This window comes from Capricornis sumatraensis, chromosome 1 (assembly GCF_032405125.1).
Source record: "Capricornis sumatraensis isolate serow.1 chromosome 1, serow.2, whole genome shotgun sequence".
NCBI lineage: Eukaryota > Metazoa > Chordata > Mammalia > Artiodactyla > Bovidae > Capricornis > Capricornis sumatraensis.
Window position 1 is genome coordinate 71,081,806 of NC_091069.1, and position 144,179 is coordinate 71,225,984.

Genomic DNA, 144,179 nt, shown 5'->3' on the forward strand with positions numbered 1-144,179 from the left:
CTGTCCATCACCAACTCCTGGAGCTTGTTCAAACTCATGTCCATCTAGTTGGTGATGCCATCTAACCATCTAACCATCTCAACCTCTGTCTTCCCCTTCTCCTCCTGCTTTCAATCTTTCCCAGCATCAGAGTCTTTTCCAAGGAATCAGTTCTTTGCATCAGGTGGCCAAACTATTGGAGTTTCAACTTCAGCATCAGTCCTTCCAATGAATATTCAGGACTGATTTCCTTTACGATTGACTGATTTGATCTCCTTGCAGTCCAAAGGACTCTCAAGAGTCTTCTCCAACATCACAGTTCAGAAGTATCAATTCTTTGGTGCTCAGCTTTCTTTATGGTCCAACTCTCACATCCATACATGACTATTGGAAAAACCATAGCCTTGACTAGACGAACTTCTGTTGGCAAAGTAATGTCTCTGCTTTTTAATATGCTATCCAGGTTGGTCATAGCTTTTCTTCCAAGGAGCAGCATATTTTAATTTCATGGCTGCAGTCAAAATCTGCAGTGATTTCAGAGCCCTCCCCCCAAAAAAAGTCTCTCACTGCCTCCATTGTTTCCCCATTTATTTGTTGTGAAGTGACGGGATCAGAAGCCATTATCTTTGTGTTTTGATGTTGATTTTTAAGTCAACTTTTTCACTCTCCTCTTTCACTTTCAACAAGAGGCTTTTCAGTTCTTTGCTTTCTGCCATAAGGGAGTGGTCATTTGCGCATCTGAGGTTATTGATACTTCTCCTGGCAATCTTGATTTCGGCTTATGCTTCACATGATATACTCTGCTTAGAAGTTAAATAAGCAGGGTGACAATATATAGCCTTGATGTACTCCTTTTCTAATTTGGAATCAGTATGTTGTTCTATGTCCAGTTCTAACTGTTGCTTCCTTACCTGCATATAGATTTCTCAGGAGGCAGGTAGGTCAGGTAGTCTGGTATTCCCATCTCTTGAAGAATTTTCCACAGTTTGTTGTGATCTACACAGTCAAAGGCTTTGGCATAATCAATAAAGCAGAAGTAGATGTTTTTCTGGTATTCTCTTGCCAACGGAAGATGGCAATTTAATCTCTGGTTCCTCTGCCTTTTAAAATCCAACTTGAACATCTGGAAGTTCATGGTTCATGTACTATTGAAGCCTGGCTTGGAGAATTTTGAGCATTACTTGGCTAGCATGTGAGATGAGTGCAATTGTGTGGTAGTTTGAACAGGAATCCTTATAAGGTATTTGAGGGGAAGAGTTTGGGGTAAAGTCCTTTAGACAATTGCCTGAGTGGGTGTTTGACAGATGACGGGTATAATAAGGGCAAAAACAATACACTAATTAAAGGAGAAAACACGAGCAAGGGCATAAAGATGAGAAATTGTTTGTTGAATGACTAACAAATAGATTACATTTAATGTAACATAAGGTAATGCCTGGATGGCTGCAGTCCATGGGGTCTCTGAGGGTCGGACACGACTGAGTGACTTCACTTTCACATTTGTCTTTCATGCATTGGAGAAGGAAATGGCAACCTACTCCAGTGTTCTTGCCTGGAGAATCCCAGGGAAGGGGAAGCCTGGTGGGCTGCCATCTATGGGGTTGCACAAAGTCAGACACTACTGAAGTGATTTAGCAATAGCAGAAAAATGTAATGAGATATTTAGGGATGAGATTGGAGAGGTGGATCAGATCGAGCTCTTGATCATGAGGTTTAGGGGATGGGAAAGCATTAAAAGGATTTAAGCTTGGCAGTGATATGGTCAGACATGTGTCTAAAAAGGACAATATTAAACAAGGGATAAAAAAATATATTTTACTTACTCAGTTAAGAGTTATAGAGGGCTTATACTAGGGTAAATGTAGGAAACAAGAGGGGAAAAGCCTTATAAATATACAGTTCCTTCTCCCTTATAACCCACACAGCCTTTTCTTATTTTCTATTAATAACCCTTAGCCTATTACATTAGAGTCAACCACATTTAACTAGAAAAGTGTTAAACTTGAAATTGATGTGGTAAGGGAGGTATATAAATGGGAAAAATCAAGACTATACCTCAATATTCCGGCTTGGATACTTGGAAAGATAGTGATGTTGGGACATAACAAAAAGAAAGATTTGTAGATATGGTCAAAGGGTAGGATTAACAAAGCTAGTGGGAGTGATGGAATTCCAGTTGAGCTATTTCAAATTCTAAAAGATGATGGTGTGAAAGTGCTGCCCTCAATATGCCAGCAGATTTGGAAAACTCAGCAGTGGCCACCAGACTAGAAAAGGTCAGTTTTCATTCCATTCCAAAAGAAAGGCAATGCCAAAGAATGTTCAAACTATCACACAATTGTACTAATCTCACACACAAGGCAAGTAATGCTCAAAATTCTCTAAGCAAGGCTTCAATAGTACATGAACTATGAAATTCCAGATGTTCAAGCTGGATTTAGGAAAGGCAAAGGAACCAGAGATCAAATTGTCAACATCCATTGGATCATCAAAAAAGTGAGAGTTCCAGAAAAACACCTACTTCTACTTTATTGATTATGCCAAATCTTTGGCTGCATAGATCACAATAAACTGTGGAAAATTCTTCAAGAGATGGGAATACCAGACCACCTTACCTGTCTCCTGAGAAATCTGTATGCAGCTCAAGATGCAACAGTGAGAATTGTACATGGAACAACGGACTGGTTGTCAACGGACCGGCAGAGAACATCACGTGAAATTCCAGGCTGGATGTAGCACAAGCTGGAATCAAGATTGCCAGGAGAAATATCAATAACCTCAGATACACAGATGGCACCACCCTTATGGCAGAAAGCAAAGAAGAACTAAAGAGCCTCTTGATGAAAGTGAAAGTGGAGAGTGAAAAAGCTGGCTTAAGACTCAACATTCAAAAACAAAGATCATGGCAGCCGGTCCCATCACCTCATGGCAAATAGATGGGGAAACAATGGAAACAGTGACAGACTATTTTGGGGGGCTCCAAAATCACTGCAGATGGTGACTGCAGCCATGAAATTAAAAGACTCTTGCTTTTTGGAAGAAAAGCTATGACTAACCTAGATAGCATATTAAAAAACAGAGACATTTCTTTGCTGACAAAGGTCCATCTAATCAAAGCTATAATTTTTACCAGTAGTCATGTATGGATATGAGAGTTGGACCATAAAGAAAGCTGAACATCAAAGAATTGATGCTTTTGAACTGTAGTGTTGGAGAAGACTTTTGAGAGTTCCTTGCACTGTAAGGAGATCAAACTAGTCAATCCTAAAGGAAATCAGTCCTGAATATTCATTAGAGGGACTGATGTTTAAGCTGAAGCTCAAGTAGTTTGGCCACCTGATGCAAAGAACTGACTTATTGGGAAGGATCCTGATGCTGGGAAGGATTGAGGGCAGGAGGAGAGGGAGACAACAGAGATTGAGATGGTAGGAGGGCATCACCAACTAGATAGACATGAGTTTGAGCAAGGTCGGGAGTTGGTGATGGACAGGGAATCCTGGTATGCTGTAGTCCATGGGGTTGCAAACAGTCAGGCATTACTGAGTGACCGAACTGAACTGAAGAATGAAATAGTGCTTATATATTCATTTCTAGACATGTCAAATTTGAGATTCTGTGATATGTCCAGGTAGAGATGTTTCACAGGTAGTTGATTTTGAAGCTGAGTACAAATGTGAGTTGTAACTAAGATTTCTATATTTAAAATCAAGGTGTTAGCAGTGACTGGATATTGAAGGTGCAGCATATGAAAAAATGCAAGAGTCTAGAACTAGAATATAAGTAGTCTGAGGAGATAGCCTTGAGCAATAGCTCTAGTTAGTGGTGAACACAAGGAGAGTTCATGAGAAAGATGGACATGGTTAAGACATGGTAAGTAAAGATGGGTAAGCCATACACAGTTAAGACCTAGTATGGTAAGGTACAATCTAATCGGAAGAGTTTAATATTAAGGACTGACTGCAATAGATGGAGAAGGCAATGGCACCCCACTCCAGTATTTTTGCCTGGAAAATCCAATGGACGGAGGAGCCTGGCGGGCTGCAGTCCATGGGGTCTCTAGAGTCGGGCACAACTGTGCAACTTCACTTTCACTTTTCACTTTCATGGATTGGAGAAGGAAATGGCAACCCACTCCAGTGTTCTTGCCTGGAGAATCCCAGGGACGGGGGAGCCTGGTGGGCCGCCATCTATGGGGTCGCACAGAGTTGGACATGACTGAAGCGACTTAGCAGCAGCAGCAGCAGCAATAGAAAATTTTAGTATTGAAGAGTGACAAATAGTGTCAGTTTAATAGAATTCCAATAAAGAGATTTTTTTTAAAAAAATGCCCTGAATTTGTCAGGTTGGGAGCCACTAGTGGCCTTCCCAAAAGCAGTTTTGGTAGAAAGTGGAGGAAAGGGCCAGGTTGCCATGATAAGGGAAAGAATCTCTAGGAAATTCTCACTGCACTCTAGAACATCAAAGCCTCAAAAATTCTGCTTATGTTTATTCATTTACTTTTAGCCTAGTCCTTCATGCTTCCTAATTCACAAATTCTTTTTTCAAGCAACATGAATTAATGTAAAAATGCCATCTGTTTTCATTAGAATACACTTTAAGAAAGACAGATTTAGAAGCTATACATATTTAACTATAAACTTAAAATAATGTACTGAAAGAAATAATGTAGAAGAGATCAATGGAGGATTTGTAATAAAGAATATATCATTTCAAAAAATTCTGAAGTGAATATTTAAAAATCTCCTTAATTTTAATGAGAATACTGGTGGGCCCTGATATTTACCTTGGCTGTATATAGAAAACATATGGTGAAAAGAAGAATAAAGCTATATTGCTTTGGGGGATTTGTAGATTTGCTTATCTAGATTTGAACAGGAACTAAATAATGTCTAAGTATATTGTTCTGAGAGGGAGGGCAGTGAAACTGCTGATGTAAGAAGAGCAAAAACTTTGATCTGTCATTCGTACTCCCCTGTAATATGTCAGAAACAACTATTTTCTTTCCTATAAAATGTGTTACTGGATTGGAAAATATGATACCATCAAATAGCCCAGCACCAATATATCTAGTCCATTACGGGGTATTGTGGGACTTCTCATGCTAAAGTGGCTGGCTTAGTTTAGTTCATTTCAGTCGTTCAGTTGTGTCCGAATCTTTGCAACCCCATGGACTGCCACACGCCAGGCCTCCCTGTCCATCACCAATTCCCAGAGTTTACTCAAACTTACGACCATTGAGTCAGTGATGCCATCCAACCATCTCATCCTCTGTTGTCCCCTTCTCCTGCCTTCAATCTTTCCCAGCATCAGGGTCTTTTCAAATTAGTCAGTTCTTTGTATCGGGTGGCCGAAGTACTGAAGTTTCAGCTTCAGCATCGGTACTTGCAATGACTATTCAGGACTGATTTCCTTTAGGATTGACTGGTTGGATCTCCTTGCTGTCCAAGGGACTCTCAAGAGTCTTCTCCAGCACCACAGTTCAAAAATGTCAATTCTTCGGCACTCAACTTTCTTTATAATTTAGTTTTGACTAGACGGACCTTTGTCGGTAATGTTTCTGTTTTTTAATATGCTGTCTAGGTTGGTCATAACTTTTCTTCCCAGGGGCAAATGTCTTTTAATTTCATGGCTGCAGTCACCATCTGCAGTGATTTTGGAGCCCCCCAAAATAAAGTCTGTCACTGTTTCCCCATCTATTTGCCATGAAGTGATGGGACCAGTTGCCATGATCTTAGTTTTCTGAATGTTGAGTTGTTGAGTTTTAAGCCTACTTTTTCACACTCCTCTTTCACCTTCATTAAGAGGCTCTTTAGTTCTTCTTTGTTTTCTAAGGGTGTTGTGATATGCATATCTGAGGTTATTGATATTTCTCCCAGCAATCTTGATTCCAGCTTGTGCTTCATCCAGTCCAGCGTTTCTCAGTATTTACTCTGCATATAAGTTAATTAAGCAGGGTCACAACATACAGCCTTGATCTATTCCTTTTCTGATTTGGAATCAGTCTGTTGGTTCCATGTCCAGTTCTAACTGTTGCTTCCTGGCCTGCATACAGATTTCTCAAGAGGCAGGTCAGGTGTTCTGGGATTCCCATCTCTAAGAATTTTCCACAGCTTTTTGTGGTCCACATAGTCAAAGGCTTTGGCATAGTCAATAAAGTAGAAATAGATGTTTTTCTGGAACTCTCCTGTTTTTCAATGATCCAATGGATGTTGGCAAATTGATCTCTGGTTCCTCTGCCTTTTCTAAAACCAGCTTGAACATCAGGAAGTTCACAGTTCATGTATTGCTGAAGCCTGGCTTGGAAAATTTTGAGAGTTACTTGGCTACTGTGTGAGATGAGTGTAATTGTGAGGCGGTTTGCATTCTTTGGCATTGTCTTTCTTTGGGATTGGAATGAAAACTTTTCCTGTGGGCACTGCTGAGTTTTCCAAATCTGCTGGCATATTGAGTGCAGCACTTTCACAGCATCATCTTTTAGGATTTGAAGTAGCTCAACTGGAATTCCATCACCTCCACTAGCTTTGTTCGTAGTGATGCTTCCTAAGGCCCACTTGACTTCACATTCCAGGATGTCTGGCTCTAGGTGAGTGATTACACCATCGTGATTATCTGGGTCATGAAGATCTTTTTTGTATAGTTCTTCTGTGTATTCTTGACATCTCTTCTTAATATATTCTGGGTCTGTTAGGTCCATACCATTTCTGCCCTTTATTGTGTCCATCTTTGCATGAAATGTTCCCTTGGTATCTCTAATTTTCTTGCAGAGATCTCTAGTCTTTCTCATTCTATTGTTTTCCTTTATTTCTTTGCATTGATCATTGAAGAAGTCTTTCTTCTCTCTCCTTGCTATTCTTTGGAACTCGGCATTCAGTTGGGTATATCTTTCCTTTTCTCCTTTGCCTTTTGCTTCTCTTCTATTCACAGCTATTTGTAAGGCCTCCTCAAGCAACCATTTTTCCTTTTTTGCATTTTTTTCCTTGGGAATAGTCTTGATCACTGCCTCCTGTACAATGTCTCAAACCTCAGTTCATAGTTCTTCAGGCACTCTCTCTATCAGATATAATCCCTTAAATCTATTTCTCACTTCCACTGTATAATCATAAGGGATTTAATTTAGGTCATACCTGCATGGTCTAATGATTTTCTCTGCTTTGTTCAATTTAAGTTGAATTTGGCAATAAGGATTTCATGATCTGTGCCACAATCAGCTCCCTGTCTTCTTTTTGCTGACTGTATAGAGCTTCTCCATGTTTGGCTGCAAAGAGTTTAATCAATCTGATTTTGGTATTGACCATCTGGTGACATCCATGGATAGAGTCTTCTCTTGTGTTGTTGGAAGAGGGTGTTTGCTATGACCAGTGGCGTTTTCTTGGCAAAATTCTATTAGCCTTTGCTTACTTCATTCTATAATCTAAGGCCAAATTTGCCTGTTCTTCCAGGTATTTCTTGACTTCCTACTTTTGCATTCCAGTCCCCTATAATGAAAAGTACGTCTTTTTTGGGTTTTAGTTCTAGAAGTTCTTGTAGATCTTCACAGAACCATTCAGCTTCTTCAGCATTTCTGGTTGGGGCATAGACTTGGATTATTTTGCTATTGAATGGTTTGCCTTGGTAATCAACAGAGATCATTCTGTCATTTTTAAGACTGCATTCAAGTACTGCATTTTGGACTCTTGTTGACTATGATGGTTACTCCATTTCTTCTAAGGGATTCTTGCCCACAGTAGTAGATATAATGGCCATCTGAATTAAATTTACCTGTTCTAGTCCATTTTAGTTCACTGATTCCTAAAATATTGATGTTAACTCTTGTCATCTCCTGGTTGACCACTTCCAATCTGCCTTGATTCATGGAGTTAACATTCCAGGTTCCTATGCAATACTGTTCTTTACAGCATCACCAGTCGCATCCACAACGGGGTGTTGCTTTTGCTTTTGCTCCGTCTCTTTCTTCTTTCTGGAGTTATTTCTCTACTGATCTCCAGTAGCATATTGGGCACCTACTGACCTGGGGAGTTCATCTTTCGGTGTCCTATATTTTTGCCTTTTCATACTGTTCATGGAGTTCTCTAGGCAAGAACACTGAAGTGGTTTGTCATTCCCTTCTCCAGTGGACCATGTTTTGTCAGAACTCTCCATCATGACCCGTCTGTCTTGGGTGGCCCTATACAGCATGGCTCCTAGTTTTATTCAGTTAGACAAGGCTGTGGCCCATATGATTAGATTGGCTGGCTTAGAGGTACTTTTTCACAATACATTAGCATATAGAACAGGTTACTGACTTAAAAAAAATGTTCTCTCTGTTGTTTTCAATTATGAATATTTTTATATGTATGTTTGTATGTGGCAAAGGTGAAGTCATTTTTGTTTTTATTCTTCAGAAGCAGTATAATTTGCTTAGGAGTAAGTGTGAAAATATAAGACCAGACCAAAATCACTGATAACAGAAATGCCTATGTCACAATGAATTCATCATCAAATGAGATATTTTTAAGGTATATAAACATCATAAATTCTCCCTGTGTAATAGAGAAGGACAAATCTGACTCCATATTAGATCTGTTCCTTTAAGTTTTGTGCTTTGTAGCCTGTGCTTAGTCATGCTGGTCCTGTACATTTTATAAGAGAATGTTGCCAATTGATTGAAATACACAGGATAGCCTATTGTCAGGGTTCTGATTTTAGAGTCCATTCATATAGAGATACAATTTTATAGAACAGGGAATAATGTTTGTTTTGTTCGAGGTTTACAGTAACATTGTGACCTAACTGACGTGGACATCTGCAAGAACAAAGGATTTCAACACCAAGACGTTTGCAACAATGAAACATGCCCCTCTCTCAGCTTGCCTTTAAGAGTGCTTTGCCGAAACCATTAGGAAGGTTCAGGGGTTCCTTTTGAGCATCAGTCACCAGTCTTCTTGTGGCCTACAATAAACCTTTCTGTTTCCCTACATTTTGGTATTGTTTGGCCTCACTATGTGTCAGGCACAAGAACTTGCATTCACTAGCACTTATACCACCACTGCCCATTTTATATCAAGAAATGTTGTATTTAAATAATTTGCTGTCAGTAGCTCCTGGATGAAACTGAACAACTTGTGGACAAAGGATGAGCCAGTGTCTTTACTCAAATGTGTGTTCTGTTCCCTGTCACTGGTTGAAACCTTCTTCACTCACTGGCTCAGTTAAAACCAGAAAACATTAATTAAAATATCACATAACCAGTGAGATGCAATATCACTGGAATGGAGAGAAAAGTGAGATTTTTAGTAATTATGTAAATTATCCCTTATGTTAATTTCTTTACATAAGACTGCTATATAGTTCCTCCATAAAAAGCAAGAATGAGAAGCAACTGAAAATTAGTTACATAGGTCTATAAACATCTACTGATCACTGGATCTATGCAGATCATTCACTAGGTGCTATCAGGAATAAAGGAACAACGTGATGATCCTCATCATCAAGAACCATGAACTAAATCAATGCATGAATGCACAGATGTGCATCTTGGAGTAAACTAAAAAATGCATTTTCTCTAAAACCCCATACACAGCAACTATGACTCAAAAGCATTTAAACTCTCATACTTTTTTTCTTTCTGAAGTAGTTAGCTCATAATAATAACCAGTGTCAAAATTTTCGAAGTCAGTAATACCATTCAATCATAATGAAATAAAGGGCACTGGCAAAACAAACAAAAATGAATTTACCTTAATGAAAAGAAAAAGAAAAAAAGTCTCTATTTTCCTAATGGTAATAGCAAAGAAAATGATGGTGATAAAAAAGTCATCATTTCTTAAGTACTTATTATCTGCCAGGCAGCAGACTCAGTGATTTATAAATCTTAATTCATTTAAGCCTGCAAAGAACTATTTAAGACAGAAAAAGCCTCATTTTACTAACAAGGAAAGCACAGATAACAAAAGTGAAGAAACTAATCTAATGTAACATATTGAAAAATAGGAAATCTTGGACCCAAACCTACATTCTTAAATGCTATACAATGCAATACATACCTATGCATGCTGTTCTATATGTTAAAAAAAAATACAAACAACATATTTACACTGAATTTTATAGTGAGAGATCTTCCTACTGACCATCAGTGATATTCATCAGTAAAGGTAAATCAAATTACTTGTTGTAACATTGCATTTCCCGAAGGCAGGCAAAGCAATATATCCTACCGCCCAAGCTCTTTTTAAAATTCAGTGTTGACTCCCTTTGATTGAGGAGTGGAGCCTGTATTTCTCCTCCTTAAATATGGCCAGGTCTGTAACTATGGCACAAGTGAACGTATGTTACTTCTGATGCAACTGATAAAAGCTTATTTAGTTTCCACCTGGTTTTCATGAGATTTTTCACTCTTAGAACTCAGCCACTATGCTGTGGAGAAGTCAAGATGCCACATGGAAAGGCCATGTGCAGATGGCTAGGTCACAGTGCCAGCTAAGGTGGAAGGAACAAGTCTTTAGGTGACTCCATTCTCCTGGATCTGGCTGCTTCCAATGATGTTTTGTAGAGATGAAACACACTATGCCCACTGAGATCTGTTCAAATTGTAAGTCTCTGATCAAAATAAATGCCATTGATTTTAAGGCATTTAACTTTGGGTTAGTACGTTACATGGCTTCCCAGGTAGCTCAGTGAGTAAAGAATCCACCCACAATGCAAGAGATGAAGGAGACATGGGTCCAATCCCTGGGTTGGAAAGATTCCCTGGAGGAGGGCATGGCAACCCATTCCAGTATTCTTGCCTGGAGAATCCCATGGACAGAGGAGCCTTGTGGGCTTAGCACACATTACACAGCAATATATAGCTACAGCATCTGTCTTACTTCACAGTATTGTTTGTCCTAAGTGAGATAATACATACAAAAATATATTGTGAACAGCAGAAAAATATATGATTTTTATTTTTTTTGTTTGTTGTAACTCTTAGTACTGAAAATATGGTCCACTGAAAAGCAGCATCAGTGTCACCTAGGAGAATGCAGAATCTGAGGCTCTACCCTAGATCTACTGAATCCGAATCTGCACTTTAATAGGGTCCCCAAGAGATTCCTATGCATATTAAACTCTGAGAAGCAATAGTATAGACCGCAGAACTGGTCCATGATTATGTAGGATATGTCAGTGATCAAACTTATGTATTGGTTAGCCTAAGAGAATAGATATCCTATGGATAGACAATAGCTCCTCGTCTACTATAGATAGAAATGTTGAACCAGTAAAAAAATCCTCTGCATTTTCATGGGGATATTCATGAGGAATAAAAAAAAAAAAAAACTTTCAAAAGCTCTGTCTCTTTCAAGATGAGTGGAAGGCTGACAGAGGCGACCCAGCATGATCTGACAGATGGTGTATGTCAGATGGATGAGTGGAAAATAAGAAAAAGAGCCTTTTCAAAGTATCTGATTGTAGTTTTAGCTAAGAGCTGCCTTTAAGCCAATTTTCCAGAGTCCTGTATCTTCCAAATGTTTTGGATCAAGGGCTCCCTATTCCAGAATTTTGCAGGTTATTTGGCTAGCTGCATTGCCAATTACCTGCATGGGTAAAAGTGAGCATCCCTGCCTGTTCTTTTACCTAATTAAAGTTGCTGGTTTGAGAAATAAATATAAGCCATTAATATGGCACTGTGATCAGAGCATCTTCACGTTTAATTCAACCTCAATGTGTTAAAATTTTCAGTCAGATCTTAATTTCTATCTCTGCTTGGTCTTTACCCTAAATCTTACCCTATATGCTTTTTCTTGAAGAAAAATGAACATATAAGGATTTTACCATCACTGAGATGATCTAATCATTATTAAAAAGACAACACAAAAATAACTAGGAGTCTAAAAAACAGCAAATGCTTTTGAAAGTGGGAAAGAAGAAAAATTCACACTTTTTTTTCTTGAAATGAAAACACAGTAATTTAAATACACACACATGCATGCACACATAATGGAATACTACTCAACAATAAAAATGTTATATTTTGCCATTCAAAAACATGGATGAACCTAGATGATATCATACTTAGTGAGATAAGTCAGACAGAGAAAACCAAATACAGTCTGTTATCACTTATATGTGGAATCTAAAAATAAATATAACAGAAATAGTAGGAATGATCCTTATCTATACTGTTAAACATGGTAACCATTATCCACATGTGGCTTACTGAGTGTTCAAAATGTGGCTATTATAATTAAGAAACTGAATTTGGGGGTTTATTCTATTTTAATTAATTTAATTTAGACTTTTCTCTGAAGAACAGAAACATGAGGGATTGAGATTTAGGTTTTAGAAAACCCATCCTCCAACTAAGATTTCTAGGCATCTTCATACACAAAGTACCCTGTTTCAACCTGCAAAGATGTCAGAATAAGAAAAGAAAGGAAGGTAGTAGAGTGGCTAGAGGCCAATGAGTTGAGTCTGAGGAAGCATATTAGAGTCCTGAACCCTGCTCCCTCATGTGAAAAATGACATTGGAGTAAATAAGTTCTAATGCACTTTCCAGTGGTAAAATCATGATTTTTAGGGAGATCTTGATTAGTTTCTACCTGCACCATTTCTTTCCCTTATCTTCTCTCTAGCAACATCTTGAGATTCTCTTCTAACTTCACCAAATTCACAAACACCATTTCCAATTGGCAATTTCATCTTCCCCATCTCACAGGCCAATTAGGAATATTTTTCCTGTGGTTAACATTTTCCACTTTAAAAGAGCCAGATAACATACTCATCCAGCTTCTGAGATATGGTAAAGGAATTAATTTAAAGCATGACTTATTCTTCCTATTCTCTTGTCTTTTCGGAATCATGAATCAAAGTTATTTGGACTTGGTATTTATACTTGCTTTGCCTTAGGGTGTTCCATTTTTTTTTTTTTTTTAACAATGGTCTATTCCACAGTTTCTCTAAAAAATATGCTCTATGCCCAAGGCAGCTCTCTTTTTTCTTACTTCACATTAAATGTAAAAGGGAAATAGTGATATAAAATCTTCCATTTCCTGATAACTTCCCTTTAATTCTCCACTCTTCAAATTTACTAGGGCTACTTTTCTTTCATGTACATTTCAAATACATTTCCTCAGCAAGAATCTGGTCTGAATGACATATATTTCCCACCCCTAATTATCCTTTTAACTTGTTTCTGTTCATTCTCAATCCATCTCTTTCCCTATTAGCCTTCTTAGATTAAAAATAAAAGTTATTCATCAATTTCAATCACATCGTTTTAGTTTTCCATGCTTTTCTGCTAACATAGATTGAACTCAATTTAAAAAAAAAATTTTTGCATCTCTTCCATTTGAAGAAATGTGCTTGGAGGTTTAAAGTAATTTTGAAGGTGTTTCACATTTTGAAAACAGATTTCCTACAAAGTATCAAGTCCTATAAAACATATTTAGAGCATTAACTTTCTGAAAGTCAATATTAGTATGTTTTGTATCATTCATATTTTTTAAAATATTGGTATTTAAAAGCAGGAAATAGATTTTTAAAAAAATCCAAGATTCCACTGTAATGCTTCTGACAGTTAAGGGGCGCTGTTACCAAACCAAACTTGGGTCACTCCCAATGTGCAGCAAAGCAAATTTACTGACACTGAGTGGTGGTGAAGGGAAGTATGGTATTTATTTTCAGGGCACTAAGCAAGGAGTATGGGCAGGCAGTTCATGATTAAAACAAACAAACAAACTTCCCAATGGCTTTCAAGGAAGGTTTTTAAAGGCAGCATTTGGGGGTGAGGGCTGCAGGGTGCCAGGGTGCATAACTTTCTTCTGATTGACTGGTAGTGAGACAACAGGATAGTTTTCAGGAATCTTAATCATCTCATTTCTGTTTCTGATCAGTCTGAGATCTAGTGTTAGTGCTAGCATGCCATTATCATCCTCCATCTGAGTGGGAGCAGGGGGCGGTCTTAGTTCCTAAGGAACAATTCAAAGATATATGTCAGATTGTTATGCATATTCTTTGAGGAGGAACTAAGACTTTGCTTTATTGCTGAGCTATTGTCATTACTTTTCTTGTTGAACTGCTTTTCCTTTGTTTCTGCAAGCCTTCACTTGCCGTGATCAGTAACTGCTTGTGCCTGCTCTTTGGAACTTGGTTGGGAAAGGCCTAGAAGAATAAGAATTTTTTATACAAACTAGAAACAGGGGATATGGAGGGGCTTTTGTACCCAGAAGGGCCCCACAGGGTCTTGCTCAGTTTCAGCCCTCCTTTTTCCTGATATTCCTCAATCCTGAGGGAATAGGGGCAGGACAAGAAAGGACATAACCTTTTGGATACAAAGTTTAACCATAAATGTAGCAGGAGAACTCAAGGGGATACTGCAGCCTATCAGGCTTCTCCCTCCATGGGATTTGCCAGGCAAGAGTACTGAAGTGGGTTGCCATTGCCTTCTCCATTTCAACAATATAAGCATGCCTAAATTTAATCCATAGAGTTTCAAAAGATCCAAATGGCCTTAATACTTCACCTGTCTGGAAGAATTTGGGGAGAAATGGATGAGTTTCAAAGGTTTTCAGAACAACCTGGGCCTAGAAAGGATTTTTAGGAAAAGTCCAAATTAATGTAGAGCCCAGAGGAAATCAACCTTGAATATTCATTGGAAGAACTGATGCTGAAGATGAAGCTCCAATATTTTGGCCACCTGATTTGAAGAGTTGACTCACTGTACAAGACCCTCATGCTGGGAAAGATTGAAGGCAGGAGGAGAAGTGGATGACAGAGGATGAGATGGTTGGATGGCATCACCAATTCAATGGACATGAGTTTGAGCAAATCTGGGAGACAATGAAGGACAGGGAAGCCTGGCATCCTGCAGTTCATGAGGTCACAAAGAGTCAGGTATGATTTAGCCACTGAACTATGACAACAACAAGAATCTTATACTCAACCTACAGCTGATTGAAGAAACCATTATCTCTATTGATCCAAACTGTTAGGGAATCATTGACTGAAACTGCTGCCATGCCCACGATGAGTTGCATGAGTTATCTCACAACAAGAGCTGCTAATAAGGAAACTAACTGGGAGAAATCAGGAGGGGCCAAAAGGAAGGAGGAGCCATCAGTCCATATCTTCTGCCAACCTCCCAGAATCCTTCTCTCTTCACTCCATCTTGGCTGAGAGATATGCACACCGCCAAGAAGAATCCCGAGTCAGACCAAATATGGACCAAGCAAGATAACTAACCAGAGACAACTTAGGTACCAACCCCATTATCATAAAACCTGAGACTGGGAGCCACACAGCAGAGCAGTTTTCCTAGGTTCCTTTACTCTGCTTCTCTCCACTCAAGTGCCCCTTTCCAATAAAATCTTTTGCTTTTTCAGCACATGTTCTCCTCAGACAGTTCATTTCTCAGTGTTAGACAAGAGCCCATGCTTAGACCCTGAAAGGGGTCCCCTTCTTCAACAAAATTGGTTCTAGAGGGAATAAGACAGAGGGGACAACTCTGCCCCAGCCTCCAGCTCTCTCAATATGTCTCACTATAGTCCCCTTTGCCTTTATGAGAAGTTCAGTCCAAAATGCTAGGAAATTTGGAATTCCTATCAACAATACTCTAAGTCTGAATAATCAATAGCGATGTTTCTATGCCCCCCTCACCCATCTCAGCCTGACAAGAATTCTAGCTCTTTCAGTAAATTTTCTTCATTCTCATTTATCAAGTTATCTCTCATGCTTTCTGAATAACTAAGAAAACTGTGTGACCTTGTTCGCCCTCCAAGTTCATCACAAAAATATTTCCTTTTCGGCAGCTGACTCTTGCAGCATTGGAATATGAAAAACCTGTCTCTAGTGAGGGCAGCTATTTTTATTGTTTTCCTTCTGAACCAGCTCTGCTTTGTCAGCCAAAATATTTGTATCCTTTTCATTTTGCCCGTTCACTGCTCTGTTTCTCAAATGGTATCATCTGTGTCTTCTCCATCCTCCAGGCACAGCCTGAGGGGGCAGCTGGCCTTTCCCCCGCTCTGCATTTGGCCTAAAGAAACTGGCTGCCACCACCTCACGGAACAAAGGCTTCTGAATCCATATTTCAGATGTGGCTGCCTACTCCTTTTAGAGTTCTTCTGAACCATCTACCTGAGGCATCATCAACCTGTTTCACCAATCACCTCCCAGCGGCCAAGCTTCCTTCATTATCCATTATTCCCCAAACTGTCACCACATCCTGCTTTTGATGTCCTCTGATGGGCGCATCCCCTGTGCTAGCCCCTTTCAGTCCTAAACTTTTATCTGGATCTCCAGAATTCATGTTCTCTGATTAGCAGGTCTTAGTATATTTTCAAGATTTTTCCTGAATTTATTGTTTATCATCAACCCTTGACAGTGTAGGGGTTCAGAACAAGCTTCCTCAAAATGCATCACTCTTGAGTGAGGATTATTTTGACCTAAAGGAAATAGATGGGGAAACAGTGGAAACAGTGTCAGACTTTACTTTTTTTGGTTCCAGAATCACTGCAGATGGTGACTGCAGCCATGAAATTAAAAGATGCTTACTCCTTGGAAGAGCAGTTATGAGCAACCTAGATAGTATATTCAAAAACAGAGACCTTACTTTGCCGACTAAGGTCTATCTAGTCAAGGCTATGGTTTTTCCTGTAGTCATGTATGGATGCAAGAGTTGGACTACGAAGAAGGCTGAACGCCGAAGAATTGATGCTTTGGAACTGTGGTGTTGGAGAAGACTCTTGAGAGTCCCTTGGACTGTAAGGAGATCCAACCAGTCCATTCTGAAGGAGATCAACCCTGGGAGTTCTTTGGAAGGAATGATGCTAAAGCTGAAACTCCAGTACTTTGGCCACCTCATGTGAAGAGTTGACTCATTGGAAAAGAGTCTGATGCTGGGAGGGATTGGGGGCAGGAGGAGAAGGGGGACAACCGAGGATGAGATGGCTGTATGGCATCACGGACTCAATGGACGTGAGTCTGAGTGAACTCCAGGCATTGGTGATGGACAGGGAGGCCTGGCGTGCTGCGATTCATGGGGTCGCAAAGAGTTGGACACAACTGAGCTACTGAACTGAACTGAACTGAAAGGTAATGGAGACCCTGAAGGCTCAAAAGAAACTATTGCCCCTCCCTTAACTACCTAGAAGAATTTAAATTGGGATTTCTTTTTCTAGAAAAGAGTTATTCCCAGAGATAAATTTTATCCAAATGGCCCCATCTATATTGCATAGCAAACATCTTACAACCTAATACCTACTCTTCTTATTGTCCTGTGAATGACTCTTCTGTCCTTGGAAGCCCTAGACCCTATCCTATTTTGTAGCCCTGGATGGAATACAGACCCCATTTTTTCTTTCTGTCCTTGAACCTTTCATGTATGTGGAGTTTCCCACAAATATGAAACTACATGTTATTTTCTTCTATTAATCTATAACTTTTAGACCAACCAGAGGAAACTAGAAAAGGTAGAGGAATGTTTTCTTCCTCCTTGACAACAAAAGTCTGTTTAACTATTGAAAAACATTTTCCCTTTGACTAGGTAAAGCTGGTTTTTCCTTCCAAGGTTGGCAAGGCTTTCTCCTTTCTCCCTATTTGATATTTATTATTATTTCTGTCTCTTGCCAAATCTGCTGTGAAACATGGGACTCACAGTCACAGACTCACAGAGAATAATTACTAATGTTCAAATCCCAACTCTAACTCTGTGCTCTTCCACAAGTAGTTTGCCTCAATTTCCCTCAACTTTCTTATTTATAGAATGACAAAAGAATGTTTAAATCTTGTAACATAATGATTAAATAAATAATATGCAAATTACTTAAAATTGATTTAAATTTATTTAATTGATTTAAAGTAAATCAGATTCACTTTTATTACTGAATTAAGAGTTCTGAGAAGGCCTGAATAAATAAAACCAGCTTTTTTTATTCATCCCTTCAAATGTATTTAACTCAAAACATCTCTCTTTTTTTAAAATGTAATTCTTTTTATGTTTTCCTGAGATCTCCATTGCTAAGAAATTAATTTGGGAAATCCTAATTTTGAGTTTTAAACAAAAACAAGTAAAAGCCCAAGAAAGGTGAAATAACTTCAGGAATATTATAATGATGAATGCAGATAAATCCTAAATTAGAATCCAATTCTCATGATACTTTGGATACTAAAATTTGATCCATAAAAAAGAAACTATAAAGGGTTTGTAAGAGTTAAATGAGAGTTCTTTTTAAAATAATCAAAGCTACACAAATGGTATTTCATATCATCTTCTAATAAAGAAATTATTGAATACTACTTGCTTTCTTTTGTTAGGGCTTTTGTTCGGAGAACCAGTGATTGAAACCTCCTGCCCTGCCCAGGCACCATAGTAACCACTTGTGTATGTTATGTTAAACAGGAGGTCCCAGTAAGGAATACAGAACAGGCTACCACAACAAGAAAAATTTGGAAAAGGTCAAAAGGAAAGAAAACAATCCAGTCCATATGTCCTACCAACCTTCCAGAATCCTCACTGGAATCCATCTTATCTGAGTGATGCGTGCACCACCAGGAAGGACCCTGAATCAGAGTGATTGGCCAGAAACAACTAAAAAACTAACCCAACTACCATAAAAGTCAAGACTGCAAGCCACACGGCAGAGCAGTTCTCCTCTGTTTCCCTACTCTGCAGCGTCCTGCTTGGGTGCCCCTTCCCAATAAAGTCTCTTGCTTTGTCAGCACGTGTGTCTCTTCAGACAATGCATTTCTGAGTCTTAGACAAGAGCCTGCTCTTGTCCCTGGAAATGAGTTCCCTTTCTTGCAACAGTAATTCTTTCTGTTTTATCTTTCAATTGACTAATTTTTATAGTAATTTTATAGGCAATGTGCTGTTATATATTAATATGTTTTGTATGTAGTGATAAAATAAAAATTCATATTCTAAGGTAAATCAAGGAAAGTTTTTAAAAATCTGACTATACTACTCAAAGCAATCTACAGATTCAATGCAGTCCTTATCCAATTACCAATGGCATTTTTCACAGAACTAGAACATAAAATTTTGCAATTTGTGTGGAAACATAAAAGATCCTGAATAGCCAAAGCAATCTTGGAAAGAAAAAACAGCTGGAAGAATCAGGCGCCTTGACTTCTGACTATGCTACAAAGCTACAGTAATCAAAATAATATGGTACTGGCACAAAAACAGAAATATAGACCAATGGAATTGGATAAAAAGCCCAGAGATAAACCCACACACAAACAGTCACTTAATCTATGACAAAGGAGGCAAGAATATACAATAGAGGAAAAAAAAAAAAAAACCTCTTCAATAATTGGTACTGAGAAAATTGGACAGCTACATGTAAAAATATGAAATTAGAACACTTCCTAACACCACACACAAGATAAACTTAAAATGGATTAAAGACTTGGATGTAAGGCCAGACACCATAAAACTCTTAGAGGAAAACATAGGCAAAACACTCTGATATAAATCACTGCAGGATCTTTTTTGATCCAACTCCTACAATAATGAAAATAAAAACAAAAATAAACAAATGGCATGAAATTAAACTTAAAAGCTTTCGTATAGTAAAAGAAACAATAAACTAGACAAAGAGACAATTCTCAGAATGGGAGAAATTATTTGCAAATAAAGCAACTGACAAAGGATTAATCTCTAAAATATATAGGCATCTCATACAGCTCAATTTAAAAAAAAAAACACACCAAAAAACCTAATCAAAAAAAAAAAAAAACAAAAAGAGAGAGAGAAAACTGAAATAGACATTTTTCCAAAGAAGACATTCAGATGGCCAACAGATGCATGAAAAGATGCTCAACATCACTAATTATTAAAGAAATGCAAATAAAAACTAATGAGGTATCACTTCACACCTGTCAGAATGGCCATAAAAAAATCTACAAACAGTAAATATGAGGGAGAGTGTAGAGGAAAGGGAACCATCTTGCACTGTTGTTGGGAATGTAAATTGATAGAGCTGCTATGGAGAAAAGCATGGAGGTTCCTTAAGAAATGAAAAATAGAACTTCCATATGACCCAGCAATCCCACTCCTGGGCATACACCCAGAGAAAATCATATTTCAAAAATGCACATGCATGACAATGTTCACTGTACCACTATTTACAATAATTAGGACATGAGTGTCTGTGCCCAGGCACTCAGTTGTATCCAACTCTTTGCAACCCTATGCACTGGAAAAGTTAGGATATGGAAGCAACCTAAATGTCTGACAGGTGAATGGGTAAAGAAGTAGTACATATATACAATGGAACATTATTTAGCCATTAAAAAGAACAAAATTGGGTCATTTGTAGTGCTGTGGCTGGACCTAGAGTTTGTCATTCAGAGTGAAGTAAGTCAGAGAGAGAAAAATGTTATATTTAGGCATATATGTAAAATATAAAAAACAAGGTATAGATGATCATATTTACAAAACAAATAGAGACACAGATATAGAGAACAAACATATGGACACCAAGGGAGACAAGTAGCGGTGGGATGAATTTGGAGATTGGGATTGACTTATATACACTATCAATACTATGTATTCAATGACTAATGAGAATCTTCTGTATAGCTCAGGGAACTCTACTTAGTGCTCAGTGGTAAACTAAATGGGCAGGTAATCCCCAAAAGAGGCTGTATATGTATCCACAGAGCTGATTCACTTTGCTGTAAAGTAGAAGCTAATGCAACATTGTAAAGCAGATATATTCCAATAAAAAGTAATTTCAAAAACCTGAAAAAATGAAAAATTTTCTCTTTTGGTCTCTTTCCCTTCTACTGTGCACTGCATAGTTGCATTATGCATCAGCCAAACCTCCTCATTGGCAGAAATACCTGCTCAGCCATGATCAATATTTTCCTAGGACAAGGTCCATCTAGTCAAGGCTATGGTTTTTCCAGTAGTCATGTATGGATGTGAGAGTTGGACTATAAAGAAAGCTGAGTGCCGAAGAATTGATGCTTTTGAACTGTGGTGAACTGTGGTGTTGGAGAAAGACTCTTGAGAGTCCCTTGGACTGCAAGGAGATCCAACCAGTCTATCCTAAAGGAGATCAGTCCGGGGTGTTCATTGAAGGGAATGATGCTGAAGCTGAAACTCCAATAATCTGGCCACCTGATGCAGAGGGCTGACTGATTTGAAAAGACCCTGGTGCTGGGAAAGATTGAGGGCAGGAGGAGAAGGGGACGACAGAGGATGAGATGGTTAGATGGCAACACCGACACAATGGACATGGGTTTGGGTGGACTCCGGGAGTTGGTGATGGACAGGGAGGCCTGGTGTACTGCAGTTCATGGGGTCACAAAGAGTTAAACATGACTGAGCAACTAAACTGAACTGAAATGAACCAACAAGATAACTCCATCCTTTCTTATCTTGTAAGGGGCCATGATGAACCAACATTTTGTATTTACAGGTCCAGACTGTGCAAACTATGTCATTTAATGTACAGTCTTTTGTCTCAAAAACTATTTAACTTGTTTGATCCCTAATGGACAGAACAGTTCTTGGAGTTTTCTGAAATGCTGTTCCTGGGTTATGACTTTCACTTTGGCTCAAATAAAATTTTCCTTTTCTTTCTTAGATCAACTGTTTAATTCAATGATGACAATAGTAAATGGTCAAATGTTATGTATGCAGGTACAGAAAACCTGGGTTCCTTCCCTGGCTTGGGAAGAACTCCTGGAGAAGGGAATGGCAACACAGTTCAGTACTGTTGCCTGGAGAATTCCACAGACAGAGGAGCCTGGTGGGCTATAGTTCATGCTGTGGCAAAGGGTCAGACATGTCTGACTAATACACACACATTTATGTATGTGTGTGTGAGCAAATGCACACATATTAAGTAAAATTTTAAACAATGTATACCCGGTGAATATAAACCACATTCCTATCAGAATATTGAACATGTTAATCACTTACACCACTTCCCAGTTAATTGCTCCAACCCCAGGGAAGCAATGACTTTTATGATTTTGATTTTCTTTACTAAAAGTTTCTTTTAACTCTTCTAGAACTCCGCATGGATGTAATTACATAGTATATACTCTTATGTTCAGCTTCTCTCAATCAGGACAGCATTACAAAATTAATCCATTGTTTTGATACTGTTGTGATGTCAGTACTTTATTCCATTTTATTGCTGACTGGTACTCTGCTGTATTGAGAAATGGCATATTTTCTGCCATCTCAGTAAATAAGGATGTTGCAAGCATCAGCTATTGCAACCTTCCCGTATATGCCAGTGAGCCATGAAGAAACTCAGAAAGGAAAATAATACCTGCCATCTAGCAGCCATCAGACTGCAGCCACTCCCTAAGGTGAGCCCCAAGGAAACTCAGGATGGGAAAATACAGGATACTGGCTCCAGATAGCTGAGTTGCATACGAAAGCAATGATTTCAGTAAGGCCAGATTTTTGCATCTTCCTATACATAGAAAGGGCTTCCCTCGTGGCTCAGAGGTTAAAGCATCTGCCTGCAATGTGGGAGACCTGGGTTCAATCCCTGGGTCAGGAAGATCCCCTGGAGAAGGAAATGGCAATGCACTCCAGTATTCTTGACTGGAGAATCCCATGGATGGAGAAGCCTGGTGGGCTACAGTCCATGGGGTCTCAAAGAGTCAGATACGACTGAGTGACTTCACTTCACTTCATACATAGAAAAGTGCTAAATTCCTTTACTTGGGATATCTAGTTTTATTTAATTAACAGAGGAAATGGCAACCCACTCCAGTATTCTTGCCTGGGAAATCCCATGGACAGAGGAGCTGGGTGGGCTACAGTCCATGGGATTGCAAAAGTCAGATATGAATTAGCCACTAAATCACCACCACCAATATTTTGATGGTCCTTGTTGCCTTTCTTGAAAAAACAAACAAACAAACAAACAAAACCAAAAATGCCCTATTGCAAAACTGCTATAAATTCTAGCTCCCTCCTCACCACCTTGGAGCAGTTTCTGAGTTTTCTGAAATGCTGTCTCCCAGGCTGCAGTCCTCATTTTGCCCCAAATAAAACTTAACTCACAATTTTCATGCTGTGCTTTTTTTTTTTGGGGGGGGGGGATTCTTAAGTCAACAGTGTGAATATACTACAATATGCTTATCTATTTTGGTGTTGATTGTCTTTTGGATTTTTCTAGTCTGAAGTCTCTCAATCTTTAGTTGGTAAGCTGGAGACCCAGTGGAGCAATGGTACAGTTCCAGTCTGAGTCTGAACTAGGAGGCCTTATGGGGTAAGTTCCAGTCTAAGTCTGAGTCTGAAGACAGAAGCCTTATGACCCAGCTCAAAGACAGGCAAAAACAAACAATTCTCTCTTACTTTTGTTCTAGTCCAGCCTTCAGTAGACTCTATGAGGGCCATCTACATTAGGAAGAGCTATCTCTTTATTCAATTTTACAATTGAAACGCTCATCTCATCCAAAACCAACCTTACATACACACCTAGGATAACATTGTATCTTGGCAGCCCATGGGCCAATCAAGTTGACATATAAAGTATCATCACACCTAATTTGGGGTTATTATAAATAAAAAATGTCTGAATAAGTGTTTTTGTAGATATGTGCTTTCATTTTTATCTACTAAATTTTAGCAGTGGAATATCTGGGTTGCCTTTTTAATTTCAACTATTCTAGTGGGTATATACTCTTACTTATTGTAATTCTAATTTTCATTTCATTAAATTTTATTTCCCTGATGACAAAAACTGCTGAGTACTTTTTCATATGTAAATTGGCCATTCAAATATGTTCCTTTATGAAGTATTTCTTTCAACCTTTACTTATTTTTCACTGTATTATTCCTTTATTGTTGTTAAGTTTTAGGAATTTTTTTATATAGACTGTATACAAGACTTTTTGACAGATATATGTTTTGCCTATGTATTCTCCTACTCTGTGTCTTTCCTTTGCATTTTTAAATAATATTCTTTTGATGGACATATACTTCTAATTCTGATGGATTCTAATTTTCAGTTTTCTTCTGTGGTTACTGCTTTCTGAATTCTGCTTAAAAATTTTCCCAATTAAAGGAAAATTTGACTAGATGGAGAAAATCTAGTACCTAACTATACATATTTGAGAAAGATTCCCTTTACATGAAATCACTCAAAGGTTGAAAATAAGTGGATGAAAACATTATCTCATGCAAAGGTTGTAAGAAATCAAAAAAAATTAAAGTGGTCCATTTTCATTGGTGACTGGCTTTGAGTGGAAATTACTATCAGCCAAACTTATATGCAGGTCAAGAAGCAACAGTTAGAACTGGACATGGAACAATGGACTGGTTACAAATTGGGAAAGGAGTAGATCAAGGCTATATATTGTCACCCTGATTATTTAACTTATATGCAGAGTACATCATGCTAAATGCCAGGCTGGATGAAGCAGAAGTTGGAATCAAGACTGCTGGGAGAAATAATCAATAACCTCAGATATACAGATGACACCACCGTTATGGCAGAAAGAGAAGAGGAATTAAAGATCCTCTTGATGAAAGTGAAAGAGGAGAGTGAAAAATTGGCTCAAAACTCAACATTCAAAAAACTAAAATCATGGCATCTGGTCCAATCACTTCAAGGCAAATAGACAGGGAAACAATGGGAACAGTGACAGACTTTATTTCTTGGGCTCCAAAATCACTGCAGATGTTGACTGCAGCCATGAAATTAAAAGACACTTGCTTCTTAGAAGAAAAGCTTTGACAAATCTAGATAGCTTATTAAGAAGCAGAGATATTACTTTGCCAACAAACATCCATATAGTCAAAGCTATGGTTTTTCCAGTAGTCATGTATGGATGTGAGAGTTGGACTATAAAGAAAGCTGAGCATGAAAGAATTGATGTTTTTGAACTGTGATATTGGAGAAGACTCTTGAGAGTCCCTTGGACTGGAAAGAGATCAAACCAGTCGATCCTAAAGGAAATTAGTCCTGAATGTTCATTGGACAGAATGATGCTGAAGCTGAAACTCCAGTTCTCTGGCCACCTCATATGAAGAACTGACTTCTTGGAAAAGACCCTGATTCTGGCAAAGATTGAAGGCAGGAGAGAAGGGGATGACAGAGGATGAGATGGTTGGATGGCATCACTGACTTGATGGACCTGAGTTTGAACAAACTCTGGGAGTTGGTGATGGACAGGGAAGCCTGGCATGCTATAGGGGTTTCAAAGAGTCAGACATGATTGAGTGACTGAACTAAACTGAACTTAACCTTGTGCCTAACAGTTTACTGATGTAGTAACCAGAAGGATTACAAAACTCGAAAGTCCAGGCAAACAAAGGGAGGGTAAGATGCCTAGGGTTTCAGGCAGGCTCATTCTATTGGTGAATTCAAAATATAAGAAAGGGAACAGATGTGTAGGAAAGAAGGAATAAGATGTCAGAGAGGGGTCAGCCCATGAAGAGGGAGAGAATAAACCTAGGCAACATCTGGGAAGATTGTTCACCCCATAGTACTCAGTCAATGAGGAACTCAGAGAGGGACTTGCATGCTAGGAGATAAATACCTTGTTGCTACTACCCTGGGTATGCCTGCCCACTGGACATCTGATCTTGACAAGACTACCATTAAAGCCTCGCTTGCTTCCTGCTGCACCTCCTGTCTCTAAACCCTTGTTTTGGGTTTGGGCTGGAGGGCTTTATTTCCCACAAGATTAGTCATAAAGTCAAAGTATTATATTTACATAAAATGAGCAATCTTCAAGATATTGCATATTATCAGAAATAAAGATAGACATTTTATAATAGCAAAATTAATAGTAGATTTACCAGGAAGGCATAAAAAGAATAAATATATGCTATACCTGGTAACTCTGTTAAACCCACAACTAACAAGTACAGATGAATATTTTCCAACCTTTATCATATAATTGACAGGACAGCAAGACCAAAACTCATCAAAGAAAAGTTACTATCAATCACCCTGACCTATGTGCTAAGTCACTTCAGTCATGTCTAACTCTTTGTGACCCTAAGGACTGTAGCCCAACAGGCTCCTCTGTCTATGGGATTCTCTAGGCAAGAATACCAGAGGGGGTTGCCATGCCCTCCTCCAGGGGATCTTCCTTACCCAGGGATCAAACCTGAGTCCCTTTGGTCTCCTACATTGGCAGGCAGGTTCTTTACCACTAGCACCACCTAATTGACATCTATGTACCACAATATTCTGAACAGCAGAACATAGATTCGTTTTTTGTGAGTTTTTTTTTCTGTAAATTAAATTATTTATCTTAATTGGAGGCTAATTACTTTACAATGTTGTAGTGGTTTTAAGCACATGGAACATGACCAAGATATATCACATTCTGACCATAAAACAAGTCTCAATAAATTCCACAATGTTGGAGTAGTATACAGTGTGCCCTTTAATCATGAAATAAAAGTGGATATCTAAAAAAGTCTCACATATTTGGAAAATAAGCAATACCGTTTATAAAGCATATCGAGAATGAGATTAGAGAATATTTAAAACTAGATAGTAAGTACCTAGGGCTTCCCAGCTGTCACTAGTGGTAAAGAACCCACCTGCAATGCAGGAGATGAGGATTTGATTGTTGGGCTGGAAAGATCCTCTGGAGGAGGGCAAGACAACCCACTCCAGAATCCTTTCCCTGGAGAATCCCCATGGATAGAGAAAGCTAGTGGACTACGGTCCACAGGGTCACAAAGAGTTGGACGTGACTGAAGTGACTGCGCCTACACACACTAAGTACTACTATACCCAAATTTGCAACAGCATATACAGCAACACTTACAGAGATGTTTATATGTTCTCTAGTGTCTTCAAAATAGTGGTTTCTAAATATTTTCCCCAGAGTTTATGGGGGAAATTATTAAAAGTAATTTGCCATTATAAAAACTAAAATCATCACTTTTTCTTTTAACAAACTAGTATTTGGAGTCAAAAATGGAACTCTCTATACTTTCACATTTTTGAGGAAGCTGATAATTAGTTATAACATATTTCTTATCTTCTAACTTGAAATTTACAGTAGTAAAATAGACATAACCAGCATTGTCAATGAACAAAACCACTGTATTCTCTATCAGTGAGGATAAAATGTCCTAGAGGACTCCTATATGCTATTGCTATTGATTCAGCAAATTTTTCTACTCCAAAGAGCATTGAATCCTTGGAATTACCCTTTCATCAGTTTTTATTTTCATAAAGCTTCCTTTCTACTGTCAGATGATTTAGCCACAACATATGTTATTGAGACTTCGGAATCTAAATACATGCTAAGTTTTCTTTAAAATATTCAAATCGTCCAGTTATTTATTCCTTTTTGTTAACATCTTCTTGATGTCCTTTATTTAATAAGATACACTACTGAATTTTTTATTTATATCACAACTCTTTGAAAACTGATTAGCAATGAGATGGATCAAATTTTCCAGAGCCTCTGGAAAAAGAATTATTCTTTAGTAACTGTGTTAAATGGTTTCAATGCTGGACCTGTTTCTGATACTTCCCTGCATTGGTTTCCTTTCCATTATTATTCAGCTCTGGAAACTTACAGACATTCTTGTTGCCTCATTGTATGAATCGCTAACATCTGGCCATGTGGACTAGAAAACTGTGAACTATCACATGTTTATCAGCTGCTTCCCTATATATCCTTCTGCCCTCTACTTGTAGGTCAGTTATTCTCTCCCACTCTGTGATGTGGAACTAGAAGCCAGTACTCCCTTGGATGCGGTATTACTTTGATGGTGCTCCATAACAAAATACCACAGATTGGATGGTGTAAACAACAGAAATTTATCTCCTCAAAGATCTAGAAGCCAGAAATCCAGCATCAAGGTGGGGGCAGCTTTTGTTTCTTCTGAGGCCTCACTCCTTGGCTCACAAGCAATTTCTTGCTGTGTGTTTGTGTTTAGTCGCTAAGTTGTGTTCAACTGTTTGTGACCTCATGAACTGCAGCACACCCAGGCTTCTTTGTCCTTTACTATCACTCCAGTTCATGTCCACTGAGTCAGTGATGCTATCTAACCATCTTATCCTCTGCTGCCCTTTTCTTCTTTGGCCTTCAATCTTTCCCAACATCAAGGTCTTTGCCAATGAGTTGGCTCTTTGCATCAGATGGCTGAAGTTTTGGAGCTTCAGCTTCAGCATCAGTCTTTCCAATAAATATTCGGGGTTATTTCTTTTAGGATTAACTGGTTTGATCTCTTTCTAGTCCAAGGGAATCTCAAGTCTTCTCCATCATCACAGTTCAAAAGCATCAATTCTTCGGTGTTCAGCCTTCTTTATGGTCCAACTCTCACATCTGTACATGACTACTGGAAAACTATAGCTTTGACTATATGCACTTTTGTCAGCAAAGTGATATCTCTGATTTTGAATACACTGTCTAGGTTTGTCATAACTTTCCTTCCAAGGAAAAAAGAATCTCAGTTTCATGACTGCAGTCACCATCAGCAGTGATTTTGGAACCCAAGAAAATAAAATCACTGCTTCTATTTCCCACCTTATATCTACCATAAAGTGATAGGACTGAATCGTTTTAGTTTTTTGAATGTTAAGCCAGCTTTTTCACTCTCCTCTTTCATCCTCATCAAGAGGCTCTTTAGTTTCTCTTCAGGTTCTGCCATTAGAGTGGAATCATCTGCATGTCTGAGGTTGTTGATATTTCTCCTGGCAATCTTGATTCCACATGACCTTTTGTTTTGCATGTGTGTCCCTAGCCCTACTGTCTTTTGGTGTCTAGATTTCTTCTTTTTATAAAGACACCAATCAGATTGGGTTAGCACCCTCCCTAAAGGTTTCATTTTAACCTGATCTCCTTTTAACTTGATAACTTGATCTCCAAATACAGTCTCATTCTGAGATACTGGGTCCTAGGGCTTTAACATAGGAATTCAGGGGTGGGACACAGTTTGCCTCATAACAGATACCATCTAACGCCGGGGCCCCCAATCTCTGGGCTCCAGACTGGTACCTCATGCCAGACCAGTGGTAGTGTCAGATTAGAAATAAAGTGTACAATAAATGTAATACACTTGAATCATCCTGACACCCTCCCTCCCCCACTTCCCAGTCCCTGGAAAAATTGTCTTCCAAGGAACTGGTCCCTTGTGCCAAAAAGGTTAAGGATCACTGTCCTAACTCAACTCAAATATCAAGTCCCTCTTTTTAGGCTTATTCCTCAGAGTAACCTTGTGTCAAGTCAAGAATGAGGAAACTTGTGAAGGGACGAGGCATGGTCAGAAAGCAGAAAATAGCAGCAGACCTTAACTATGATTGCATATAAGATTCACATTTATCTTGTGTTTACTTTCTTGTTTAATAGAAGAAGATAAATGTCCAGGTTCCCATTGTTTAGATGTAGAAGAGCCAGTGTGTTCTTAGTGATTCTATGTCTTTGTGGTAGATGTTTATCTTTTTTTTTCTGTGTGTGTGTGACCTAGAAGTTGAGTCTCATTCTTACATTTGGGGAATTCCTCACTATATGAATCTTTAGAAGAAGGCAGAGCCTGCATTTAACAACAGATGTTGAAGATGCCAGATGCTCATTTATTTATTCTCTTTGCCTCAAATGCATAAGCACTTGACCTAGAATGTATTACCTCTGGATTTAGAACTGAGAGTAACACGACAAGAGAATGCACTGGGGGGAGCACATTTTGAAGCAGGTGGCAGTAGCATCAGTAGCAGCAACAAGGAGTTTCCAGGGGCAGCAGTGGCAGCTTCTAGCACCAAGCATCAACATATGGCCGCTTCCAGGGTTCCACAGCAGTAGTATGCACACTGACGTGGGTTAGTGGGATAATTTTACTGTCAGTCCTCTATGCTCCACACCTTCCTACTCCCTCCTATTCTCCAAGCCAGGCTCAGCCACCTTTCTGGCAATTCTTTCAGTAAGCATCCTTGCCTTCTTAAGTCAGCCAGAGTAAGTTTCTGTAGCTTAAAAATGTGTGTAGGTAGGAAGAGAGAAGAAAGACCGTATTCTAAGGTCCTTGAATTGAGTCTTTAAAACACTTTAATAGTTAAAATGCTCACATAAAACAAGTCCAGGCTTTTTCACTCCCTTTTGTAGCTCAAACCTGACCCAGCTTGTGTCCAACAGGACCCTTAAAATTAGCTATTCTGAATAGGGTACATGTACTTCTCAGAATACACAAAAATATTTTCAAGATAAAGGTGAGAATAGATAGCTTAAGATAATTCATTATCTACACTCTATGTGTATATTCTCACACAATACACATTTATATGTTTGTGTATATTACACATGTATATATATTATACATACATATATATATATATAATGCATAATATATGAGCATTTAACACAGGAAAAGATCACAAAAGTGAGCTATTTTAATCACAAATGGTTATGACTGTTACATCTTTCCATTCATTTCTCCTCCATTACAATTCTTTTTGTGTCAAGTGAATTTGGAGTGGCACCAGATATTTTTGTAATTGAGTTATGGGAGAGTTGAAGAGATGATGGCCATACATTTGGATTATGTTTAACAGGATATATTTATGTGATTTGTGGTCACTATCTTATAAAGTTATTACTAGTCATCACAGTGTAGTTTTCTTTTCTTTTCTTTTTTTTTTTTACACAGTGTAGTTTTCATAGGTTGTTTCTAGGAATATCACACACTGGGTCAACTCATTTGGCATTGTGACAGAGAAGCAGAGCCAGAGGTCATTCTAGGATATGAAGGAAACCTGTAGTGTTTGGCCACAAAAGCATGTGGTTATTGGAGCAGAAAAAAGGCTTAAAATTTATGAAACCAGGAGCTTGCCTTCTCTGGAGAACTTTTCTAATCATCTGATATGTGAAACTCTAAGGGGAATATCCACCCCATATTCTTCATCCAAACCCTGTCAAAACAGAAATTCTCTTCTGTCAAGAATATACTTGTAATGCAACACAGGCAATTATAATGCCCCACAGATTTTTTTTTTGATAGTACATGCAAATAGAATGTCAGAATTCTTGCTTTTGTAGGTCACAAACCTGTAACAGCACTAAAAGTAGTAAATGGGTCTGTATGAGGTAATATATGAAAGCAACTTGAAGTTTTCCCCAAAATTTGCTAATTAATCTAAAAATTTCAGATTCTTAATGAGTTGTGAGGTTAAAAGAAATCCTTCAGTACTACCAAAATTGTTTTCATTAATCCTTTTAGAGAACACTGAGTTACTTCTATATTCTAAAAATATTACAAAGTTGTAATATGAAAAGGAGAGCAAAGAGTTACCAGGAAAAACTGTAGGGAAAAAGAAAAGGTGTCAGACAGTTCAGAAATAAAATTATTCTGATGATTTTGGGGGATTTTGTAATATCTGTATTTCTCACTTTTATTCTAAAATTACATTGAAGAATAATTGAAGCATGAAGTACTCACTTCATGAGTGTTATCAGTATTGAAATAGTGTTGATCTATAAAATAATGAGCTATATGAAACCCTAAAAGATGATGCTGTTAAAGTGCTACACTCAATATGCCAACAAATTTGGAAAACTCAGCAGTGGCCACAGGACTGTAACAGGTCAATTATCATTCCAATCCCAAAGAAAGGCAGTGCCAAAAAATATTCAAACTACTGCACAATTGCACTCAGTTCACGGGCTAGCAAAATAATGCTCTAAATTCTTCAATGTAGGCTTCAACAGCATATGAACTGAGAACTTCCACATGTTCAAGGTGGATTAAGAAAAGGCAGAGAAGTGAAATGAAACTTGCTCAGTCATGTCCAACTCTTTGCAACCCCATGGACTGTAGCCTGGCAGGTCTTCTGTCAATGGAATTCTCCAGGCAACAATACTGCAGTGGGTTGACATTACCTTCTTCAGGGGATCTTCGTGAACCAGGGATCTAACCCAGGTCTCCTGCATTGCAAGAAGATTCTTTATGTCTGAGCCACCAGAGAAGTCCAAAGGCAAAGAAACCAGAGATCAAATTGCCAACATCCATTGGATTATAGAAAAAACAAGAGAATTCCAGAAAAAACATCTACTTCTGCTTCATTGACTATGCTAAAGTCTTTGACTGTGTGGATCACAACAAACTGTGGAAAGTTCTTCAAGAGATGGGAATACCAGAGCACCTTACCTAACTCCTGAGAAACCTGTATACAAGTCAAGGAGCAACTGTTACAACTGGACATGGAACAATGAACTGGTTCTACATTGGAAAAGAAGTACGTCAAGGATGTATATTGTCATCCTGCTTATTATTTAACTTATATGCAGAGTACATCATGCAAAATGTCAAGCTGGTTGAAGCCCACTGGAATTGAGATTGCTGGGAGAAATACCAATAACCTCAGATATGCAAATGACACCACTCTTTATGGCAGAGTGAAGAGGAACTAAAGAGCCTTTTGATGAAGGTGAAAGATGAGAGTGAAAAAGCTGGTTTAAAGCTCAACACTCAAAAAACTAAGATCATGGCATCTGGTCCCATCACATCATGGTAAACAGATGGGGAAAAAATGGAAACAGTGAGAGATTATATTTTCTTGGGCTCCAAAATCACTGCAGATGGTGACTGCAGCCATGAAATGAAAAGACCCTTGCTCCTTAGAAGAAAAGCTATGACAAACCTAGACAGAACATTAAAAAGCAGAGACATTGCTGACAAAGGTCCATCTAGTCAAAGCTATGGTTTTTCCAGTAGTTATGTATGCATGTGAGAGTTGGACCATAAAGAAGGCTTAACACCGAAGAATTGATGCTTTTGAACTGTGATGTTGGAGAAGACTCTTGAGAGTTTCTTGGACTGGAAAGAGATCAAACCAGTCAATCCTAAAGGAAACCAATCCTGAATATTCCTTGGAAGGACTGCTGCTGAAGCTGAAGCTACAATACTTTGGAGCTGAAGCTCCTGATGTGAAGAGCTGAGTCATTAGAAAAGCCTTGATTTTGGGAAAGATTGAAGGCAGGCAGAGAAGGGGATGACAGAGGATGAGATGGTTGGATAGCATCACGGACTCAATGGATGTGAATTTGAACAGGTTCTGGGTAATGATGAAGGACAGGGAGGCCTGGCATGCTACAGTCCACGGCATCGCAAAGTCTCAACATGAACAACTGTGCAACAATAAAATAATAATAAAAATCAAGATAAATAATATTTTCATCATGCCCCCAATTTTCTTTATGGTCCTTTGTAATCCATTGTTTCCTCTACTCTCAACCTTAGGCAACCAGTAATGTACTTTTTGACACTAAAGATTAGTTTGCATTTTCTAGAATTTTATATAAACATAACCACATAATCTGTATTTTTTGCCTAATTTCTTTTCACCTAGCATAATGATTTTGAGTTTGTATATTGTTGCATGAATCAATTGTTTTTTTGTTGTTGCTGAGTAGTATTCCATTTTATGAGTAAGGCACATTTTTTTTTTTTTTTCAGTGATTCTCTTGCTGATGAACATTTGTGTTTCAGTTTTGGGCCATTACAAATAAATCTTCTATATGTATGTTTATGTACTCAGATGCTCAGTTGTGTCTGATTCTTTGCATCTCTTTGGACTATAGCCTGCCAGCTCATCTGTTCATGGGATTTTCTTGGCAAGAATACTAGAGTGGGGTGCCATTCACATCTCTTATATCTCCTGTATTGGCAGGTAGATTCTTTACCACTAGTGCCACCTGGGAAGCTCCAAGTCTTCTATGGACTTTGTATATATATTAAATATTTGGGTGGACATATGTTTTTTACTTCTATATAAAATGGCTAAATCATATGGGGGATATGTTTGACTTTTTGAAAAACTGTCAAATGTTTGCAGTGCAAGGGCTATTTTGCATTCCTACCAGTAGTGCGTATGGATATTAGTCACACTACATCTCCATCAACACAATATGACCAATTTTCTTATATTTTTAGCCAATGTAATCACTGTGTAGTAGTATCTCATCATGGTTTTCATTTAAATTTTCCTCATGAGTAATGAAATTGAGCCAGCTAGGATCTTTTGCACATTTTAAAAAATTGAGCTATTTTTATTCTAATTATTGAGTCATTATGTTTCTCTTATGTATTCTAAGTGCAAGTTTGTTTGACAAAAGAAGGGCAATTATTTTCTCCTAGTCTGTGGGACACTTGCTACGTGCTTTAATGGGAGTGTTTCTCCTCTGGGAACTAGGATCTCTAAATCAACAGAGCCCATACCTGCTGCTAATCTGAGGAAGAAGTGCTATTGGACCAGGAATGGATACACGGGAATCTGAGCAACTTGCTTATGTAGCTTGCTTTTTATCTTCATCTTGCCCATGTTCGGTATCAAATGTGCTACTTTCATCTTATAATAGAATTTGCCTGGATGTGATTAGCCTTATGGATAGGTAGTTCTGACAGAACTCAACTTATGATGGATAGCTGTGGCTGCATGACCTGGGGCACTGGGGTTAGACATGTCATCTATACCAGTAGGATAATTCTCCTTTATAGATGGCACCAAGTCTGTGTTGTGATTCTCCCATTGGGGCTTGCCATAAACTCATTAGGGCCTCTTTTCTCATCACTAATACTATAAATTTTTTTCAGTAATTTAATGTAGCTTAATTTTCATTTTTTTTTTTTGGCATAAGTTTAAGAATACTTGCATATGAATGCCATAAATAGTATATTCTTTTTTGGATCTTTTGTCCCAAGCAGCCAGACTATTGTATCACAGCTTAGTCATCCAGTTTAAAATGATGCCACTCTCCAAGAAGCTTGGTAAGAATTACTACAACTTCTTGAGTGCAGGAAAGACAACAGCAACAAATGGAAAAAAGAAAGAATGTCAGCCTCTTCTCCAAAATGGCTCAATTTAAAAGTATATATTTATTCACTTATAATCCTCATTATTTATGCACTCCACATTTGAAAATTTGCCTATTTGCTAAAATTTTACTTACAGTTTTATTATTTATTTATTTTTTTTTAAATTAATTTTTTTTATTTAATTTTAAAATCTTTAATTCTTACATGTGTTCCCAAACATGAAACCCCCTCGCACCTCCCTCCCCATAACATCTCTCTGGGTCATCCCGATGCACCAGCCCCAAGCATGCTTTAAAATCTATACTTGGGGCATTCCTGTGATTATTTTTGAGCATGTACAGATTGGCGACAAATGTTTTGCCTGATGCAAGTTTCCCACCTGAGGTCCAATAAGGCAATGGCCTGCCTTCTTGTCTCAATATGAGAGCTCTTATATTGTAAACAAGTGCACAATGGTATATGGTAAGGCAAGGCTCTGAATCAAAGATAGTACCAAGGGGATTAGCAAAGAGGCATATTTTACCAACATGATAGCAAAACACTATATAGAAGGCTTTAAAATGATGCTTGTGTTTTACTTTTGTCTTTGTTTACTGTGTTTATCAATCTATATCTTCTTAGCCCTTGATTTCTTTTCTTTTTCCTGTCCTGCAGGTAGGCGGAATTCATAGCCATTTGCAAGTTGCCCAGAACAACAAGAATTTATCAAAATGAAAACTTGGCAAATAGCCCAAGAGCTTCCCTCAAACTATGAAACATCCAAACCTGTGGGGTTAGAAACTAAACTCCTGATCTAAGCACTTGTAGGTCTTTGTAGTTCTCTTCAAGTAATACATTGATACATAGCCTTAGGCACGGATATTATCAGGTGTGAAAACACTCACATGCACACACGGAGCTATCAGCCATCCTAAGTACTTTCCAGCTTGTATGTCAATCCCTTCCGTGTCTCCAGACCACCAAGGCAAGTCTAACACTTAGAACTCACTCCAAATAACAACCAACCACCATAAGAACAGAGCAGGTGCCAGGATCCAAATTAAGTATAAATTCCTCAATATCACCCAGAAGAATTTTTAAACAGTTTCTATTTTCTTAAAAAAAAACAAAACAAAACAAAAACAACCTGGTATGTACCACTGGTACCAATGCAGAGAACAGTTAAGTTTGCTAAATGAGGAAGAAAATACCTCTACATATGCATAATTTAAAACCCTGGAATTAAGAGGACCATTATTCAGTTTTTTTTTTTAGAAAGGATTGCTCAAGCTAGATGATATTGTTCACAAATATAGCAGGAGAGGTTTCTGCTGTCTTTTTCCACAGCCTGGCCTGCTTCCTGTCTAAGAGCAATATATTACTTTGACCATTTACTTTGCATATATTACTAAGTTGTTTTTTGAATCATGATTGAAATGTAAATCAAAACACTTTCACCCTGGATTTGAACTTAGGAACCCTGGTATGTGTTTCTCCCTTTTCCTATACCTTATATTTAGTTGAATAATTTCAAGACACATTCCTCCCTGGGAAGTGAAGCAAAATATGGAAACTAGTTTTTCTTTCAAAGTACTTTGAATAAGAGGTCTAAGAGTGGGCAAGAGGTGTATGATAAAGGATTTTTTTTTTTTCCTTTTCCCACAGATTATATAGGAATGAAAATTATGGAAAAATCCAAACATTTTCACTGTTTCAAGAATAGTAGCTATAATACTTTATTTTTTGTAGCTTAGGTATAATAGATAAAATAGATTGTGGCAATCTCCAAATGTCCCTCCCCCTCTCTATATCTACATTAAGGTACCCCATTTTATTCAGTTATCCAGTGACTGTGTGCTCCAGTGGACACTAAAATCCTCTTTAAAAATCATAATATCATTCCTTTTGCTTGTGATTGTTACACACAAAACATTAAAATTTAGTCATGAGACATTGGCAAAGTCCTCTGGGTGGACTAAAGAGTAAAGAGTAAATAAAATTACTAAAGAGTAAATAAAATTCCTCTTTAAAGGGATCCAAAGAAAAAATAGCCTCTCTTCCCACTTTGCACATAGCTGTGTGAGGTTGAAAGCTTTGGAACTGTGCACACATTTTATGACTAGGAGGAGACACTAGTAAGAGCTTTTAATAATTTTAGTATAGAATATCCTAATTGGAAACACATGTAAGAATTAAAGATTTTAAAATTTAAAAAAAATAAAAATAAAAATAAATAAATAAATAAAATGAAAAACAAACAAACAAAAAAAGAATATCCTAAATAACATGTAGGTTAAGTAACATATACCCACATTATATGTAATTTAGTAAACTAAAGATTGAAAACCAGCTTTTTTCTGAACCTGAATCATTTGTCTACTTTAATAACAATTACTTCTCACTCCATTGGTATGAAATAGCTGATTATTGAGAAAAGGGAAAATGCTGATATTAATTTTCTTACCAACATGAAAGCAAAATTCTGTTAGATTTAAAAGTTAGATGTTTCTATTTATGTGGGTACTATGTTGGATATATTTGTTTTGCTCAATAGTCACTATAGGTAATGATGATACTAAATTATAATTATTTATAAAAGGTTTTAAGATTTTCATTCAGCATTTACCTTTGATGTCAAATTTTAGGTCCTCAGTGCTTCTTTATAATTGTTTCTACTTCAAAATAACAAGTTGTCTTAAATTCTCTCTGCCTTTAAATACAAATATCAGCATCAACATCACAACATCATTTTCCTATATCCTTTCATATTCTCGCTTCCTAGATGAGTTCAGTGAAAAATGAAAAGTCTTGGGAAAATTCCTTTGGCATTTAACTTCCTTCATATATGATCCAATTTATATCTAACAATACCTTCTCCTTCAAACTATCTTTAGTCTCCTTTCTTCTTTAAGACATTGTTGGCATCATATCCCACCTGTAAGCATCTCTCCAAGCTTGGTTGTTGCCTGGTATTCTGTCGCAGATCACCTTCTCCACATACACTTCCTGACTCTTTCAGTCTAGTAGGCATTGTTTCTTACCATTCTGAGTGTAATGCTGCATGTCTGAGGATTTTGTGTATTCCCAGAGCCTAAGCACATTTAGGCAAGTACTATTTAAAGTGTTTCTTATTATCTCTCATAACTTTGTTAATGTTTATTACATACTTGATGGAATGCACATATCTGTGTCTGTGTGTATATATACATATATATATGTGTGTGTGTATATATATGTGTATTCCAGATATCAAACAAAATCCATTATAAATACTATGCAGTATATACGTGAGTGCTCAGTTGTGTTCAACTCATTGTGACTGCATGGACAGTAGCCCACCAGTCTCCTCTGTCCATGGAATTTTCCAGGCAAGAATACTGGAGTGGGTTGCCATTTACTGCTCCAGGGGGTCTTCCCGATGCAGGGATCAAACCTGCATCTCTTGTATCGCCTGCATTGGCAGACAGGTTCTTTACCACTGCACCACTGGGGAAATCCCATAGTACTTATACAATATATAATATGCCAATGACTATTGTTCTACAAGTTTTAATCAAAAGTATTTAATCCTCACAATAACCTGTATAGGACAGGTAATTTTGCTATCTCCATTTTGATAAGGAAATTTCTAAATTACCCAAATCACACAATAAGGAATTGGTGGAATTGGAAGACAGGCCATCTGACTTCAGAATCCATGAAGCTTACTATACTGTGCTTCCTTCATGGGAATATTCATCAGCCACGGTTATGACTCAAGCTACACTCATCCCAGATAGTTCATATTGCATGCTTCACTTAGAATCTACATTACTTAGAAAGGAATATACATCTGAAAATTACTGAGCAGTGTAGAAAAGATGACTAATTGCCATAAAAATGTTTATTCCAGACTTCCCTGGTGGCACAGTGGATAAGAATCCAGCAGCCAATGCAGGGGACACGGGTTCAATCCCTGGTCAGGAAAGATTCCACATGCGCATCATTACTGAGCCAGCACTCTATAGCCCAGGAAGCTGCAACTACTGAGCTCCTGTGCATCAGCTACTGAAGTCTGTGCTCCTTAGAGCCTGTGATCTACAAGAGAAGCCACCACAATGAGAAGCCTGGTACCACAATGAATGGTAGCCCCACTCTTGCTGCAAATAGACAAAGCCCTCGTGCATCAGTGAAGGCCTAACACAGCCAAAAATAAAATAAATAATAAAATTATTTTTAAAAAATTTAAAAATTCCTTCTTCCTAAATACACATCTGTTTCTGAGAGGAAGTTATCTAGCAGGGATTATATTTCTTAGGTTCTCTGCACCTTATATCCAGGTGCAGCCATGTTTCCAGTTCTCATCAACAGACTATGAGCAAGATTGATTTGTATCAGTTTCAGTCAGTTCAGTTCAGTCGCTCAGTCGTGTCCGACTCTTTGAGACCCCATGAATCACAGCACATCAGGCCTCCCTGTCCATCACCAACTCCTGGAGTTCACCCAAACTCATGTGCATTGAGCTGGTGATGCCATGCAGCCATCTCATCCTCTGTCATCCCGTTCTCCTCCTGCCCCTAATCCCTCCCAGCAATGTATCAGTTTAGGGACAAACATTTTTAAGAAATTCATAGTCTTGCTTGTCCTGTGTTTTGTCGTCTACCAGCTAGATGTGGAGGAGTATAAGGCTCATTAGGTAAAAAAGGGAAAGTTAAAGTGTCAGTTACTCAGTCCTGGCTGACTCTTTGTGACCCCATGGATTGTAACCTGCCAGGCTCCTCTGTCCATGGAATTCTCCAGGCAAGAATACTGGAGTGGGTTGCCCTTCCCTTCTCCAGGGGATCTTCCTGACCCAGGGGACCAAACCCGGGTCTCCTGCATCACAGCCAGATTCTTTACTGTCTGAGTGACCATGGAAGTTCAAACCAAAACAGATGATTTTTTTTTAAATAAGTCCTTCATAGAGGGAAATCATGAGCCACTGGGATAGTCACATCTGACTATTAAGTAAGCACCAAATAGCCATCTACTAAGGTTAAGTCTTTATTTAATTTTAAAGTCTGTTACAACAGCCAGACTAATATAGGCAACTAATGTAACTAATTTTCTGCAACTCATGTAGGCATGTATTAGAGGCCAGAAATGACACATATTTTCTTAGATGATGTATAGTGTATTCTGAAAGGCAAGTACTTCTATTTCTGTAAATACTATGGTATCCCTGAAATCGATTAATTTGTTGAAGAAAGTGCCTGGCTCTGTACCATGTTATTACAATCTGGTGTCTATCACTTGCATCTTGTTTTTGAGCATACGAACCACACACCCAGTATTTCTTTGCTGAAATATAGTCACACTACTTTGAACAAGAGAAGTTCTTAACAGACATCTATCCCCTCACTTCTTCCTGGCTAACAAAAGCATGATTGTGTTGGTGCAAGCCAGGTGATGGATTACACTTGACCTAAACAAGTTGGGACAATAGATTTCTCAGTTCCCACACTCTGTTGCTGTCTACGTAACAGAGGTCATTTGGAGAGGTTTTGAGAAAGATTTCTTCCCTTGTGAAGGGGACAGAAGCAGGTGATTCCCCTTTTTCTGCTTAAATATGGATAGAATGATAGAAGCTTCCCCACTCATTTTGTCACCATGTAAAAGAAGCCATGATCATTACAGAGAGGGATAAATGAATGTCAGTAATAACTCACCTCTCAAAAACTTTTTCTATATTAAAAAAATCCCTAGATGTGGATGCCATAGTATGTTAGCTTTTCTGTTATTTAGAGCTGAAAATTATTCTAATCAAGGAAAGTGTCATTCAGAAAACTTTTAGTGTAATATTTATCAAAATATAGCAACATCCCATAAGATATATCATAGTTTTTATGACACTCTAAATGACTCTATCAATACTGATTTTTTTTAAACTTTCCTGTTTGTATCTACCTAAAGTCATTATGTTTCTTTAGCATATCTTTTTGGTGGAAGTTGGGTTTGTTAAATATGAAGATTTTAACTTGTTAAATATGCATTCATTTTATTCATGGCTTTTGTATAATGACATTAGAGGAAAACAGAAGAATAGAGAAATTTGCAAGGTAGGAAATGCCAAATACTTTAATATCTGGTATTTGAAATGCTGAATTAGACAAGTTAAAGAATTCAAAAGGGGCAAAAGAAGTTGGACAGCTGCATGTAAATCGATGAAGTTAGAACATACCCTCACACTATGCACAAAAATAAACTTGAAATGGCTTAAAGACTTAAATATAAGACAAGACACCATAAAATTCCTAGAGGAGAACATAGGCAAAACATTCTTACCAATCAGTCTCCTAAGGTGAAAGAAATTAAAACAAAATAAACAAATGGGATCTAATCAAACTTACAAGGTTTTGCACAGCAAAGAAAACCATAAACAAAATGAAAAGACAGCCAATAGAAAATATTTGCAAATGAAGCAACCAATAAGGGCTTAATTTCAAAAATATACAAACAACTCAAACAAACTCAATAATGAAAACATCCAATAGAAAAACAAGCATAAAATCTAAACAAACACTTTTCCAAAGAAGACATATGGAATGCCAGTAAGTACATGAAAAGATGGTCAATCACTAATTAGAGAGGTGCAAATCAAAACTACACTGAGTTACCACATCACACCAGTCAGAATGGCTATCATCAGAAAGTTTGCAAATAACAAATGCTGGAGAGAGTGTGGAGAAAAGAGAACCCTCCACTTCTTTTGGTGGGGATGTAAGCCGGTACTGCCACTATGGGAAACAGTATGGAGATTCCCCAGAAACTAAAATAGGATTACCATGTCATCCAAAAACTCCATTTCTGGGCATATATCCAGACAAACTGTAACTCAAAAGGATACATGCACTCCTGTGTTCATGGAAGAATTATTCACAGAGGTCAACATATGGAAACAACCAAAATCTCTGTCAACAGATGAATGAATAAAGACTATGTGGCACCTATATACAATGGAATACTATTTAGTCATAAAAAGAACACAATAACGCCATTTATAGCAACATGGATATTACTAGAGATTATCATACTAAGTGAAGAAAGAAACACAGATACTACAATGATATCACTTATGTGTAGAGTCTAAAATATGATACAAATGAACCTATCTACAAAGCAGAAACAGACTCACACATAGAGAACAGACTTGTGTGGTTACCCAGGCCAGGGGTGGAGATTGGGTGGGAAGTGATGGATTAGGAGTTTGAGGTTAGTAGGTGCAAGCTATTATATATAGAATGGATGGACAACAAGGTCTACTGTATAGCACAAAAAACTATATTCAATGTCTTGGGCTAAACCATAACAGAAAGTAATATTAAAAAGTATGTGTGTGTGTAACTGAGTCACTTTGCTGTACAATGGAAATTAATAAAACATTGTGAATCAATTATACTTAAGTTTTTAAAAAGACCAATAGAGATCCCTTTACTATTAATTAGCTTTTTTTCCTAAGTCTGGCTGCCTTACCTATAGATGGTACTAATGACAGTATGTAGCTCACTGAGTTTCCAATCCCATGCCCAGTGTCATGAATACTGACAGCCTTCAATAAATGAGAACTGTTTTCATTATTAAAATTATCTAGGAATAATAGTGGTTCTGAAATGTCAAGGTATCTTTTGTAAAAACACTGCTATGAATCACTGAAGTGATTTAGGAGGATAACTATATTCCCTTACTTACTTTGAGTGAAAGCTGTACAGTAACTTTAAAATTAGGCATGAGATGCATTCATTTACTTGGCTTTTAACTTCAAAACTACCTTAAATTTAAAACTACTTCTCAACTTCAGTACTTTTATTGAAGTATCTTGTCTCTTTAGACAAAAACAACATGCATCTTACTACACTGAGCCAGTCATGTGAATGTTAAGCAACTTTCCTTCTACTATCTTCCCAAAGTTATTTTGAAGTATATTGTCAAAAATGTTGCTAGAAATTTCTGTGTAGGTAAGTTGACAACTTTCAAAAGAGATTAGTCTATAGAGAATATTTGTCCTTTGTATAAACTACTTTTAATTACATGCTTTATCCTGCAAGGTTAAGGGTTATTCTAACCTCTAAGGAGTATGAGAAAATTTATATGCCTCTAGTCTTCTTTTAAATTACTCTTCTCTGCTTTTAAAATAATAGAATAAAGTCAATCCTTGAAATGGATAAGACATCAAGGTGGAACTGGATAAAATACTTTCAACTATTGGAAACAGACTCTGTCAAGTCATTTGATCTTTGCATCTTCTGTAGTTTATTTTATAGTTTATTTTAATTTCAAGAATTACTTTGAATGCCTTGTCTTCCAAATGAGGTAATTTTGTAACTCCAAGTTTTTTGCAGGGCAGCTTTGCATCACTTAGATATTAGGTTACTAAATGTAACAGGAAAACCGATTCAAAGTTGTCTGCATAAGATGTGTGCTGGGCATTTAGAAATCTAGCACCAAGACCAGATGCTGTCACTAAACTCATGGTGTGGCATGTGGGAACCCTTCTTTCTTCTCTTCATGATAATTTCCTCAAATATGAAAGCAAAGAACTGAACTAGAACTCTATGGCTTCAGCTTCTTCCAACTCTGGAACTCTGTGTTGCACACTTATTATCATCAGTGCTCTCATATAATAATATAGATAATATGAAAAATTTTTACAATCCTTAAGAAAAAATGAAATGTCCCCATAGAAAAACTGACAAAGATTGTGGATATGCAATTTACAGAGGAAGAAGCACATGACAAATAGCCTCATTAGTAGAGAAACCAAATAGACAGCAATAAGATAGATTCTTACCCATCAGATTGAAAACAATTTAAAATTTTGGCACTGTTAACTTTTAGTGATACTATAAGAATAGACATCTCTCACACATTCCTGCTGGGAGAACCTATTGGCTTAGCTACTTTGGAGATTTTGGAAATAGTTTTCTAAAATTAAACTATACATCATACAACTCCTAGGCATTCTATTTAACTTTATTTTTACCAGGAAAAAAAATACTTTCCCAATTCATAAGGAGACTTAGTCAAGAGTACTACTGAATTACATTACATGTAATGAAGACACATTTCTGGAAGAAAAGCTGATGCTTATTAATAGAAGAATCATGTACTAAGTTGTACTCTACCTATACTATGGAATACTATGTAGAGAAGGATGAGGTAGATACGCTGCTAATCTGTACAAATGTGACAGATCTATTGTTCATTTGACACACAGAACAAAATAAATAGCATGGTGGTATGTGCACTGTCTGTGTGTGTGTATACATCTCAAAAGGTCTGAATATTAAAGAATATTCTTCTGAATATGAAGACCTTCTTGGGAAACAGGGAAGTGACAGGTATTCATGGTAAAAGAGTCTTCTCTCTAGTGCCTGAAATTTTTGCAATTATAATGTGATCATAATTATGAAATTAAACATTATTGAAAAAAGAGGATTTAATTCTTTTATATTACCTTGAATTTCATCAAAAATTGTCAATATCAATTTTCTCTAAAATACATTGACTATAGATTTATGGCTATACTTCAAACTCTCAATTCTATTCTATTGATCTATACATCTCTGTTTACACCAGTACATCACTGTCTTGATTACCAGATGTTTGTAATTCTCATATACCTACTATACAGCCTTTCAACTTTCAGCCTTATTTTTATATTGCACATACATATTTTTCTAAAGCATTATGATTAAATAGCTTTACCCTTAGTGTAAAGAAACAAAGAAACAATAAACTTAAACTACTACTTTGTAGAACTGCTTTCTCAGCAGACATAGGGACTATGCTGGTGTATGAAAATTTTAATGGTGTCATGTTTATGTCTCCCTCATTTTATGTATTAAACAGAAATTTCAAAAGATTGTCCAGAAATATCAACCAACCTTGCTATCTCTTGTTAGTTATTTGAATTTTTTTTCTCTCTCTCCCCAACCCCTGTCTTATTCTCTCTTTAGTAGCTGGTCTCTATTATTTTTTCCTAAATTATATATATAGAAATACCTCAATATATCATTTAGTAAATATTTTTTCATAAAATAATGACAACCGTAAATCATATATATAAAGCACTATAAAATTTATAAAACATTTCACAATTTATCCTTATTATATGTAGGCAGCTGTCATTATAGCTATTTTACATATGGCAAAACTGAGGATGATTGCAAAAACAATTTGAATGACTTCAAACAAGAAGTATGTGGTAAAGAACTCAAAAATAAGTTCTTGAATCCAATTCTATCTTTTTATTGTGGACTTATTAATAGGGTAATATGAAAGTAGTTAGCAAACTATGAACACTATAGAAATTTTTAGATGGTCTTTATTGTTATTAACTTGATTATTGTTATACAGAAGAAAATTAATGTATAATACCAAACACATTCCTCTATAAAAAACTATCTATATTAAAAGTTCTCCTGAAGCAGGCTTTAGGAGATACCTATAATGAGACTGCTTCATTAGACAAGTAAGTGAGATAAAGGGAACAGGAGCTAAAAACCTTTAATTCCTGGGTTATATATGAATTAGGATGTAATAACCACATTAAAAAGAATGCCAGCTGGGCTAATTGTTGCTTCAAGCTATTTGGATGGAGCCAATGTTTCAAAGTATCACACTATAGAATACAAAATATAACCTACAGAACAGGGCACTTTATGCAATGGTAGAAAAAACTACCAGCAAAACTAACCAATGTTTCCCTAAGGCTGAAAAATGCATTTCATTTCTACCATTTAAAGCCCATACAAAATAAGTCCCAGTGCTATCTATCCAAGTGAAAGTAAAGTGAAAGTTGTTCAATCATGTCCGACTCTTTGCTACCCATGGACTCTAACTTGCCAGGCTCCTCTGTCCATGGGGATTCTCCAGGCAAGAACACTGGAGTGGGTAGCCGTTTGCTTCACCAGGGGATCTTCTCAATGCAGGGATCGAACACAGGTCTCCCTCACTGCAGGTGGAATCTTAACCATCTCAGCTACCAGCAAACCCCCTTTAAAACTTCTCTTGCCAATGTTTCACATGACCCAAAGAAAGTCAGTCTATCATTATTTAGTTCCCTGTTGTGCTTTTATCAATTTATTGCCTCTCAGCTTCTAATCCAGTTTTCATTGCCTGCTCTGTAAACATTTCTCCTTGGGCCCTATAGATATTTCTCTGTACACTTTTGATGTTCACTGTATTTTTTTTTATTTGTAAGAAGGAAAGACTAAACCTATCTCATAGGATTACTATTATAATAAAATCTATGGAAAGTGACCTTAGTGTACTGAGCATATTTAGTTCCCCACAATGTTAGCTTACATTCTTTCTCTGTCTTATCCAACTCTTACCTACATAGATTCAGGTAAAGTTCATCATGCATATTAAAGTTTAAAATAAAATTTCATGCTCATGAAAGCCAAATAAAATTATATTGTTCATGATTAAATTAAAGCATATTTACTACCATATGAATATGCTCAATAATACGCATTGAATGACATCTTCCATATCATTCAAGATGTCAGTGATTATTCTTGTCTGTTATGGTTTAATATTAAGTGTATTAGTCATTTGTTTTTCCCTTGCGGTCAAGTAACAACACTTATTTTGTATGCTTATAATACCAGGCACAATTTGAGGAAAAAGTAAATATTCAAAAATTGCACATTGATGAAGTGTTAAGTGATATCTCACAATTTCTAACATGTCTATCATTTAAAATTTTGAGTTTATTACAAAACTTAACAAAACTCTCTTTTATGAGGTGTACTTTTTGTTCTATAAAGATTGAACTACAGCACAATTTTATTTTCTAAATTAACTTACTGTGCCTCTTCCTGAACTTCTGACATTAACTGTCAGTCACTGTCAGAAGACCTGTTTCTAGGCATGAACCAGGCTTGAGGCTAAGGAGAAATGTGAGCTGCATTGAACAGAGTATTATGTCTCACCACTTCCACAAGTAGTAAAAAAAAAAAAATCTTTTCAATGGGGTTCACCCTTCATGAGGAGGATTTCCCTGAAAAAAAACAAACAAACAAACAAACAAAAAAGTGTTTCTGAATAGGCAAACCCAACCAGCACTTCAGTTTTCAGATGGAATGTACATAGTCATTCATTATGAAGAAAACAAGTTCTCTTGACATTTGGAATAGCGCAGTGAATAGCAAAGCATAACTCCAGATTTGAACTTCTCATGAGTAGCAAAAGTAACAAAGAAGTTTTCAAAGATGACATTAGGAGAGGGAAAAAAAAAACAACCCCAAAACCAACATAGATCTTGCGAAAAATGCCACTTACAGACTATACAAAATTCAATTACACATAGCCTTAATGACAGGAGTTTATTTTGCCTTGGAATTTTTCTTTATTCCTAAAAAAATGTACGTACTGTGAGACAATATCAACACGAAACAACAGCAAGTCAAACTTGAAAGTTATGAGTTCCATCTCCCAGAAAGAACCAATCATTAACATGAGTCAAATATTCCCATGAATGGCACAGATTTTTAAAAATTACCATTGAAATCCAAAAATTGATAAACTATCTATTAAACAGTCTTATTGTTTTTCTTTTAGCCAAGCAAGGGAACACAAGGTAGAAATAAGTTTTAGTCTTCAAGTGTAGATTAATGATAGCAAATGAAGTAAGAGATGGGGGCTAGACATTTTGGCTAAAGTACACATGTCATAGTCCCTCTTTGTTCTCTTCTCTTTGGACATGGACAATTGGTTTCCATTCCCTACTGGGTAAGCGGTTGAGGGATAGTCATAGAAGGTGAGATGTTTAGTTTGCTTGTACATCTTGAGAAGCTGTCTTATACTTTACCTCACACCCCTAGTTATTGAGGAGTTGCCCCTTGCTATAGATTTCCCTTTGTAAAGTGGAGATACTTTTTCTCATTTGCAATGGACCAAAAGAGAGGGTTCAATTATCTAATGACAGATGAACTAGTGCAGAAAATTAGGACTCCATCACACTTTCTTTGCACATGGATGATCATTAGTTTAATTCTCTCCAATACATGTAAAGGGTAATCTGAAGCAAAGCATGCCCTCATAGGACAATGTGGAGGGATAAAATAAGGGTCTCATGGAGAAAAAATAAGGATTTCCTAGCCTCAGAAAAGTGCTAGTACCTGGTTTAATATACTGCTTTAAACATCACACTAAGTTATTAATAGTACTGAGTTCTTCAAACATTTTGCATTCAGCTTCCAATGGCAGCCCACTCCAGTATTCTGGCCTGGAAAATCCCATGGACGGAGGAGCTTGGTAGGCTACAGTCCATGGTGTCACAAAGAGTTGGACATGACTTAGCAACTTCACTTTCTTTCTTTCTTTCCAACAATTGATCTGCTTTCCTGATGTCTTGTCAAGTCTCCTTAAAGGCCTGGCATTGACATTAAGTTATGCTGGGGACTGGATTTACCGTTGGCCTACCATTCCTGTGGCCAGTTGCCATGGCATCCTGTACCACATAGGATGTGTGTTGCTTTTTATAGGATACAAGTGCAGACTGTGACAAAGTTAGGAAGGAAAATGAGAACTGGGGTGAAGAATACAGAAGAGTAGCAAAGGGAAAAGTGCATAAAAGAAAAAGAAGAAAATTAAGAAATTGATAGCTACTAAAGCGCAAACTGGGGTAGGGGTAAATTAGGACTTTGGGATTAATATAACACTACTATATATAAAAGAGATAACTAACAAGAACCTACAGCATAGCACAGGGAACTATATCCAATATTTTGTAGTAACCATGATGGTGTGATCACTAATCTAGAGCCAGACATCCTGGAATGTGAAGTCAAGTGGGCCTTAGAAAGCATCACTATGAACAAAGCTAGGGGAGGTGAAGGAATTCCAGTTGAGCTGTTTTAAATCCTGAAAGATGATGCTGTCAAAGTGCTGCACTCAATATGCCAGCAAATTTGGAGAACTCAGCAGTGGCCACAGGACTGGAAAAGGTCAGTTTTCATTCCAACCCCAAAGAAAGGCAATGCCAAAGAATGCTCAAATTACCTCACAATTGCCTTCATCTCACACGCTAGGAAAGTAATGCTCAAAATTCTCCAAGCCAGGCTTCAGCAATATGTGAACCGTAAACTTCCTGATGTTCAAGCTGGTTTTAGAAAAGGCAGAGGAACCAGAGATCAAATTGCCAACATCCACTGGATCATGGGAAAAGCAAGAGAGTTCCAGAAAAACATCTATTTCTGCTTTATTGACTATGCCAAAGCCTTTGACTGTGTGGATCACAAGAAACTGTGGAAAATTCTGAGAGAGATGGGAATCCCAGACCACCTAACCTGCCTCTTGAGAAAGCTGTATGCAGGTCAGGAAGAAACACTTAGAACTATACATGGAACAACAGACTGGTTCCAAATAGGTAAAGGAGTACGTCAAGGCTGTATATTGTCACCCTGCTTATTTAACTTCTATGCAGAGTACATCATGAGAAATGCTGGGCTGGAAGAAACACAAGCTGGAATCAAGATTGCCAGAAGAAATGTCAATAACCTCAGATATGCAGATGAAACCACCCTTATGGCAGAAAGTGAAAAGGAACTAAAGAGCCTCTTGATGAAAGTAAAAGAGGCGAGTGAAAAAGTTGGCTTAAAGCTCAACATTCAGAAACCGAAGATCATGGCATCTGGTCCCATCCCTTCATGGGAAATAGATGGGGAAACAGTGTCAGACTTTATTTTTTTGGGCTCCAAAATCACTGTAGATGGTGACTGCAGCTATGAAATTAAAAGACGCTTACTCCTTGGAAGAAAAGTTATGAGCAGCCTAGATAGCATATTCAAAAGCAGAGACATTACTTTACCGACTAAGGTCCGTCTAGTCAAGGCTGTGGTTTTTCCAGTAGTCATGTATGGATGTAAGAGTTGGACTGTGAAGAAGGCTGAGCACCAAAGAATTGATGCTTTTGAGCTGTGGCACTGGAGAAGACTCTTACGAGTCCCTTGGACTGCAAGGAAATCCAACCAGTCCATTCTGAAGGAGGTCAGCCCTGGGTGTACTTTGGAAGGAATGACACTAAAGCTGAAACTCCAGTACTTTGGCCACCTCATGTGAAGAATTAACTCATTGGAAAAGACTCTGATGCTGGGAGGGATTGGGGGCAGGAGGAGAAGGGGACGACAGAGGATGAGATGGCTTGATGACATCACTGACTCGATGGACGCGAGTCTGAGTAAACTCCTGGAGTTGGTGATGGGCAGGGAGGCCTGGTGTGCTGTGATTCATGGGGTTGCAAAGAGTCGGACATGACTGAGAGACCGAACTGAACTGAACTGATTAGGGAAAAGAACCTGAATCACTGTGCTGTACACCTGAAGCTAATACAACATTGTAATTTAAAAAAAAGTTGGTATATAACAGCAAAAAAAAAAAAAAGTATAATTTGGATGAGAATAATTTAGATTATACCACAGTCTTTCTGCTTCTTATTTTTTTAGGGAACTTATAAAAATCATTTAATCTCAATTTCTTCACATATTATATAGATAATAATATCTGCCTGACTGAATTCCTAGGATTTCAGTAAGAATCAAATGTGGCAAAGTGGAAAAGGGACCTATGCTTTATAAAGCACCATAAACATACACAGTTTAAGTTTAAATCTTTATCACATTCAAGCTCTCTATTCTGAGGTTGGGACTGGATTCCAATTTCACAATAATGGGTCCAAAATAATGCTAATAAATAAGTTCATATATAACTATAGATATAAAAATATGTGAATGTGTAAATGAGGAGGAGACAATTTTAGCAAAATTTCCTGTGAGTATGCAGCACTATAGAGGGAGTTTGAGAAGAAGATATATATATGTACATGTATATATATAAAACCTAGAAGTCAATCCGTCATGAACCCCTCACTTGAAGAGACTTATCTCAAGAAGTGAGTTTGAAGAATTCTGATTCCCTTTGTTGTTCAGTCACCCAGTGTGTCAGACTCTTTGTGACCCCATGGACTGCAGCATACCAGGCCTCTCTGTCCCTTACCATTTCTCAAAGTTTGCCCCATTACATCAGTGATGCCATCCAGCCATCTCATTCTCTGAGGCCCTTTTTCTCTTTCTGCCCTCAATCTTTCCTAGCATCAGGGATTTTTCCAATGAGTCATCTGTTTGCATCAGATGACCAAAATACTGGAGTTTCAGCTTCAGTATCAGTCCTTCCATTGAGTATTCAGGATTGATTTCCCTTAAGATTGACTTTGAAGGAGATATAAGCTTAGGGCCAGTGGCAGAATTTTTAGTTTTATCATTTTTTTTCAAATTGAATTATAGTTGATTAACATTGTTTTATTAGTTTCAGGTGTATAGCAAAGTGATTCATTTATACATATATTTATTCTTTTAAATTCTTTTCAGACTTAGGTTATTACAAAATATTGAGCAGCGTTCCCTATACTATACAGTAGGTCCTTGCTGTATTTTAAATACAGCAGTGTGCATGTGTCAATTCCAACCCCCAAGTGTATTCTTCCCCCTACCTCACCACTTTCCATTGATAACCATAAATTTGTTTTCTATGTCTGTGTATTTCTGTTTTATAAACATGTTCATTTGTATTTTTTTTAGATTTCACATAAAAGTGACATTGTATGATACTTGTCTTTGTCTGACTTACTTCACTCAGTATGATAACCTCTAGGTCTACTCATGTTACTGCAAATGACATTACTTCACTCTATTTTACACCTGAGTAATGTTCCATTGTGTATATGTACCACGTCTTTACCCCTTCCATCTGTTAGTGGACATTATGCTGCTTCCATGTCTTCCAGTCCCTTTGGATTGTCTCCGCAGAGCCAAACCAAGTCCTTTCCCCCAGATCTGTTCACTGAAGTGCAAGTTTTAGCATCCAGCTGGTGTGTATTTTGGTTTTGGAAGCGCAATGAGTTGGCAAAATCCTCTGTGCTAGTCTCTCTGTGTCTGTCCTGCCTGCTGCAAGCTGGCTGTTGCACTCTCCTCTGAGCCTCTAAGCTTCCCTGTTTGATTTGATTTCCCGGCCACTGAAGGAGGCTCCCAGGGTGAGGGAAGGAGGAACCTTTCCCTTGCACAGCTACTTCCCAGGGCCACAGGTCCCATCCTGATTTCTTTTATTTTCCTTTCATTTCACGCAGTTACATGGTGATTTTTCTTGCAGCTTTGGTTGTATGACATCTGCCAGCATTCAGTGGGTATTCTGTGAGAACTGTTCCACATGTAGATGTGTTTTTATATATTTTTGAGAGGAGGTGAACTCCACTCCCTTCTATTCTGCCATCTTGATCTCCCCAGTGGCTGAAATGAGTATGGAGATGAGCATTTCAAAAATATTTAGAAAGTGAATAACTTTAAGCAGGTATGTGCCCATCCATTTGGTCCTATCTTACTATTCTCTGCTGCTGCTGCTGCTGTCACTTCAGTCATGTCCAACTCTGTGTGACCCCAGAGATGGCAGCCCACCAGTCTCCCCCGTCCCTGGGATTCTCCAGGCAAGAACCCTGGAGTGGGTTGCCATTTCCTTCTCCAATGCATGAAAGTGAAAAATGAAAGTGAAGTTGCTCAGAGCTTCTCATATTTATTATGTATGCCTGAATTCAGAAAATCATCAAGCTTTTTGAACTCTGGTTAGAGAAATATAACAAACCACTGTATTCTACAAATGAGCCTAGTCTGAAGTACAATTGGCCTTTTGTATCCACAGGTTCTGTGGGTAGATTTTGGCAGTTCTTCATTAGTATAGAGGTGACTGTGCCTGCCTGTCATGTGGGAGACTGGGATTAAATTCCACAATGGAGAGGCATGGAAATATTTGGGCTTCCCAGGTGGTGCTAGTGGTAAATGAAGGAGACATAAGAACTTGGGTTCAATCCCTGTTAAGAAGATCCCCTGGAAGAGGGCACAGCAGTCTTCTTGCCTGGAGAATCCCATGGACAGAGGAGCCTGGTGGGCTACGGTCCATGGCGTTGCAAAGATTTAGACATGACTGAAGCAACTTAGCATGCAGGCCTGGAAGCAGAACCCATGGGTATGGAGGCTGACTGTACTAAGGCATTTTACATAAGAGACATGAGCATCTAGAAATCTTGGTACTGCAGGGTCCTGGAACCAATCTCCCTGTGGATACCTTGGCATGACTGTAATGGGATAGTTGCTTTTATGTTTGATTGAAAAAAGGTGAGAAGGTCTCACAGCACATTTTCCCAGCTGTCTGCTGCCACCTTGAATATCATGTCCAGTATCCCCTCTCTCTTCAGTTTAAGGGGGGTCATTGAAAAAATGAAGTTCCCTCCATTTGGTGCAGGGGACTATGAGAGGATACAAGGAGCCTAGAGTAAGGTGGCATTACAAAAGGTAAGAATAGTCCACCAAGAACAAGTTCTGTCTCACTCATAAGTCTCTTCCCAACCCTACTTCAAATCTTGTTCAGAGGGGAAGAATCTGAGAGAGAACCTGATGGGCTATATCCCAAGATTATAGGGAAGAGAGACAATTATCTACACATCCTCCAACCCCCTCAACAAAATCTTCTATTTCAACTTCTACCTTGTGCTTAATATAGTGAAATTATGAGGCTTTTCAGAGCACACTTATCTTTATGCTCTCTAAATTGGAGAATAATTTTAAGAGTAAACTACAGTAAAAACTCTAGTATTTCACTTTGATTTGAAACAACTCTAGCATAAAGATAGGTCTCTAAATATATGAAGTTCCAAAATTTTTAAACTCTACATTTTTTCTCACCAGTTTGACAGAGGCTGAACTTTATATTTAGACTCGTTTTCAGGAAATAGAATCACTTTAAGGTAAATAGTATTTTCAAATTCATTTAAATGACTTTCAAAACAATTTCATTAATGACATTAAATTCCTTTTCCATGCCTTCATTTTCTTTATCTAGCAATTAGTTCTCTGGTGTTAACATGCTTTTATGTTTTGAATCCATTATTATGTAAAGGAGTTTATTTCAAATTGATATTTTCTCATTACCTTATCTCATTTTACTTATTAGTATACAATTATATATGTGCTATGTGCTTGAAAATCATAAACTTGCATTTGTAAACAAGTATTTCAATCCCAGTTTTTACAAGGTCATTCTGAATTTCTAGGAAACAAACAACAAGCATATAATTTAACTTTGGCATATAATTTACTACATTTTTACTGCATATATTTTTTAGCAATATTACACATTTTAGCAATGCATTTACGCTTTAAGGTCACTGAAAAATCCTCTGGGCAATTTTTTCCCTCATTGTATTGGGGCCAATATCTGAGCAACAGACTTCTCGCTGGTCCCTAAACACTAAGACTGTGACAACACCATGACTTTGCACAGTGTGTTTCATGGGCCTGAAATGCTATTCCCCACTTCTGTCTCTTTCCTAGAAAGCTTATTTTCTTTCCTCTAATGCCAGCTCAGAGAGGCCAGGCGTGCTGCAGTCCATGGGGTCCCAAACAGTCGGACACAATTGAGCGACTGAACTGAACTGAATGCCAGCTCAAATTCACCTTTCCTGTGAAGCCTTTCCCAGCTCTCTGAGAACAAGTCAACTGTCAGCACTCTTGTCACATTTACCTCCTCTTTATTAGAGTACTCTGTATCAGTTCAGTTCAGTCGCTCAGTCTTGTCCAACTCTTTGAGACCCCATGAATCACAGCATGCCAGCCCTCCCTGTCCATCAACAACTCCCGGAGTTCACCCAAACTCATGTGCAATGAGTCGTTGATGCCATCCAGCCATCTCATCCTCTGTCGTCCCCTTCTCCTCTTGCCCCCAATCCCTCCCAGCATCGGACTCTTTTCCAATGAGTCAACTCTTCACATGAGGTGGCCAAAGTATTGGAGTTTCAGCTTCAGCATCAGTCTTTCCAATGAACACTCAGGACTGGTCTCCTATAGGATGGATTGGTTGGATCCTCTTGCAGTCCAAGGTACTCGTAAGAGTCTTCTTCAATGCCACAGTTCAAAAGCATCAATTCTTCGGTGCTCAGCTTTTTTCACAGTCCAGCTCTCACATCCATACATGACCACAGGAAAAACCATAGCTTTGACTAGATGGACCTTTGTTAGCAAAGTAATGTCTCTGCTTTTTAATATGCTATCTAGGTCGGTCATAACTTTCCTTCCAAGGAGTAAGCGTCTTTTAATTTCATGGCTACAGTCACCATCTGCAGTGATTTTGAGCCCCCCAAAACATAAAGTCTGACACTGTTTCCACTGTTTCCCCATCTATTTCCCATGAAGGGATGGGACCAGATGCCATGATCTTAGTTTTCTGAGTGTTGAGCTTTAAGCCAACTTTTTCACTCTCCTCTTTCACTTTCATCAAGAGGCTTTTTAGCTCCTCTTCACTTTCTGCCATAAGGGTGGTGTCATCTGCATACCTGAGGTGATTGATATCTCTCCCGGCAATCTTGATTCCAGTTTGTGCTTCTTCCAGCCCAGCATTTCTCATGATGTACTCTGCATATAAGTTAAATAAGCAGGGTGACAATATACAGCCTTGACGTACTCCTTTTCCTATTTGGAACCAGTCCATTGTTCCATGTCCAGTTCTAACTGTTTCTTCCTGACCTGCATACAGATTTCTCAAGAGGCAGGTCAGGTGGTCTGGGATTCCCATTTCTCTCAGAATTTTCCACAGTATCTTGTGATCCACACAGTCAAAGGCTTTGGCATAGTCAATAAAGCAGAAATAGATGTTTTTCTGGAACTCTCTTGCTTTTTCCATGATCCAGCGGATGTTGTCAATTTGATCTCTGGTTCCTCTGCCTTTTCTAAAACCAGCTTGAACATCAGGAAGTTCACAGTTCATGTATTGCTGAAGCCTGGCTTGGAGAATTTTGAGCATTACTTTCCTAGCGTGTGAGATGAGTGCAATTGTGCAGTTGTTTGAGGATTCTTTGGCATTGCCTTTCTTTGGGATTGGAATGAAAACTGACCTTTTCCAGTCCTGTGGCCACTGCTGAGTTTTCCAAATTTGCTGGCATATTGAGTGCAGCACTTTCACAGCATCATCTTTTAGGATTTGAAATAACTCAACTGGAATTCCATCACCTCCCCTAGCTTTGTTCATAGTGATGCTTTCTAAGGCCCACTTGACTTCACATTCCAGGATGTCTGGCTCTAGATGAGTGATCACACCATCGTGATTATCCGGGTCATGAAAATCTTTTTTGTATAGTTCTTCCATGTATTCTTGCCACCTCTTCTTAATATCTTCTGCTTCTGTTAGGTCCATACCATTTCTGTCCTTTATCGAGCCCATCTTTGCATGAAATGTTCTCTTGGTATCTTTAATTTTCTTGAAGAGATCTCTAATCTTTCCCATACTGTTTTTTTCCTCTCTTTCTTTGCTTTGATTGCTGAGGAAGGTTTTCTTATCTCTCCTTGCTATTCTTTGGAACTCTGCAGTCAAATGGGAATATCTTTCCTTTTCTCATTTGCTTTTCGCTTGTCTTCATTTCACAGCTATTTGTTAGGCCTCCTCAGACAGCCATTTTGCTTTTTTGCATTTCTGTTCCATGGGGATGGTCTTGATCCCTGTTTCCTGTACAATGTCACAAACCTCATTCCATAGTTCATCAGGCACTCTGTCTATCAGATCTAGTCCTGTAGTACTCTGTATAGTACCTTATAATTAATTTCTGTCTATCTGCCAAATAAACTATGAGCTCTTTAAGGAAATCACAGAATCTCATTAATCTGTTTTAATTGAGGTATAGTTGATGTACAAAATTATTTAAGTTTCAGTTGTACAACAAATTTATTCACAATTTTTAAAGGCTGTATTTCATTTATAGCTATTATAAGTATTGGCTATATTCCCTGTGTTGTATTATGTATCCTCCTAGCTTACTTTATTTATAGTACTATAAGTTTCTATCTTGTCCCTCTGTCTTCCCTCTCTCCACTTGTTCTGTGTGTCTATGAATTTCTTGCTGTTTTGTCATATTCATTAGTTTTATGTTTTCAGTTCAGTTCAGTCACTCAATTGTGTCTGATGCTTTTTGACCCCATGGACTGCAGCACTCCAGGGTTCCCTGTCCATCACCAACTCCTGGAGCTTACTTAACCTCATGTCCATCAGGTCGGTGATGCCAGCCAGCCATCTCATCCTCTGTCATCCCCTTCTCCTCCTGCCTTCAATCATTCCCAGGGTCAGGGTCTTTACAAGTGAATCAGTTCTTCACATCAGATGGCTAAAGTATTGAAGTTTCAATTTCATCATCAGTCCTTCCAATGAATATTCAGGACGGATTTACTTCAGGATTGACTGGTTGGATTTCCTTGCTGTCCAAGGGACTCTCAAAAGTCTTCTCCAACACCACAGTTCAAAAGCATTAATTCTTCAGTGCTCAGCTTTCTTTAGAGTCCAACTCTCATATCCATACATGACTACTGGAAAAACCATAGCTTTGACTACATAAACTTTTGTTGGCAAAGTAGTGTCTCTGCTTTTTAATGTGCTGTTTAGGTTGGTCATAGCTTTTCTTTCCAGGAGCAAGTGTCTTTCAGTTTCATGGCTGCAGTCAACATCTGCAGTGTTAAGTGATATCATAGTGTTTGTCTTTTCCTGTCTGACTTACTTCACTTAGCCTAATAGCCTCCAAGCCCATCCATGTTACTGCGAATGGCAAAATTGCACTCTTTTTTTATGATGGAGTAATGTTCCATTGTATGTATGTATGTACGTTTAGTCAAGGCTATGGTTTTTCCTGTGGTCATGTATGGATGTGAGAGTTGGACTGTGAAGAAAGCTGAGTGCCAAAGAATTGATGCTTTTGAACTGTGGTGTTGAAGAAGACTCTTGAGAGTCCCTTGGACTGCAAGGAGATCCAACCTGTCCGTTCTGAAGGAGATCAACCCTGGGTGTTCTTTGGAAGGAATGATGCTAAAGCTGAAACTCCAGTACTTTGGCCACCTCATGCGAAGAGTTGACTCATTGGAAAAGACGTCAAACTCTGACGTCTTTTCCAATGAAAAGGGGACAACAGAGGATGAGATGGCTGGATGGCATCACCAACTTGATGGATGTGTGTTTGAGTGAACTCCGGGAGATGATGAGGACAGGGAGGCCTGGTGTGCTGCAATTCATGAGGTCGCAAAGAATGGGACATGACTGATTGATTGAACTAAACTGAACTGAACTGATGTATGTGTGAGTATATATATATATATATATACACACACACACACACACACCATAGCTTCTTTGTCTGTTCATATGTTGATAGACATTTATGTTGCTTCCATATTTTTGTAACTGTAAATAATGATTCTATGAACACTGGGTTACATAAATCTTATGGCATTAGTGTTTAATCCATGAGAAACATCAGAACTAACTTATAGGGACTATGAATTGAGATAGAATTTTTATAAAACTCTAATAGAACTAATGGCTTTAAAGTATACGGAAAATGAAGTAATTTTATTTTGCACAAAGAAAATTGGACTCTGAAAAGTTTCAAAAGTAATGAGATGTTTACATAAGTGCTACAATGGGTAGTTTTCCAGATACTGCCAATGTCACCTCAATCATGATAGCATTTGACAAAAGAATTTTAATATTTGAAAGAATAGAAACTGGAGGTCAAAAGTGAAATATCTAGGGGAAAATTGCTGCATATGATTATTCTCAAAATTGTTATGCTTAGGAAGAAAAACTTTTAAAGATATATACAAGGGATTCAGGAAATAAAGTACTTGTGCTTAGAAGACAAATATGTTAGGAACCAAAGAGAATATGGGAAATCCTGCAGTGGTCAACCACAGATGCCAAAACTGCATTTGTCAGTGATCTAAGGAAAAAATAAACCTCGGGTTTCTAATAATTAGATGGAAATCAGCAGAGATTCTAGCTTTAGAGTCACCAATATTTCATAAAATGATCTAATGCTTTCCTCTGGAGAATTACTTTCGGTCAAGAATGACTCAAAACTGTTTGGCCAGGCTGAGCACCCTTGTATTCTAGGCAGATGGCAGATGTTATGATACTCACATATGTGTACTTTCTCTCTCTTCCTTTCATGAACATACCCACATACAAATCACTTTAGCTTCCTGTCTCTTGCTGTTGATGCTGTTTTCTTAGACTAATCCCTCATTTTTAAATCAAAGTTAATATGACATTGAAGTTCCAAAAGTCATTGTAGAGATAAAAACACATACACAGCTGAACTGTCAGATTTCAAGAGAGCAATCTTTTATACTGTTTAGTAAAATGACATTTACTTGTCTTTCTCCTTTTTTCTCCTACAGCTGATTGCTGAAAAGTTTTGACTAGTTCTAGGGAATCATATAATTGAATATCCACCATTCATATATTCAGCTGATAACCTAATCAGTCCTTTGGAAATCTTGACTTATCCATCATTCTCTTATTCTGGCTGCATACTCACAGTTCAATTATTAAACTACATCTCATATTTGAATTAAGAAATTCAGTAATTCATTTCTTGGTCACAACTCGATAGAGACATGATACACATCCCATCACAAAGACCACTGGCTTTTAATTTAGGACCCCCAATTTTCCTGAGATTTGTGTAATTTAACATTCAAAATTATTTGGAAAGCATAAGTCATTGACATAAAAAGTTCCCCCTAAAACAAATTTAAGCACAAATTAAAGATGATTAAAGCACTTACAATAGACATAAAGAATGATTCCAGTGGCAAATTTAAGATTGTTGGATAAGATTGTTTTGTATAATAAACAATGAATTTGGAACCCACAATTAAATTTTAACTGCTCTCTAAAAATACTTGACATAAAAATCTTTTTTTAAAGAATGAATTTTAAGCATAAGACAACAAGCAGTAAAGTGTTTAAAGTAATAGAACAACAAGATGAAAATAAATCCTATATTCAAGAGGTCAATTTCTTCACTTAAGCACTTAATGTGGTTTAATTTGAAAAATGCTTTGGTGAAAATATGCCTCCCTGATTAGGTATCTTGACTGGAAGAAGAGGATAAATAGGAACAATGACTGAGTAGCAACTGGGAGACAGCAATAGGACTAAGACCCCTGCCTGTATCTCCAGACACATCTTCCAGTGTTTATCCTCCCATATTATACTCAGGACATGTTATTCTGACTGTGGTTCACTAAACATACTATACTACTTCATAACTTCATGATTTCCATATACTAGTTTATCAGTACACCTTCCCTGTGTCTGGTTAGCATCTCTTTAACACAGATCAGTCTTCACATTTTACATCAACCTTTCCCAGGAATCTTGGGCATTTACTCACTCCTTCTGCCGAGGTATTTCTCACATTACGCTATGCTTTGTTTCTTTGCCCATCTCTTCTTCTAGACTATGATATCCTTGGTAGCAGATTCCAAGTCTCTTTAGCTGTCTATCACTTGACACATTTAGTGAGATATATCAAAATAGCAGCACACAGGAGAGTATCTGGGTTGGCTTTCATTTACATGTGACACCTCAGATTACCCAGGATCTAACCTCAAGACTAGTGACTCTCTCTAGCCTTTGAAAATTGCACGTTTATCAAGCAAATAAAACATTCTAACTTTTGGCTGATAATTTTTATATCCCATATCATGGAGTCATGTGGTATACAAATACACAACTAAAATTAATGTTAGAGTCACACCTTCCTGTTTAACAGGCTGATTGCAAGAGGACTGGTTTTATGCCAGGCTTTCTCTAGGCCTTTCACATACAAGACCTCATTTTGTCTTTATAATTACTTTGTTCATTTATTTCCTGAATAATGCCAAATTTCCCTCTGATCCTGCCACTGTCCTAGGGGCATAGGTACAAGATATATCATATCCTTTCCATCATGACATTTCTGTTCATGTGGACCAGGCATACTTTAAACAAGTACTCATATTTTTAAGGTGCATTAAAAAAACAAAGTGCAGTTGGGAGAGAGTCACTGAGAGGTACTTTTTTTATATGATATAGTCAGGAAAGGCTTTTCAAATGAGATGACATTTTAAGACCCAAATCATGGGAAAGGGATGGGTAGAAAAAGATGGTGAAAAGTATGCCAGGCTGAGGGAACAAGTATAATGGCCCTGAAGAGAGCATGAGATCCCTCTGTTCAAAAAATAACAAAGAGCACAGTGAGTAAGAAATTGACATAGGAGTGTTAGGTAGAAGCTAGATCATAGGGGACCTTGTAGATAATTATATGGTGCTTTATAAAATATAATTTCTATTTTTCAAAGTCTACTCAGGCTAACAGAGTGGAAATTGGGCTTTATAGGAACAAGAGCGGAGGCAGGAAAATGGTAAAGTTATTGCATAGCTAGCAAGAGATGATGAAGGCAGTCGTGTGAAAGTGAAACTGTTGGTTGCTCAGTCATGTCGAACTCTTCGCGACCCCATGGACTGTAGCGTACCGGGCTCTTCTGTCCATGGAATTCTCCAGGCAAGAACACTGGCTAACCAGCAAGAGATGATGAAGGCAGTGGTATAAGTCACAGGATGAAGATGCTTGGAGGATGTAGAGCTGTCCTGCTATTTGAGATGACTCCTCTAAGTTTTTCAACTGAGAAATTTGGTAAAAGGCAGTATCACAAATCAAAATAAAAACAGGAGAAAAAGAAAGGTTGAGGAGGATGATCAAAAACAGAGTAGCAAGATGTTGAATGTGTGATCTGTGTTAAAACCACCAACAATGATTAATAGCGACGGTGACAGAGGCAATTGCTTATATTTAAGGAAATAGCCTAGCTCAGTGGGAGGAATCTGCCTGCAACAGAGGAGACAAGGGAGATGAGGGTTCGATCCCTGGGCTGGGAAGATCCCCTGGAGAAGGAAATGGCAACCCACTCCAGTATTGCCTGGGAAATCCCATGGAGGAATCCCATGGAAGGAAGAGGCTGGTGGGCTACAGTCCATGAAGTCACAAGAGCTGGACACAATTGAACAACTAAACCACTGCCCCAAGGATATAGCAGGTTATGAGCAGTGGTCATAACATTACCAAGGAAATAGCAGGTTATGAGCAGTGGTCAGTCATGAGAACTGATTCACTGGAAAAGACCCTGATGCTGGGAAAGATTGAAGGCAGGAGGAGTGGGGATACTAGAGGATGAGATGGTTGGATGGCATCACCGACTCAATGGACATGAGTTTGAGCAAGCTCTAGGTGTTGGTGATGGACAGGGAAGCCTGGCGTGCTCAGTCCATGGGGTCTCAAAGAGTTGGACATGACTGAGCGACTGAACTGAACTGGGCAGTGGTTAGTGATGACAGCTATAATAAGGAGGGCTAGTGGAAACCAGAGTACAGAGCTACAAAACTACTTTGCTGACCTGATTCATTTTGTATCAAAATAGGGGGAAACAAAACTGTGAAAACATTTGAAACCTATAAGAGATCCTGATATTGAAGTAGGTGAGTCTTTTTAAAATGCTCTATCCACATGGTGTATAAGTCAAAACACATCTTAGAAAACCTGCAATGTGTTAAAGCTACTTCAAAGAGTCGATTTATTTTAATATAAGTATCTTCAGATAGCAGGTAAAGTGGGACCCTTGAAACAAGACTAAGATAAGCAAGTGAAAAGAGATTGGTCTAGGTCAATTCTGTCTGAATTTCCATTTAATCCTCGAGACAACACAATCCTAAGAATATCTTTCGGGGCTAATAAAAACAGATCAACTATGTGAAAAATGGATGCTATTGTTTCAGATTTTATGAAAATAATGCCAATTCTCCTAGACAAAATGTGCTTTGAAGCTCTGAACTAAGTATCAACCATACCAATTCAATCTTCATCATACTGTATATATGTAATAGCTGTGGGTATTAAAATAAGGTGTGGTTGGGATATGCCTGGGATATGGTTTATGCCTGTTTGCTTTAATTTGTATTAACAATGCCCTGTTTTGCTTTCAACATTTTTTTGGTTTGGATGATAAAGTATGTGGTCACACTCATTAAAAGTGATATGTGGATTACCTAACCAATTAAGGCAAATAAGTGTGTATTAAAAATGCAAAATCAAGTGCAACACCACAGAGAATTTAATATGTTCCTTCTGAATATATACTTGCCACCCAAATAGGAGGAGGAAGCTGGAGTAAGTAAGCTTGTTCCTTTCTCAGAGATGAAGTAAATTTCCATCTGCACCATCTGTCTATATGCTTGGTTTGTGGCAGGCAGTGCATATTAGTCATTACAGTGTGCATCAGAGAGATCTGGATTTATATACAAACTTGGCACTCTATGGCTTTGTGACACTGGGTAACTCACTTAACCTTTCTAAGCCTTACTTCTCATCTGCATGTTGGGGATGATTGGATGTTCCTTATAAAGTTGCCAAGTGTTAGAATTCCATAAATAAGAGATGATACCATTACAATAGTCATAATCACCATCATCACTACTCTCATGATTATCATTTCATCCTCCCCAAGATCCCTAGGCAATGTTTCTTCATTAGCTCCTCTTCTTTCTAAACCAACTATTTCCCCTTCATACTTGCTCTATCATTACTTCCAACCTAAATACAAAACAGAATAAACAGAGTAAAACTATAAAACCCAACCCAATGGACATTAGTCAACCTCTACCTCTAGCAGAACTTTAGATGTTGTTTTCTCTTCTTTTTCCTCAATTTTTCACCCAATGCAATTTGGCTCCTACCCATCCTACTTTGAAACATTACTCCAAAGAGTAATCAAGACTAAAAATTGTGAAATTAATTGCTCACTCTCAGTTTAACCTTATTTGACAACCTTCAATATTTGACCCGACTGACCAGAGTCTTTTATTCCAAACACCCTTGGAATTTTGTGAATCACCAAATTATCTCCCAATATTTCTGGTCTTTAGCTCTTGATCTAAATTGTGAGATGTATACATTCACTTTTATGTTCTATAAATACCTGATCCCCACTGGATTTAAAGAGAAGCTCACCTTAATAGGCCTGTTCTTTCTCCATTAACTTCGATTTAGTTAATATGGTTTGAAAAGCACCCAAATCATCCCACATTCCCCTTTTCACACAGGTATCTGCAGCCAGTTAAGTTCCAGAAAAATTTCTTCTTAAATATGCCTCAAACTGATCACTTCCTCTTCATTTTTAATATGATTTCCATGTCAAAATCTATTTCTCACCTGGACTATTACATACAATTTCCTAATCTATATCCATGTCTCCAGCTCTTCTGCCACTTTGTACATTCTCATTACTGACACAGAAATATATATACAATTAAAATTTAAACATGCAGACTAAAAACTTATAATCCTCCAAAATTTTTTACAACACATACAAGCTGAACTTCAAGTTTCTTGGCATGACCTACAAAAAGAGCTGCTACTGCTCATAGAGCAATTTTGTGTAAATTAGACAAGGTTGACCTTCCTCAAATTAAACACATTAAAAAAAAAAAAAGCATGTTTCTATTGCACAGCCTGGTCAATCATATGCTGTGACTCTTAGAAATCAATGGGAACCACTGCTAAGCAAATCACTTCCTCAGCTGGGCCAGAACCCTGTCTGGGGAACTTTCCATGAATGTACATACAGGTTTCCACAACACTGGCCTGTTCCCCCCTACCCTGGATAGCAAAATGCATATGACCCAGTGACCCTACCACTTCAGGACTGTCCCTATATCTTGTCCTACAGATGAGCTGGCCAAGTCAGTTTTGGGGTGGGGATATTAGGCCTCCAAGAGTGACAGTGGGTAAAAGAAACCATAGTGGATGTCCATAGTGAGATTAGGAAAAGTCACAGCAGCATGCACCTATGTTCCCAGTATGTGATCCTGGTGTGCCTTTCTGAGTTTCTACATTACTAGCCTCTATTGTTTGCAGATAACATATGTTCACTGTGTAATTATGTCCCTTTAAACATGATACCTTCATACAATCATCCATCACAGCTGAACAGAATGATTCTAAGGGTTTCATGCCAGGGCTCTAACTATTTTCATATCCATTGTTCATATCACTTGCTGCCTTGAAATGTATGTGCTAGTATCACTGAGCTGCCTAATGACACAATTTAATGGTTCCGTGTCTTCACTCTTGCTTCTCCTTCTCTTTGCAAGTTCTTCACTCCTTCCTTTTATGTGCTTAAACTCTTAATTATTTTTAGAATTAAGCTGAAGAATCATTTATGGTTCTTTTCTGAAACACACACACTCACTCACATACTTGACAGGGCAGACTAACCTTGTAGTTCTCTCTCCTACATTTCATGGCACCTTGTTTATACTTCTGCATAATGCCTATTAATTTAAAATTATCTGTTCATGTATGCCTCCCCAAACTGGATAGTTCAAGTGTCTTAGATATTTTTATATTCTAGAACTTAGCACTTTTTTTTTTTTTTTTTGCCAATAGAGTAGGTGTTGAGTAAAAATTTGATAATACCAACTAAAGAGGCAGTAGGAAATGGTACTTCAAGTCCAGTTTTTTTGTAAAGTGAGCTCAGTTGATGAGTACTGAGTAACAAACTGTTAATTCCAGTATTATGAAGGCCCACGGAGGACTGGATATGTGTTTTTCTCTCTTGTAAACATTTAAAAAATAGTAGTCAAGCATGTGTAGAAAAAGTGCACAAATCTAAAATTGTGCATCTTGATGAATTACCAAAGATAAACATACCCACATTCTAAGCTCCCAGCTAAGGATATAGAATATTATCAGCATTATAGTAGCCTACACCATGCCTACTACCTGTCTTTTCTGGAAGGGTAAACATTTTCTTGCTATCACAGGATTAATTTTCTGATTTTGAATTTTATGTACTGCAATATTATTTTATATATAATTTTATATATGGCTTCCTTCACTCAAGATTTTACTTATGAGATTTAGTCAGGTTGTGTTAAATCATTCTCATTGCCCTAGAGAATCTCAGCATATGATTATGCCACAATGTATTTATCCATTCTACTCTTGATGGGCATTTTTATTTTTACTAGTATTTGATGATTGTAGTAGCACTGCTATGCCTGTTCTTGTGCATGCCATTTGGTAAATATATGTAGCTCCTTTTGGTGAGTATATTCCAAGCATTGCTGGATTACAGTATACACATGTTGAGCTTTAGGTGATGCTGCCACAATTTCCAACTCCTACCAGCAATATATGCGAGACAGTCTCTCCATATACTCACCAGCACTTTATAGTGTCAGCTAATTTTTAAAAACAGACTTTTAAAGAGCAGTTTATGTTCACAACAAAATTGAAAAGAAAATATAAAGTTTCTATATAGCTCTTGCCCCCACATGTTTACAAAAGCCAGTCACAGAAGGAAAAATACTGCCTGACTCCACTTGTATGAAGTACCAAACATAGTCAAACTCGTAGAATGTTTACATTATCACCTTAAGTCTATATAGTCTATATTAGAATTCATTCTTGGTGTTGTACATTCTAATTTTTAATAGATTATTTTTAGAGCTGTTTTAGGTTCACAGAAAAATTGAACAGAGGGTACTGAGATTACCCATTTTACCCCCACCTGATATAAATACTCTCCCTCATTATCAAAATCCTGCACTAGACACCACAAAGGAAAAAATTTAAAGAGTGAAAATACAAACTATGGCATGGAAAAAAAAATAATCAAAACTGTATATCTGATAACAGGTTACTATCCAAAATGGATGAGGAAACCCTATAACTCAGAAGTGAAGAAAAAACTCAATTAAAAATGGGCAAAGAACTTGAATAGCCATTTCTCCAAAGACAACATACAAATAGACAAGAGGTTAATGAAAAGATGCTCAACACCACTAATCAGAGAAATGCAAATCAATTCTGCAATGAGATCATTGTTAGGCTGAATAGTCATTAAAAACCAAAAAAAGATAATGATTGTCAGCCAGAACGTGGACAAACTGGAACCCTTATACACTGGTGGGAATGTAAAATGGGGCAGCCACTATGGAAAACAGTATGGAGATTTCTCAAAAAATTAAAAATGGAACTATCATGAAGTGAAAGTGAAACTTGCTCAGTCGTGTCCAACGCTTTGCCACCCCATGTACTAAACAGTTCATCGAATTCTCCAGGCCACAATACTGGAGTGGGTAGTCTTTCCCTTCTCCAGGGGATCTTACCAATCCAGGGATCGAACCCAGGTCTCCCACATTGCAGGCAGATTCTTTACCAGCTGAGCCACAAAGGACGCCCATGGAATCTAGCAATTCTACTTCTTGGTATTTATCCACAGAGATTAAAATCAGGATCTTAAGGATATGTTCATTGCAGTACTACAGGTTTAGTCACAACAGCCAAGATGTGGGAACAACTTAAAGGTCTATCAACAGATGAATAGATGTTTTAAAATGTGCTATATTCATACAATGGAATATTGTTTAGCCTTAAAAAAAAAAAGAAAAGAAAATTCTGTCACTTACAACAACCTGGGTGAACCTTGAGGACATTATGCTCAGTGAAATAAACCAGTCACAAAAGGAAAAATACTGCATGATTCTACTTATATGACACATCTAACATAGTCAAACTTGCAGAAGCAGAGAGCAGAATGGTGATTGCCAGGGATTGAAGGAATGAGATGCTGTTGAATGAATATAGAGTTTCAGTTTTGCAAGATGAATAATTTCTAGAGATCTGCTGAGCACCATCTTGCCTATAGCTAATAATACTGTATTGCATACAAACATTTAACAAGGTAGATCTCATTTTAATGTTTCTGCCACAGTAGTAGTAATGTCATTTCCTACCAGGGTAGTACATTTGTTAAAATTGATGTCAGTTTTATTCATTTTGGAATGCTTGTTTCTCATTGTTTAATTTGAATTGTTCTTTGTCAGTTTTATGTATTTATCAGTCACTTGGGTATCTCTTTTGTGAGATCTCTTTAAGTCTTTTCCTCAAATTGTTTAATGGATGATTGTTTTTTCCTGAATTGAGTTTTAGAAATGATATGCATATTCTGAATGTGAGTCCTTTTTGGATTGATCCATTGGAAACATTTTCTCTAGCTTCCACATATTTATCCTGTAACCCAAACAACTGGATTATCTGTGGGATGTTTCTATTATCTGTTCTTTTTGTTTGCTTTTGTTTTCGGTATCACTTAGTCCTGCTTTCTACCTTGGCTAATAATTCTTTATTGAATGCTCTGCATTTTGTCCCATCACTTCATGGGAAATAGATGGGGAAACAGTGGAAACAGTGTCAGATTTATTTGGGGGGGTTCCAAAATCACTGCAGATGGTGATTGCAGCCATGAAATTAAAAGATGCTTACTTCTTGGAAGGAAAGTTATGACCAACCTAGATAGTATATTGAAAAGCAGAGACATTACTTTGCCAACAAAGGTCCATCTAGTCAAGGCTATGGTTTTTCCATTGGTCATCTATGGATGTGAGAGTTGGACTGTGAAGAAAGCTGAGTGCCAAAGAATTGATGCTTTTGAACTGTGGTGTTGGAGAAGACTCTTGAAAGTCCCTTGGACTGCAAGGAGATCCAATCAGTCCATTCTAAAGGAGATCAGTCCTGGGTGTTCATTGGAAGGAATGATGCTGAAGCTGAAACTCCAATACTTTGGCCACCTCATGTGAAGAGTTGACTCATTGGAAAAGACCCTGACGCTGAGAGGGATTAGGGGCAGGAGGAGAAAGGGACGATAGAGGATGAGATGGCTGGATGGCATCACTGACTCGATGGACATGAGTTTGAGTGAACTCCAGGACTTGGTGATGGACAGGGAGGACTGGTGTGCTGTGATTCATGGGGTCGCAAAGAGTCGGACACGACTGAGCGACTGAACTGAACTGATACTACATATAAAATTATAGTAACACTGGATGGTGTTCTCTTCCTTTGGGAAAGGTCTACTTTTCTGTTGAACAGCAGAGAGAAGATGAGCATACCAGTTTGACTCCATAAATACTGGTGTTTTTCTGCTTTGCCTTTTTTCTCCTAGGGCATAGCCCATTTGCAATTTTAATTGAATGCCTGAGGTGTGTGTCAGGGCTCTCTCTCTTGCAGGTCCTATGCTCTAATTTTTGTCTCCCCATCCCCATGAGACTGCTAAATTCTCTGCTTCCATGTTTAGTCTCTTAGCAGTTGCTGTCTGCTTGGTTTCTCATCGTCTCATCCCAAGCAGGTATAATTTGGGAGTATGCTGTTGCCTTAAGAAGACATTTAATGAAGAATTCAGGTTGACTTCTAGCTTGTTTTGTTTTCTCCTTGTCTTCTTAAATCCCAGCTATCTAGTAGCCCTGAACTCAGTTTTCATCTCCCCAGTTTGGTGAAACAGCTGCAATTTCTAGCCCCTTACATTCTGTTCCGTCTCTATGGCCCATGCTGCAAATGAGCAAATACTCAAGGGTAAATAAGAGAAAATGTAGATCTCTCCTCATTAGGTACAAGGTTCCTTCACGTGCAAGTCATCTTCATGGTCTTCAAGAAGGTAAGTTATACCTAATGTTTGTACACATCAAAGGTATTGGAAGTAAATAAATAAATACAAAGGGATTAATGGATTTAAAATTAAAGAATAATTAAACCTAAGTGAAATATTTCTACCTTGTATATCTTTTCCCTTAACTCAAGTTGATTAATTTCTCTCCATTCTTTAAGACTCAAATGCCCCTCCTTCCATGATTTATTTTCAGATCCCACCAGTCAGTGTAGAACAGTCTGTCTCTATTGTTTAGCCTATTTATAAAAATAAGTGTGATTTTTCTTGGCTTTACACTTTAGAGGGCTTATTTCTAGCCCTTTCTTCATTAGGTACAAGTTTCCAGTCTTGTGTCTGTGTCCCTCCAAAGGGGAACCTGCTCCTAATCTTCCAAATCACACACTGGGGACACCAGCCTACAAAACTCCCTGCCCATACATCCCCAAAATCATTCCAGGATTTGTGTGTGCCTTGCGTCTGGATCCATGCCAATGAATGGGTAGAAATAGCCAACAGAGTGTGCCCCAGTGGGCTCAAAATGTGGCCAGTGGTTGAGTGCTGGTAGGTAGAGCAACACACAGGAACACTTGGCTAAATTTGAATTTCAGATAAACAACAAAATATCATGTGGGACATTTGTACTAAAATATTTTTTTGCATATTTTAAATTCATATTTAATTGGGTGTTAGATATTTAAATTTCTAAACCAGGCAACACTCCTGGGGATGAATGTCAACAAAGATGGTTTTGTAGGATAAGGTACTTATCATGGGCATCTGAGGCCCCTCAGATTACAGGGTAGAGATAAAAGTGGAAAGAGAAGATTATGAGCCAGTGGCCAAGAGTGGAGTCAGGGGCCTGGTACAGGTTATATCCTTGAGTGCCCATATTCTGGTATAAAACTCAACGTCACAGTATTCTAACCACAGATCTAATCTTCCAGGCTGTTTTGGATATATGCCTGTCCAGATAAGAGGCTAGACTATATTCTAATTTATACATATTAAGCATGTAGCGTCTAAACATATGGTGTGTGGGCCTGCATTTGTGCTTCTGCCTAGACATTGCAGATACTGGAGGCAGTGCTATTGTCTCTGCTATAGGATTTAATCCACATTTACTTCTGTGTTAGTTAATCCACATATTCAGTTCAGTTTCCCTTACTAAATCAAACAAAACACTAAGCAGCTTCAGATAGAAACTGATATTCTTCTATTTACCAAGATTTCTTCAGGAAGGAAAAGGAGCTGAGCACACCTATCAGGTGTTAATGGCTCAGATGCAAAATTGAGAGTAAAACAGACCCTAGAAAAATGTTACGGGTCAGGTTTATGTCTCACTTAGCTCATCTGTAAAATCAGAATGATATATAATGTCCTTTCATCCTTTATCAAAAGATTAAATGAGTTAATATATTTTAATGATGAGAAAGTTACTCAGAACATGTTTAGCAGGGAACAAATTTTAGCTGGGGCTTCCTGGTGGCTCAGACGGTAGAGAATCTGCCTGCAATGCTGGAGATCTGGGTTTGATCCCTGGGTTGGAAAGATCCCCTGGAGAAGGGAATGGCTACCCACTCCAGTATTTTTGACTGGAGAATTCCATATTATTTTTTAGTTTGTAGTCTTGAGGAATAATGAAAACTTCTTACTAGGATATCCTGACCAATCCTACAGTAGCTAGTATCAAAGATATTAATTCAAATCTGTTCCTGTATTTTCTCCCCCATGTCTTTTTCTGGGAAAACCCTGGAATTCCTTATCTGTGAGTCTTAAAATGACTGTTCTATGTTTAAAAAGACCTCAAAAACATTTGGGGGGGGGGGGGGTCTAGAGAAAGACCTGCCTGAAAGCAAATAAGAGTCACAAAATCTCCCAGTAAGAGAAGTCAAGGAAATTTGAAAAGTTTGCATTTCAATAATAAAGCTGAGGAAAGCAACTAGGGAGTTTGAAAGCCTGCTTTATAGAAAACCTACTTGTTACCCCAGGCTGTGTTCTTGCTTATAATAGCTGAATATGGATATCGTAATGGGCTTCTTTGTACTTTGACAACAGCAGATTTCCAAATAGATAAAGCACTTATTTAAAGAGAAAAATGGAAATTACTCTTTAATAGCTTGTTCAAAATGCTGATAAAAATCACTGGATGACTGAGCCCTGCCAAGGTCTGAGCCTCCTCACTTGACTGGTGTCTAGAGGAACTCAAGTCTTGTCTTATCTAGTTTTTGTCAGTGAGGAGGGATCTTTGACCCTGGCAACTGTCTGCCAAATCCCCTGAGGCTGTAACTTTTTTGAGGATTCCAGTTTTTCTGAGAACACCATCCACGGAGAATTTTCCTTTTCTAAAGGCTAATGCCCTCCTCCTGCCCAGCATCAGTGTTAGATATCAAGCAATGAAAATGGAGGATAAAAGACTGTAAATAATGTTTTTTCCCTCAAGGACCTGATGGTCCAATTGAAGACACAAAATATACCTGAAAACAATTTCAACTTAAAGTATGAGGTTCAGTGACAGAAATAGCATAGAAAGTAATAATAATGATAGTAACACAAAGTCTAACATTTGAGTATTTATCACATGGCAACTATTCTATGCACAACAAAGGAGGGTGTATTAGCTTCCTAGGGTTGCTGTAACAAAGGAGAAAACTAGGTGGCTTAAGACGATAGATACTTATTCCCCCAGGTGGTGGCTCAGATGGTAAGGAATCTGCTGCATTGCAGGAGACCTGGTTCGATTCCTGGTTCAGGAAGATTCTCTGGAGGAGAAAATGGCAACCTACTTCAGTATTCTTGCCTGGAGAATCTCATGGACAGAGGAGCTGGGCGGGTTATAGTCCGTGGGGTCGCAAACAGTTAGACACGACTGAGTGACTAAAGGCCTAAGGGGAGAGTCATACCTTGTCTCTTCCTAGCTTCTGATGGCTCCCACATTTCTTGGAATTTCTTGAGGCAAAACTGCATCATTGCAAACTCTACCTTTTCCATCACGTGGTCTTCCCTCTATTTGTGTCCTCTCCTCTTATTAGGACACCAGTCACTGTCTTTGTATTGAAGGCCCACCCTAATCCAGTATGACTTCATCTTAACTAACTACACCTGTGAAGATCTTATTGGCAAATAGGGCCATATTCTAAGGTTCTAGGTAGACATGAATATTCACAAGGATACTACTCAGCCCACTACAGAGGGTTACACTGAGTCTAACTGGGACAAAAATCATAGAGATATTTTCATAGAGATGTGGGCCCTGGAAGATGAGTAGCTTTAGGCAGAGAAGAGTTAGGCCATCCATTCTTCAAGGACTTATTGTGCAAATACTCTGTGCCAGGAGCCCATGGAGATTCAACACCCAGTTTGTATTAGTATTTATTAGACTTGGCTTCAAAGAAATGAAAAAGGGCACATCTACAGAAGTTAAATAAGATTGGATTTTTTTTTTTTTCCTCTTCTAAGTAATTGAGGTCCAAGGATCAGCTGTTCAGGAGAGTTTTTGTAGCACCACAGCTCCATCAGAGACCCACACACCTATATCTTGGGACTGTCATCCTCAAAGCTGACTTCTGTATTTCATATGCTACGTCACCTCACAGTCCAGGATGGCTGACTGATCTTCATAATCATCTTGAAGGAGGAGACAGACAGAACAGCCTTCATCTTGAAAGCAGGACTCCATCTTGGGCTGAACTGTGGACTTTGAGCTAAATGCCCAGTATTTATGGAAATGACATACCAAATGGAAAACCAGGCCCCCAGAAGGAAGAGCCCCAAGGCTCAAACATAGACTCTCTGTCACCTAAAAAAATACTCTAATTATCTGTGTAACCTAAAAGAATCATACATTCTACTATGCTTATTGGGATATGACCACAGGCCTATTGATAATTGTCCACTGTTAACTACCTAGGCCTAAGGCATATGAATCATGGGTTAACTTTGATTGTATCTTTCTTTTTCTTTGTTCAGACTAGTTTCAGGGAATTTGGGGAGGTGGGTGTGGGCATGTACACTTAGGGTATCCAAGGTTTTCACAAAAACTGGTTGGTATCCTTGGCTAAGAGGAGACTCTGCCTTGGGCCTGCCAGTGTAATAAATTGCACTCCACTATCTGCGTTGTCCTTCTGAGTGAGTTTGTTTTTCGGAATGCATGGCTACAACAATCTTTGTACTTCAGACCAGCTGTAGGAAGGAGTGGGAGATAGACAAGGGTCACTTTTCCTAGCTAAGTCAATTTTCTTGGAAGATTTTCTCATAGCATTTCCACTTTATAACTTGGTCACATGGTCAAACTTAATGCAAAGAAAGCTGGACCTACTGCATCCCTGAAAAAAACAAACAAACAAACAAAAAACAACTGGGTTCTATTATCAGGAAGAAGAGGACAGTGAATGTGGGAACTCTGTTTCTCAGTCTCCAACTCAAGGAGCTCCCAATCCATTTGGGGGTGATACTAAGTCAATGGATGGATTAATTTCATTTTGCTACTGTAACAAATTGCCATAAACTTAAAACACAAGTTTATTATGTTACCATTTTAGAGAACAGAAGTTCAAAATGGGTCCCATTGGGCTAAAACAAAGATGTTCACAAGGCTGCACCCCTTCTGGAGGCTCTGTAAGATAATCCATTTCATTGCCATTTCAGCTTCTAGAAGCTACCTGTACTTCTTGGCTCCTGGTACCCTCTTTCCATCTTTGAAGCCAGAAAAGTTGTATCTCTCTGAATATTATGTAGTCACATCTTCCTTTGACTTTGAACTCAAAAAAGCTGAAAAAGATTCTCCTCTTTGAATGACTCATGTGAGACCATATATTGACTCCATCTGGAAAATCCAGGCTTATCTTCCCATCTCAAGGTTCTTAACATAGTTATATCAGCTAAGTGCCTTTTGTTATGTAAGATAACATATAGGTTCCAGGAACTGGGACATGGATGTCTTTGAGGAGGGTCATTATTTAACCTACTACAATAGACAGAATGTCATATTATAGTTATAAGGCAAGCACAATAAAGTAAGAACAGGCTGATATATTAAAAACAAACAAACAAAAACAAAAAAGGGAGTCTAGCTTCATCAATGAATATGATTTGTTAGGGGAAGAAATGATCCATGTGTAAAACAGATGCTACCTATAAGAAGAAATTTATACTTGAGAGAAGGAAAAGGGAAAATCAAGAGTTCTTAGATATCAAGCCTGCCATGAAACATTAACTTGTATACAATGGAAAAGAATAGATAATTCTTGATTGAAAGTGTGATTTGACGAAACTGGTAATTTAGAAAGATAAATCCAGTAAAGAGAGTAGGAAAGAGAGCAGTTAACAGATTAAGGAGCTACTACACAAATTCATGTTTAGATAAGAGTTTTTTAATTAGACTAGAGATGGAGGAAAAGGGAGGGAATTTTGAAAGCCATATTGAGTTTAAAAAAAAGTAAATGCAAGTAAAAACTGAGGTATTAAATGTGAATGAGCGACAAGGGAGAATGACAAAGAGTTCACAAGGTACAGAAAGCAACATAATATATAAAGTAAATATTTGCTTTAAAATTAATCCTCATCTACTAAGTTTTACATGAAAGGACTCTCTGATATACTTACATATTTTTTAAAGTCCTTTTTTTTTTTGCATCTAAATCCAATACTTTGGCCACCTGATGCAAAGAACTGTATCATTGGAAAAGACCCTGATGCTGGAAAAGATTGAAGGCAAAAGGGGAAAGGTCAGCAAAGGATGTAATGGTTAGAAAGCATCGCTGATTCAGTGGAAGCAAATTTAAGCAAACTCCAAGAGATAGTGGATGATAGAGAAGCCTGGTGTGCTGCAGTCCATGGGGTTGCAGAGAGTCAGACAGGACTTAGTGACTGAACAACAACAATGGCTATAGTTAAAATAACTTGCATTTTTGGTGAATTAGTTAGGCTTGCTGCTAAGTCACTTCAGTCGTGTCTGACTCTGTGCGACCCCATAGACGGCAGCCCACCAGGCTCCACCGTCCCTGGGATTCTCCAGGCAAGAACACTGGAGTGGGTTGCCACTTCCTTCTCCAATGCATGAAAGTGAAAAGTGAAAGTGAAGTCACTCAATCGTGTCAGACCCTCAGCGACCCCAGGGACTGCAGCTTACCAGGCTCCTCCATCCATGGGATTTTCCAGGCAGGAGTACTGGAGTGGGGTGCCATTGCTTTCTCTGTAGTTAGGCTTAGTTGGCTCATATACTGGGCTCAACTCCACTTTTTCCTAAAGGTGAGCATTCCCATTGACAAAAAATATATGTATCAAAGCTCTGTCAGCAGACTTAGTCCATGAGTGTGCTGAAACCCTCATTAGGTCACATGGAAAAGATCCAAGTAAAGCAAGAAATCATGCCAAATCTGGCCCATAAGATAAAACAATACTTGAGTGGAATAACTCAAGTGACTAAGCCACCATTGTTAAATAATTTATCTTATTGGCTATAGCATATTCTTAAAAAGTAAATGCTTCAAGGAGCATTCATGTAAGGAACAAAGCACACATTTTTTTATTTGATAAACCCTTGAGGAAAATTATGTATATTAAATTGTACTTTGTAAAATCTATAAATTATCTGTTATGCTTTCAGGAAGAATGTTGGTATAATTAAATATTCAATCATTGGAAGTTATTTCAAGTTAGTATTTTCAGGATCATCTTTAAAACACATTCAGCTGGGACCTGTCAGACTTTAAAAGTCCATATAGTTTCCAGAAACAATAGAAACATTTAAGGAACTGCGGAAGGAAACTGTAGGAAGGACCAAAATGGAACTGAGATGTCTTTCCTCCTGAAGGAGGGAGTGGAATACCTAAAATAGTGAAAATGGAGTCACTAAATCACCCAGACTTTGCAAATAGTTGAGCAGGAATTTGAACGGAACTAAAATCCACTTATACTATTTTCAATGTGAAGTCATTTCTGTTCTTAGACTAATTTGTTATGGGAAAAATAAATATTTTTACACATATACAAATAAGTAAACAATAAATGACAACAATAGTTTGAATTGTGTCTTTAGATCATGGTACCTATGATCTTTTGAAAGTACGAGCCAAGTCTTAACCACTCACAAGTAAGTTGAGTTTCTTTCATACTTTAAAATAATGACTCTAGGGTCATATATTTCTGCTTCAGATATCAGTTTATCCATTAGAAGCATAAACTTGGGAAAATTGTTAAACTTCTTTAATCCTCAGTGTCCTTATTTTCATAATGAATAAAATAAGAATGTGTTCCTCATGGGCATTTCATGAGAATTTAAAGAGGTAATCCATGTAAAAGCACTGATTAGAGGCTTGATACAGTGCTCAACAAAGAGTAAAAATTACGACATAAAAACTTAAGACAAAGCTTTAAAAAAAAAAAAAAAGCAACACCATCCCCCTCAATAAAGAGAGAGATAAGAAGAAATCAAAAATAGGAACAAAGTCATTTCTATTTTCATATTGATGTATTATTTTATTCAACTCAAATCCACCATTCCCCAGCCAGCAGCTCTCAGCAGTCTAACAGTTCACCACCAAACTGACAGCTGGGAGACTGCAGATTTGGAGCTCCATGAAAAATACTTTTGCTGTCAGTATGAATGAATATTTACCAGCTGATGTCTGTTGCAGCCCTTTGGCAGGGGCCATACAGGGGTAAACATTGGTTTTACCTTTGAAAACTGAGGCTGTAATTATAAAACAGGAGTTCACATACCTTCAATGAGTAGATTAATTAATTATAAAGCCTCATGAAGCCAACCTCCCCATTAGCTTAAATAATGATCATAGGAACTCTTGATTTATTAGAGTTGAGAAATTCTACCAGAATTTTTTAAAGTTACAGTGAAGTGACTAATTACCAGCTGAGGGCATTATCCATATGACACTTCTATGTTAGAAAATTTGCCAGTGGTCAAGAAGAGGAGAGTGAGAATTTTGTTCTTATGATTGATTCAATATCCTCTCAGTGTTGGAAACCACATAATCGCATCACAATAAATCACTTTCACCGAATCTTTAGAAAAACAGGTACCTTATGATCAATATATATCTCTGGGAGACAGTGAGGGACAGGGAGGCCTAGGCTGCTGCAATCCATGAGCTTTCAAGGAGTCGGACATGACTTAGCGATTGATCAACAACCACAACACGATCAATGAGTTATTTTAAACGAAGCCAAGGTCCTTTATCTTTGGTCAAGTAAAGAAACACTTTTGTTTCAAAGACCCCAAATCCATGATATAAAGAGGTCCGCGAGTCCAGTGAGGTGACAAATAATAGGATTCACTATGGAGAGGGATAAACTGCGAGCTGGCAAGAAACTCAAAGAATTATACAGTTCAGTCCCCTGCCTTCAAGTAGGAAACTATCAAAGACTTGTCCAACTTGGGAAAAACTCTAGCATGGTTTCATAGGGCTTCTCATTCTGTCTGCTCTAGATGAATAAACTGTGATCGATTATGGAGACAGAGCCGGAACAAAAATGGAACGGTAAGCACTAGAAATAGAATGAAGAATGAAGGGTTCTCATACTCTCCTATGGAAAGAATCTTGAAGGTAAACCACTGAGATGTTTTTACTGATTCAGATAACGAATTATTAACAACAAACAAAACACAAGTCTATAATCTTTCTTTGCCCCACCAACATCCAACCACATCTTTTTACAATTTCTGTCCTAATACCCTCTTTGGTTAGTTGACCATCAGTTCAGTTCAGCTGTTCAGTCGTGTCCAGCTCTTTGCGACCCCATGAATCGCAGCACGCCAGGCCTCCCTGTCCATCACCATCTCCCGGAGTTCACTCAGACTCATGTCCATCCAGTCAGTGATGCCATCCAGCCATCTCATCCTCCGTTGTCCCCCTCTCCTCCTGCCCCCGATGCCTCCCAGCATCAGAGTCTTTTCCAATGAGTCAACTGTTTGCATGAGGTGGCCAAAGTACTGGAGTTTCAGCTTTAGCATCATTCCTTCCAAAGAAATCCCAGGGCTGATCTCCTTCAGAATGGACTGGTTGGATCTCCTTGCAGTCCAAGGGACTCTCAAGAGTGTTTATACCAGCTGTCCTGGAGTAAATAGTAACAGTGCCCTTTTTACTCTCAGATGTTTACTTATTGAATAATAAACTATAGGATGATGCTACTTTTAGGAGACATTACTGTAATAGTCTTGATTAAAGGGAAGCTTCTAGTCCCAGTGCCCTCTTGAGGCCTCCTTCTAAGTCTACAACAGAGGTAGACATGGAATACAAACATAATGGATCAGATGCTCCAAGAACCTTGAGTGTGTGACACAAATTGATCAGATGATATCGTTAATCAGACTCACCAGTGTCGAGGGGCACAGATCATCTTGGCACTGAGCTATGGCCTTGACAATAATTTTGGCAGCCTACCTTTTGAGTTCACTGTGCTACTGCCCTGCTGTTTACATCTGGTCATTCAGTTTTCACTATGGGGAGACTCTGAGTTATTTTCAAATACCCTCTGCTTATTTGGCTTAAAATGAATTCTGTTGCTTACAGAATAGAATCTACAGTTGCAGTCTGCTAGAGGAAGCCAAGAAAGAAGTAGACTAAAAATAGGTAGCCAAGCAAGCAGAGAATATATACAGTGTTCTACTCTCACAGCACTGACATTTAATTGGAGGGCAACAGTTAAGAACATATAATAGGGAATTTTTATATTATATTACAGGAGAAAAGAGCTCTGAAAGGAAGAAGAGAGGGAAGGAGAGAAAGAAAAAAAGCAAGATTGAAAGGCAGAATGGGGGTAGGATAAAATTATACTTAGGTGGTCTGTGTGCTCCTCATTGGGTCATTATTTCATCTGTTCAGTATGAAGGTGACATAGCAGTTCCCTCAAAGTAATGAAATCTAAATAATGGTTGAAATACCATCATATATACTTCAGTCTGAGAAATGTTTACAGTAGCACCATTAATTTATGCTTATTTAAAAATATTTTACAGGCTCTTAAGATCAGCTATCTTATGGATTTAATCAATACATGAATATTTATGAAGACAGGATATACCTGTCATGGAGTGAATGTTTGTTTCCCTCCCCACCCACATTCACATATTGCAATTCTAAACCCCCAGTGTGATAGTATTAGGAGGTGGGACCTTTGGAAGTTAATTATACTATGAGGATAAAAACCTCATGGATAATATTATGACCTTATGAAAAGGACTGTGGATAGCTCTCTAACTTTCTCTCCAACAGGTAAGTATACAACTGAGAATGGCCATTTGCACCCCACAAGAGAGCTTTCACTAGAATTTCACTGTACTAGCACCTTTACCTTGGACTTCCAGACTCCAGAACAGTGAGAAAAAGTGTCTATCATTTACAAGCCAGTCCATGGGATTTTATTATATCAGCCTAAGTTGATTATAACAATACATAAACTGGAGCAACACCTAGTGCTTTCATTCTCCATTACATATCACTTATCTCAATTATATATTGATAATGATTCATGGGCAGGGGATCACGAACAAAAGTTATGTAGAGGAACCTCTAGGAAGAAAATCGTTTCCACTTTGAATTTAACAGTTGTAATAGTTTATTTTTACAGATTTATGGAATTATAATTGCTGTATAATAACCTAGGCATATTTAAGATGTACAGTTAAGTTATTGACATATGTATGTAAGTGTGCTACTATTAGCTAAATCAAGATAATTAACTTATCTATAATTCCCCAAAGTTTCCAAGTATTCCTTTGTCATCTGTCTTCCCTCCATGCCACTTTCTCCTATTCCTAGGAAATCACTGATCTTCTGTCTCTGTAGTTTGCATTTTCTAGAATTTTGTTTAAGTGGAGTTATGCAGTATGTACTCTCATATTTAGAAAAGCCTTCTTGAAGTAAAATGGACAAACAGTAAACCAATCACATCTAAAGTGCTATCTATACTATTTTCCCCAGTTTCTTTCACTCAGTATAATTATTTTGAAAGCCATCCATATTGATGCATGAATCTATAACTTGTTCTGATTTATTGTTGATTATTATGTCATTATATAGATATACAAAATTGTTTATACTTTCTCTTATTTATTGACAATTCAGTTGTTTCCAGTTTGTGGTTATTGAAGATACTATCAGTATTTGTATACAGGTATTTGTATAGATAGATAGTTTCATAGATACCAACAGGTGCATTAGCTGTGTTATATTTTAGTGTATTATTGACTCTTGAAGAAATTGCAACGACTAGTTACATTAGTCTGCTTTCCCATCAGCAGTGTATAAGAGATCCAGTTCCTCTATATTTTTGCCAATACTTGGTAGGTTCAGTCTAATTAATTTTTTCCCAGGTTTATTGTGTAACATTGTATAAATTTAAGGTATATAGCTTGGTAATTTGATGCACTTACATATTTCAAAATGATTACTATCATAGCATTCGCTATCACCCCCATCTTGTTATATAATTACCAGTTATTTTTCCCTGTGGTAAAAACATTTAAGATATTTCTCAGTAACTTTCCAGTATATAATAGAGTATAATTAACTATAACCACCATGCTGTATATTAGATCCTCAGAATTTATTTATCTTATAACTGGAAATTCATACGTTTGACCAACTTCTGTCCATGTTCTCCACCTTCCCAGTCCCTAGCAACCATCATTCTACTGTTTTTGTAAGTTTAGCTTTTTTTAGACTCCACACATAAGTGGCATCACACAGTATCTCTCTTTGTCTGATTTATTTCACTCAGCACAATCCCCTGAAGGTTCATCCATATTGCCAACAAATGACAGGATTTCCTTCTTCTAGTCTCTTTAACTTTAGCCTTTCTAGTGAGTTTGTAATTGTACTTTGTTGTTACTCTAAATTTCCATTTCCCTAGTGGCTAAAAATATTGAACAATTTTTCATGTGCCTATTTGTTTTTCATACATCTTCTTTGGTGAAGTGTTTGTTAAAATCTGTTTTGTTTCAACCAGCTTATTTTCTTCTATCACTGAGTTTTAACGGTGTTTTCTATATTCTAGTCACAAATACTTTACCTAACATGTTTTGCAAATATTTCTTCTACAATATGATTTTCATTTTATTAACAAGAATTTCTTGAAGAACAAAAAATTTTAATTTTGATGAAGTCCAATTTATCACTTTTTCTTTATAATTTATGTTTTTAAGAAATCTTTGACCAATATAGCATCACCAATATTTTCACCTATATTTTCTTCTATGTGTCTTATGGTCAGCCATTTAACATTTTGTTCTACATGCCATTTAAAATTATTTGTATATGGAATGAAGTAAAGGTTAGGATTACTATTTTTTTATTTCCTTATGGGTATGTAACAGTTTTAGCAACTCTTATTGGAGAGACTGTACCTTCCTCATTGACTTGTCTTGGCAGTGTGAGTGGAAATAAATGGACCATACACATGAAGGTCTTTTACTATACCTTTTCCCTAAACTATTGATCGATACTTTATCTTCAAAGCAATACCACACTGTCACTATCTTTGTGACTATATATAAAATTTGAAATCAGGTAAGTTCAATTCAGTTCAGTCACTCAGTCGTGTCCGACTCTTTGTGACCCCATGAATTGCAGCACGTCAGGCATCTCTGTCCAACACCAACTCCCAGAGTTCACTCAAACTCACGTCCATTGAGTCGGTGATGCCATCCAGCCATCTCATCCTTGGTGGTTCCCCTCTCCTCCTGCCCCCAATGCCTCCCAGCATCAGAGTCTTTTCCAATGGGTCAACTCTTTGCATGAAGTGGCCAAAGTACTTGAGTATCAGCTTTAGCATCATTCTTTCCAAAGAACACCCAGGACTGATCTCCTTTAGAATGGACTTGTTGGATCTCCTTGCAGCCCAAGGGACCCTCAAGAGTCTTCTCCAACACCACAGTTCAAAAGCATCAATTCTTCGGCACTCAGCCTTCTTCACAGTCCAACTCTCATATCCATACATGACTACTGGAAATACCATAGCCTTGACTAGCAGACCTTTGTTGGCAAAGTAATGTCTTCACTTTTGAATATGCTATATAGGTTGGTCATAACTTTTCTTCCAAGGAGTAAGTGTCTTTTAATTTCATGGCTGCAATCACCATCTGCAGTGATTTTGGAGCCCAAGTGTGACACTTTTTCCACTGTTTCCCCATCTATTTCCCATGAAGGGATGGGACCAGATGCCATGATCTTCATTTTCTGAATGTTGAGCCTTAAGCCAACTTTTTCAGTCTCCTCTTTCACTTTCATCAGGAGGCTTTTTAGTTCCTCGTCACTTTCTGCCATAAGGGTGGTGTTATCTGCATATCTGAGGTGATTGATATTTCTCCCAGCAATCTTGATTCCAGCTTGTGTTTCTTCCAGTCCAGCATTTCTCATGATGTACTCTGCATATAAGTTAAATAAGCAGGGTGACAATATAGAGCCTTGACACACTCCTTTTCCTATTTGGAACCAGTCTGTTGTTCCATGTCCAGTTCTAACTGTTGCTTCCTGACCTGCATATAGGTTTCTCAAGAGACAGGTCAGGTGGTCTGGGATTCCCATCTGTTTCAAAATTTTCCACAGTTTATTGCGATCCACACAGTCAAAGGCTTTGGCATACTCAATAAGGCAAAAATAGATGTTTTTCTGGAACTCTCTTGCTGTTTCCATGATTCAGCGGATGCTGGCAATTTGATGATCTCTGGTTCCTCTGCCTTTTCTAAAACCAGCTTGAACATCAGGAAGTTCACGGTTCATGTATTACTGAAGCCTGACTTGGAAAATTTTGAGCATTGCTTTATTAGCGTGTAAGATGAGTGCAATTGTGTGGTAGTTTGAGCATTCTTTTGCATTGCCCTTCTTTGGGATTGGAATGAAAACTGCCCTTTTCCAGTCCTGTGGCCACTGCTGAGTTTTCCAAATTTGCTGGCATATTGAGTGCAGCACTTTCACAGCATCATCTTTTAGGATTTGAAATAGCTCAATGGGAATTCCATTGCCTCCACTAGCTATGTTCATAGTGAGGCTTTCTAAGGCCCACTTGACTTCACATTCCAGGATGTCTGGCTCTAGGTGAGTGATCACACCATCGTGATTATCTTGGTCATGAAGATCATTTTTGTACAGTTCTTCTGTGTATTCTTGCCATCTCTTAATATCTTCTGTTTCTGTTAGGTCCAGACCATTTCTGTCCTTTATCGAGCTTATCTTTGCATGAAATGTTCCCTTGGTATCTCTAATTTTCTTGAAGAGATCTCTACTCTTTCCCATTCTATAGTTTTCCCCTATTTCTTTGCATGGATCTCTGAGGAAGGCTTGCTTATCTCTCCTTCCTATTCTTTGGAGCTCTGCATTCAGATGCTTATATCTTTTCTTTTTTCTTTTGCTTTTTGCTTCTCCTCTTTCACAGCTATTTGTAAGGCCTCCCCAGACATTCTGCATTTTTGCATTTTTTTTTCATGGGGATGGTCTCAATCAGTGATTATTTAAAACTGTTTTGGTTATTCTAGGTCCTATATATTTCCAAATAACTTTTAGGGTCAGCTTGTCAGCTACTTGGAGTAAGCATCATGGTCAGCAAAAGAGTCCGAAATGCAGTACTTGGATGCAATCTCAAAAACGACAGAATGATCTCTGTTTATCTCCAAGGCAAACCATTCAATATCACAGTAATCCAAGTCTATACCCCAACCAGTAATGCTGAAGAAGCTGAATTGAACAGTTCTATGAAGACCTACAAGACCATGTAGAACTAACACCCAAAAAGATGTCCTTTTCATTATAGGAGAATGGAATGCAAAAGTAGGAAGCCAAGAAACACCTGGAGTCACAGGCAAATTTGGCCTTGGAATGCAGAATGAAGCAGGGCCAAAACTAATAGAGTTTTGCCAAGAAAATGCACTGGTCATAGCAAACACCAACTTTCAACAACACAAGACAAGACTTTACACATGGACATCACCAGATGGTCAACACCGAAATCAGATTGATTATATTCTTTGTAGCCAAAGATGGAGAAGCTCTATACAGTCAGCAAAAACAAGACCGGGAGCTGACTGTGGCTCAGATCATGAACTCCTTATTGACAAATTGAGACGTAAATTGAAGAAAGTAGGGAAAACCGCTATACCATTCAGGTATGACCTCAATCAAAACCCTTATGATTATACAGTGGAAGTGAGAAATAGATTTAAGGGCCTAGATCTGATAGATAGAGTGCCTGATGAACTATGGAATGAGGTTCGTGACATTGTATAGGAGACAGGGATCAAGACCATCCCCATGGAAAAGAAATACAAAAAAGCAAAATGGCTGTCTTGGGAGGCCTTACAAATAGCTGAAAAAAGAAGAGAAGCGAAAAGCAAAGGAGAAAAGGAAAAATATAAGCATCTGAATGCAGAGTTCCAAAGAATAGCAAGAAGAGATAAGAAAGCCGTCTTCAGCAATCAATGCAAAGAAATAGAGGAAAAGAACAGAATGGGAAAGACTAGAGATCTCTTCAAGAAAATTAGAGATACCAAGGGAACATTTCATGAAAAGATGGGCTCGATAAAGGACAGAAATGGTCTGGACCTAACAGAAACAGAAGATATTAGGAAGAGGTGGCAAGAATACACAGAAGAACTGTACAAAAATGATCTTCAGGATCCGGATAATCATGATGGCGTGATCACTCACCTAGAGCCAGACATCCTGGAATGTGAAGTCAAGTGGGCCTTAGAAAGCCTCACTATGAACATAGCTAGTGGAGGCAATGGAATTCCCATTGAGCTATTTCAAATCCTAAAAGATGATGCTGTGAAAGTGCTGCACTCAATATGCCAGCAAATTTGGAAAACTCAGCAGTGGCCACAGGACTGGAAAAGGGCAGTTTTCATTCCAATCCCAAAGAAGGGCAATGCAAAAGAATGCTCAAACTACCACACAATTGCACTCATCTTACACGCTAATAAAGCAATGCTCAAAATTTTCCAAGCCAGGCTTCAGTAATACATGAACCGTGAACTTCCTGATGTTCAAGCTGGTTTTAGAAAAGGCAGAGGAACCAGAGATCAAATTGCCAGCATCTGCTGGATCATGGAAAAAGCAAGAGAGTTCCAGAAAAACATTTATTTCTGCTTTATTGACTATGCCAAAGCCTTTGACTGTGTGGATCACAAGAAACTGTGGAAATTCTGAGAGAGATGGGAATCCCAGACCACCTGACCTGCCTTTTGAGAAATATATATGCAGGTCAGGAAGCAACAGTTAGAACTGGACATGGAACAACAGACTGGTTCCAAATAGGAAAAGGAGTGTGTCAAGGCTCTATATTGTCACCCTGCTTATTTAACTTATATGCAGAGTACATCATGAGAAATGCTAGACTGGAAGAAACACAAGCTGGAATCAAGATTGACGGGAGAAATATCAATCACCTCAGATATGCAGATAACACCACCCTTATGGCAGAAAGTGAAGAGGAGCTAAAAAGCCTCTTGATGAAAGTGAAAGAGGAGAGTGCAATAGTTGGTTTAAAGGTCAACGTTCAGAAAACGAAGATCATGGCATCTGGTCCCATCCCTTCATGGGAAATAGATGGGGAAACAGTGGAAACAGTGTCAGACTTTATTTTTTTGGGCTCCAAAATCACTGCAGATGGTGATTGCAGCCATGAAATTAAAAGACACTTACTCCTTGGAAGAAAAGTTATGACCAACCTAGATAGTATATTCAAAAGCAGAGACATTACTTTGCCGACTAATGTCTGTCTACACAAGGCTATGGTATTTCCAGTAGTCATGTATGGATGTGAGAGTTGGACTGTGAAGAAAGCTGAGCGCTGAAGAATTGATGCTTTTCAACTGTGGTGTTGGAGAAGACTCTTGAGAGTCCCTTGGACTGCAAAGAGATCCAACCAGTCCAGGAGATCGGCCCTGGGATTTCTTTGGAAGGAATGATGCTAAAGCTGAAGCTCCAGTACTTTGGCCACCTCATGAGAAGAGTTGACTCATTGGAAAAGACTCTGATGTTGGGAGGGATTGGGGCAGAAGGAGAGGGGTACGACAGAGGATGAAATGGCTGGATGGCATCACTGACTGGATGGACGTGAGTCTGAGTGAACTCCGGGCGTTAGTGATGGACAGGGAGGCCTGGCCTGCTGCAATTGATCGGGTCGAAAAGAGTTGGTCATGACTGAGCAACTGAACTGAACTGTCAGTCACTACAAAATCAGTTAAAATTCTCCAGGGATTGTCTGAGTCTATAGATCATTTTGTAAAGAATTCACATTTTAACACCATTGAGTCTCCTAATCCATGAACATAGTTACATCTATATTTCTTTTAGGTCTTTGTTAATTTCTTTCAGCAATATTTAGTTGTTTTCAGTGTATTAGTCTCAAATATTTTTCAGATTTATTCCTGTATATTCAATGAGTGTAATGCTATTGTTAATGGTATTTTTACTATAATTTCCATTTTCAATTGTTTGAGAAAAGAAATGAAGTTGATATTTGTGATTGGCAGCCTTTAAAATGGATGTAAATGATGCCCACTTCCAAGCATTTGTGGTGTTTTGTATTAGCTGGTATAGTAATTCACTTCCAATTAAAAGGGTGAAATGGTAAATGAGATATTGCTTCTAAGATTACATTTCAAAAATACTGTGCCTTTCCTCTTACTCATTCTTTCTTGAAGCTCTCACTCTGATGGAAACAGTTGCCATATTATTAACTACACTGTGGAAAAATAACAACAACAAAAAATTGACCTCCAGTTTCAGACAACATTCAGCAAGGAACAAGGGCCCTCAGAATACAGCACAAAACTATCTGAATCAAGTGAACAACCATTTGAAAAAGTTTGAAAACAGATCCTCTTCTAGTAAAACTTTCAGAAGAGGTCATAATTTAGGCCAACAACTTGATTGCCTTCTTTTTTTTTTTTTTAATTTATTTTATTTTATTTTTTTTAAATTTATTTATTTTTTTAAAATTTTAAAATCTTTAATTCTTACATGCGTTCCCAAACATGAACTCCCCTCCCACCTCCCTCCCCATAACATCTCAGTGGGTCATCCCCATGCACCAACCCCAAGCATGCTGTATCCTGCGTCAGACATAGACTGGCGATTCAATTCTTACATGATAGTATACATGTTAGAATGCCATTCTCCCAAATCATCCCACCCTCTCCCTCTCCCTCTGAGTCCAAAAGTCCATTATACACATCTGTGTCTTTTTTCCTGTCTTGCATACAGGGTCGTCATTGCCATCTTTCTAAATTCCATATATATGTGTTAGTATACTGTATTGGTGTTTTTCTTTCTGGCTTACTTCACTCTGTATAATCGGCTCCAGTTTCATCCATCTCATCAGAACTGATTCAAATGAATTCTTTTTAACGGCTGAGTAATACTCCATTGTGTATATGTACCAAAGCTTTCTTATCCATTCATCTGCTGATGGACATCTAGGTTGTTTCCATGTCCTGGCTATTATAAACAGTGCTGCGATGAACATTGGGGTACTTGTGTCTCTTTCAATTCTGGTTTCCTCGGTGTGTATGCCCAGCAGTGGGATTGCTGGGTCATAAGGTAGTTCTATTTGCAATTTTTTAAGGAATCTCCACACTGTTCTCCATAGTGGCTGTATAGGTTTGCATTCCCACCAACAGTGCAGGAGGGTTCCCTTTTCTCCACACCCTCTCCAGCATTTATTGCTTGCAGATTTTTGGATCGCAGCCATTCTGACTGGTGTGAAGTGGTACCTCATTGTGGTTTTGATTTGCATTTCTCTAATAATGAGTGATGTTGAGCATCTTTTCATGTGTTTGTTAGCCATCCGTATGTCTTCTTTGGAGAAATGTCTATTTAGTTCTTTGGCCCATTTTTTGATTGGGTCGTTTATTTTTCTGGAATTGAGCTGCATAAGTTGCTTGTATATTTTTGAGATTAGTTGTTTGTCAGTTGCTTCATTTGCTATTATTTTCTCCCATTCAGAAGGCTGTCTTTTCACCTTGCTTATATTTTCCTTTGTTGTGCAGAAGCTTTTAATTTTAATTAGATCCCATTTGTTTATTTTTGCTTTTATTTCCAGAATTCTGGGAGGTGGATCATAGAGGATCCAGCTGTGATTTATGTCTGAGAGTGTTTTGGCTATGTTCTCCTCTAGGAGTTTTATAGTTTCTGGTCTTACATTTAGATCTTTAATCCATTTTGAGTTTATTTTTGTGTGCGGTGTTAGAAAGTGATCTAGTTTGGCCACAGCAATCAGAGCAGAAAAAGAAATAAAAGGAATCCAAATTGGAAAAGAAGAAGTAAAACTCTCACTGTTTGCAGATGACATGATCCTCTACATGGAAAACCCTAAAGACTCCACCAGAAAATTACTAGAGCTAATCAATGAATATAGTAAAGTTGCAGGATATAAAATCAACACACAGAAATCCCTTGCATTCCTATACACTAATAATGAGAAAGTAGAAAAAGAAATTAAGGAAACAATTCCATTCACCATTGCAACGAAAAGAATAAAATACTTAGAAATATATCTACCTAAAGAAACTAAAGACCTATATATAGAAAACTATAAAACACTGATGAAAGAAATCAAAGAGGACACTAATAGATGGAGAAATATACCATGTTCATGGATCGGAAGAATCAATATAGTGAAAATGAGTATACTACCCAAAGCAATTTACAAATTCAATGCAATCCCTATCAAGCTACCAGCCATATTTTTCACAGAACTAGAACAAATAATTTCAAGATTTGTATGGAAATACAAAAAACCTCGAATTGCCAAAGCAATCTTGAGAAAGAAGAATGGAACTGGAGGAATCAACTTGCCTGACCTCAGGCTCTACTACAAAGCCACAGTCATCAAAACAGTATGGTACTGGCACAAAGACAGACATATAGATCAATGGAACAAAATAGAAACCCCAGAGATAAATCCACACACATATGGACACCTTATCTTTGACAAAGGGGGCAAGAAAATACAATGGAGTAAAGACAATCTCTTTAACAAGTGGTGCTGGGAAAACTGGTCAACCACTTGTAAAAGAATGAAACTAGATCACTTTCTAACACCGCACACAAAAATAAACTCAAAATGATTGCCTTCTTGTGAGAGGATCTTGAGAAAAAGGCATCCAGCTAAAGCCTACCCAGATTCCTGACCCACTGAATGGCTGGGTAATGTTTATTGTTGAGGTAATTAAATTTTGAAATAATTTGCTGTACAGCAACAGGTAAGAGGTAAGATGTTTGTACATTAGTCTTTTAACCTAAACATTGCCCAGCTCATTTATTAGTTTTAGTTATTTTGTAAATTTCATATGATTTCTTTTGCCTATGTGATTATGTCATTTACGAAGTAGACAGTTTTTCTTTCCTATCAACAGTGTATAAGGATTCTGATTTCTCCAGAAATTAAACTTTTTATCTGACTTTTTAACTCTAGTCAACTTAATGGATATGAGGTGGTATCTTATTGAGGTTTCAATTCACATATTCCTGATGACTAACAATGCCAAGTGGATTTTCACATGCTTGTTGGCTATTTGTGTATCTTGTCTGGAAAAAGAAATTATTCACATTTTTTGCCATTGTTAAATTTGATTTTTAATTGCTGCATTATAAGTGCTCGTCATATATTCTAAACACAAATCTCTTATAAAATAGCTGGTTCCAAATATATTTCCTTTGTAAGGATTGTCTTTTCACTTTCTTGATGGTAAATTTTGAATCACTAAAGATGTTAACTTAATAAAATCTAATTTATCTATTTTTTTTTCTTTTGTTACTCTTTGGAGGTCTTATCTAGGAATCTTTTGGCATATTCAAGGTCACTACCTGTCCATTGTGAAGGAGATCAACCCTGGGATTTCTTTGGAAGGAATGATGCTAAAGCTGAAGCTCCAGTACTTTGGCCACCTCATGCGACGAGTTGACTCATTGGAAAAGACTCTGATGCTGGGAGGGACTGGGGGCAGGAGGAGAGGGGGACGACCGAGGATGAGATGGCTGGATGGCATCACTGACTGGATGGACGTGAGTCTGAGCGAACTCCGGGAGTTGGTAATGGACAGGGAGGCCTGGCGTGCTGTGATTCATGGGGTCGCAAAGAATCGGACACGACTGAGCAATTGAACTGACTGACTAACTGAAGATTTACCCTTATATTTTCTTCTAAGAGTTTTATACTTTTCCTCTTTTACTTAGGTTGCTGATTCTTTTTGACTTAATTTTTGTATATAGTATATAGTAATGATCCAGTTTTATTCTTTTATATGAGGCTAATTATAATTTAATTTTGTTCTAATTAGAGATTATGCTTAGCATGATTTCAAGGCTCCCTGGTGAAGGGAATGGCAACCCATTCCAGTATTCTTGCCTGGAGAATTCCATGGTCAGAGATGCCTGGTGAGCTACAGTCCATGGTGTTGCAAGAGTCAGACACGACTGAGTGACTAACACTTATTAATACTGTTTTAGTTCAGTTTATGGTCTTAAAGTTCAATATACACTTGAAATTTGTATTCTGCTTCATGTACTTTATTTATTCTTTTTTTCCAGTCTTTTTTTGATCTTTGCATTTTAGTTTTGGAAGTTTCTATCGAGATGTCATCAAGTTCAGATACTTTCTCAGCTATGTCAGTCTACTAAAGAGCCTGTCAAAAGAAATTTTCATTTCTGTTAAACAAGATCTTTGATCTCTAACATTTCTTTCTCCTTTTTATTCTTAGTATTTCCATCTTACTGCTTACATGGTACATCTATTCTTCTATCTACCTTATCTATTAGAGCCATATTAATGGTAGGTGTTTTAGCACAGCAAAGGAAACCATAAACACAACAAAAAGACAACTACAGACTGGGGGAAAATGTTTGCAAATGGTCTCATGGATGAAGGCTTAATTTCCAAAATGTACAAAATTTTCATACAACTCAACAACAAAAAAAACAATCAAATAGCCCAGTCAAAAAAAAAAAAAAAAAAATGGGCAGAAGACCTAAATAGACATTTCTCCAAAGAAGACATACAGATGGCCAACAGGCACATGAAATATACTCAACATCACTAATTATTAGAGAAATACAAATTTTAATGACAATGAGGTACTGCTTCATACCAATCAGAATGGCCATCATTAAAAATCTACAAATAACAAACAATGGAGAGGGTATGGAGAATAGGGAACCCTTCTACACTGTTAGTGGGAATGTAAATTGGTACAACCACTATGGAAAACAGTATGGAGTTTCCTCAAAAACTAAAAATAGAGTTGCTATATAATCCAGCAAGTTCTACTCCTGGGCATATATCATAATTCAAAAAGATACATGCACCCAGTGTTCATAGCAGCACTATTTACAATAGACAAGAAATGGAGACAACCTGAGTTTCCATTGATATATGAATGGATAAAAAAAAAAAAAAAAGATGTGGTATCTGTACACAATGGAATACTAGTCAGCCATACAAAAAAAAAAAAAAAGAAAGAAAGAAATAACGCCATTTATAGCAATGCAGATGGACCTAGAGATTATCATACTAAGTGAAATAAGTCAGAAAGAGAAAGACAGATAACATATGTATATATGCATCTAAAATATGACACAAATGACCTTATTTAGACTCTGATGCTGGGAGGGATTGGGGGCAGGAGGAGAAGGGGACGACAGAGGATGAGATGGCTGGATGGCATCACTGACTCAATGGATGTGAGTTTGAGTGAACTCTGGGAGTTGGTGATGGACAGGGAGGCCTGGCATGCTGTGATTTATGGGGTCGCAAAGAGTCAGACACGACTGAGTGACTGAACTGAACTGAACTGATGAAACAGAAGCAGATTCACAGACACAGAAAACAAATTTACATTTCCCAATGTAGAAAGCAGGTGGGAGAGAGATAAATTAGGATATTAGCATATACAATGGAGAAGGCAGTGGCTACCCACTCCAGTACTCTCGCCTGGAAAATCCCATGGACAGAGGAGCCTGGTAGGCTGCAGTCCAGTCAGACATGACTGAGCGACTTCACTTTCACTTTTCACTTTCCTGCATTGGAGAAGGAAATGGCAACCCACTCCATTGTTCTTGCCTGGAGAATTCCAGGGATAGGGGAGCCTTGTGGGCTGCCATCTAGGGGGTCGCATAGAGTGGGACATGACTGGAGCGACTTAGCAGCAGCATATACAAACTAGTATACATAAAAGAGATAAACAACCAGGTCCCATTGTGTAGTACAGCAAACTGTATTCAAAATCTTATAAAAATCATAATGGAAAAAATATGAAAAAGAATGTTCGTGTGTGTGTGTGTGTGTGTGTGTGTATAAAACTGAGTCACTTTGCTGTACACTAGAAACTAACACAACATTGTAAATTAATTCTACTTCAATAAAAAATAAATTTAAAAAATGAAGCATGTCTGTGATCCCCAAAGAGACATGTCAACTATATGTAATGTGCTATTTTGGATGGGATTCTGAACTGAAAAAAAAAAAATTAAGTAAAACCTAAAAACGATTGATAAAATGCGGATTCTGGTTAAAATAAATTAGTTGTTTTAAATTTTCATTCTGATAATTCCAACAGCCTTGGCTTATGAGTTTGGGTTCTGATACTTGCTCTGTCTCTTCAAAGTGTGTTTTTATTTTTTCTTATGCTTTGTGATCTTTTCCTTGGTAGCTGAAAATGACATACTGGATAAAGAAACCCAGCACTGGTTCTCATACATGTTTCTGCTCACAGGTTTCTGCTCTGACAAATTGTGATTCTATTTATCTGTTTGTCTCCCTAATTTGGGGTATAGCATTTTGTATTATGACCCTATTTCCCCAATGGATCTAAGAAGAGTTGTTGATTTTTCAGGTCGTTTAGCTTTTTACAGTTGTTGGGACAGGGTGACAACTTTCAAGTATTTTACACGTTGGACTGGAAACCAAAAAGTATGGTTCATGTATTGGAAGCTCTGTTTTGGGGTAAAACACATTGAAGGCTATTATGCACATTTGATTACTAGACTTGTTTATCAAAATGATTATATTATCTCTGGCAATATTTCTTGCTCTAATAAGTATACACTAATATTCTAATATTAGTATGTGTGTAGTAAGTCACTTCAGTTGTGTCTGAATCTTTGCAACCCTATTGCAATCTTCTTCTCATTAGGTTTAGCATAGTAAATCTTCCTACTGTATACTTTTCTATATATTTAATGTAAATGTCATGGTAAAAGCACATAATTTGTTCCTACTTTTTAAGCCAATTTTAATATCTCTACATTATTGAGCTATTTAGATGATTTACATTTAAGGTGATTATTGATATGATTAGGTTGCAATCTACCATCTAATATTTATGTTCTATTTTTCAATTATTTTGTTTCCATGTTTCCTGTTTTATGGAATTTCTTTGGATTGAATATCTTTTATGATTCTAACATATCTTCTCTACTGCCTTATTAATTATGTTTTTGTTAACTTTTTTATTGGCTATTTTTGGCTTACAGCATGCATCTTTAATTACATCTATTTTAGGTAGTATTATATGCCTTCATAAGCCTAAGAGCATACTTTCAGTTTTCCTATTCTAGTCTTCATGGCACTGTCTTCATAATGTAACTTATACATATATTATAAACTCTATTGTTTGTGTTCATTAACAGTGTTTTTCTTATATTAAACAATTGTTTTATAAGGAGATTTTAAAAATAAGAAAAATTTTTTGATATTTATCTACATATTTATCATTTATGTTACTCTATTTCCTTGTGTTACAGATACATATTTTAATCTGGTTTAACTTTCACTATGTAATATGCACTTATGATTTCTTTGATTATGGTATGCTGGTGATAATTCTTACAGTGTTGTATATTTAAAAACATTCTTATGACTCAGGAATTATGCTCACATATTTACTCAACAGATATGAGCATATGCCAATATAAAAGCATATGGATGAATGGTTACAAAATATTTACAATCATAAATACCTGGAAACAACCAAGATGTCCAGCACTATGTGAACAGATAAATAAACTGTAATAAATCCATAAAGTGGAATACTATTCAGTAATAAAAATGATTAATGAGCAAATGGTCACAAAAATGACTTGCTCCAATTATCATTCCTCAGAATAAATGTAGTGACTTAGTCTGAAACCAAGGAATTTTTCATACAGCTTTTCCCCACACCATCTCATCCTTTCTTTCTTAGTTCATGAAAACAGCCATCAAATGCAGTGTCAATTTCTCTTGATTCTAATGAAAAACAAAAAGAAATATATGTACATGTATAAATTATATGGATAGAGAGCAAATACTGAGTATATTTTAAAAATAAGATGTCTTTAAATAGCTAAGACTAAAGTGTCATATGATTAACAGAATACCTCCAAATCATATTTGAGTGAAATAAAAGACACTATATATTTTGCTTGGTGTTTCAAGAAAGATATATTATTCAATAAAATTTATTTCACAGGTTTATAAGCATAAATATTTTTTCTTTTGCTGTTATAATTAATTTGGAACTATTAGAAATTCTCCAAGACAAAAGTTTGTGCCATTTTTTCTCTGATGAAGACATAAATGAGTTGCAAACAGTTATTTTTGTGGGGGAATATGTCAAATTCTATACATAAATAAGGAAAAGGTTTTTCCCCTTTGGTTTTATAATATCCAAAGTCTGATATTGAATTTGGGAAGAAAAAACAACAAATTTCAAATGGCATCTAGAGTAATAAATGCCTCTCTCAGAACATATTTCAGAACATCAACAGGAATAATTTTTACTCAACATATTGCTACTCATAAACAAGTTATTTATACTGACTCTATTTAATATCTCTGTTATAATGAGACATTATAATTTGGGGGAAACTGAGTATACTAAAGATCTATCATAGAAGAATAAAGATGACTTTTTCTCTTGAAAAAAAAAATCTTAAGTGCATATTATTAGTTGAAAATAGACTATTAAAAAAGTTACATTATATGACATTTGGGAAAAAACAAAAATATAGAGGTTGGAAAGTCTTCCCAGGTGGCACTAGTGGTAAAGAACCCATCTGCTAATACAGGAGACATAAAAGACACAGGTTTGATCCCTGAGTTGCGAAGATCCCCTGGAGGAGTGCCTGGCAACCCACTTAGGTATCCTTGCCTGGAGAATCCTGTGAACAAGGGAGCCTGAAAGAGTCAGACTTGACTGAAATGAGAACACACACACACACACACACAGACTCTAAACAGATCAGCAGTCATTAGTTCATAAGGGAGGGTTGAATAGGTGAAGCACAGGGGATTTCTTTTAGGACACCAAAACTGTTTTTAATGATATTATAATGTTGGATTCATGGCATTATACAATTGTTGAAATCCATAGAAATTTATAGCACCAAAATTGCTTGTAAAATGCAATCGAAAAAAGAAGAAGTCAGGGAATCCCAAATGGAATGCAAAAGGTGGCAAATAAGTCTAACTGTATTATAAATATATAAAACAATGTCCCTGAAGCCGGTGGAAAGACAAAGTTAAAAGTAACTTTGGAGAGGGTAGGAGGAATTAAGAAAGTGGTGTATACCCTATCATGTGTAAAATAGATTACTAGTGGGAAGCTGCTAGAGCTTCCCTAGTGGCTCAGTGGTAAAGAATCTACCTGCAAGGCAGGAGCCACAGGCGAGGAGGACATGGCAACTCATTCCAGTAATCTGCCTGGAGAATCCTATGGACAGAGCAGCCTGGCAGCCTCTCAGTCCATAGAGTTGCAAAGAGTCAGATATGACTGAAGCAACTGAGTACATATGCACACATTGGAAGCTGCTATATAATACAGTGAGCCCAGCCTGGTGTTTTAAGATGACCTGGAGGGGTGGGATGAGAATGGGGAGGGATGCTTAAGAGGGAGGAAAAAAAACCACAAATATATATATAATTATGACTTATTTTGATTGTGTATGAGAGAAATCAGCACATTATAAAGCATTATGCTCCAATTTAAAAATAAATTAAAAAAATTATGGTATCTAAGACTAAAAGCAAAAATAACTGTAATAAGCACTGTACTACAGTAGAGTTGCCTCCCATGTGTATATGCATTAACAATTATGGAATTATACCCTTATGGCAGAAAGTGAAAAGGAACTAAAGAGTCTCTTGATGAAAATGACAGAATGTGGTCCACTAGAGAAGGGAATGGCAAACCACTTCAGTATTCTTGCCTTGAGAACCCCATGAACATTATGAAAAGGCTAAATGATAGGATACTGAAAGAGGAACTTCCCAGGTCGGTAGGTGCCCAATATGCTACTGGAGATCAGTGGAAAAATAACTCTAGAAAGAATGAAGGGATGGAGCCAAAGCAAAAACAATACCCAGCTGTGGATGTAACTGGTGGTAGAAGCAAGGTCCATGTTGTAAAGAGCAATATTGCATAGGAAACTGGAATGTCAGGCCTGTGAATCAAGGCAAATTGGAAGTGGTCAAACAGGAGATGGCAAGAGTGAACATCAACATTCTAGGAATCAGTGAACTAAAATGGACTGGAATGGGTGAATTTAACTCAGATGACCATTATATCTACTACTGCAGGCAGGAATCCCTCAGAAGAAATGGAGTAGCCATCATGGTCAACAAAAGAGTCTGAAATGCAGTACTTGGATGCAATCTCAAAAACGACAGAATGATCTCTCTTTGTCTCCAAGGCAAACCATTCAATATCACAGTAATCCAAGTCTATGCCCCAACCAGTAATGCTGAAGAAGCTGAAGTTGAACAGTTCTATGAAGACCTACAAGACCTTTTAGAACTAACACCTAAAAAAGATGTTCTTTTCATTATAGGGAACTGGAATGCAAAAGTAGGAAGTCAAGAAACACCTGGAGTCACAGGCAAATTTGGCCTTGGAATGTGGAATGAAGCAGGGCAAAGACTAATAGAGTTTTGCCAAGAAAATGCACTTATCATAGGAAACACCCTCTTCCAACAACACAGGAAAAGACTCTACACATGGACATCACCAGATGGTAAACACCAAAATCAGATTGCTTATATTCTTTGCAGCCAAAGATGGAAAAGCTCTATACAGTCAACAAAAACAAGACCAGGAGCTGACTGTGGTTCAGATCATGAACTCCTTATTACCAAATTCAGACTGAAATTGAAGAAAGTAGGGAAAACCACTAGACCATTCAGGTATGACCTAAATCAAATCCCTTATGATTATACAGTGGAAGTGAGAAATAGATTTAAGGGCCTAGATCTGACAGATAGAGTGCCTGATGAACTATGGAATGAGGGTTGTGACATTGTACAGGAAACAGGGATCAAGACCATCCCCATGGGAAAGAAATGCAAAAAAGCAAAATGGCTGTCTGGGGAGGCCTTACAAATAGCTGAGAAAAGAAGAGAAGCAAAAAGCAAAGGAGAAAAGGAAAGATATAAGCATCTGAATGCAGAGTTCCAAAGAATAGCAAGAAGAGATAAGAAAGCCTTCTTCAGCAATCAATGCAAAGAAATAGAGGAAAAGAACAGAATGGGAAAGACTAGAGATCTCTTCAAGAAAATGAAAGATACCAAGGGAACATTTCATGCAAAGATGGACACAATAAAGGACAGAAATGGTCTGGACCTAACAGAAGCAGAAGATATTAAGAAGAGGTGGCAAAAATACACTGAAGAACTGTACAGAAAAGATCTTCACGACCCAGATAATCATGATGGTGTGATCACTCACCTAGAGCCAGACATCCTGGCATGTGAAGTCAAGTGGGCCTTAGAAAGCATCACTATGAACAAAGCTAGTGGAGGTGATGGAATTCCAGTTGAGCTATTTCAAATCCTGAAAGATGATGCTGTCAAAGTGCTGCACTCAATATGCCAGCAAATTTGGAAAACTCAGTAGTGGCCACAGGACTGGAAAAGGTCAGTTTTCATTCCAATCCCAAAGAAAGGCAATGCCAAAGAATGCTCAAACTACTGCACAATTGCACTCATCTCACATGCTAGTAAAGTAATGTTCAAAATTCTCCAAGCCAGGCTTCAGTAATACATGAACCATGAACTTCCAGATATTCAAGCTAGTTTTAGAAAAGGCAGAGGAACCAGAGATCAAATTGCCAACATCCGCTAGATCATGGAAAAAGGAAGAGAATTCCAGAAAAATATATATTTCTGCTTTATTGACTATGCCAAAGCCTTTGACTATGTGGATCACAATAAACTGTGGAAGATTCTGAGAGAGATGGGAATCCCAGACCACCTGACCTGCCTCTTGAGATATCTGTATGTAGGTCAGGAAGCAACAGTTGGAACTGGACATGGAACAATAGACTGGTTCCAAATAGGAAAAGGAGTATGTCAAGGCTGTATATTGTCACCTTGCTTATTTAACTTCTATGCTAGAGTACATCATGAGAAATGCTGGACTGGAAGAAACACAAGCTGGAATCAAGATTGCCGGGAGAAATATCAGTAACCTCAGATATGTAGATGATACCACTCTTATGGCAGAAAGTGAAAAGGAACTAAAAAGCCTCTTGATGAAAGTGAAAGAGGAGAGCGAAAAAGTTGGCTTAAAGCTCAACATTCAGAAAATGAAGATCATGGCATCTGGTCCCATCCCTTCATGGGAAATAGATGGGGAAACAATGGAAACAGTGTCAGACTTTATTTTTTTGGGCTCCAAAATCACAGCAGATGGTGACTGCAGCCATGAAATTAAAAGATGCTTGCTCCTTGGAAGAAAAGGTATGACAAACCTAGACAGCATTTTAAAAAGCAGACATTACTTTGCCAAGAACAGTCCATATAGTGAAAGCTATGATTTTTCTAGTAGTCATGTATGGACATGAAATTTGGACCATAAAGAAGGCTGAGCACCAAAGAACTGATGCTTTTGAACTGTGGTGCTGGAGAAGACTCTTGAGAGTCCCTTGGTTTGCAAGGAGATCAAACCGGTCAACCTAAAGGAAATCAATCCTGAATATTCATTGGAAGGACTGATGCTGTGCTAAAACTCAAATACTTTGGCCACCTGATGTGAAGAGTTGAATCACTGAAAAAGACCCTAATGCTGGGAAAGACTGAAGGCAGGAAGAGAAGGGGACAACAGAAGATGAGATGGCTGGATGGCATCACTGACTCAATGGACATAAGTTTGAGCAAGCGCCAAGAGTTGTTGATGGACAGGGAAGTCTTGTGTGCTGCAGTACATGGGGTCACAAAGAGTTAGACATGACTGAGCAACTGAACTGTATTGATATACATATACTGCAATTGAATAATTAAATAAATTGATGATTGATGGTGGGATCCAGGTTTCTTACTATTACAATGGGAGGTCAAAAATAAGCAAGGGAACGAGGCTGTAATAATCTATGTGGTAGGAACTTGGAGTTCCAGACATCAGTCTGAATTGAGGTTACCTCATTATAGATACAGTATATTACATATAGAAATATTTATAGAAATGTGCATATACATAGTTTAGTATGCACATAGATATTTCCTTGCTCTGTCAGCTGAGATGATCTGTAACAACCTCCCTGTAGCAATGGGCATATCTAGTATTCAGATCTTGGTTTCTAATATCCTTATTAATACCATTTGGTTGAAATTGGTATTTCTAGGACTGGAGCAGGAAATATAGACTATGAGCCTAGAGTACCTTGTGACGTTGGAAAGTAAGGAAATGCTCAGAAACAAAACAAGATCCTGTAATGATGAGACAAAGCGACACTGGAGTCAGTTTAAGAGGCTCCCAATGTTCCCAGTTGTTCCAAACCTGGAACAGTTTAATATGGAAAAAAAGTACTGAATTCTAATTCCCAGTATAAAGTTAATATTCATGATTCTATGTTGATAATGGCAACCCACTCCAGTATTCTTGCCTTGAGAATCTCATGGACGGAGGAGAGCCAGGTGGGCTACAATCCATGGAGTCGCAAAGAGTCAGACATGACTGAATGACTTTCACTCTCATGTTGATATATATGATCGATTACATAAATATTCTTTTATACATGAGCTTGTATTAATATACAATAAATCCAGATAATTCTCACATACAGAAGAAAAATCCTAAAGAAAAATCCTAAATAATCTATGTTAAATATTCTTCCCTCAAAGAAGTAACATGTTAAACCCCACTTTTAAGTATGGGATGAACTTAGTGAATTCCTTTCGAAGAACAGAGTAAGGACAGCAGAGGGGAGCAACTATACCATGAAAAAAACTGGCAAATATTAGCTCAGCCAGGTGATCCAAGTAAGTGTCAAAGATAATAAATTATGTTAATAGTATTTACTCTTGATATACTGTGATGACTCTGACACTTTTTTCTGTGGTCTTCCCCCTAAGAATATAGAATATAGAATCTCAGTTTTATAGTCTGTTTCTGCCATTATTTAAAAAATACCATAGATTAGGTGGCTTATTAACAACAGATATTTATTTTTCATAGTTCTACAGGCTTGGAAGTCCAAGATCATAGCACTGGCTAATTCAGTGTCTGAAGAGAGCCCAATTCCTGGTTCATAAATGCCCATCACAATGAGCTCACATGGTACAATGGGTGAGGGATCTCTCTTGGGTCTCTCTTCATAAGTACACTAATCCTATTCAAGAAGACTTACTTTTATGATCTAGTCACCTCCCAAATGTCCCACTTCCAAAGCCATCACACTGTGGATAAGATTTCAGCACATGAATTTGAAGGAGGGAGGAAATCTTTAGTCTACTGTATTCAGTCTAATCATGAAAAAAATCTAACAAATCTTACTTGAGAGACATTCTATAAAATACCCAACCAGTACTCCTCAACACTGTCAGTGTCATATAAAACAAGAAAGGTATGAAAAATTGCCACATCTAGAACAGAAAAGAGATATTAAGTAAAAATTAAGGAGATATAGATAAAATATGAATTTTAATAATAATATATCAGTATCAAATTATTAGTTTTAACAAGTATATCACAATAATATGTTAATAATAAAGGGAACTGGAATAGGAATTCTTTATATTAAATATAGGAATATAAAGAATAGGAATTCTTTATATTAAAGTTGTAATATTTATTTAAATACACAACTAAAATTTAAATATTCCTTTAAAAAAAAACAAGGCCTTTATTTCACCTTTCTTTTTGAAAGATATTTAGTTGAGCATAGAATTCTAGGTTGATAATTTTTTTCTTTCAGTACATTAGAGATTTCATGCCACAGTTTTTTCTGAATTACATTACTTCTGAGAAATTGACTGTCAATCATCTTTGTTTTATGTATGTTTTGTTCATTTGTATCAAGTTGCTTTTCACTGTTTCTAAGCAATGTGATGTGCCTTTGTATAGTCATATATGAGACCCTCTCTAAAGGAAATAGTGGGTATTCATATTTGAATATTAACACATAGAACATTTCTTAAAACCATCAATTTAAGCCTAAAAAATAAAAATGAAACAAATGAATACGAAGGACAAAAGAACCAAATGTATGTTAATGCTCACGAGGATCAACCCTTAAAATATTACCATTATGAGATTATAAGAGATGTTAAGTTACATTTAATCTCCTTATTTTATAAATAAGGAAACTTATGATCAAGGATCACTAAGCAATTTTGTTTTAAATCTCACAGCAATTTAATAGAAGAGTGGCAGCTGAACTTACCTTCCTATTGGCTAGTTATTAGTACTCCAGCATCTGTAGGCTGGAATCTGCTGGTCCAGCATGGTTGCTGAATGTGGATGCAGGACCAGATAGGAGTAGAATGCTACAACCTCGATTTGCCTTGCCTAGGCCAGGCTTCCTTCTCGGGGAAGGCAATGGCACCCTACTCCAGCACTCTTGTCTGGAAAATCCCTTGGATGGAGGAGCCTGGTGGGCTGCAGTCCATGGGGTCGCTAAGAGTTGGACACTACTAAGCACCTTCACTTTCACTTTTCACTTTCATGCATTGGAGAAGAAAATGGCAACCTACTCCAGTATTCTTGCCTGGAAAATCCCAGGGATGGGGGAGCCTGGTGGGTGCCATCTATGGGGTTGCACAGAGTTGGACACGACTGAAGCGACTTAGCAGCAGCAGCAGGCTTCCTTCTATGCAATGAGTTTCATAGCCACAAGAATATAGGAAGTCAGGGATTTGGAGGGTTTAATTATACTTGAAAAAGATACATTGGTTCTTGGCCTTCTGCTGTTTTCTCTCTGGACTGACACTCATGTGGTATGAATCTCAGTTGGATTAATGCTGTATCTTTTGTGTCACAAGTCTTCAGTGTGGCTTGCACTTAATCAACCAAGATCTTGGCTCTTATTTTCAACCTTGGCTCTGTTTTAAACATAAATGACCTTCATCACTTATGCCTCAGGTTCATTTATGATAAGGAAGACTGATATGTAGTCATGGCCATGAAACCTGACCTGTGGGGTAGAGTGCTGGGAAGTTTCCCACAACATTTTATAACTTGCTGTGGGGAACAGCTGAAAATTACTGCTACTCGGGTGTTACGAGAGAAGCTGCAATATTCCTTTTCATAATCAAATTTTCATAAAATTACCACTTTACTCATTAAGAATAACTATTTCTTGTAGAAAATCGCCCTTTGAGGAGGCATTTGGTATGTTTCCAAAGGAATTTACTTAATTAAAAAAAAAGTATCTCTGTATTCCTCTCTATCTATTGCCTTTAAAAAACATCTTCCTCATACCAGAGACTCAATAACAGTAAAATGGATAACAAGCAGACCAAGGGATGAGGAACCCGAAAATAAACCAAAATTACCCAGGTGTTCTTGGGTAGTAAATGGTACACACTAACAAAGACAAAACCATTCTTCATGGGAGAATACTCAAAGCAACATCTGTGCCTTTCCCAGATCCAAAGAAATTTTAGTCTGGCAGTATGATACAGATCAATTGATGTAGTTTGAATGGATAACAAAACATCTGCAGCTCTTACTAGACTTAATGCTAGGAACTGTACTTGGAGGTTAAATGTTATGGAGTCTCTGGCTGCAGACATCATTAAGTTAGAGATGTTGACAGGAAGAAAGTAAAAATGAGGTCTCAATTACACAAGCATCTAGGTAATAATTTACAATCACACACATATAAACATATACATTTATAAATACTTCCTATGCTGTGATAAGAAATTGTTGTAATTAATCTCAAAGTAATTCTCTTTGAGCTGTGAATATTTATGATCCATAAAGCAGAGGATTTTGCTTATTTAGGACAAATGAATGGTTAAAATGGAGAGGGAAAATAAAACTGGAGGTGAGACTTCTTTTCAGCTAAGTCAAGAGAGAGATTAATGTCTGCTCCCTGGCAGCTGCCCATTACTAAATTCCTAAGTATTGGACTCTGCACAATTGAAGGCTCTCTGGAAAAATAACTATTTACTTACAGTCAACAAACAAACAAACAAAAATCCTGAAAAACCCAACGAAATTACTCTGCCCTGGAAAACCTGCAAAAATAAGATCAATTTATTATCATGGGACTTGTGTCACAGAACTCTAAAAACTGGTTTGTAATAGGCAGACTATGTAGCCATACACATACAGAGATATGTGGATTCAAGGAGATTTATCCATGTCTGTATATAAACAGCCTCACATACAGCAGATAAAAACATGATAAAAGGGTAAGGCTTGAAACAGCCTTTGGATTTTTAACAAAATATCTTCTCTTGTGCAAGAAATGGTACAAACAAATAGGAAATGTGCTTCCCAACAGCCATTTTTAATGCGTAAGGCTAAATTTGTTTGTGTATTTGAGCATCAGGTATATATATATAAATATATAAATATTTATATATAAATATTAAATATATTAATATTAAATATATAAATATATTAAATATATATAAATATTTATATATATGGACAAGCTCCTCCCACATTTTTGGTACCTTTTAGTACCAGCAAAATAGCTAACAAAAATGAAATAAAATGACTGTTTATTGAACATCTCTGGCCTGCAAGGCATCTTGTTACATCCTGTTGTTGTCTGCACAACTTTTCAAGATTAAATGAACAGAAACTACATTGATCTATTCACTTAAGTGGGGTGGCTAATGGTGTGACACAGAAAGCTGTGTTTCTGCTCTAAGAGAAATATGTACTTTTACTTTGACACCAATGAGTGGTGATTCTCTCAATTTACTGAATACCTACAAAGAACATGCTCAACATTAGTGAACTGATGGCAACATTTTCCAACAGTGGTACAGATTCACAATTATTTACCTCAGCTATAAAATCCAAAAAAGTTTTGAAAGCCAAGAATTTTATAACTTTTTGGGGGAGCAGAAGCTAATCTGAGCCAGTATTTATAGCTCCTTTAAAAAATCCCACTTCATGTAACTACTCATCTATTTAGCTATAAAAAATATTCATATTTGATTGTGGAATGCTGCCCCAGACCCCAATGGAGTTGTTACATTATACGCAGGTTATGTCCTAATTGTGTTCCAAAATATGAAAAATTCTGAATTTTAGAACACATTTGGGAGTGATGCTGATAATGGGGGAGGCAATGCCTGTGTGGGAATAAGAGGGTTTATGGAAAATCTCTGTAACTTCCTCTCATTTTTCTTATGAACCTTCAACTGCTTTAAAAATGTACAATTGTTAAAAATAACACAACACATTTGATCTCAACAGTTGCCAGCAATGGATTTTGGATCTAGGCAGCAAATGATTTGAAACCCTTGGGTTCTTCATTTATTTAATAGCAATAATTTTAAAGAATGAGATTCAGAAAAAAATAATAAACTTCATATTATATTTTTTTAAAATTCATAACATCATAAAGTTATAATCCAGAGATAATTTATTCTGTCTGCCAAATCCTTTATAATTATTTGTCAGGCCACCAAAAACATTCACAAATTCAAATGAATCCTAATCACGTTCTTAACATTAACTTGCAGTCTCTGATATCAGATTAGCTTGTCATGAATTGGTTTATTGGCAATGGCTGATTTTTTCTCAAAGTGGCAAATAGTCATTTGGTAAATTGCTATTTATTTTCTTTAGGATGTAGACTCACGGGGGCTGGAGGTGAAATGATTCTTAGACCAGGAATTATACTTTCCACTTAACCACTTTCACAATGAGACTGTCTCTGATGCTGCATTATTGGCGGGGGCTATGGACCTTGAAGAAAGCAAATGAATATCGACTTGTGGTGATGGAGATGACATGTCTCTGGAGGATCCCCGGGATTCGCAGAAGACAGAAGCTGAGAGTAATGACATCGGCAGTATTCTGTGAATAGAAAGGAGCTGCAGGCTGTCAGGGGAGGACTGGGATTGCTAACTGGGCGGTGCACCTGTCAGTCATGCTGAGAGAGAAGAGAAGCGAGGGTGAGCTCTCCTCCCAGACCTCTGAGAAGTAAGCTGAGCTGTTCTCCAGACCCTGAGACCATATGGCTGTGAAACGTCACCCCGGACATCGCGGTTCTGAAGAAAGCTCATCCATGAAAAAAATGAATGAATAATTCTCAATATTCTTGTCAAAACATAAGCTTGTAATGATTTTTAGCTCCCTCAAGTTGTCCTATTTACTGGCTTTGAAAACAAGAATGGCTCGATTTAGAATAGCAATTTAGTAAAAAAAAAAAAAAAAAAAGATAGACATGCAGGTCCTTTAATTTTTCTGGATATCCTTTCCTTGAAGTTTCAAAAGCAACTGCTTGTTTCCAAATAAAATTGATTAAATGTGAGTCACTCTAATATGGACCACTGGAGCTGATACCTACTTTCTCTGGCAACAGCCCTATGGATAGCGAATAAAAGAAATGAGAAAAACTCCAGTAGTCTAGGAGTTCAGATTGTCTTAAACTAACACACAATGGCTGACTATCAGAACAGAGTCTGACATCTCCACGATGTAAAATAGGACACTAATATTAATATTTTCAAAAAGCCTGACGTTCATCCTCCCTATTTCCTTCTGTTTAGGAATTTTGAGTAATTTTTTTTTCATTCAAAATTCATAAGACACCTAGAAATCCCCAGTAATGGCTTCACTGCAAGCTTAATATAATTATGAATGGTTCTTTGTGGTTCCCTGCCTGATTCCTCAGTAGTATCAGCATCACCTGGGAACTTGACAGAACTTCTCCAGCTCCATCTGAGACCTACTGACTGGATTTAGAACATAGAAATCTGTAGCTTAACAAGCCATCCAGGTGACTGAGACATGTTCAAGTTTGAAAACCACTGGCTTAACACTAGGAAACTTCAAAGGGGACAGAGGTACAGATAAGGAAATCAACTGATTTTGGAAAATGGCCTGTTTGTGGCTTTTGCATAATAATCTACAAGGTGTTAACACCTAAAATGAAGTCAGTGTCCTTCATGCTATCCTGGCTAGACTCCCACCAAATGATCAGGAAACAGGTGTTTCATCCAACTGCTTGCTGTCCTCAGAATTAACATCCCTTAGTGGCTCAGATGGTAAAGAATCTGCCTGCAATGCAGGAGACCCGGGTTCGACCCCTGGATCAGGAAGATCCCTTGTGGAAGTGAATGGCTACCCACTCCAGTATTCTTGCCTGGAGAAGTCCGTGGACAGAGGAGCCTGGCGGGCTACAGACCATGGGGTCACAAGGAGTGGGACACAACTGAGTGACTTTCACTTCACTTCATGACATAATGGAGTGTTCAAAAGTTATCAGTTTTGTTTGTTTTGCTTTTTGTGGTTTTGTTCTCTTCTCCTTTTTCATAGGGTCATGTAAAACCTGAAAGCAGTAAACTGGGTGTTGTGACAATTTATAATAATTAACTCAATCTCTTGCACTACACAAGATGGAGAAAATTGCTTGAGTCCCACGTTTTGTTCTTTCGTGGGTGTTTTTGCTAGTCAGATCATGTCAGAACATAAATCAACACAGAGCTTTCTTTGTTGAGAATGTATTCCTGCTGTCCTCCACCCAAAAATATCTGCTGGATTAGAGAATGTGCTTAAAGACCGTTTATTGGCATTATTCTCTCAGTGTGGTCTGATAACAGTTACCAGGCAGCAGTCCACGGATCACCCTTCGTATGGCCCTGTTCAAAACTACCTGTGCATCTCTTATAAAAGAACATTGTAGAGCCTTTATCCAGAGCTTAATTTTCTTTACTTCGTTGTGATTTAAACACACACACACACACACACACACACACACACACACATATATCCCCTCAGTCATAAAGGTTGCTTGGTGGGGTCTGGAAAGACAATATACATTGCAAGACATTATTTTACTCTATGAGGTAAGAGGAAAAAATAGTTGAGAACCATTCAGTTAGACATATAAGGCCATTCTCAGAAATAGTCCCAGTGAAGGCAGCCAAGTGGTCTAATGCATGTCTCTGCCTGAAGGATGTGAAGAGTGGAAGCTGGTTTCCATCAATGTGAAAGAGAGTCCTATAAGACACATTGGGCCTTACAGCAGGATTCTAAGTGGAAAGTAGCCAGGCATGGTCTTAAGAAACATATATCCTAGCATCCCAAATATTGATTCAGGTACACTGAGCAGCAGACAGTGTTCCTTTCTCTGGAGAAATCCTTACCTGAGGGAAGAGTCTCCCTGATACTATGTAGAACTGTATGAGAAAGTCATGGTTAAAACAATGTAGCAAAGTATTTTTACATCATTGCAAACAGTTTAGGATAAAACACTACTCTTTTGGACAAGTAGGAATACTCTTCAGCAGAGGGAGATCAGTTTTTATTTAATCAATAAAGAGGTATGCCCTCCTGGATATCAAACTGAACCTGAGATGTAGGATTTGAGCTATATGGATGACAAAAACCAGAAGGGCCTGTCTATCTGGAAAAGCTCTTTAGGGAAGTAGAAAGTAGAAGATCCATCTCTTGAAAGCCACGAGGTCTGTGGCTCTGGAGGGCAAACTAATTAGGGGGAAATCAAGTCTCTAATTTGCTAACTAAATGATTACAGTCCTTGTAAGTTCTGTATTTAAGGATCTATTAGCACTTGTGCTATCATTTTAATAGTCTCATCCAGTCTTCAACACAATAAAGAAAGCCAAGGACCACAATAAAAAAAAAAGAAAAGGACCTCACCATCTGGGGCCAGGACGGTAGTCAGGAAAACTATGTCACAAAACCTCAAGAAATCAAAATTCAAGAAGGCAGGTGTCATGTAGTGAGTGACTTTCATTTAGTAGATTTTTCATCTTGTGCCAAACCTTATCTATTTTAAGTTTTCTCCTATTTAGCAGAGCAACATTGACTTATATCTGACAAGATCCAGTAAGCCTGCATACTGCAGTGATGCAGGTCAAATCAACTTTTCAGTTCCAATCAACAACTAAAATAAAGGGCAAAATAACTCAGGAGGAAGCTGAACTGTGTATCTCATCCACAAACAGAGAGCAGGTCAGTTTCCTATGGCTCACCATAAACTTATTCCTCTCCATGTCTATGACCACTTGATCAATGTCAGACCTTCCATGATGCTACCCAGTAAGAACTGACTGAGTTAAGAAGTAAGACAGATCCTGAGTGAAAGTGAACATATATACATATACACATACACATAAATAAAAGAAGTGAGTATCAATTCAAAAAGCAAAGCAGTCTTGGAACACTTGAGAATAGAAATATCTCCTATACTAAAAGAATCTTTAGTTATTAACATAATACAGAGCAGCAAAATAACACTTTGATAATAATACGACTCCTAAATAAGGGTCATGAGATATAAAAATTGCAGACTTAGAGAAGAGGTATTATAGGTCAAATATGGGTTCCAAATCAACTTATTGCTCTAGAAAATTAATGTTATTATAAAATTTAATGAAATAATGTAACATGGTATTGGCCTACATTGTAGGTTATATCAAGAACTTAATGTACTTAAATATATATCAATGAGAAATTGTGACCTAAAAGATATGTATTTTTTAACAACTCCATCATTGAATTTTCCCAGAAGCACAGTATTTTGTCTAGCACCAGCACATATGTTCATACACAGATTTTTGTCTTTAACTCTATTTTCTACTAAGAGAAATCAAGGATCATTACAGAATAGTTCTTTCTGTCTATACCTGGTAAGGAGAAAAATTAAGATGGTCCTGAAGTATCTTATTGTGGTAACAGTAGTGTAGTGTGAAAGTGAAAGTGACTCAGAATTCTCCAGGCCAGAATACTGGAGTGGGTAGATTTTTCCTTCTTCAGGGGATCTTCCCAACCCAGGGATCAAACTCAGGTCTTCTGCATTGCAGGCAGATTTTTTGCCAGCTGAGCCACAAGGGAAGCCCCAAAATACTAGAGTATTGTCACAGTATAAGGATAGTATAATCTGAAAGATGTTTTGAAAGTTTACAGAAGGGCAAATGAATGTACACCTACTGCCCAATTTTTGACAGTTTGGATATATACTTAATTAGAGCAGTTATCTAGGTAAAAAGGAAAAAAAGAAAAAACAAAAATTATCATTCAAAGTGATTAATGATATATACTCTACAAAAGAAAGGGCAAGTTTTCAAAAATATATACAGAAAAATCAGAATGATACACAATTGAAATTGTAAATATGTACTGTTCACATTCTGATTAATACCTAGGTTTATAATCACAGCTAAGTAAACCAATCTAAAAGCTTTAAGCTAATTCATAGACATTAGGTCCACATTATTTATAAATGATAGGACTTTGAGCCCTTTAATCCTGATGAAGTAATACTTATAAATTTATCATTTCAAGAAATAGAAACATATTTGACTGGCTGATATTGGGAAGTCCAGTTGAGTCATCAATTCAAAAGTTTCACTGTAAAAGCTTAATAATTTTGCTGTAACTAAAGTGGCAGGTATACAATCATCTTGAAAACATCCCTGATCTAACATTAGCCATTTAATAAAGAGAATTAATCTCTTTGGGGACTGATAAAATTACTGCAACACTAAGTTTACACATATACACACAATCAATCTGATGGCAGTATTTTTGTTTTATATTATGCTTTTGAAATTATTTTGAAGGTTTATATACATTTTCTTTACAGGTATTTGAAACACTTAAATGAACAGACTATTAGTTTTATAAGACAAACATTAACTTTACAAAATATATTTTTCATAATTAATTTTAATCAATATTTTTGCAAATTGATTTAAGCGTTAAAGAATCTGAGATATTTGTAATTCTCATTTAGTAGGATTTAATTATTCAATTTAATAAGAATTTAACACTGAAGAGAAATTGATTCTTTAACTATGTAATTATCATGATTTAATGATTAAACAATTGTTAACTGAATCTACAAGCCCAAATCATTGACCATAAGTCAAGATGTGAAGTGTTTATGAAGGTTCTCCTGTATGCACAAAAAGCCTCTGGGCAGTAAAGAGCTCTCAACAGACCTCAGTTATAGAGAGTTTATAACCTTATAACTTGTTCTTTAAAGGAAATGGGAATACAGGACATATCTTTGGGAAATATTCCATAAAAAATCATAAAAACAGATTTTTGGTACTTAAAGGGGTATGTGTTAATTATTTGGAAAATGTATGCATGTGAAACACTTCATTCCCTAGATCATGGCATCCAGTCCCATCACTTCATGGCAAATAGATGGGGAAACAATGGAAACAGTGGCTGATTTATTTTTCTGGGCTCCAAAATCACTGCAGATGGTGACTGCAGCCATGAAATTAAAAGACGCTTACTCCTTGGAAGGAAAGTTATGACCAACCTAGATAGCATTTTAAAAGGCAAAGACATTACTTTGTCAACAAAGGTCCGTCTAGTCAAGGCTAAGGTGTTTCCAGTGGTCATGTATGGATGTAAGAGTTGGACTATAAAGAAAACTGAGCACTGAAGAATTGATGCTTTTGAACTGTGGTACTGGAGAAGACTCTTGAAAGTCTCTTGGGCTGCAAGGAGATCCAACCAGTCCATCCTAAAGGAGATCAGTCCTGGGTGTTCATTGGAAGGACTGATGCTGAAGCTGAACTGCAATAGTTTGGCCACCTGATGTGAAGAGCTGTCTCATTGGAAAAGACCTTGATGCTGGAAAAGATTGAGGGCAGGAGGAGAAGGGTATGACATAGGATAAGATGGTTGGATGCCATCACTGACTCAATGGACATGGGTTTAGGTGGACTCCAGGAGTTGGTGATGGACAGGGAGGCCTGGCATGCTGCTGTTCATGGGGCCACAAAGAGTTGGACATCACTGAACAACTGAACTGAACTGAATATGGGATAAATGAAGTGTTGCTATATTCGTTGGTTGTTTTACTGAAGACATCCATCATATAATGGTGCTTTCTTAATAGATTTGCACAACTGAAATGATAATTTGCTACTTCTATAGCAATTTCCAGATTTAGCCTAAATTTCCAGACAATATGAATCAATTCTGAAAAGCAAGAATAAGCTTGCTATTGAGAAAGCAGTTATAATATCCTATACTTACAGAATCATGGAGTTGGAGAAAACTTTAGAAAACATTTTAGCCCAGTAACTTATTTTACCAATAAGTGAACTAGCTAAGGGAAGATAAGTAATTTCTCCATAATATCACAGGTAGTTAATAACAAAGACCAAGTCAGTCTTATCACTCCCATTCTTTTCCATCAAAAATCCTTATTTTAGTTTGTATACAATTGTCATTTTAGTTCACAAATTTCTACTTAGTTCTATTGATAAGAAAACAAATCTATAAGAAAAAACTGGAGATTTTCATCAGTATTGTACATAATTTTTTTACATCTCTGTCCTCTTGAATTGCATATCCAAATTTTAAAGTGATATGTTTATGATAGTAATAATAGAATGTCTGTTATTATTTATCTCTATTGACAGCATGCTTCTTTTATAAATTCATGTCTCTGACAGTATTCATCTAATTTTAGTCCCTCAAATATCCCATCAGATTTCAGGAGACCATTATCTCAAAATTATTTAGAAAACCGAGGCAGAGTGTACCTCAAGTTTCAATAGGGCCACAAAGTTAAAAATAAATGGGTGGTAACGCTAGTTGAAAGGAAGGAGAAAGTAATAGGACCTTGAAGAGTACATACACACACACACTTTTCACAGACCATCTTAATTTTCTGCCATAACCTGCTGTTCTAAAATAGCAGTTCTCAAATTCTGGTCTCTGGACCTCTTAAAAATTATTGAAGAGTCCAAGAAGCTTTTGTTTATGTTGGCCATATCTATCAATATAGTTGTCCCTGGGTATTCCCAGGGGATTGGCTCCAGGACCCCTGTGAATCCAAAATCCAGGGATGCTCAAATCCCTGATAAAAAGACATGGTACAGGTGCCCTTTCCTTGATCTACATCCAAAGATTCAACTGACTGCAAAACAAAATCCATGGGTGTGGAAATTGAGCGTACAGAACCCACAGACACAGAGGGTCCACTGAATTTACTGTAAGATAAAACTAAGAAACTACAAAATTAGTTTCTTATTAATTAGTAAATTATTGGTATATTTTTAGATTAATAAAAAATAAATTCACATTAATGCAAATAACATAGTTTAGGAAAAATTAACTATGTTTTCCAAAACAAAAGCAATGAGAAAAGTTGCATTGTTTGAATTTTTGCAAATCTCTTCAAAATTTTGCTTTAGACAGCTAGATGCTTTTGCATTCAATCTGTTATTTGACTGGCACTTACTAAAAACATTTGGACTCACAGTGGTAGCTGAGAGATAAAGGACTTCATAGACCCCCTGAAAGTGCTTCAAGGCTCCCCAGGGGCTCTCAGATCACACACTAGAAATATTGTTCTACAGTAAGAGAGGGAACCACAGCAGAACTTCATTTAAGCTCAGACCAGCTTCAGATACTCATCTAAACTTTTGGAATGATCCAAATAAAAATACCAGCTAACTGAACACCATAAGGGGCTATCTTTGGCTTCCAGTTTTGGAGATGAGTCTGCCACAGGATTTCATGTTTCCAAAAGAGATTCCTATCTACCTATTGTCTTTCCTTCTTTATTTTGTGCTGTGATCACCAACAGTCATTGCATACCCTTTGTCATTGTCATGGTCTATATCAAAGTCCCCCACCTATCTATACCTGTAAATCTGAATAATCACTGGCTGCAAACATCATATTTTAAACTAGGAGGTTTGTGCATATATTTGAAAATGAAATTTCTCTTTAATGTACATTCTGAGTTGTTTTTTGGTTGGTTGTAACCCTGCTAAAGTGAAGATATAACCAAAATTAAGGGTTGAAGAATGACAGCCTAAATGCATGTCAGCAATGAAGGCAAATACAGAATTTGCTCATCAAAATCCACTGCTTTTCTTAGGAAGATAGAGCAAGTCTATGAATACACGATAGAAAGAGTTGGCTACCATGTCAACAACCAGGCAGGCTCCTAGACTCGCTCTTCAGGACTATATTATGACAACTATGACTGCATGTTTTCTACGTCTCAGTCAAGGCTGTAAGACTTCCTACAAGAAGGTAGGTAGCTCTTGGGTAGCTACAGCACATTCCAACTCCCTCCCACCCCCAACAGATCATATATGACAGGAGAGTAGAATACTGATCTTTTTCCAAACCATAAACATATACACACTCTCGAGACCCTCACACTTAAACAATCTTTTGTTCTTTTGTTTTGAATAGGATTAGTATTTCCTTAAAAAATGCTTTTAAATGCTTCTCTTTAAATTTTGGACAGCACTGGCTGCTAAGTATTTCAAAAGAAGATGTATTTGTCATTGCCAAACTTGTTTACATGAGTCAAGTGATGCTGTCATTACAGAAGTACTGTCACCTTTCTTCCCCCTCTCTTCTCTTCCAGATTTCAAAGCAATGTCTACAATATTGCAACTGTATTTATGTTGACTTGAAGAGGACTGCTCTTTCCCCAAAATAGGTGGAATTAAAACAAAACCCAATTCACAAATCTTCAGTTCTGTAATGGAGATTAGGCAGCTCTAAACAGAGGTGAAACAGGAGGAAGAGTGTTGGGTGTTTAGACAGGACTACGTGCATTTTTCTTTTTTCAACTAAGCTGACACTTCATATTTTTATTTACCTTTATTTCTTTCTGTATAACTTCAGAAATGCAAACAACTCATGCATGCAGATTTTGCAAGCCACTGCTTAATGGTAGATATTATTTTGTGTTTGGATGATATGTAAACCCCGTTCTGCCCATAATCTTTCTGTGGCTTTTTATGTATCTGTGAAAATGACCAAGAAAAGATTCAAATCAAATCTGTCTGCCCTAAAGTTTGACTATTTGGCCTATAGTTTATATTTTAAACCTAAGGATACATACTAGAATTTACTGTCAAAACTGATGTCAGTAACTGACAAAGATACTCAGGGTGGCATCAATTAAAAGAAGAGTGAATTTTCAATTCATTCTGTCTTATAAGCACTAAGTTACTTAAAATAGTAGTTCAGAATAGTAATTAATTCATTTACCAGGTAGTTTATTGTTGCTGAGCTAGGTGTCTGTGATCCCCTATAAGTTATTTATGTTCTTTAGACCTCAATATAAAGGTAAGTTTAAAATGCCATTACTAACCAGATGTTTGACCTCAGATAATAGTAATAAACTTAACAATTGCAAAGTATTTTGTGATATAAAAATATTTTTGCATTCATTATCTTTGCCTTTGTACATTTTATCTGCCTTTACCAGATGAAACACAAGATGTATAGTTAAACTGGAATTTCATTTTAAAAAATTATGTATTGTATGTCCCAAGTATGGGACATGCTGTATTTTCACTTGCCCAATCTAACAATTCTGTATTTGAAGAAGCCAAGGCTGAGAGAGATAGACATTTTACCCAAAGTCATCAGGTTCTTTTGACTCCAAATCCAGTCTATTTTTTCTATACTGCCACTGTGCTTAGACTCTGTAACCTCAGTTTTCACAAAAAAATAAAAGATGTATGGTAGGAGTGGGTCTAACCAAGGTAACTGTTAAAAGGCCTTCCATTTGCAAGAAGCTGTGTTCCCAGAGATTTCCTGAGGGCAGTGTGAAATAACGCTACAGTCTTAGGCAGGATTAGGTTATTGGTTGTAATCAACAGAGTTACTCTTGGCTTATTTAAGCCAAGAAGGAATTCAAAGATACCAGGTAGCTTACAGGAAATCCTGGGAACAACACAATCAAGTTTGAAGACTGCAGAACAATGAGCAGTTCCCAAATTCCCCATTACAACTGGCTCGTGAAGACCACAATGCCACTGCACTAGGCAGAAACCCCGCAGACAGTCAATGCTGGGAGTGGGGCGCTCTGAGAGCTCCATGTCTGCCAGCCACATTCCACCATCTTCACTAGGAAGGATTCAGTGCATATCCTCCTACTTCCTATGATTCTTCTCCAGATTGGAGTCTTGAATTATGTCTAATTGGTGTTGTCTAGGCCACATCATTGAAAAGAATGAGAAGCATAGAGTAGATCTGCAGGAAGGTTTTCTGAGGATGGCAAGAAAAATAGACATTTCAACTGCGCCTTTAGATTCACAGTCAGGTTGATGGAAACAAATAGCCCCAGGTCATTCACCTTAAAACCTAAATAAAGAAACAATTGGCCAACCAGAGGTGTAGAATTGGTATAGAATTTAAAGGCTCAAGAGATAGTTTCCTATTACAGTTAACCTGGGGTATCCTCTAATGCACATGAATGAAGTCTCCTTTATGTACAGTTGGGAAGGTCCCCTGGAGAAGGAAATGGCAACCCACTCCAGTATTTTTGCCTAGAGAATCCCATGGACAGAGGAGCCTGGTGGGCTACAGTCCATGGGGTCACAAGAAGTCAGACATGACTGAGCGACTAATACTAATACTAGGCCCCATCACCTCAATGTGTTAACTGCAAGGGCAACTGGAAAAGCACGTTCCTGGCTTTCACCCTAGACGAGAATGATTTTTACAATGGGAAATTCCCTATACATAATAAATATGCATGGTTTAATAAGTAATGGTTTACATAAGTTTAATAAGTAATGGACAGCAGAGAAAGCATGCCACATGTTAACATTAGCAACATGCTTCGCCAGAATAACTGTGTTCATTTTTAGTAGAATTACATCATACTCATTCCCATCACACACCCATTTGTGGCATTTGCCTTAACCCAACCTGTTTAAAATTTCCTTTCCTCTCAGATCCTAACAAAGAACATAGATATTTTATTATATATGGAATCTACATCCATACAGAAAACCTGACCCAAGGCACTAACCTATAAATGCAAAGTACCATACTATCTATCCAGAGTTTGCCCCATGTAGTTTCTCAGATCCCCAGATTTCATTTCATTGTAGGAGAAGAGCATGCCTCCCTTAGAGAAACTGTCACTTTAAATTCCAAGATCCCAGAAGTGTTTACTTCTCAGAATCCTGAAACACTAAAGTGCTGACAATTGTTAATTTTTATTATGGATGATGTTTTTATTTTAAATCCAAGATCTAAAAGCTTCTCTACGTAAAGGTTTAAATAATCTACCCTTGTGGTTCCTGCAGGTTTATTCTGCCTGTAGAACTGACATTGCAAGTGCTATGCATGGATCATGCAAAGAAAAGAGACAGAATATACGTTGGTTTTCTGAAAATCAGAGAAATTCTAATAGGACTATCAAAGACTGGGTGTCCTAAATAAGCTATTCAGCTACTTCACTTAAATGGAACCCATTGCCTTATAGTGATCCTGATCTACACTCCTCAGAAACCCTTTCATTTCTGGTGCTGAGATGAAGAATCTCATTTCAATGACATCCTTACTGCTTAGGCAGATTCATAGATTTCATTAGGCTAAATAAACTTCAAAGAGAAACACATGTATTTTCTGAGTTTTGTATACCTCATGCTAATTTTTGATTCTTAGAAATTATATCTGAAGAAACGTGGGGGGAAACAGCCAGTCAGAGCTGAAAACAGCTAACAACTTTCTTCAAAAAGTCTTTATTTCTAGCTTAAAATGTTGTGTACTCCTGCACTCCAAAAAGAAACAACCTTGAATTCAACAGCATTTAAGAAAAATCCCAAGCATTTTAAAGTTTTATTCCATCTATTTTGATGGGTATAAATGGTACAGGAATAGATTTTTTTGAGGAAATTTTTTTCTATATAAATAAACAAGGGAAAACTATGCAAACTGTCCAGTTAATACATTATTTCTTTTGGTAACTAATTCAGTGGGATAACCTCCATCTTTTCCCATATAAATAGGATAATTGAATTTCTTTTAACAGCCCAAGCTCTCAAGTCATTAACAACTGAGTCAATACCAAAATACTGACATCTCCCCCAATAAAACTTTGACATTTTTCCTATTTTCTTTCTTGGGTGGAAAATAGAACATGTAAAAGTTATCTATACTAAATTTCCTCATTAATTTATATTAAGTAATCCCCTGAAATAAGGAAATTCACATTAAGCATTTTTATCCTCCAATATAATCATGAATGTAAAATTTTGTTAAAGTAAAAATCCAAGTAAGTCTTGAAAACAAAAGAAGCTACCAGAAAGTAATCACTAGTCTTTAACATATGAAGGAATTTAGGTGGGTATTTCTGCTAACTATTTAGCAAAAAAAATTCTTCACAAGAATATATGGTGGGAAGACTGTGGTTATAGGCTGATGGTATGTGTATCAGCACCCAATATCTGCTTACTGGCTTCTTTCTGAGCCATTCCTCATTCTTGGTGAATCTGTGTAAAGTTTATAATAATCTGACAATTTATAGGGCTGTCTTCATCTCTATGGGATTCCCAGGTGGCACTAATGATAAAGAACCCGCCTGTCAATGCAGGAAACATGGGTTTGATTTCTGAGTCTGGAAGGTCCCCTGGAGAAAGAAATGGCAACCTACTCTAATATTCTTGCTGGGAAAATCCCATGGACATAAAAGCCTGGTGGGTTACAGTCCATGGGTTCCGAAGGGCTGGACATGACTGAGCATGCACACAAACACACACTTCATGCCTGTATACTTCACTTGGACACCTTGACAAACATAGTGAAAAGCATGTATATGAATTTGTTTTCCTTGCCAACATATTACACTTGGTCTTCATTTGCGAAGTCATTTGCTCTAAAAAAGAAACTCCACCAGTGTGTGTAGACCCACGTGTGAAACCAAGTAGAATGTTAGAGAGTAGGTGTTCTCAGGTGGCCCTACTTCTATGTCACACAGGTAACTCTACCTACTCAAATGTATTTATACAATGTTTTTATAAAAATGTTTTCCTGCGCTTTTCTGTATTTTCAAGAAAATGTCACGTTTCTCAAAAACCAATTAAAAACACAATTTAATCACTGATACCTGTCAGCATTCATTTCATTATCACACGTGCCAGTCATATTTATGAGGTGTTAGTCACTAAGTCATGTCCCACTCTTTGTGACCCCATGGACTGCAGCCCACTAGGCTCCTCTGTCCATGGAATTCTACAGGCAAGAATAATGGAGTGGGTTGCCATTTCTTTCTCCTCATATTTATGAAGATGACAATTATTTATCTTAGCAAACCTGTTCCTGTTCAAGAAGCAATTAAGAATAGTAATAAGGTCACTGTATACTCTAATATTCAGTGACAGCTAACACACCTAAGTAAGCAGTGCTTAGGCACTAGGGATGGAATTTAAATGTTGGTACAAGCATCCCATTTCTCAAGTTTGGTACCTTGTTTGAACTTTTAAAGGCTTCACTACTAATGAATTTTCTGCCTAAGTAATTATAACAGTTGGGCTATGTTTTTTTCTGGTTGCTAACTACTGAATTTAAAATGTATTGGCAGCCAGTTGCTTTCTTTTCTTTATGTTAAAGGAGATACCGATAACCAGTGGACCAAGAGTACTAACTATATGCTATGACACTGAGGGGTATACAGGCAAATAGAGGGATGCAGAGGTATGGAGCCTGCCTTCTGTACCTGACATACCCGGAAAGGATAGGCAAGGGTTGATTGATTTTTAACTGCAAAGTAATGATTTCCTGAGCCTCTCAGTCATTTGTCTAACTATCCCGGCTTGGTGTTTATCATCTCCCTAGAAGTAGTTTAGATCTGATTGAATGTGCATTTCTGAAAGCTCCAGAGATTATTAAAGTCCAATTGTCAGCCCATAAATCATTCCAAGATTTTATATTATGTGACTCTGAGGCATCCATGCTACTAATTGCAGATTTCCTTCTAAGGCTGTTATCATAGCCAAAGTGCAATTCTTAATCCCCCTGTGACTTAGCCGGCTATTCATAGACTGAGTAATATCACCATCCAGACTGTATAAGAAATTGAAATTTTGTTCAAAGGTTAGCCAAATCATGGTTGGCTGAGGCGTCTGCCATCTGATTACCTAATAATTTATATTAACTATATACATGTTACCTTATGATATCCCATCTTGCTTTTTCTTTATTTCAATTATTTCCAAGATTTTTACTTTTATTCTTCCTTAAAATATTCACCAATATAATGTCATCATATTCAAAATAAAAAAATGTTCAATTTAAGAAATATTTATTGCAGCACTACAATGTTCCAAGAACTATGCTCAGGGATCATAGTTTGAAAAAAATCAACTAACTGTAACACATATAGATGCACCAATCATAGAATATTCTGCAAAGTAATGAGTGCTATACTAGCTATTGAGGGAATCAGAACCATGGAAGCTTCCCTAGAGATAGTTAACTGTAAGCTAGAGGATGAGAATTCTTCTTGGGGTACAAGAGATATAGAGGAGAGGAGGATCCATTTAGGGGAACACTGGCCAAAGCAGAGGTTTTACAGGAAAGGAAAGGCCAGAATTGAAGTTGGAAAGGGAATCTGGGACTAGTTAAAACCAGTCATAGATTCTTCTGGCCTTGTTCTCTTGGAATCATTCCAACCCTATGTATTCACTCTCCAAAACCATAGGAGGCCTTACTAGTTCTCAGAATGCCTATTTGTGCTGGCTTTCCTATCTTCATACTAGTCATTTTCCCCCCTTCTTTCTCTTAACTACATTCAATCTTTTACCCCATGGGCAGAGTGATGGAAGATGCAAACCTGATTATGGCACTCAGCGTCTCTGTAGCTCCCACCTGCTCTAGCCCATGTGTTCTAACAGGCCACACATCTCCTCCATAAGCAGGCCCTTGCTCTCCTTCCAGCTGCATTTTTAGGGGATCTTCAGTTATCGATCCTTGAATCCAGCATGCTCTCACACCTCTGTGCTTTCTGCTGCACCATTAACCTTGAGAAACCCTCCTCTCACTCCTGCATCACCTTGAAAGCTGGTATTTCTTGGAGGGGGCTGCTTTCTAGAATAACAGAAACACACAGCCTCCACTTCCCTGCATTTACAACACATATGTACTTCAATGAAAATATTTATCATATTGATTATAATATTATATTAATTATATTTTATCCTTCTCCTTATAAGGCTACATAGTTTACCCTGTTCATCATTATTTTACCAAGAACTAGTAATTGTTTCTGGCCTCTAGCAAAGGATTATCTTATGGACAAATAAGTGAACTTCACAATTTGAGTCAAAGAAGAGAGAACTTCAAAAAACGAGGGACGGAGTCAGCAGTCATTTTACACAGAAAACTCAAGGAGAATTAGGGTAACAGTTATTAATGATACTTCCAATAATTTCTCAAAAGATTAAGATGCGTTAAGAAGTGAATTGGTAATGAGCATGTAGCAACAGAAGATCATCTGTACAATATTTACAAGTTGACCATATCTGTAAGACCCAGAGGAAAAAAAGTGAATGTGTTAGTCATTGAGTCATGTCCAACTCTTTGCGACCCCATGGACTGTAGCCCACCAGCTCCTCTCTCCATGCAATTCTCCAGGCAAGAATACTGGCTAGAGTGGGTAACCATTCCCTTCTCCAGGAGATCTTCCCTCCCAAGGGTCAAACCCAGGTCTCCTGCATTGCAGGCAGATTCTTTACCATCTGAGCCACCTGGAAAGTGCAGAGGAAGATCCAGGGAAGGAACACTCAGGGAAAACCCACAGGAAGAAATTAATGAAAAGGGAAAGATTGAAAACACAACACAGATGGGATAATTGATGGGAAATGATTTCAAAGTAGATTGGGAATAGCATCTAATTACATTTGGAGAGACTTGTCTTATAGAGTAAGGAAGATTTCTCAGACAAGTGGTAATGTGGTACACTGCAAAGTAAACAAACAACAAAGAAAAACCAGGTAAGTTCACAAGTAGGAGAAATGGGGTTTGAGCATTTATGCACTTATACCTTATGTCTTTATAGTATACCTCATTGCCTAGAGCATAATAATAGTTCAATAAATATGTGCTAAGTGATTGTTAACTATATTTTAGGAAACATAGGCTCACTATTGGAGTATGAGGACCTAAGAGAAATGTAACCACTTGGAGAACCTACAGTTGTGGTTCCAAATGGTAGCTTGGGTAGAATAAAGCTTAGCTCTCCATAATATCTATCCTATATCCATATAAAGGTAATAATAGTAATAACAACAGATACTGACTATGAACTGTCTTTCAATCTTAAAGTACTAAAAGTAACTTTAGAAACTTTTGCTATTTTCCTAAATCTGTAATATGCAAACTAAATACACAGAGAATGCTATTATGCAAGGAAAAATTCAAGACAAGTCTCCTAACTTCTATTTCCAAATAGATTATCAACTTTATATTTACCCCATATAGAAATGCTAGAACTTCCTCTAAATATCCACCATGAAATCAAGTGAGAGAAGATAGTAAAGTGGAACAAAAAATTTATAAACAGCATAAGGACCCAGTTGAAGGCTGACATCATAAATTTATAATGACATCAATTGGCAATATTTTAAAATTGTCTTATTTGGTTCCTGGTAAAGCAAACGTTAAGTGTCTAAAAGAATTTGACAATGTTGGTAACTTTGGCTATGCGAATCCATGAGTAAATGACAAGAGCCAGACAGGCACAGTATGTTTTCTGTGACAAGCATTTGCTTAACTTAATCCCTACCCTCTTTCCAATGGGCAGCTGGTTGTTCTTATCTGCTATTGCTTCTCATGGCATAAAGGCTCAGAAAGACCTAATATCATGACTATAAGTCAAAACAGGCATCTGAAGCTAGTCTAGGAAAGCCTGCGGACACTTTCTCAGCATCCTTTCATTCTGGTTAGATTTGTCCTAACTCATGCATTATATCATTCATCCATTCAACAATGTTTATAGAGCACCGACTCTATGCCAGACACTTTCCATGTGCTGTGTTGCAACAGTAAACAAAGAGGCAAGATCCATACTTTTATGGAACTCAATATTTTTATCATGGAAAAGACATTTTAAGTGACTACACATTCACTTAAAAGTTTTTTGAAAAAGTTATTTTTTATGAATTGGTAAGCTAAAATTAAAAAAAAAAGAAAACAGGAAGACTGTCAGATAGATAAGGGATTCTGTAGACTAGAATGTGAGAGTTGAACCATAAAGAAGGCTGAGCACTGAAGAACTGATGCTTTTGAGCTGTGGTGTTGGAGAAGACTCTTGAGAGTCCTTGGACTGCAAGGAAATCAAACCAGTCAATCCTAAAGGAAATCAGTCCTGAATATTCATTGGAAAGACTGATGCTGAAACTGAAGCTCCAATACTTTGGCTACCTGATGAGAACTGATTCACTGGAAAAGACCCTGAGGCTGGGAAAGAGTGAAGGCAAGAGGAGAAGGGATGGCAGAGGATGACATGGTTAGATGGCATCAGCAACTCAACGGACATGAGTTTGAGCAAACTCTGGGAGATGGTGAAGGACAGGAAAGCTTGGAGTGCTGCAGTCCATGGAATCGCAAAGAGCTGGGCATGGCTGAGCAGCTAAACAACAAGACTAGGTCAAGAAAGACCATTATTAGGAAGTCAAATGTGAACTGAGAGTTGATGGATACCAAACAGCCATTCATGTGACAATGTGAATGTAAAGCATTTGAGGCCTAGGTAATAGGTAAGGAATGAGCTCGCAGTGTGGCTGGAGCACAGGAAGAAACTGCAAGAAAGGTAATGTGCTTGGGTCACAGTGAGTGAGGGAGAAAGGAGTGTAGATAAGGGCAAATGAGAAGACACAAAACAAGTTTCTTTTTGGAATGCTGTGCAGGCTATGATAAACAGTCAACATATTTCTCCCTAAAACGGGAAGCCACTAAACAGTTTCAGCAGAGGTTTGACATGAAATGATTTGTATTTCAAACAGCATTTAACTTTCACTTCAAGAAAGGATGTTGAGAAGAAATAGGGATGCTATTGCTAGGAAGTTATTGCAGTAGTCTGAGAGAGAGATGATGGTGGCATTGTCTGAAATAGTAAAAGGAAGTAGATGAATGCAAGATGTTTCTAGAGAGAACTGATAGGACTTTGACATCTACTGGATGTGGGTATGAAAGAAAATGAGAAATCAAGAATCAGTTCTAGATGTTAGTCTGATGTTGAACTTCAAAGAAGTGATAGTGTCCAACCATTCTAAAGACACAAAGATCTACCTGAGACTCAGTATACCAGTTATGATTGTAAACTGAAGCCTTTTTTGAAGCTCTTTCAAATATGCTTCTTATTTCGTGTGTGTGTGTGTGTGTGTGTGTGTGTGTGTGTGTATGTGTGCGCATGCACTCAGTTGCTTAGTGGTGTTTGACTCTTTGCAACCCTATGGACTATAGCCCACCAGGCTTCTCTGTCCATGGGATTTTCCAGGCAAGAGTATGGGAGAGGGTTGCCATCTTGTATCTTTAGCATGACCTAAATTCTTGTGACCTCGGATGAAAATGCTATAGTCATCTGGGACTTCTGTACTTCTTTCACATACTAAATCTAGTCTGGCACACACAGTTATATAGATTATATTTCTAAAATGTCTCTTAAATGTTTAGGCTCTGCTATATTGCATTTGACATTGTCCAGATGTACTCAGCATCTTCAGTGGACCATTGCTTAGTACCCTCAAGTTTCTACTTTGTCTCCAAGTTTCTTCTTCTATGCTTATTCCCATCAAGCTGCTGCCCCAGCTGTTTTCATAAATCAAGGATTGGATATATTTATATGCTTTTGTGGAACATAAATCAGATAAAAAATGTGATGCCTCCCACCTTGTGTGTTAAGGCTAAATTCCTGAGCTTGTGACATAGTAGCCTTTTCCTAGGGTATATGATTGGAACAATAGCCCTCTCTGATAAAATTTTGACTGGCCTGAGAAAGAATGAAAAAGTAGGATTTCCATATCTATCATGTGTCTTTTTCAAATGAGTATGTCAATTGCCCTTTCTTGAAAATGACTGTATACTATTTTGATATTGTGTTCTTTGGATATGTTCTAATATTTCTAGTCACTAGTCAGAAGATGTCTCTTATTAATAGGTGTCAGGGTCCCAGAGAGTTGTAAGCATCATGACACCAGTGGGGATGGGTCTTCTGAGACAATGCCAATAATTGCTACTCCAATCACTAGGGAGGCAAGGGAAAATGACTCCAATCAGGAGGGAATTCTTCATCCAGAGAATGTACACAATGCCAGAGAGGATGCTTTGCGAGAAAATGAAAGATATCATAGGACTCTAGACCACTGTGTGTGTGTGCTTCAGAGATTTGATATCACCTGATATTCTGTTTTAATAAAACTTTCTTTTCCCAAAGCCTGATAAATAGGCTTATCCATTCAGTGGACATCTGGGTTTTCTGGTATTTAGGGAAAGAGTATAAATTACTATAAAATAACTAGTATATCCCATGTCACAGGTACCTAAGTGGCAGCATTATATTGTAATCAAATATATTATTGCATTTTCTTATGAGTTTTTTAATATGTGCAAGTTATGACTCTCCAGATAGTTTGTACATCTGTTTTTAGGACATGGGTATCATTAAATATTTTTCTATTTTTCATAAGCATTAAGAGAAAATTATGATCATTTTTAAACATTTGTTGAGTTTAAATAGATTGCTTCCAGGATCAAATAACTTAAACTAGAATCAGCTAAAGTCTTCTCTAGAATTAGCAGAAAGAAAACACCAGAAGGAAATGGAAGGAGGCTCTCTGAGTTATAGGAAGGGTTCCAGTAAGAAGAAGGTGAAAGAAAACATATCAGAGATAAATTTGTCTTACTGGACAAAGTAGTATGGAGTGAGCCTTGGGAAGAGATATACTACTTGATCTTTCTGAGATGACAAGTCACCAAGCAAGGTTTATAAATAATAAGTGCATAACAAATTATAGAAACAGCCTGTTGGATTTAAAGCAAAATGAACTCTGAGTCCTCGTGAATCTGTTTCCAAGTTAACCTGAAAAAATTACCCTTAATTTAAAATTTCAGTCACTCCACCACTGGGTGCACATTAGAGGTTCATTGGGTAATTACTATTTTTTAGCATTACATACAATTTAGACCAGACTCAGGCAATGTAGTGTAAATTCTTTCCCTTGAATTTGACCTTAACCACAAAGTCTAATTATCTAACCAGGGCAGTTAGCAGGGCAGAGAGAACCCATTATCTAGAGCAGGTTTTTGCAAAATGCCAGTTCACTCATCATTTATTGGCTAAAAGGCAATCTGACCTTGGGTATGAAGTCATTTTCTGAAAATCAGCTTGAAATCCAGTAAATCCACTAGGAACTCTGTGGAAATTGAGATTATGAGCACCAAACACATGTTTCCTAGACACAGCTTGTCATGGTAGTGCAGAAAACATCTCTCATGTTAATATTCTGATTCCAGCGACCACTGCAGAGGTATTTTTGTATTCAGAATGTGCAGTCACAGGAACAGCATGATCGAAAAGCTTGTCGTGTGTTAAATGGCTCAGTGTTTCGCAGACAACAGAAAGTTTCACTTGCACAAAGTACCAGAATTAATGCGTCAAGCTTGGTGACAAGCTCTTAAGCTGATACATATATCAAGGAACTGAGCTCCTCATAACCAACCTGTCATCCTTGATTATGTTCTGGGAAAATGCCCCACATACAAATGTGACTTTGTTTATTAAATCTAATGTATTAAATGAAGTCTGCTGCTAAAAATTACTCCCATTTTTATATAGGAGAATATATTTCCATAAGCTATCTAATAGAGAATAATTTAAACAACATTAACCATAAAGAATTTGGAGAAAACATTGTTATAGTTTGCATTAAAATGTCATGAGATTAGAGAGGCTTAGAATAGATGATTTGAGGGATTCTTATTTTCCTGCAAGTCTATTTTATTTGAAGTATGGTAAACACTGCCTTAAAATATTCTCTCTCATAAACAGAGCACCCCAATCTTAAGAGTTCCTAATGTAGATATTATGAAATTGTTCCTTTGGGATAATGACAAAGAATACAGATGGAAGAGGGAATCATGTGTTACTGAGTTAAAAGAAATTGCCAGATCCTTGCTTTCTGTGAAGTTGATTACTAAAACCAGTGTGAAAGTGTGATCTTGTCAAATTTTAGTGAATGGAGCATATTTGCACAAGGGCAATGTCGAAGACCTTGTGAGAGTGTGAACCAAGATCAGCAGTAGGCCCAGTGTCCAGTGACTCTTCCAAACAAATGGAGACTGACTCATGAAAGCCAGGTGAATGATTAATAGTCAGGTGTAAGGATTAGGAATCGAGTAGCATCTGGATATGGAAGGTGATGAGCAACAGGACTGGGTGTGGTCAGAACATTGAACTAGGCAAGTCCAAGGGATGGGAAGTGTGCAGTGGAGAAGGCATAGGGACCAGGGAGCTATGATGACTAGCTAGTTACTCTCCTGGGCCACTGGAGCAGAGTGACTTTATTCTAAGAATCATATACGTAGGAAGTCAATACAGTGCATGGCTGCATCATCAGAACACATTAAGCTCTCGCATGTATTAACTCTATGATCCTGGGCATGTTACTTTACTTCTCTAAGCTTCAACTTCTCCATCTAAATGGAATAATATGTGTGGGGGTTGCAATGAAGAGACAGCAAAGGGAGTTCATAACATAAGTGGCATATAGTGAGCAAATAATAATATTAACTTTTATTAGCATTGCCTTTGTGCTCCTTATGTCACCCAAAATCATAGTGAATTAAGACCAAGATTGATCCCAAGCCTGGGATGACCCCTGGCTCTGTGGACTTAATAGGCTCCAGCTATGTTTAGAGGCACATTGAGTGGCCCAGGCAACTGTTAGTTGTAAGGTATTTTCAGGTACAGTGGGTCTCCATATTAGTTGCACTTAGTAGACACCTTGGGAGCTTTATAAAAACTGATTCTGCTCCCGGTCTCCGAGATTCTGATATGAATGATGTTGAGGGTAACCGAGGTATCAGTTTTTAAAAGTTCCCCAGCCAGGTGATTCTATTGTGCTAGCAAAAGTGTTGTCACTGTCTTAGAGACCAGCCAAGTGACTGGAAGGACTTTTGACAAACTAAGATTTCTCTAAAAGAGGATGGAGTTATACAGATGGCAACAATTTAAATCAGCCCTAATAGGGAGATGAATTTAGAACTAACTGTAAATTTCATAGAAAAAGAATAATCAAGAGAGACCAGCATATTATTAATTAGAAGGTCTACATTTCTTCAACCTCTTAGTAGGATGATTTCTTATGTGGAAAGTACAATCAGTTCTAAAAAGATTAAAACTTGCATTTGTTTGGATACCCAGCAAGTTGTATATTGACAGTGAGACAAATGGAGATGGAGACAGGGGAGGGACAATGACAGATTAAGACAGAGATAGAGTCAGAGAAGGTCATTAGAGTCTTTCGGATGACCTTAAGAAGTTATGTAATTCTTGGGTGCACCAAACATTTCAAGTTCTATGTTTGATGAGTCGTACTTCAATCCTGAATACTCCTGTGAATTTAGAAGTAGATTTAATAGTGAAGTAGTAAGAGGCCTGGAAGTACCTGATGCAGAAGGGAAAAAGAGAAGTTCAGAAACAACAGTGGCAGCAGTAGCAAGAAATGATGGGCTATCACTAGCTAAGCAATGAATAAGCAAGAAAATACAAGGACTGAAGACACAGTGCCTCAAAACCCAAACTTAACATTTTAGAAAGAAGCAGGAGCAAAAAGAGAAAGGAAAGAGGTGAAGTGGCAGTCTCGGTAGGAAATCAATCGTTGGAGTGGATTCTGGTTAGGCTGGGAAGTCTGCCCTTCCCCTTCCTGAGAGGCCCTGGTTCCTAACACAAGTGTCTCTTCTTTATCAGCAGATGCCAGGTGACTTAAGTCGCAAAGAGTCGGACACGACTGAGCGACTGAACTGAACTGAGGTGATTTAGGGGCCCTTTCCCAAGTTCTTGTCTATGAGTCTCTAACCAGAAGCACTATTAGAAAGACAGTAAGCAAGCAAGGGCTGATGGGTGAAAGCTCCCTTAAGGATAAGTAAGAAGACTGAATTTGGATCTCAGTTTTCAAAGAAGAAAGAAATCTAATCACTTTTTAATCTCTGTTTTTGGCAACTGGGACTTGTTCTCCCAATAGATTCTTCTACAGATCTCACAGCTATAAACCTTAAATTGCTAACAACAGCATCGCCTCTGCAGTCCATCTTACAGCCCCAAGGTCATCTGTGATTTGCATAATTAGCAGTTCTAATTTATTTTTTTCTTCAAAAGAAAATCAGATTTGTGATTAAAAATAGAATATTATCAGATTCTTGTTCTTCAAATAGTTTTCATTCGAGTTTGCAATTGTTTTTAGGTACTAAAAGAGTATAATAATTAGGATCCATTATCAAGATGATTGGAACACTGAATCACTATAATGACCTCTGTCTATTTAAATCACAGTGGCATGTTCTTATAAATGATAGTTTTATAGCCATTTCTGGAATCTAAACTCAAGGAAGCAAAATAATATCTTGCTGAGACAGGCTCTACCTCCAAGAATGGAATTGTCTATTTTAGCAAGAAAGTTACAAGTATTTTCCTTTAAAGCAGCAAGTGGAGGGTGAACATACTCCCACAGGGTCACCAGATGGCAGGGCCCACCTGCCAAATGCTTCAGTACCCCTGGCACCTACTGAGGAAGGAGAGAAGAGATTTGTACACGGTTTATCAACTTCTCCATTAAACCACCAACTTCTCAAAAACCACAGATCATTCTCTCTCTTTGGGGAATAAGTGATTAAAAAAAAAAACAAACGTGTAAGGAATGGTTTTCCTTCATCCTATTTTTATAATCTGTCACCCACTCAATGGATATGGGTTTGGGTAGACTCCGGCAGTTGGTGATGGACAGGGAGGCCTGGCGTGCTGTGGTTCCTGGGGTCGCAAAGAGTTGGACACGACTGAGTGACTGAATTGAACTGTACTGAGTGCAGTGAGGGTTTCTACAGAAATATTTTTTCTTACTTCCTGGCCTGCCTGATTACTTATTTAAGGTTTTCAGCATAGTTCTTTCCTTTGTCATCCATATAAAATGACTTCCTTTTAGTATATTTTTTGTCCAATTTATTTGAGGTATAATTGATACATAAGTTTAAAGTGTACAACATAATGATTTAATACACATATATAGTAAAATTATAGTAAATTTATTTAACATCCATCATTCACATAGACACAAATTACTCTTCTTTGTGATAAGAATTTTCTTAACAACTTCCATATATACACTATTGTTAAGTATAATCACCATGCTACATATTACATCTCCAGAACTTGTTTGTTTTATAAGTTTGTTTCTTTTGACCACCTTTACCCAATTTCCCTACCTTCATCCCCAGCCTCCAGCAACCACAAATTGAATCTCTTCCTGTGAGATATCTTTTAGATACCACATCAGTGTTATCATATAGTATTTGTCTTTCAGTTTCTGATTTCACTTATCATAATGCAAATCAGATCAAACATAAATGCAAATCAAAATGACAAAGACATACCATCTCTTACCTGTTAGAATGCCTATAATAAAAAAAAAGAGAGAGAGAGAGAGAAAATCAATGCTGGCAAGGAAGTGGAGAAAAGAAACACTTATAAACAGTTGGTGGGAATGTAAACTGGTGCAGCCACTGTAGAAAAAAGTATGGCTTCTCAAAAAATTAATAATTATACTTCTGGGTATATATCCAAAGGAAATAAAATTACTAACCCCAAAAGATATCTGTAGATCATGTTCACTGAAGAATTATTTACAATAGCCAAAACATGGAAACTAACAGATGAGTAAACATATTAATATATTTAAAAAGAACAATATAGATACAGATATATAGTAGAATACTATCCAGCCATAAAAAGAAGAAAATCCTGCCACTTGCTGCCATATGCATGGACCTTGAGGGCATTATGCTTAACGAACAAGTCATAGAGAGACAAATCCTGTATGCTTACTTTAGTATATGAATAGATAAGGGCTTCCCAGGTGGCGCTAGTGGTAAAGAACCTACCCGCCAAGGCAGGAGATGTAAGAGATGCAGGTTTGATCCCTGGGCCTGGAAGATCCCCTGGATGAGGGTATGGCAACTCACTCCAGTTTTCTTGCTTGGAGAATCCCATGGACAGAGGAGCCTGGAGGGCTACAGTCCACACGGTCGCAAAGAGTTGGACATGACTGAAGTGACTTATCACGCAAGGGAAAGTGAATGAGGAGAGGGGTTAGGATTGATCATCATGATTATTTGTCTACCATTGCTTTCTGTGCAGCCACCAATCCATTTCTTCACTGCTGCTCACAGCCTAGGACTTACAGACTCAGAACTTTCCCACACAATGCTGGAACAAGACAGAGTCTCTGCAGGGCCAGCATCCCCAAATAGGCAAGCCTCATTTTTAAGATGAACATACATGCTGGTTAACCTGGTTTTTGCCAGTTGTCTTGGCATATTTATTAATAGCACTTCCTTTCTTCCTGTATGAGTGTCTCTGGCTGAAAGACAAAGTATGTGGTCACCCTGCTGATTTCCCTTTCTATTGCCATTCCTCACTTCTACCTCTATCACCACACAGATCTGCCAAGATATTTCAGATTTTACTGGGTGCCTGGAGGAACTTACAAGGAGTAAATTAGAGAATTTCCAACAAAATCTAATACATGTAATTTTTCCTAAAGTCCAACAGGAAAAAGACTGAATATATCTTAATTTTTATAGGGTCTACCCATGGACACACTCCAGTTTCTAAAGTTTCTCCCATTCTGAATTGCACATAGTCCTGTGTGTGTGTGCACACGTACAAGCAGAAGTGGGGTTGATCTCCCTGAGTCCCTCCTATCAATTATTCTAAATATACCCACACTCTTAATTAAAATAGCCTGTTACGTATAAAAAGTAGACCCAACTTTAAGACAGGTCCCCAGAGCTCCTCTTCCAATCAGATTGCCACAGTGAGACACTCCTGCACAGAACCTTGGCCCCTCCACCTCCCACACTGGCTCTGGGAGCACCACGACCTCTCCACAGTGTCAGACCCCACCCACCTCATGGGAGATGGTCTCACTCCAGGGACCATGTCTCTTCTCCTGGAAGTACTCAGTAAATAGAATAGTATCCATTTGTGCATTTCCCAAGTCTGATGGAATTAATGTGTTACTAAAGTATCATTTGAGGCTGGAGCAGAGGCAGAATGCTGTCAGGCTCTAGCTGAGCCGTCTGGCATGGTTTTTGATATCCAGTCTCCTTTGAGGATGTATCACTGGGAGTTGACTTTGTTGTTTCTCAACATATTCAGCAAACACTTGTTGGAATACATCCTCATAAGCACACAAAACCACCTGAAGGTAATCATCGCATCTCACAAACAGTCTAAATTCAAAAGAAGAGAGGAAAACCTATCTAACTGCCCTGCAGGTGGCAAGGCCACTGATGCCCAAAGTGGACATAGCATGCTATGTATTTTATGCTGAATGATGCCAGTCATATTTACCTCTTCTGCTTATATATATTCCCTTCAACCTATAAAGATTAATAAAGAAACCCAAAACATTACAGAATTCAGCTCGTGGTTGGAATTACAGCCCGGGAGGACCAGAAAAAGTGGGTCCCGAGTGCTCTCCTACTCACAGCCACTTAGAGGAGAGATGAGTTCATTTATACTATCATATATTCTATCACAAAAAAGTTTTTAAAAATTGCATTTATTTCCCCCTCCATTTTCTTTTTTATTTCTGCATTTTATCTTGCATTTAAACTACTTCTACCTTAAGTACTTTTACATTACACAGGATGTTATGTGTGGTCAGTAGGCAATGCCATTAAAAAGAAAAAAGTCTTACCGCTACTTAATGTTTTCTGATACAAAGATACAACAATATTAAACATACGTCCAATCAGGCTGGTCAGCTGACATATCAACATAGAAGTGTTTCATTCCTACTGAAAAGGTGAGTCAACATAGGAGACTAACTAAGACACAATGAAGTCAAGTAGATACAGATTAAAATCCTGGGACTGCCACTTACTCCTTCTATAACATTACTTAAATTTCCCTGAACCTCAACCATCTTCACTGAAAAATAGATATAATATTCCTTACTTTCTAAAGCTCTTAGGAAAATTAAACAAGAAGGCAAATGAATAGTGTCTAACACTATGTGTCATATCTGTCACTTCTACTGCCAAATAGGTCACAACCCAATCCCTAAAGAACAGTCTTACTTGGTTGCTTGATAATATCTCAAAGTCAATGTCCAAAAATGAAGCTGTTCTTTTTTTCCCAAAAAACTTCTGCTTGAGAAAGACACCTCACCACCAATATCTGTGAATCACCATTGGCTGTGTCTTCTCCCTCACAGTTTATCCAGTCAGTCCATCAGTCTGGGGTCCCCTTCAGAACAACTTGAATATTTTCTCTCCTCCTCCTCCTCTGTTTCCATGGCCACTGCCTTAGTTCAGGCCTCCAGAATCTCTTTTCTGGATTATCACAATTTTCACTTGTCTTTCTGTCTCTAGTCTTTACCATTTTTAAGTCACCCTCCCAATTCTCCTAGAGTGATTTTTTGAACTACAAATATGACAATATGCTTGCTCTCCTTGAAATAATTCAATGACTTCCCTTTGCCTAAGGAATGATTTTCTGCTTCTAACCTTTTATATACAGTACGATTGGTCCTGTTTTACTCTCATTTTCCTGCTTCTTCTTAACAGGTACTCTCTAGGCAGCCATTAGTTGGCTGCTCCCTGAGTATGTCGTATTTGCTCCAACCTCTGGACCTTTGCTCATGCCATTTCCTTTCAAATGCTTTTCCTTTTTGCTATTGATTTGCTGAACCTAAACTGTGCTTTGAAAGATTCCACCAGGGTCAATTGTTGAGTCTTATAATCCTCAGCTACTCATAAATAAGCTTGCTCTAGCAGTATGTAATGACATAAATGTCTCCTGCCTAACTAAATAAAGAGCATATTTTTGTTGCTGTTGTTTTTGAAACTTCAGTATCTAGCACAGCACCTGGTACCCTGCCAGGTTCACTGCCTGTGCTGAATAAACATGTGAAGGAATGAGCCAGTGGAAATGGAAACACTCATTTATTTAAACTGACATGTGTCACAGGCCTCATTGTAAAAGAAGAGCTGGTAGTTGTGAAGTGAAAATGCTGTGGACACATAAACTTGAAGCCTGGAAAGAATAACAACTACCACACCAAAAAAGAAATGTCAAAATGAATTTACAGTGTTGATTTTAAATGTACCCAGCCTGTTTTGGTTCTGGGAGGTTTTGCTGCTGTGCTTATCAAAATGCATATGTCTAACAAAAAATACACAGGACTGCCATCAGTTACCCTGCACTGACCTTCTAGGAAGCAGTATGTTGGTGTGGAAAATATACCAGTGACTCAAGGCTAGGCTGATCATAATTCATTCATTCAGCAAATATTTCTCTGAGAACCAAACATATACAAGGCACTGATTTTCTATAAAAAATAGTGTTTTTAATGGAACCAGTGACAGTTGATATACTTCAACAGCCAGAAAGATTCCAAAAGTAATGTATCTGAAGAGGATTGAGGTGTTTACCTTCTGTATAAATTAATTTTTCCACTGCCCTGAGCATAAATCATCTTCCCAGGGAAGATTACACTATGGTAAGACTGTCCTCTATTCAGACTCATACATAAAACATGGCACACCAAGCTGGGATGGTGTGGTGTAGGTTCCTCAGACTACCTCCGAGTTGAGTAACTTCCTAGAAGGGCTTGTATGACTCAGTATATAATTATACTCATGGCAAAGATTTAACACAATAAATACATAGAAAGCAAAATCAACAAAAGGAAAAGGTACACTGGGGAAAAGTTTGGAGGAAACCAGGCACAAGCTTTCAAGTGTCTACTTGCAGTTGAGTCACACAGGACACACTTAATTCCTCCAGAAACAGGATACTAACCTTAGTGCCAGTCATCATTTAAAAATCATAACGGGTGTGGGTACACTGCTGAAACACATGACCAAAGGAAGCAGGTGGGAAAAATACAAAAAAACAAAAATCTTGCACGGCAATGCCATTGAAACCCAAAAGCTTCATAGTTTAATTTTAATTCACTTTAAGTCCCAACATTTCTAAGAATCATCTAGTTTACCATAGTTTATATTAGAGAATAGACTTGTAATATACCTCATTGATGCATACATCAGTTCTTCCCTGTTTTTAGACATAACTATGTTTAATGCAGTTATTTTTTTACATAACTAACTGGCTTCTAGACAAAAGAGACTACTGGAGGCTTCTTAAGATGCTAAACTCTTTTAACAATCAAAAAAGGATGAGAAAACTACAGACCACATGCCATATTCAGCCTGCAGCTTGCTTTTATAGATAAAGTTTTATCAACACACAGTCCATGTCCATTCATATACATTTTCTTTATGGTCACTCTTTCCTCGATGGCAGAGCTGGGTAATTGTGATAGAGACGGTATGATTTGTAATACCTAAAATATTCACTGTCTGGCCCTTCACAAAATTTGACAACCATTTTTTTCTATAGGAGGTTAAAACTGAGCTTTAGTTCTAGCCCCCACTGAGAACAGGTTTGCTTCTTGCTATAACTTTAGCTCATCAAGGATCCTCATGACCTAAATTCTTCTGGCAAGAGCCAGACTTTCATCTCTTCCTTATATATCCTATTAATTTTTTATTGTAATAGTTCTACATCAGAAATGCTGTATCATGAAATAGGTGCTATATAAAATTCTATGTGTCTTAAAGGATAAATCAGACACTAGCCTAATGCATTTTTGCATTCACCCACACTTCTTTAATCTGCCCTATATTTGGGTCTCAGGAGAGTGAGTTCTCTACATTGATCCTGCCCACACCCTTCTACACTGATGCTCTGGCTCCTCAATGACAGATCTGGGTTGGCATTTTTCTGTACTGGCTGCACAACCTTATGGTGTTTGGTTAAGGGGAGCAAACAATAGTTTCATTTTATAAATTCAGCACCTCTGATCGTGAGCAGGAGCTGATGTGTTGAGATCTGCTCTTAGGGTGTACTTAGAGCCTCCAAATCTGTTATAGGGTCTCTCATTGCCAGGAGGAGGCCTATCTGCGTTCCCCAGAATGCCTCAGTATCCAGGAGAGGGACAGGCCACATATGGGGAAAATGACCCTGCAAGTAGTGATAAAGCAATCTCAGGATAGAATACTAGGGACACCAGTTGAAGTTTAGCTTTTTAAAAAACTAAATAGATGAATAATTTATTTTAGTCCATAGACATCCTCATCCTCATCATAACAGTAATAATTCCTGGTAAAGATTTTTAAATCTTTCCTCTGTATCAAGCATTATTCAGAGTACATTGATCCAGGGATGGAAAACTACAGCCCATTTTGTAAATCAAGTCTTCTTGGAGCACAGCCACATTCATTTGCTTATGTACTGTCCATGGTTGCCTTTCTTCTACGATGGTGGATGTGAATAGCTGCAACCAAGACCATAGGGTCTCTACTGCTATCTGGCCCATTACTGAAAAAGTTTGTTGACCACTGATACAGATTATCTCAATTAATTCTTGTGAGAACTCTGTGATGTAAGTAGGCACCATTATTATTCTCTCATAAATGAGAAAATTGAAATTCAAGAGGTTGGAACATAATTCCCTGGCCACAAAGTAGGTGACCTCAAGGCCGTACATGGTTTTATGGTGACTTTAGGTACCTGGTCCTCAACTCTATCCTGGACAAAGGAAGACTTTGGATGAGATGGCAGTTGTGGTGTTTCCTTTTAACTTGGTATGTCCAAGCTGACTTGTCATTTCACACAGCATAGATAAAACCAGTGATTGCTACAAAAGCATGATATCCAGTTATGTCAAAGGAGATTTTCCAAATGCCTCTCAGGAAAGGGATTTCACAGAAATATCTAAAGTAGTAAAATGAAATCATCACTCTTATACCACAAAATGATGCCGAAGGCCTGTTCTCTATCATTAAATCACACATTGCCTTGTTCTCTACACTATCATGAACACAATTGCTAGTTCTAGGACAGCAGCTCCCATCAAAATCTCTAAAGCACAAAAACTAGCCTTGAGTATAATGAGTATATACAACATATATCATGATTATCATGTTATAAGGCAATTGTCTGATGGCCTCCTCAGCAGTCCGATAGCCCTTTGATGTGAGCAGGTTTAAGCTCCTAAGTACTTCTGTCACTTCAATCCACAAGTATTCACTTAGCATCACATGTGCTACACTGTGGCCCATTTGCTGTGAGAGCCATTGTCATCTCCCCCTGTTCTATTTTACATCAGAGGTGCTGCCCCCTGCAGGCTGTCTTTCCTAGCAATTGCTGCTGACTTAGTGCCTCCCAAAGGAAAGTACTGAGCAGAGGACAGAGGAAAACTGCCTCTGGTTCTCACTTGCCCTCTCCCTGTATCTACCTCTGCCTTGGGCAGCATCTCTGGTGGTGAGTGTTTCTCCTCCACAGTTCCAGTTCATTTCCCACCAGAAAGACTGACTGTGATTCCAGCTTCTTTTACTTGGTATCAACCCCTAGGCTGTGTAACACTGTCCTGCTGCTGCTCATCTCTGGCTGCTTCGTGGCTCCATTTTGGTTTGTGTTTATATCACCTATATGACTACACTTTTGGATTAAATTCTATTTGTTTCCAACAGTTCAAAGGCTTTATGTTCTCCAAACAAAGGCACAACATTTGGTCAGATTCAAGCCTCCAGAATTCTGTCACTAACAGCAGCCTCAACAGAAAATGTTCTAAGTGTGCATACTTCTTCTGTCCAACCTAAATAAAATCTTGGGATAAAGCCAGTTTCTCTTAGTAGCTGAAACATCTCTGACCATTTAGATGTTTGTCTAAACCTTTGAATTTAATGCAAAGTCTCCCACTGAAGACACATTAATTGTACCAAATGAACAATGCAAAAAATTATGGTCCACAATATCCAAGGTCCAGAATATCCACAGTCGAAGAACTTAAAAGTCTTTCTATGAAGATATGGTGTATTCATATTAAAGTAATTAAGTGATATGGTAAACACCTAAATGTATGGAGGAGAATATAATGGCCATCACTATAGACTGAAATGAAAGAAATCATTGTAGCTGGGGATTCCTCAGTATCTGCAGGGGATTGGTTCTAGGACTCCCAATGGATACCAAATCCATGGATGCTAAAGTCCCTTATATAAAATGACATAGTAGTTGCATGGAACCTACACATATGCTCTACTGTATACAAGGGATTGAGATGAGAGCAGTGGACAGAAAGTTTTGGGGTTGTGCAGATCATTAAGACTGCAAAACCTCCTTTATTTGGGGGTGCTATTCACAAGCTGACATTCCACACCAGAGACTTCTGAGGAAAAGTCTAATGGACTTGCACTAGGTCTATGGCTCTGAAAATTTTATGGTCAAAGTTTCTTCTTGGGGAGCAAAGACAAAGGGCAAAGAAATTATGAGTAAACAAACTTGTGGACAAACCCCTTAAAAAGAAGACCTACTCCAGCATCTTCAAGGCTAACCGTTAGATGGAGGCAAAATGCCTTGGACTGAAGCGCCATCATTATTAACCCTGCCAAGAGAGGAAATCATTTGTGATTTTATCTTGCCCCTTTGTTATTTAATCATACATAAATGCTCCTTGAGGCTATAACTACTTCTATTTTTTCTTCTTATTAGGCTAATTACTATGACTCCATTGCTGCTGCAGCTAAGGACAAGATGACACTATTTCAACAAAAGCATATATTTTTAGAGATTAATAACTGAGGCAATCTCTACCCTTAAACAGAACTAGGAGTACATGGAACATTGAGAGAAGAACATTTTAAAAGTCTATTCTATGGAAGACTTATTTAGATTATGTTCTCACAAGGCTGTGGTATAAGTAGAGCACGAATGCACAAAGCCTTCATAAAACTATGTGGGTTTTTCCCAGTCATTTTGCTTTATCATTTATAACTGGATTAAACTCTAAAGTTTTCCCAGTATGTTATGAAGAAAGAATACTAGTCAAGAAGTCACATAAATAGCCTCTAGATCTATCTTTCGGAGAAGGCAACCCACTCCAGTACTCTTGCCTGGAAAATCCCATGGGTGGAGGAGCTTGGTAGGCTGCAGTCCATGGGGTCACGAAGAGTTGGACACGACTGAAGCGACTTAGCAGCAGCAGCAGCAGCAGATCTATCTTTATGAACTGTAAGAAATAGACTACTGTATGCATGCTCAGTTGCTCAGTCATGTCTGACTCTTTGTGACCCCACTGACTGTAGCCTTCCAAGCTCCTCTGTCTATGGGATTTTCTAGGCAGGAATAAGGAAGTGGGTTGCCATTTCCTTCTCCAGGGGATCTTCCCAGCACAAGGATCAAACCTGTATCTCCTGCAGCTCCTGTATTGGCTGGTGGATTCTTTACCACTGAACCACCTGGAAAGCCCCAGGTTAATATAATGGGACATTAATTTTTCTCAATTTTCTTCCATGAATAGATAGGATTTGAATAAATAGTTGATATCAGCTATTCAAGTCCCTGGTGTTCTGAGTCCAAGAATCTCCTCATTGGATAGATCATATGAGTACACAATTCTACTATCTGAAATAAATTTTGTGTTATAAATATAATTATATATCATACATTGCAAATTAATTTTTGAAATACATATATATATATACACAAACAATTTAAATTATTTTACTTTTTACTCTCTAATCATGTGTTCACTCATTTATTCAATATATGGGTCACTTAAATTAGCTTTATAAATGCTAATTATGTTTACAACTTTTTGCTTAATAATTGTGGGTTGAGAGTTTTCAGTAGGAAAAAAAATCTTAGATTCAGACTTGCACTGTATTTGTGAATTCTACTACTATCACAGTAAAGATATGGACGTGAATTATATCAACCATTTAATACAAAAGGGAAAGATACATAACAATAATGTTCCTCGTAATGTAGAACTAAGAGATGATATTCATAACTTTGTTTCTGAAGCCAAATATCTCTTATCCTGTCCCCAGAAAATGCTCCATTAAACATTTGTCTTCCCTTTAACCAAGAGCTGCTTTTAGACTGTGGTTTTTGTCCTTCAATAGTCAGTATACATGGGGCTCTTTAACAGTGAATGATCAATAAATGAGTGACAGAATGAATGAATGAAAGACAGATGATTAGAAAGATGTTTTCCCAGTAACTTGCAGGAGAAGAACATTCTGGTTCACAAATTCTCAGGAGGGAAAAAAAAAAGTCAAACTTCAGTTCTCAATAAGCAATTTGCTCATTAATTGAACATAAGAAGAGTAGTTGTGGCTACAGTATCAACCAGTAATACATATTTAAAATGAAAAATGTTAAAAGCTAGGACACCATAAGAAATTCAAAACATATATAGAAACAGGATGCTTATCTACTGATAATGGGTGAAGTTGATTGACAGGTCAATCACCATACCCTTTTTTCTACTTCTGCTTATACTGAAAAAAATACCTTTAATAAAGAATTAGAAATAACCAAATAGATATGCGGAGCAGGTATTATTTGGTGGTTGTCATGCTTTGTTCTAGTGATCACAGTCCATAGTGCAGGAATTGTAAAATAAGAAATTCAGTGCTAGTGATTTTCACACATAGGATATTCTTGAGTCTAGACAGTATGTCACTTAGTGGTACCATTTTAACTGAAATTGTATGGACAGTAAGAAAGGAAAGATGATGTCTCTTGATGGCCTATGTGGAGACCACCAGCCAAAGCAGGAGTTCTAACTGAAATTGTGACATGTTGATCCAGAGCTACCTAGGAAAGAGGGCAGGAAGGATGAAGGGATATATTTAGTCACACTATATCATATTTTTCTTTTTGATATTCCAAAGGAAGAGTGACTGGCCTTGATATCTACTGATAGCTAGTTATTAAGGGGGTCAACTTGAAATGAACAGTGGAGAACCTATGATATACTGAATTTTAAAAGGTTAGATTTTTCTACCTTTCCTCTCTACTGCCCATGATCACAATTTTCCTAATCTATTAAAATGGGAATTACCTTCCCTATGACATATACACCATGTAGTGCAGGCCTGCTTGCTCATTCACTTCAGTTATGTCCGACTCTGTGCAATCCCATGGATTGTAGCCCTCCAGGCTCCTCTGTCCATGGGATTTCCGCAGGCAAGAATACTGGAATGGGTCTCCGTTCCCTTCTCCAGGGGATCTTCCAAATCCAGGGATAGAACCCAAGTCTCCCACATTGCTGGCAGAATCTTTACTGCCTCCAGGGAAGTCCCCAGGAAATTCATCTGGAATGTTTATTTAAAAATCCAGACTTCTCAGGCTTCATTTGAAATACCACAATTTTGAACAGCATAAAAACTCACTAACTCCTCACTCACTATTTGGCTTTCCACTGTATTTGATCTGTTCTTTCAATTAGGCAAATGGCAATAGCTGATTCTTAGTGACCCAATAGGACAGTATCTCAGAGGATGCTGAGCGTAAAGTAACTCGCCCTGCCATTGCTTCTGGGGGTGCTTAGACACACAGAGCCCAAATCCCTCCTACAGCCACTACATGGTTTCTCAGCTTTCCATCCTTGTTGGAATGGTTGTTTTACAGAGGCTCATTTTTTTTCCTTTTGGGGTTGTCCATGGTCTTCATATAAACCATTATTCACTTGAACACAGATGATAGAAATCCAGAAAGACACATCTGCTCTATACTAAGCATTCCATCAACAATAACAAGGATTTAAAATAAATATACTAGGGCCATAGTATTTTTAAAAACATCTTCTAATATCAAATATGATTTTGAAAATGATCTGGGCAAACTATGTTCTAAGAAATAAATGTGTTAAAAATAAAAGGTAATTAATGGTGTGAGAGTCTGTGTTTATGCGTGGGAGAAAGTCACATTACACCTTATATAACAAGTTATAACAATAGTATTCACATTAGAAAAATTAATTTTTTGGAGTCATAATAAGAGGTTTTCTTATGACACACATTTCAAATGAGGCTGGGCTCTAAACTCCAGGGAAAATCCTAAGGGATCCATGTTGTGCCAGATAAGGGTGTCCTTTCCATTTCTTACCCCCTCTGAATTGGTTGTTCAGGGAAGTTTAAAAGACATTTTTAAGGCAGTTGAAAGGGAAAGCATATTAACATGTTTTATATAATTTCATTTTATAATTTCTTAAGTAACAACTTGTATCATAGTTCCCATTCTGAAATCTCTCTGATTCTAGTCTTGCCTTACTCCCATCTGTCTAGTTCACAACTGCCAGAACTGTGACCCTAACCTGTCACTTGAATCCTGACATTTCCCTGCCCTTTGCCTAACCTCACAATATGTTTGGCTTTCTGTCCTGCGGACCTTCACAGGAAGAACCCTTTACCCCTCACCTCTAGGTCTGGATTCATCCTAGATTCTGGAACCAAAAGAAGCCCAAGTAAAGCAGGTGCTTTTAAATAGTGAAGATGACAAATCATCATTTAGCAGGACTAGGTTTGTATGTGGAGAGTGAGAACAAAGATGCATGAAGAACAGTCTCAGGTTTCTCAATGGGTGGCTGTGTCTTCCTCAGCTATATGAAACTTTGGGGACACATACAATGTACACAAGAAAAAGTCAAGTGGGAAGTTTAATTTATAGACATTATATATATTATATATCATTGTATATTTTATGTGGGTGTTGAAAGTGTTAGTCCCTCAGTCGTGTCTAACTTTGCAACCCCATGGACAGTAGCCTGCCAGTTCCTCTGTCCATGAAATTTTCCCAGCAAGAATACTAGAATGGGTTGCCCTTCACTTCTCCAGGGGAATCTTTCCAACCCAGGGATTGAACCTGGGTCTCCTGCATTCTTTACTGTCTGAGCTGCCAGATGTATATACACACACATACATATTATATATGAATATTATATATGTGTATATTTTCTATGTAATATATGTATGTGTATACATACATACACACATGGACACATTTGAATATATATATTCAGGAGAGAATGGGCTTCCCTGGTGGCTCAGAGGTTAAAGCATCTGCCTCCAATGTGGGATACCTGAGTTCGATCCCTGGGTCAGGACGATCCCCTGGAGAAGGAAATGGCAACCCACTCCAGTGTCCTTGCCTGGAGAATCCCATGGACAGAGGAGCCTGGTGGGCTACAGTCCATGGGGTCCAAAAGAGTCAGACTGAATTGAAGATGAAGAAGCAAATGTCATTTTCACACAGGTGAAGGATAAACCTAGCAGTGAGTATTATAAGTCAAGTAGAATCTGTCAAGTGAGAAGGGAAGAAGGCCAAAGAAAGAATATGGGAAAATATAAAATTAAAGCTTGGGTAGGTAAGAAGATGCCCAAGGAATCAGAGAAGTAAACAGCCCCAAATTCTCCTCTGAGATCCAACTTCACATACCTTACTACAGTTCCACAGGTATCTCACATTTCACAAATCACAAAATGAACTCTTGATCTCTCCCTCAGGCTAACAAACATCATTTTATTGCTCAAACAAAAAAACTTATTCTGCTTCCAGTCACTCCCTACATCCAATCCATCAGGAAATCCTGCTGCTTCTAATTCCAGAATTGTACCTCGATACCCTTAGCCTCTCTCTGTCTCCATTGTCACCTCCTCGATCCAATTCACCAGCTTCTCTCACTGCAATAACCTCTTCACAGCTCTTACCACAAGCCTTGATCTACTGTAATCCAGTTCATGTTCCTGCCCTGCCTGGGATGAAAGCTTTCAGTATCCTGTCACATGTTTAATTCAACCTAGCCACCTTTCAAGGATTATAAAAGGTGCTGCACAACCTTCTTCTTCGCTTTTGTTACTCAGCTTCATCTTAAACTGCAGTTTCCTTCTCTCATTGCACCACTGTATTATCGGTCAGGGTTCCCTAGAGAAACAGAACCAATAGGACAGATTATATATAGATACAGATATAGATACACATACAAGGGGAGTTTTATTATAGGAATTAGCTCACATCACTATGGAGACCAGAAGTCTCAATCTGCCATCTATAAGGTGAGGAGCCAGGCAAGCTTATCACATAATTCAGTATGTATCTGAATTCCTGAGGACCAAGGGAGTCAATGGTTTGTCTCAGCTCGAGTCCAAAGGCCCAGGACCCTGGAGTACCGATGTCCCTGGAAGTAAGATGAATGTCTCAGCTCAAGCAAAACAGCTAATCTGTCTTTTTCTCTATCTTTTTGTTCTATTCAAATCCTCAACAGGGAGGAGAATGCTCATCAGCATTGGTTAGAATGGATCTTCTTTATCTAGTCTATGGATTCAAATGCTAATCTCTTCTGGAAACACCCTCACAGACACTCCAAGAAATAAGACTTTACTGGTTATCCTTTAGCCCAGTCAGGTTGACACAGAGTTACCCATCACAGCCTCTACTACACCCCCACACAAACAGTTCACCAAATAAATATGCCAAACTCTCTTTAGCCTCTGTGCCTTCATAGGCACTGTTACCTCTGCCTATGCTCTTTTCATGCCTGGTTCTTTTTCTTTTTTCTTCTTCAGGTCTCATTTTAATACTACTACTGGGATCTGCTTTATCTAAAATATCTCCTCCCTGATCTCAGTTCAGTTCAGTCGCTCAGTCATGTCCAACTCTTTGTGACCCCATGAATCGCAGCACGCCAGGCCTCCCTGTCCATCACCAACTCTGGGAGTTCACTCAGACTCACGTCCATCGAGTCAGTGATGCCATCCAGCCATCTCATCCTCTGTCATCTCCTTCTCCTCCTGCCCCCAATCC